This window comes from Pan troglodytes, chromosome 18 (genome assembly GCF_028858775.2).
Source record: "Pan troglodytes isolate AG18354 chromosome 18, NHGRI_mPanTro3-v2.0_pri, whole genome shotgun sequence".
Taxonomy (NCBI): Eukaryota; Metazoa; Chordata; class Mammalia; order Primates; family Hominidae; genus Pan; species Pan troglodytes.
Genome location: NC_072416.2, coordinates 80,194,472 through 80,338,650, shown reverse-complemented (window position 1 = coordinate 80,338,650; position 144,179 = coordinate 80,194,472). Strand labels below are relative to the sequence as shown.

At 42.2% G+C, this 144,179-nt stretch overlaps 2 protein-coding genes across 6 annotated transcripts; one reads left to right on the top strand and one right to left on the bottom strand.

The window, feature by feature from the left end:
* The first annotated feature begins 3,292 nt into the window (after positions 1 to 3,292).
* Positions 3,293 to 25,169, top strand: MPHOSPH6 (M-phase phosphoprotein 6). 4 transcript variants are annotated; one of them, XM_016930249.4, is made up of 6 exons: positions 3,514 to 3,623; positions 5,743 to 5,800; positions 9,125 to 9,237; positions 21,814 to 21,904; positions 23,932 to 24,026; positions 24,468 to 25,169. In XM_016930249.4, the coding sequence occupies exons 3-6, from the start codon at positions 9,128 to 9,130 to the stop codon at positions 24,598 to 24,600; spliced, it is 429 nt and encodes a 142-aa protein (XP_016785738.1). In that variant the 5' UTR covers positions 3,514 to 3,623; positions 5,743 to 5,800; positions 9,125 to 9,127; the 3' UTR covers positions 24,601 to 25,169. The 4 variants fall into 4 exon arrangements, with proteins under 4 accessions (XP_511131.1, XP_016785738.1, XP_063653934.1 ...); XM_063797864.1 differs by having other exon boundaries at positions 3,535 to 3,655; XM_511131.9 differs by lacking the exon at positions 5,743 to 5,800 and having other exon boundaries at positions 3,293 to 3,623.
* A 52,417-nt stretch (positions 25,170 to 77,586) lies between these two features.
* On the bottom strand, positions 77,587 to 140,768 carry HSD17B2 (hydroxysteroid 17-beta dehydrogenase 2). Of its 2 annotated transcripts, XM_009431300.5 has the most exons (6): positions 140,623 to 140,768; positions 140,082 to 140,426; positions 107,725 to 107,937; positions 104,986 to 105,171; positions 85,106 to 85,243; positions 77,587 to 78,038 (listed from the first exon to the last, which is right to left on the bottom strand). In XM_009431300.5, exons 2-6 carry the CDS (start codon positions 140,344 to 140,346, stop codon positions 77,677 to 77,679), a joined length of 1,164 nt encoding a protein of 387 aa, XP_009429575.3. In that variant the 5' UTR covers positions 140,347 to 140,426; positions 140,623 to 140,768; the 3' UTR covers positions 77,587 to 77,676. The 2 variants fall into 2 exon arrangements, with proteins under 2 accessions (XP_009429575.3, XP_024205741.2); XM_024349973.3 differs by lacking the exon at positions 140,623 to 140,768 and having other exon boundaries at positions 140,082 to 140,597.
* Positions 140,769 to 144,179: the final 3,411 nt, after the last annotated feature.

The window sequence follows — 144,179 nt, the reverse complement described above, 5'->3', positions numbered from 1 at the left end:
GACCAGCCTGGTCAACATGGTGAAACTCCATCTCTGCCAAAAATTCAAAAATTAGCTGGGTGTGGTGGTGGGCGCCTGTAATCCCAGCTACTCAGGAGGCTGAAGCATGAGAATTGCTTGAACCCAGGAGGCGAGGTTGCAGTGAGCCAAGATTGCACCACGACATTCCAGCCTGGGTGATAGAGCAAGACTCTGTCTCAAAATAATAATAATAATAATAATAATAATATAATAAAATTTAATTTAAATTAAAATATTCAGTTCCTCAGTTGCGCTAGCCCCATTTCAAGTGCTCACTAGTCACATATGACAAGCATCTATGTACTAGGCACCACAGCCTTAGATCTGCTATGGGAGTGAAGAGTCACAGGGAACCTTTTCTTGATGGATATAGTAGTTGGCAGGAATTGGAGGCTTTCATACTTCCAACAAATTCCATTATGACAGGACTCAAAACTGTGTGAAGACCTATTTGAAACATTTCTTCCCTCAAAATGATGTTTCTTTGGCTGGGTAACTACAACAGGTTTACACATTATTGATTGTGAGATCTATCCTCTGTGCTCTGCAATTCAGGTGCATAGAAAGATCACGGAATTATCTTGTCAGGTAGTTTTCAAAGTTAAAATTACACTATTACTCTTAAATCACTTCTCATTTATAACATGTTGAGGGGTGGGAAGAGACTTGGGGGATTCGTTTTAATTATAAGGATTTTCACCATCAAATAGAAAAATAGAATTTTGAGTGGCAGGTTGAAGAAGGTGAGCTTTATCTCTCAGACAATAACAGATATTGTAAATTTTAGAGTGAAAGAATAACATAATAATGTCAATGTTTCAGAAAAACAAATCAGAACCCAGACTGGTACAACAGGGGTCCATAGAGAAGGTGTGGCGCTTCCAGCATCCTTACATGATAGATATATGCTCTTATTTCGCCGGGAATGCTGTTTTCCTCTTCTGAAGCTGACAAGACATGTGTTCATCCTAGTTCAGTCGCCCCTTAGTTCCCCAAGTGCAGATGGCAGACTGAGTCACTTCTCCCTTCACCTCTACTCTCACAGCAGTTCTTTGAGAATCCCACAGAAAAACCAAATTTATAGAGACAGAAAGTAGTCGTGAGGAGCTGAGGAATTATTGTTTAATGGGAACAAGAGTTTTCATTTTGCAAGATGAAGAGTCCTATGGTGGTAAAAGCAGCATAACAATGTGAATGATTGGTGGGCCTTTTCCCTGATTAACTCCTCTCTACGTTTAGGAGAGTCCTCATTTCCAGGCCAGAATGGTTTAGGTACCCTCGTTGTACCCTTTCATGACCCTCAAACTTTCCTTACCGGGCTCTCATCACAACTGTCATCTACAACTAATTGTATGGTATATTAGTCTGCTACGGTTACTATAAGAAAACACTACACATTGGGTGCCCTATACAGACTGGTTGTGATTTTCTCACAGTGCTGGAGGCTAGAGGTCTAAGATCAAGGTGTTGGCAGGTTTGGTTTCTCCTGAGAGATTTTTTAATTTTTTTTTATTTTTTTGGCTTTCAGATAGTCTTTCCTTTATGCAAACACAACCTTGGTGTCTGTGTCCAAATTTCCTCTTCTTATGACGACATCAGTCAGACTGGATTAGGGCTCATCCTAAGGGTCTTGTTTTAATCACCTCTTTAAAAAGCACTGTCTCCAAATACATTCACATTCTGAGGCACTGGGAGTTGGAACTTCAACATATGAATTTTGGGGGATGCAATGTGGCTTATGATTAACCTCTACTGTTTCCACTTGTAAAACTTTTAACACGGACTTTGTCTTGTTCATATTTGAGGACCTTTACAGTTGCTGCTGTCTTCTGAGCACACTTTACCTCCAACTCTTCATACAACACGTTTTTCTCAACTTTCAAGCCTTAGCACCATCATCTGACAAGGGCCGTTCCAAACCACCTTGTCTAAAGCAACCCTAAGCGTTACTCTGTCACATCACTGTTTTCTCTCTTTCACAGCAGTCGCCACTTACTTATGTCCAGAATATCAGCTTCAGGAAAGGTGGGGATACGTGTTTTTACACGCTATTATACCCCCGGCATCTCACACACAGTCACAAGTGAATGAGATTCTGTAGCCACTTGGTACATTACAATGATTTTATTTACCCCTGGGAAAACCTAAAGGGCTTTTAACATCCAAATCGGTGTTTGAATTTCAGCTCTAACATGGATTAGCTGTGTGAACACCAAGTGCCTTACCCACTCTGTGTCTCAGAATCCTTAACAACACGATGACAATACCTTCTTTCCGGTTCTTATGGGGATTAAGTGAACTAATTAGCCCTAAGGTGACCAGGTCAACAATCTGACGTAGAACTCATGGTATCAGCCGAGATGCTATTAGCTTGAGGGTGTTCCAAAGCGTCGGACCTGGGAATGGTTTTCGAAAATGTGTTTAGGTGGTACCCAGAGCATTGAACACCAGGGTAGGAACGCTACCCTATTTTCAGTGGTTTTTTAAATTCTTTTTTGTTTTGTTGTTTTGTTTTTGAGACAAAGCCTCACTCTGTAGCCCAGACTGGAGTCCAGTGGCGGGATCTCAGCTCACTGCAGCCTCGATGTCCCGGGTTCCAGTGATTCTCCAGCCTCAGCCTCCCAAGTAGTGGAGACCACAGATCCGTGCCACCACACCCAGCTATTTTTTTTTGTATCTTTTGTACATTTTTTGTATATTTTGTATATATTTTTTGTATGTATATTTTGTATATTTTTTGTGTATATATATATATATATATATATATTTTGTAGAGGTGGGGTCTCCCTATGTTGCCCCTCGCTATGGTCTTTTCAATTCTTTAGATCAAAACCAGGCTTTGTTCTCATTCATGTGTCTTTGGCACCCATCCCTGCCTCCATCCCTTGCCATTTCTTGAGATTCTTCTGTTTAGCAGAGATCACTCGGCCAGACACGCATCGGCAGCAGCCTGGGAATGAAGCCAGCCTGCCTGGGGCGGCCCACGCCGCGCTCCCCCGGGACTCCGGGCTGCTGTGAGGAAAGCAGCAACTCGTGGGGTCCTGGTGAAGAGAAAACGACCTGGACCCTGCAAAGCGACCCAGAACAAAGGGAGCCCGCCACCCACGTTATGAAGACAGAACACGTGGGTAACACGGCCCAGGAGGGTGGCAGGCGTGGCGGAAACCTCTCTGAGGCTGGCGAGGACTGCTGAGTCTGGAGGCGGCCCCTGAGGAAGGGAGTTCCCGAGGGAGGATGGGCCTCCGAGGGGGCCAGGCCGACGTCCCGGGAAGGCGGCCCGCGGCTCGGGGAAGCCAAGTTCTGGGTCGTCCTCTGACTTCGGCTTTTTTGCGGTCTGCCGCGCTCATCCCCGCGCCGCCACCCCGCGAGCTTACCCGAGCCTCTCCGTCAGCAGAGCGCCCGCTGAGTGGCCGCACCCGCGCGCAAGACACAGGGGAGGGGCGGGGCGGGGCGGGGCGGCGCGCACTACGCGAGGGACGCAGCTGCGCACGCGGCTCCGCGCATGTGCGGTGAGGCTCGCGGCCGGAGTGCGGCGCTGGGCGGAAGCTACCATGGCGGCCGAGCGAAAGACAAAGTTGTCCAAGAATCTGCTGCGCATGAAGGTGCGGGGACGCTGAGAGAGCCACGCCGGGCGGTAGGGGCACCCGGTCCTTCCAACCTGGCCGGGGCCGAGGCGGCGGGCGGACAAGGGACACCAGAGAGGCCTCAGAGGGCTTCCAGCTCTCGTGCTCATTCATTCACTTAGCGCCTGCTCTGCACTGTTTACTGGGAACCAGCTTACGAATTAGGCCGACTGTTTCAGGAGGCCCGCGGGCGGATGGGAGCTTGCGTACATAGAAGCAGTCAGGGTACAGCTTACCCAGTGCAGTGAGGGTAGAAGCGCTGGGGGCCTTGGGGACTCACCGAGCTTCTCGCAGGGTAGTGGTCTCTAGGTTACTGGGAGGGTGGAAGGCACAGCGTCCTAAACTAGGAGAAACAGAGTTCAGAAGTCTGAGAGGCAAGAAAGAAAAAGAAAACCATGGAAATTTCCAAGAATTAGAGACAATTCAGTATGTCTGGAAGGCAAGTACTAAGAAATGGGGTTGCAGAGTAGGCAATGGTCACAACGTGCAGGGAATTTGAGGCCAGATTAAAGATATTTTCCTTTATTTTGTGAGCAATGGAAAGCTATTGACACGGGGAACAGTATCAAAAAAATGGCACGTATTTATAGTACTAGACAATGGTTGAAGTGGTTTGCGTATATTAACCTATGCAATTCACATAATGACACTTTGAGGTGACTACAGGCAGTAACTCTCTTTTTACAGCTAAGGCAACTGAAACAGAAATAAGTAACTTACCCAAAGTTACACAGCTAATAAGTAGTGTAGACAGGACGGGAATTCAGGCAGTCTGGCTCCAGAACCCTGGCTCTTTATTACTACTCTGTACTCTGTGATGCCTGTCAGTAAGCACTACTTCTAGAGAGTAGCAAACTGTTACATGTCATGTTTAAAGAGGTGGAATTTCCAAAAGAAGGAAGAAAGCATTCATAATGTTTTGAAAGATAGGCCATTCGCAGTGGCTCATGCCTGTAATCCCAGCACTTTGAGAGGCTGAGGTAGACAAATCGCTTAAGCCCAGGTGTTTGAGACCATCCTGGGCAACATGGTGAAACCCCATCTCTACAAAAAATACAAAATATTAGCCAGGCCTAGTGGCACGCACCTTTAGTCCCAGCTACTTGGGAGGCTGAGGTGGGAGGATCACTTGAGCTTGGGAGATCAAGGCTGCAGTGAGCTGAGATGGTGCCACTGCACTCCAGCCTTGGTGACACAGGGAGACCCTGTCTCAAAAAAAAAAAAAAAGAGGGTAAACATTATATGGGCAAGATTTGAATGGAGTTGAGCTAGGATGGAGTTAGGGATGAATGGGTGAATGAGGGTGGAGGACAAATTGCAGCATAACTTAGAGTTTGTCAAGCACTTTCATGCATATTAGCAAAATTTGAATCTTTACTGAACAGAGTTTGATTTTATGATTTGTAATAACATTAATTTCAGAGAAGTGGAGGGAATTGGCCAAGCAGCTATTGGAAAGATTTTAGCAGTTGTTTTAGCTCTTGGAATAAGCCAGATGGTGTACTGGGTGACTCAGGCTCAAACTAAATATCTGAGTTGCAACTAAGAAGGAAGAAATTAACTTAAAACAAATGTCCACCCCTACCAAATGGGGAGACTCAACTGGACGTTGGAAGCAAAGGAGAAGGAAGAAGATCACCCAGATTCTCTATTTGGTTTAGCAGCTTTGGTCATTGATAAGAAAAAACTTACTGGCAAGATAGCAGGAGACACTGTCTATACTGATAGAGTATACTGTGAGAAGGCATGGAGCAGCTGCACTTAGGGTGCCTTAACCAGAGCTAAGTCCTGTATAGCATGGGTCCCCAACCGCCAGGCCACGGACCAGCACCAGTCCATGACCTGTAAGGAACAGGCTGCACAGCAGGAAGTGAGCAGCGGGCAGGCAAGCGAGCGAAACTTCATCTGTATTTACAGCTGTTCCCCATAGCTTGCATTACCACCTGAGCTCCGCCTCCTGTCAGATCAGTGGCAGAATCCTAGATTCTCCTAGGATCAAAAATCCTACTGTGAACTGTGCATATGAGGGATCTACCTTGCGCTCTACTTACAAGAATCTAATGCCTGATGATCTGTCATTGTCTCCCATCACACCCAGATGGGACTGTCTAGTTTCAGGAAAACAAGCTCAGGTCTTCCGCTGATTCTGCATTGTGGTGAGTTGTATAATTATTTCATGACATATTATAATATAATAATAGAAACAAAGTGCACAATAAATGTAATGTGCTTGAATCATCCCTAAACCATCTACCCTTCCCCTCTCCACCACCCGTGGAAAAATTGTCTTCCAGGAAGCCCATCCCTGGTGCCAAAAAGGTTGGGGACCACTTTTTAGGCAAGTATAAGAGGGTTGAGGATTTAATCCTGACTCACTTCAATGCCTCTGACTTGGTCAGCCATTGCAGGGTGATCCTAATGGGAAGCAGAAAAAGAAGGATGTGGATGGAAGGTCTTCCAGTATGGAATGGTTGTAGAGGGTGCTTATTTGTGATTTTGGCACTGTTAGACTCTCAGAACAGGGCTTGGCAAACTTTCTGTAAAGGACCATATAATAAATATTTTGGTCTTATGAGCCTGACAGTCTCTGTTACAACTACTCAGCTCTGCCAGTGTTGTTCAAGACCGAATGACCATGGCTGTGTACCAGTAAAACTTTATCGACGACAACAGACATCTAGCCTGAGGACTGTATTGTGCTGATGCCTGCTCTGAGTCCTCACTAGTTTTGGAATGTGTTCTGAAATGCTCTAGAGTAGGAGAATCGAACTTGTACCTAAGTCTGGAGGTGCTTGATTCATATTCACGGGGAGTTCTGTCCTTTCTCTGTGTACAGAACATATGTATATGGCTGTTGTATACCAAAAGAATAGGTACATGACTAAATGGGAGAAAAAAGGGCAGTTGGGCAGTATTGATGAGTTTTACCACGAGGAATATTAGTGATGAAATGAGGCATCTGCATTTAAAGAAAACCATCCCAGAAAGAGAGTCTGGAAAAATAAGATAGGTCTAGGTTCATTTACATTCAGAGAACTTTCATTGAGTGAGCTCTTTTGTGTACCAGGGGTACCAATGATACAAGATGAACAAGAGTCATGGTCTATTCAGAATCGTAGTCTTAGGAGACACCAAAGCAGCACGATGGTGAACAATATTCCAGTGTTGATGAGGCTGTCTTGAGAAGGTGCTTCTTTATAGGAGCAGGCCTAGGAAGAGCCAAGCCAAATGCCAACCAGGAAGTCTTACCAAAGGACACACACTGTAGGCTTAAAAGAGTAAATATTTTGCCAGGCAGAAAATGGAAACATGTTAAGTCGCAAAGGCAAAAGGACTGGGAAGTATAGCGTGCACATTCCAGAAACTGCAGTTCTTTCCTGGGGTGAGGATGTACACACAGGTAAAATGGATGAGGACTGCAAAACACTAGTCTGCAAACTTGTTTTCTTTTACTTTTTATTTAAAATAGTGATAGATTCACAGGAAGTTGCAAAAAGTGTACAGGGATATCCCGTGCGTCCTTCATGCCACCTCCCCTAGCGGCAACATTTTACAACACTAGGATACAATAAAGAGCCAGGACATTGACAGTGAGCTGACGCAGATTTCACCATTTTACATGCACTCACTTGGCGTGGACGATTGCTGGGTCATATGGTAAGTGTATGTTTAGTTTGCTAAGAAACTGCCACGCTGTTTTCCACAGTGGCTGTACCATTTACTTTCCCACCAGCTATGTTTGAGTGATCAGTTTCTTCACATTCTCATCAGCACTTGATGTTATCACCGTCATGTGTTACTTAACACATGATTTAACAACAGGGATACATTCTGAAACATTCATTGTTAGGTGATTTCATCATTGTGAGAGCATCATAGGGTTCATCTACGCAAACCTGGATGGTATAGCCTACCACGTACTTAGGCTATATGGTACAGCCTGTGGTTCGTAGGCTGCAAACCTATACAGCATGCTACTGTACTGAATACTGTAGGCAGTTGTAACACAGTGGTATCTGTGTATCTAAACATATCTAGATATAGAAAAGGTACAATAAAAATGCAGCATTGTAATCTTATGGGACCACTGTCGTATATGGGTTCCATCGTCAACCAAACGTCATTTTGCAGCGCATGACTATTTTATTCGTGAACGTTAAGATTTTTTCATTTAACTTAGTAGTCATTGTTAAAGCGCTCATGCCTAAAAAGGCTTATGTTTGGAAAAGCTGGAATAGAAGGAGGAGAAATATGGGACCTGGGCCGAGCGCAGTGGCTCACACCTGTAATCCCAGCACTTTGGGAGGCCGAGGCAGGTGGATCACAAGGTCAGGAGTTTGAGACCAGCCTGGCCAAAATGGTGAACCCCCATCTCTACTAAAAATAGAAAAATTAGCTGGGTCTGGTGGCGGGCGCGTAATCTCAGCTACTCGAGAAGCTGAGGCAGGAGAACCACTTGAACCTAGGAGGCAGAGGTTGCAGTGAGCTGAGATCGTGCCACTACACTCCAGCCTGGGCGACAGAGTAAGACTCTGTCTCAAAGAAAAAAAAAAAAAAAAAGAAATATCGGACCTGAATAAGGGAAAGAAATGGGGGATACATAGAAACCAGTGGAACCTGAAACCTAACTGCTAGGAGGCTTCTGGGTATTTTCTGATTATATTTTCTCCAGTGTTGATATTTTATCATGTTGCTATGGTTAGCCTCTTAAGTTTGTTCACTTGTTCCCTGAAGAAATACAGGTATTCGTGCTAGTGAGAGACTGGCAGCAGGACTGTTATTTACTGCCATATTTTGAGTCAACTTTCTGCAGATTTGATAAGAGCAGCTCAAGAGTTTAGCAGCATTTCAGAGGAAAAATAAAAACGAAGAGCAGACTTATAGATGTACCTTTGCTTCTGCCTACATTTATTGGGCTCTTACTGTGCTTCAGTCATCATATTGGGACAGATGAAGGAGATGACCCAGACACCCAGTCCTTAAGGTCTCCAGAAAAGATAGATGCTCAAAAAGTTAAGATGTGGTGAGTCTATTGGAGGGAGCCATGGAAGCATTTAGGACAGAGGCAGTGATTTTACTGGCACTCACAGAAGTGTAGTAGCTTTACCTATGTCAGACGGGCGAGGAGTTGGCCAGGTGGAAGAGGATAAGAAGAGCATTTCAACCCCAGATCAGCAGGTGCCAAAGCCAGTAGGCTCTGTGGATGAGCACAAGACCTTCGAATGTGGTGTCTTAGACCTTAAGTTTTCCGAAGGAAATATACATTGTGCATTTTCTCATGCCCTGACACAACCCCTCATCGTCTAGTGTAAAGTTGGAAGGGTAGAGCTAAACCGTTTGATCACTTGCTCCAACCCTCAATCTTGAGATGGGTTCCATAGATAAATGAAGGAGAACAAGTAGAAGAAGAAAATTATTTGGGGTTTCCTCAGTTCTAAAATGGGAAAAGTTTCTGACATTGATTTTGTTTGTTTTCACAGTTTATGCAAAGGGGACTGGACTCAGAAACCAAGAAACAACTAGAAGAAGAAGAAAAGAAAATCATTAGTGAAGAGCACTGGTACTTGGATTTGCCAGAGCTTAAAGAGAAAGAGTAGGTTTATTAAAATTGATACTGATGATGCTTGTGGCATTCAGAAGGAAACTCCTGGTAAATTTAACTCATCATTCCAGTGACATAAAGCCCATGAAATAGTTTCTGTTCAGTTTATTGATTTAGTAGCACAACTAAAAAATATTAAACCTATAGAAGTTGTACATGGATTTATACATTTTTACTACTCCCCCTCCCAGCCACTATTTATCACATTGTCCTTTTTTACATTGAATGAAGGAACTTAGCCCACATATCTCTGATAGTAACAGCAGACCTTTGGGGAAGCTGTAATGTTCTCTCTATCACCTTAAGTTCTAAAGATTAGGTGTGTACTTCAGGTCTCTCCAGTTTTGTTTCGGTTACAGAGTTCATTAGGTTGAGCATTTTAAGGCAGGTCAGGAGTTTTTGTTTCTTCTTTTAAATTGTTAACTACTTGTAATAGCATCCATTTTAGCTAACATTTACTGAATCTATAGTGTGTACTAGGAACTGGGCTAAACACTTTACATCTGTAGTAATTGAATCTTCGTAGCAAACTTAGGAACTGCCTCCTATGATTCTGTCACTTTGTAGTTGAGGAACTGAGCTTAAGGGAGGGTAACTTGCCCAGTTTCACCCAGCTAGTCAGTGCTGAAGCTGGGGTAGACAGTTTCTGGCCCACCCCTAAGCTTGGCTGGTGCCTGATCAACAATTTTGAATGAAGGAGTGTTGGATTTATTTCATCCATTAATTTAGCTGAATCCTTCTGGAAGCTATTTTTCATTTTTCCCTGATACTTTCCTCACCTTAGTAAGTTCTGTTGTATGGTAGTTTTACTTAAACTTTGATCAAATGACTGAAGATGCTGCTTACTGTCTTGAGGCACATTTATGTCTTTCCGTTCTGTACCTGATGTTTGGGCTTTGATTTGGAATGTTATATTCCCCTGTTCATTTGGCTGACCTCTGGACATTGTTTGAAGGTTAGATACCCTTCTCTAAAGATAGAAAGTATGTCCCACCAGGAGGGATCGGGGGAAGGTACTTTTTTCCTCTGCTTCTCAGAGGAAGCAAGATGTTGGTGAGGAGGGAGAAGATAATGCCAGGGGCAGGGTCACAGGGAGGAAGGGACCTTTGCTGCTGAGGAGCTATAATTTACTTTTATGCCTTAACTAAACTTGCCAAAATGTTCCTTCCAGTTGTTTATTAAAGAGCAGGACTGTTTCTATCTTGTTTCCAGTATTTTTCCCCTAATACAGCATATTATTCCCAGAAAATGACCTTTACATTTCTTTCTGGGAAGGTAAATAATACCTTTTTGCCATTACTCAGCATCCTGTTTATGTATAGGTGTGTATATCAGCTCAGGATGTTGGCAGGAGAAGATGACACTCTCAGACTGAGGAGAGACTATCAAGGTGTGGGTGGGGCATAGGGGAGCCCCTCGGGGCAGTGCAGCACCTCCTAGCATGTGTAGTGGGAGTGATTACCACCTGAGCTTGCAGAGTCAAGGGGTAGGTGGGGAATAGCTGCTACCGAATCTGGAGATAAGTTGTGTAGAGAGAGCACCTTACAGGAGCTGCTACCTCCATTCACGGGTACGGCCAGCCCAAGGTCATCCTAGCAAGGGAGCCAGGTACCTGGCAGCAAAGGAGCCCTTCCGTGCATTACGTTCAAGTCAGCCTCCCAGGCCAGAGAAACAGGTGAAGACGGGAAGTAGGTCTGGAGGGGTGAATGGATGACATGTCCTTGGTATACGTGTTGTATTGAGTTGTTGTTTTTAACACTCTAAATAGGGAGATCATGGAATGGATTGGTTGATTAAGCACATGGGCTCTGAAGTCAGGCAGACCTGGGTTTGATGCCCAGCTCCGCCACTTGTTTATTTGTCACCTTGGGTGAGTTACTTAACCTGTTTTGTGTCATTTGTGTATTGGGTATGATGATAGTACCTGTCCAGTGCATTCCGAGAAGTAGATGAGGTAATATATGTAAAACAGTCACCATAGCACCAGGCATAAAGCACAGTGATTGTCACCACTGTGTGTATTTCCTTATATCTGAATATATGAAGTACACCCATTCCTTTCTACTCACTTATGTTTGTGTATCCTTTTTTGCTAGTGTTGTCTTAACTATTCTGTGAAGTTGGAGATTGCATGTGTCTGTGCTCTGAAATCTCGACTTTCCCATTTTTAATGTCAGCCGTATCAGTCTGTAATTCAGTGAAGATAATTAGGGCTATTCAGTGTTAACACTGCCTCACAGGGGACACTTTTAGCCAGTGGCTAGACCATGTAGGGGAATGATGATCTAGCTGCTGTGCCTCAACTTGGAACAACTGAAGGGCTTTCCTGACTCCAGAGCTCTCATATGTGGCTGAGGCCTTAGTGTAGCCACATTGCCCATTATCTTCTCCCTCTGCCCAATCCTTCTTTCTCTGTTTTCCTAGAAGGGCATCTGCTGAACAACACTGCCTGCTAAGTTTTCTGCATATATGTCTGTCTCAGAGTCTGTTTCCAGGGAACCCGATATAGTGTGAATTCCTAGGAGTGAAATTTACCAGATCAAAGATTTTGCTATGTATTGCCTTATTGTTTTTTTCCCCAAGGATATGGTCCAGAAAGAGTGTGCAAGTATAGGCAGTTTAATTACTCCTTTGCCGTAGCATGTTGGTTAAGAAGTATTTTTGGCTATTGTGCGTCTTATGCTTGTGTTTTGTGGTCTATTTGGAGTCAGAAGGTATAGGGACCTGAAACTAACAAGTTAGCCTGCCACACTTTCACTGATGCTGGTGGAAGATAGGAACCTTCTGGGTCTGAGATGTAGGGGAGGGACAATAGCCTTTCCTTCCACCCATTTGAAATTCATTAGTTGGGGTCCCTGTAACAAAAGACAGATTAACAAGAGAAAGGTATACACTTTTATTTCACAAAAGTTTTAGGTGACACAGGGGCCTTCATAAGAAAATGAATACCGAAGAACTGGTTGAACCTGAGTGTTTTTATGTTAGCTTTGATGAAGAGTGGAAAGTTGTGAAGAAATATGATAGGACCAAGGGGTATGAACGAAGAGTAATAAGCCAGGAGAAACTTAGCAAGTCTTTTGTTCAGATTCCTGTCTCTGTCCCTTCTTCTGAGATAAGGATGTTGCTTTCCTCTGAATGTAGGGAGGGCACCTCTTATGTGAGGGTTTTATGACCTGCTTCAGGGGACGGTCAGAAAATCCTACCTGCACATCATTCTTCAGATTCCTCCAGTGTAAAATTTTCAGTATGCCAAGATGCCATATTTTGGGAGTAGTGTGTCCTGAACACCATCAGAAACAAAGGACTTACTGCACAGCAAGCAGCACAAGCTTCAAGTTTGCATCATTTCTCTTTTGTCCCCAACTCCTATGAGGGATGGCGTGAAGTGGCCCAGGTGGATGCTGTGCACCCAGTGGATTTGCATCATAGCTGAGATCTCCTGAGCTTAGAAAACTGGAACCTTGGATAACTGACCACAAGCAGACTTGCCTTCGCCCCAAGAGAGGCATCTGTATTATGCTGGACAGTAAGCAAATCTGCCCTTCGCTTTAGAGGAAGACTGTTTTTCAAGGGTGCTTGCTATGCAGATATCCTTGCAAAGATAGTCCAGAGCAACCAGGCAGTTAGCGCCTCACTCAAAAAATGCTCAGGAATGTGAGACCCACTGAGAAGGGTTTTCTAACTGGAGTTTTGCCATGCATGGTATTTGTGGCTTTAGGCAAGTCCAGCTTTTTCTGAGCAGTAGTTTCTCATCTGCGAAATTTATGAAATAATTTTGTGGGTGTGTTTTAGCCTGAAAATTATAGAACCTCATTAATGAAAATTGGATAATTAAAATACAAAAACAGATAAGTTTTGAAATATTTCACTTGCTTGCCAACTCTGTAATTTTTCTAATTCTTAAAACCATGCATGTAGATACAAAACACCTGTGCTCCTTTTTATATTAAAGTTACGGTGTCAATGCAAACCCGTGGGAAAAACCTTTGAGGGACCAGTAGTCCTGCTGTGAATCCAGTCCTGACCTCTGGAGGTTGTCTTTCTCTGGGTCCCTCCTTTGCCTTAAGTGAAAGCTTTGATGTATGGTGCTTTCCTGAGAGAGATGATTTACTTTGGAATTGAGGAGGTCTCATCAGCTGCTCCCTCTATAAGGAATAAGATTGGGCAATTGAGAGGGAATCCCAAGTTCGTAGAAAAAGCTGAACAGCAAGTTCTGTGCCCAAATTTAGATTCCCTCAGGGAGAGGCGGTTCTGAAGTAAGTGAGTTTCTGGCCAGACTAGAGGGCCAGTGAGAGAGGAACCAAAATCACAGTGGTTCTCAGAGTTTTGGAACTCAGAAGCTATTTGCATTTATAAAAATTATTTAGAACTCCTAGGCCGGGCACAGTGGCTCACACCTGTAATCCCAGCACTTTGGGAGGCCGAGGCAGGCGCATCACGACGTCAGGAGATTGAGACCATCGTGGTTAACATGGTGAAACCCCGTCTCTACTAAAAATACAAAAAAAATTAGGTAGGCATGATGGCGTGCGCCTGTAGTCCCAGCTTCTCAGGAGGCTGAGGCAGGAGAATCACTGGAATCCAGGAGGCGGAGGTTGCATTGAGCTGAGATCGCGCTACCGCACTCCAGCCTGGGCAACAGAACGAGACTCCATCTCAAAAAAAAAAAATTTATTTAGAACACCTAAAGAGTGTATTGTGTGATTTATATTTGGTAATATTTACTATGTAAGAAATTTTAAAAATTATTTAAATAACAAACTCATTACCTAACACATTTTTAATGAAAAATAACTTTTTCAAGACAAAAAATTTAACGAGAAGAGTCGCACTGTTTTCTGTTTTTGCAAATCTCTTTAACATTGTGGCATAATAGAAGACAGCTAGACTCTGAACGCATGCAGTCAGCCTGTTAAAGCATGTTGTATTGGTTGAAGTATATAAAGAAAATCCCCCTCACACAGGTGATACAGTTGAAAAGAGAAGAGTATCTCAATGGCCTTTTCAGATAATTCTTTGGTACAACTCCAAAACTCAATCAGTAGTAGTTTCTTCAGAGTAAATTGCAACGTGGAATCTGAAAACACCAGTGAATTTTTCATGTCTTGGTCTGTCTTGTATTCCAAATAGATCTTTTACCTGTATATGATTTCTTAACATCCTGCATCTGTCATTTGGAAAATGAGTTGTATAGATTTTCCCAGTGTTAACTCATCTTGTTATACAATATCAAAAATCACATTCATTAGTATCACCGTGGGTTTCAACAGAAAAGTCGTTTAAGTGTTGGGAAGCTATCAAGCCCAAGATGACAGATAAAAGCTATTCGGAATTCTAACTTTTGCCTGAAAGCTTGAATTTTGTTATTGGCAATAAATAGTGTCAGTTGTTCCCCTTGAAGTGTCAGGTTCACTTTATTTATTTTCAAGAAAATGTCTGCCAAAGAACCCAAACCCGCAAAACCATAGTTACGGTGTGACATTGAAAAAAAGTGTCTAATTCATCTCTCAGTTCAGTCACACAAGTGCAGTTAGATTATTTGACTATGATGAAGTATCTTTTTTTTTTGAGACGGAGTCTCGCTCTGTCACCCAGGCTGGAGTGCAGTGGCGAGATCTCCGCTCACTGCAAACTTCACCTCCCGGGTTCACACCATTCTCCTGCCTCAGCCTCCAAAGTAGCTGGAACTACAGGCGCCCGCCACTATGCCCAGCCAATTTTTTTTTTTTTTTTGTATTTTTTTAGTAGAGACAGGGTTTCACCGTATTAGCCAGGATGGTCTCAATTTCCTGACCTCGTGATCCTCCTGCTTCGGCCTCCCAAAGTGCTGGGATTACAGGCATGAGCCACTGCACCTGGCCAAGAAGTATCTTATATATGTAGTTTCAATTTTGTATACCAAATATTTTTTACAGTAATTGAGGGCTAAGATTAACAGAAATAAATTTGTGCTGTGTCATCAAGAATACTCTAATGTGAAACTGGCATTTTTCTTTGAACTGTGAGGGCCTGGCAGTGAAGAATGTAACTACCAGGGTAGTCTGGTATCACTGCTGCTTTCACTCATGCTAAGATTCGTTTTACCCAGAGTTGCTTTTGCACAGTCTGCAAATGTCAACACAGTAAAAGATGACATCTTAATGTTATCACGCAAGTAACTCTGACCTCCTGCTACTACTCTGCATTGTCTCCATTCCAGCTGCAGGGGCTTTATGTTTCTCAGGCCAGTTAGATTCCCTTCTCAGGGCCCCCACTAATGACGGGGACTTCAGGTGTTCTTCACCTGGGCATCCTCATATCTTGTTGCTTCCTCACTGCCTCCTGGTCCTTGCTCAGATGTCACCCCCGACAAGAGGCCTATCCAGACCACTCTTTTAAAAGACGCCTCTCCTCTAGTCTGCCCTCAGTATCTCCCCTTAAACTGTGTGCGGGTGTGGCTGTGTGGGTGGTGGTTGCATTCAGTGGAATGTACTTAAGTCTACAGCTGTATGTGTTTTGATAGTGCATGCATCTTTGTAAACCATACTCCTATCAAGGAAACATTTCCATCATCACGTAAAGATCTTCATCCCTCTTTCTAGTCAGTCTCACTCCTGCTCTGACGCAAGCACTGTTCTGATTTCTTAAACCATAGATTAATTTTGTCTGTTCTTGAACTTCATAAAAAGGGAATTGTGCAATATGTGCTTAACTGTGTCAGCAAAATGTTTTGGATATTCATCCTTGTTTTGGAACATCAGTAATTTGTTTCTGTTGCTAAGTGGTATTTCATTTTACAGATACACCACGGTATATCTATTCATTCTTCTATTAATGGACATTAATAGAGAAGTGTTGTAACACTTTCACTAAGGAAGTATGAGAGTTCAACATTTGGAGTTAGATATCTTTTTAATTTTATTCTAGTGGCATCTCATTGTGGTTTTTAATTAGCATTTTCCTGATGACTAATAATGTTAAAGAACTCATGATTGGGTTGTATCCAGTTTTTTATTTTTTTATTTTTTATTTATTTATTTTTTTTGAAATGGAGTCTCGCTCTGTTGCCCAAGCTACAGTGCACTGGCGCAACCGCGGCTCACTGCAGCCTGCTTCCCAGGTTCAAGCAGTTCTCCTGCCTCAGCCTCCCGAGTAGCTGGGATTACAGGCGTGCACCACCATGCCCGGCTAATTTTATTTTTAATAGAGACCATGTTGGCCAGGCTGGTCTTGAACTCCTGATCTCAGGTGATCGCTGGCCTCGGACACCCAAAGTGCTGGGATTACAGGTATGAGGCACCACACCCAGCCTGTTTTTTTACGCTTATGGATAAAGCTGGTATGACATTCATGCTCAAGTTTTGTTTTGTTATGTTTTCATTTCTTTTGTAACTGTGGAATTGTACTTTAACAGAAATTTTCAGACCAGTTTGTTCTATGATTTTACACTTTCGCTAAGGAAATGTGAGAGTCCAACATTTGGATTTATGTATCTTTTTACTTTTAACTATTTTAGTGGCATCTTATTATGGTTTTTAATTTGCATTTTCCTGATGACATAATGTTGAAGAACTTCTTCCTTTTTGGCCATTTCCATATCTACCTTTGTGAAGTGCCTTTTCAAATATTTTGGCCATTTTAAAAATTGAGAAAGTTTTGTTTTTGTTTTGTTTTTTTAAATATTTTATATCACATATTTGTTCATCCCCCATCCAGCCATCGGTTTATTGTATTTTTGATGCAGTAAGTTGCAGACATCAGTATATTTCTTTCTGAAATATTACAGCATGCACATCATTAACTCAAGCTCAGTGTTTCTAGGGTTTTTTTGAGACAAAACTTACATACATCTGTGCATGTAGGAGTTATTTATGTTCTGAATACAAGTTCTTTGCCACATGTATATATAGTGAATATTTTCTTCTAGCCTGTTAATGTTGTCTTTTGATGAGTTTCTATTAATTTTATCAATTTTTTCTTTTATGGTTAATTCCTTATGACTCTTGTCTAATGAATCATTGGCTATGCCAAGATGGTAAGATATTTTCTGTTTTCTTCTAGAAATTTTGTAGTTTTAGTGCTGACATTTTTATCCATGGTTTGCCTCTAACTTTTTGTGTACAGCATGAGGTAGAAATCAATGGACATGTCTTTCATAGATAACCTGTGATCCTATTACCTTTTTTTTTTTTTTGAGACAGAGTGTCACTCTGTCACCCAGGCTGGAGTGCAGTGGCGCAATCTTGGCTCACCGCAACCTCCACCTCCCGGGTTCAGGCGATTCTCCTGCCCCAGCCTCCTGAGTAGCTGAGATTACAGGCGCTGCCCCACCACACCCAGCTAATTTTTGTATTTTTAGTAGAGACAGTGTTTCTCCGTGTTGGCCAGGCTGATCTTGAACTCCTGACCTCAAGTGATCTGCCCACCTTGGCCTCCCAAAGTGCTGGGATTACAGGCATGAGCCACTGCACCTATTAACATTTATTGAAAAAATTTTCTTTGCTTATTGCATTGTTTATCTCTAAGTCTGTCATAGTTGTATATATCATAAATAGAGTTTTTTCAAACTTATTTGTTGTGTGTATGTATGGGGTGGAGGGGTGTGTAGAAATTGAAGGTTGTACGTTGACTTTGTATTCTGTAATGCTAAATTGACTCACTGACAAGTAGTTTTTTTGTGGATTCCTTAAGATTGTTTACATGCATAATTATGTCATCTGCAAAAAAAGACAGTTATACATTTTATCTCCTCTTGTTGATTTATTTCATGGCTAAGGACCCAATACAGTATTGAATAGAAACGACAAGAGTAGTCCTTGAATTGTTTCTGATCACAGTTGGGAAAGCATTTACTTTCTCTCTATTACACATGAAGTGCTGTTTTCGTCAATGCCCCTGATCAATGATCAGAGATACTCCTTTATTTTCCTAGTTTGCTGAGGGTTTTCGTCATAAATGATGTTGAATTTTGTCAAATAATTTCTTATGAGAAGATCATGATTTTTATTTTGTTAATGTGTTGAAAACTATTGACTTTTGAATATCAGAACAGCCTTGTATTTCTGACATACACTCTACTTGGTCTTCATATGTAACATTTAAAATTTTTAAATTCAATTTGCTGACATTTTATTGATGATTTTCACATCTATATTTAAAAAAGATATTAGACTGTAGAGTTATTGTAATGTCTTTGGTTTTGGCCATAAAATGAGTTGGAAAGTGTTCCTACCTCCTCTTCTCAGTTCTTGGTTTGTGTAAAATTGAACTTATTTCTTCCTTAAATGCTTGGTGAAATTCACCAGTGAAGCCATCTGTATCTGAAGCTTTCTCTGTGAAAAGATTTTTAGTAATGAATTCCATTTATTTGATAGATATAGGACTAATCCAGTTTTTCACTGCAGTTTTTTTTTTCAGTTATATAATTTATTTTTTTAATTGTTTTTTCCCTTAATTACATAAGTTCTATTGGTGTTTTTTTGCAGTCTCTATTTCTTAATTCAGGCTTTCTGTTTCTTTCTTCATTGCATTCATGTTTTCATTTAAATCCTTGAATAAATTTACAGTAACTGTTCTAAAGTCCATTTCTACTAATTTCATTTTCAATTGTTTTCTTTCTTTCTATGAGGGGATTACATTTTTTTGCTTCCTTGCATGTCTAGGAATTTTTTATTGTGTGCTGTACATTTATATGTATTACATTGCTGACTACCTGGATTTTGTTATTTTTCTTAATAGAGTGTTGAATTTTGTTTCATTAGGCAGTTGACTTACATGCCAATCAGCTTGATTTTGTTAGGGTGTGTTTTGTAGCTAAATTGTCTCTACTCCTAAGGTGTGGCCTTTCTACTAAATATCACAGAGTGTTTAGCTTGTTCTCTCCTCTCTGGCTAGGCAGAACTCAAACATTTCCTTGCTCTGTGCAAGCTCTGTTATTCCTTCAACATACAATTGCAGGGTAAATTTTTTTTCCCCAGGTATGGTAGGCTGGAAAATGGTCCCCCAGATAATATCTAGGTTTTCATCTCTGAAACCTGTGAGTGTTACCTTATGTGGCAAAATTTACCTTGCTGGTATATGAGTAAATTACAGATCTTTAGATGAGAGATTATCCTGGATTATCTGGGTGGGCCCTAAATGTAATCACTTTTCCTTATAAGGAGGAGGTGAGGGAGATTTGACACACAGAAGGCCTTTTAACTGTGGAAGCTTCTGGAGGGATCCCAGGCCTACCAACATCTGGATTTTGTACAGAACTGTAGGAGCATAAATTCTGTTGCTCTAAGCCACCAATTTTGTCAGCTTAAATTTGTTACAGCAGCCACAGGAAGCTAATGCAGCAGGTGTTCTCCCAGAAATCATCTCTCCAGCAGTTACTTTTTCCCTAAGTCTAAAGACTCATCCTGCACATGTGCAGCTTCGTGGTCAGCCAAAGATTCAAGGGAACCCAGTATGCAGGTCCTGAATTCCATGGTGTAGCTCCCTTTCAGTGGTATCCTCACCCCGATATTCCAGCCACTGCCATAACTCCAAACTTCAGTTTGTGCCTTTATTTTTTTCAACTAAAGCCCCAATGAAACAGTTTGTCTCTTAAGCTCAGCAAGACAGGGTTTTGTGTGAGTCCCCCACTCCCTGCTCCACAATCTGGAAATTGCCTCCAGGCAGAAAGCTCCGCATTCATGGGGCCCACTTCATTTGATTTTCTTCTCTGAGGCATCACAGTCATATGCTTGGATTTGTTCATTATCTGAAAATGGTCATTTTATATTTTGTCCTGTTTTATATAGTTATGGTGCGGGAAAGCTAGTTCCATACCAATTACTCCCCTACAGCTAGGGATGGAATAACCTGCTTTATTTTCATCCGTTGTGTGATATAAATGTTTCATGTTTCATTCATTATTTGGCCCCTCTTTCTATAGACTGTAACCTCCAGGAGAGCAGAGGCTCCTTTTTTTTCTTTTTTTTTTTGGAGGTGAGTGTTTTCACACTGTCACCCAGGCTGGAGTGCAGTGGCACAATCTTGACTCATTGCAACTTCCACTTCTGGGATGCGAGCAGTTCTCCTGCCTCAGCCACCTGAGTAACTGGGACTACAGGCATCCGCCACTATGCCCAGCTGAGGCTCTTTTATTGGTGGCTGTTTCCGCAGTTTGATTTAATACACACAGTTTGGTTTAATAAGTGTTTGTTGCATGAGGGAATCTTTATGAGAATCAGAGCCTACTCCGGCAAACAAGCCTTAAAAGCCACATGTTTGCTTTCCTGCCATGCTTTAGGGTTTATGGCCAGGCTGGAGATAGATATGTCACCTTGGATTTACGGTCATGTGGTGGTGACTCAGCAGAGAAATTCTGCTGGAGACAGAAACATCCTGGTCCAGGGAACGCAACCTGCCCCAGTGCCATCAGTGGTGTCGTGCTCAGCCCCGTCAGCAGCAACACTGGTTTTCCTAGGGTCATTCTCTAGCATGATTTTGGTTCTGGTGCAACCACCTAGCGACCGTTATTTCTGCCCATCTTCCAATTCTGCCCCTTCAGCCTTCCCGGTGATTCTGAGATGCCCAGTACAGCTGGCTCTTTGTATCACAGATTTTGATATCCACAAGGGGTCCTGGAACCAGTCCCCCTTGGAAATGAAGAGCCAACAGTGTTCTTACAGTAAATTCCTTCTCTGCTGAAGTCATCCAGGGTCAGCCTTTGGTGTTTATAGCTAAGAGCTCTGACTGATAACACTGTTAAAGCTGCCCAAGCCTCTGATTTCCCACTACTTCTCCTGGATTTGTAATAAGAATTTGGTGGGGGCCAAAATCTCAGAAGTCACCACTAAAGAACTTATCCATGTAACCAAAAAACCACCTGTTCCCCAAAAACTATTGAAATTTTTTGAAAAAAATCTGTGTATAAGTGCACCACACAGCTCAGACCTGTGTTCAGGAATCAACGTAAATGCAAGTACAAAAAAGACTGGAAGGAAATATTCAAATATACTAACAGTCCTTTTTAACCTCTTGGTAAGGAACTTACAGGCAGTTTGTAAACTCATACTTTATTCTGCTTTCCAAATTACGTTCCTTAAAATGTGCTGCTTTGATAATTAGAGAATGGAATTTTTGAAATCCCTGAGAACGAAAGACAAAATATGCCAGAAACTTTAGTAAAATGATTTGGAGTAGTGTGTCATTGTATACTGTATGTGTATTTTTACATACATATTATTTCCTTTCTGAAAAAGAATTGGAAAAAAAATATGGTGAGGGGATGTAAACACAAAAGAAACTTTGCTTCAACTTTGGCAAATTCAAGTTTATTGTCAATACTTTAGATCTTTATATTATGTAGATATTTATGCAAATTAAATGTGGTGTTTAAGAGAGGCTGTGCCTCCAGCCTGCTGCTCTTGTCTCCTAATGCCTTTGCTGACCAAATTAATCAGATTTTATTTTTAACTCTAAGTTAGAAATCTTACTGTATTTTTACTTCATTCTACTGAGAACCATAGGTTGATTTTTTTTTTTTTATTCAAAGTGTTGCCTTTTGTTTGCTGTGCTTTATATATGGAGAAATGCTATTTTTATTTTCCCATTTAGGAGTTTCATAATAGAAGAGCAGAGTTTCTTACTATGTGAAGATCTTCTCTATGGAAGAATGTCATTCAGAGGATTTAATCCTGAGGTTGAGGTATTAAATATAATTGCTTCAAATTAAAAATTTTTCCAATTGAATTTTTTTCTGCTAATAATTGGGCTTAGGTGTTTCTCCACCAGGTACCGTTTCTACTCATTATATAGAAAATAACAAATCTTGAAATATCGCCATAGCTATTTAAAGAAATTGGAGGCATTGCAGTCTAGTTTTATGGTAGAGGTGAGTAGATAATTTCGTATAGCAGTATACAGCCCTTGACAGAGCCACTGTAAATATTAAAATTTCAAGTTGTGTCTTTTACAGGAACGTCAAGATTTTATTCATATCATGCTATTATGAAAAGTTATTTTCTGGCACCTATACATGTATTTTTTCTAATGGAAAAATGTTACTTTAGAATTGTGTAATTTGACTTTTTAATGGACTGTTTAAATCCAAGCTTGTAAGTAGATTTTTAAATGAATCCTTTCGACAGTTTCTTTGAAAAATGAATATTTGCCTTATAATTGAGCTATTCATTTGAATTTTCCTGCTCCAGGATAGAGAAGCAGACCTTTATTTAACAAATATTCATTAGAACTCTGGCTCATATGTTAAAAGCCATCCTATCAAGTACTTGATGAACCAAATGGACACTTGAGATATAAATCTTCTGTTTGGTAAATATTACTTGAAGCCAGTGTTTCTTGCCCTTGGCAGTGTTAACATTTGGGGCCAGATAATTCTTTGTGGTGGTGGCTTTCCTAAGAGAATGATGAACCACATCCCTGTCCTCTGTTCTCTACCAACTAAATATCAGTAGCACACACACACCCCATCCTCCAACCCAGTTGTGACAACCAAAAATGTTTCCAGGCATTGCCACAGGTTCCCTGGTGGGGAAAATCATCCCCAGTTAAGAACCACTTCTCTAGGAGCCACAGTTAACTAAGCCAATTGCCAGAGTTTATTGAAAGATTCTAGGTTAGTTTTCCTTTTCTTTTTTGGCGGAGTGGGAGGAGGCATGTGTGATAATTAAGGTGTTATGTTAGAAGTGTTTGTTTTTAATATATGCTGGTCTCGCTTTGACTTGCTTTAATTAAGCTTCAGATTGAGAAGGAGAGGGGCTGGGCAGTGGGGTGAAGAGGGAAGAAAAAGGCAGGGATTATGAAGATGTGGTGTTCAAAGAGTAGGGTTTGGATAGGCGAGCATTCCAAAGTACGTCTGCTGCAATGGGAAAGGAGAGGTGCCACTGCCCGCAGAAATTGATGGGGGGCAGGGACGGGTGTTAGAAAATGGCCCTAATTACTGGATTCTGAAACACTGAATACACTCCCCCTAGGAAAAGGTTTTGAACTATTATCACTCTTTTAATCCTTAGAAAAACTAGTTGAGACTGATTTCTCATCTTTTATTCCTTCTCCTCTTGCTAAACAGAAGAGATTACACATTTAAAAAAAAAAAAAAAAAGGTCAGAGGATAATTATCATAAAAAGGTTTATGTGAAAGAGTTGGAGGAGAGACCCCGTGGTGCATGGATGTTACATGGGATGCATTATCCACTCTAAAGTTTAGGAGGTTAAGGCTGAGGTGCAGATTCCCTCCATTATACAGGGCCAGCCTTCCACTTCTCCCACCTCCTCCACCCACCACCACCACCACCAAGAGATGCATTTAAAATTATTATTGACGACTAGTGTTTCTTCCATTTGGCTTAAAGATGGGGTGGGGGAAGTTCAGAGAAAATCTGAAAGTTTATTATTTCTTCCCCCACTCACTGGAATGTGTCAGCAGTATGCCTGCTTTAAATATGAGTAACTAATACTAAGATTTATGATCTTAAATACACTTTAAATTCACACTAAGTATAATTCAGTGGGGCTTTGCCTTACTATTTTTTTGACTCAGAGCTTACTTCTCTTACACCATTGTGGTATCAAGTATTACAGAGAGTCCCTTATCAGTTTTGACTAGTTCTCTAGGTTATTTGACTTCAGTTTCTCTGCCTTCAGGTAAGTTTGACATCAGTTCCTTTCACAAGCGTTTTCTAGCCTGAAGGTCAGCACTGGTGTATTTTTCAGAAACTGATGCTTCAGATGAATGCTAAGCACAAAGCAGAAGAAGTTGAAGATGAAACAGTAGAGCTTGATGTGTCAGATGAAGAGATGGCTAGAAGGTAACCGTGCTGCACAGCAGCTTTCTAATCTGGACCTAGCATTCATTGGCTCTCCCAGGAATGCTCCTCTTACACCACAGTCCACGGCAGCTTTCAAGGGAGTCCCCCAGTAGGACGATGACTGTGATCGGCCTTCTCTTAATGGCCTACGGGGGCCGCAGACCTGTCTCAGGCTGCCAGTTGAGGGCCCATTTCCAGAGCTGCTGGAAATGTGTATTTTAAAATGTACATCTCTATTTATTTAGGTGCAAACACCAAAATGGCAAGGAATTTAATCACTCTTAGAGAAGTTCATAAATTGTTAAATCAGATGGTTTCTTTTAATGATAGTTTTCTTTTTCTTAATCTTTTTTATTGCATATTTGGTCTGATATTCTTGACGAGGCTTGATCCCTACCTTTTTATTTGAAATTAAACGTGTGCTGCCTGTCCTCTTGACAGATATGAGACCTTGGTGGGGACAATTGGGAAAAAGTTTGCCAGAAAGAGAGACCATGCCAATTATGAAGAAGATGAAAATGGAGACATAACACCGATTAAAGCAAAGAAGATGTTCTTAATGCCCCAGGATTAAGATGGATGCCTTAAGCGATGGCCCAGGGGTGCTTGGTGGAAGTCAGCAGCGCATCTGGAGCTCATCCCAATGGTGTCTCTATAGTTATTAATACTGTAACGTTTACTTGTAAAGAGATTATCATTTTAGAAACATGCTGTTTTTGAAACAGATGTGTGATGGATGTTGTACATCCTTTGCTTCTTGGTATTCATTCAGAGTGGATTTTTAGCCCCTGATCTACAAATGTACGTTGTTACAGGGCTGCTTCCTAAAGATTTTTTTTACCTCAGGTTTCTCTTAATATAGTTCTCCAGTCACTGACCTTGAATTGACTCATATAAATTACTGCCAATGTTTAAATTGCCCTTATGTTTATATTTATTATGTCAAGCCAATTCGTACATACAATTTGGAATCAAATGTCATAAGAATTTATTATATAAATTTATCAAGAATAAAAATGCCTCTCCAGCCTTAAGTATTTACATGCTCCCAGGTCATTGTCAGTTTATGGTATTATGTTGTTTTATTTAAAGCATTGAATAAATAGAAAAAATTGCTCTGTAATAAAAATCTACTTTCACATACTTTTTATATTTTCTTGTACTTTCAAATAACAATTTTAGTCTAATTCAGTAATATAACTTTTTTCCAAATAGTAACTTTAAAAAACAGCCATTGATCGGAATATAGTGATGTATTAGGTTGAACCATAAGAAATTGCCTTTTACAGGTCAAAAATAACCTTTAGTTTCTTACAGTATAACCCAATAGAATTTACCACTGACCACTGGTACCATCTCCTAGTCTGAACTCTATTCTAAATGCTAAGTACAGAAAGAAGCACATAGAATTAAGTGTGTGTATGTGTGTCTGTCTGTCTGGAGATAAGTACCTAGGACTTCTGAGAACTACTGATTTAATTTTGCTCCCAGGAAATGAATGAGGTACATGTCTCCTCTCTCCTCGAATCTCTGTAAGGAAGGTTTTATTGCTCTGTGACCTCAGTTCTCTGGTGAGTTATGAGAAAAGATAGGAATTTGAAGTTAATCTGGCCTTTTTTTTTTTTCATTGTGAGTATGAGAATGATGCATCTCCCAACTCTGGGAAGTAACGAGAAGTTCTTCCCAGTGCCTTACCAGCACCACAATCCATGGACTTACTACGTGTCTTATGTACCTGTCTGCACAGTACGACTTCTGATTGACAAACTCATTTCACCATAAAAGAAGTGGGGTAATGGGGGCTTATGCCTCTCGAGTGCACTGGTCTTAGCATATCCCCCATCATCCAGGAATAGCGGGCATAATAGGACGATAGAATGGTCTGCTGAAGACTCAGTTATGGCCCTAGGTGGAATACAACTCCATCTGACAAATGTAACGTGTGCTTTGATTGAGTGACCACTCCATGGGACTGTTCTTGGTCAGAATGCACGGTCTGGAATCAAGCAGAGGTAGATGGAGTGGTCCCACTCATGGGTGATTTGTTTCCTGCTTCTCTTGAGTTCCCAAGGGAGGAGTGCTCCCGCTAGGGGACACAACAATGGCTCCATTGAGACAGGAATTGAGACTATCCAGTCATTTCAGCACTGAACCAACAGGCTGGAGGTTACTGTTTTGGCTGGTGCAAGTGATCCTGGCAACAAAGGGGCATTTATGTCGTTCCTACACAGTGGATGGTGAGAAAGGCATCTGGAACCCAAGGATTCTCTAGGGCATTTTTAGCACTTCCCATGTATGCCACTAACTTCTAAGGGACAGCTATAACAGTCTCAAAGAGGGGAATGATTGAGGTCCTTTAGGGAATGATGTTTTGGTAAACCCCACCCCGTATAAATCCTGAGAAGCTGAGCTACCGGCTGAGGGAAGAGGAACCATGGGATGTGTAAGGAAAGAAGGAAATTTATTATTTCAGCCTTATGACTAGCCAGTTACAGAAACAAGTTACTGCAACTGTTACATGGAGGGTTGGCACTCCATATCAGTGAGTTCCAGGTATGGACTTGACTAACCACAGAAAGTACTCAAAAAATAAAAATACAATAAAAAATAATATAAAGTACAATACAGTATGACAACTACATAGCATTGACATTGTATTAGGCATCATAAATCATCTAGAGGTAGTCTAAGGGATACAGGAGGATGCACGTAAGTTATATGCAAACATGCTGTCTAAGGTAAGGGGTTTGAGCATCTGTGGATTTTGGTATCTGCAGGAGGTCCTGGAACCAGTCCTTGGATACCCAGGGATGACTGTTTTCTTCTGCGCGCGCGTGTGTGTGTGTGTGTGTGTGTATGTGTATGTGTGTGTACTAATTTCTTCTCTCACCTCCTTATTTTGTTTTCTTAGGGCGTTAATTTCGCTATTTAGTCGTAGGGTACGAATATTAGGTGGGTTTGTGATTAATTTTAGGTGTAATTAACTGATAGAATGTCTGCTGGGACTTTGTGTCTCCTCATTTTGGAGAAAGGGTGAGGGTATCTTGTACAAAGGATGTTTGCAGTGTATTCGGTAGAAACAGTTGTTTTCCTTGTTGCAGGAAGTTTAGGTTAGAAGTGTGTGGATGCTAAATGGCCGAAAGGGCAGGTTGTGGCAGATTCAAAGCTGTTGCTTCACAGAATCAAACTCACCCTCTGTATTCAGCTTTTAGTGCCGGGCTGGGACTGAGCAAACCCCATGTCTCCTATGCAGCTGACTTAATTAGGATCAGCCAGTGGAGGCCCAGCTGGAGATGGCGAGGCTAGAGGAAGAAGACAGGATGTGTCCCTTCTCTCTGCTTCCTCTTCTTTTCCTATTCTTTGTCACCCTCAAAACACCTGCACCCCAGCAGAGGCTGGTATTCCAGGAAGAGTTGTTAATATGAGTTTAGTCTTCCCAACACTTGCTGCAACAGCCTCATAGCAACTCCTCAGAGACATCACCAGCACCAACCACCCTGTATTCATTCCAACATCTGTCCAGCGCCTTGGCCACAGGGCTCCCCCACCCAACCCAGAGACACTGATATTAACAGAATAACAACTTAATGTCAGAGGTCTGAGTTTTGGCTCTTTGGGGCCCCTCCCAAGTTTCAAAAATTGAACAATTTCCCTCTCTTCCCTAGGAGTGGCAGCTTCCTGCATGATACCTCAGTGTTTTCCTTTTGCCTCGTTTAGTTCTTTAATACCCAATTAATAATTCTTAATATTTAATTTCCTCTGTTAAAATAAGGGTGGCTTTTAATCTCCTGACTAGATTTTAACTGTTACCGACATCCTAAAGCAATAATATCTGAAATCATGGGTTTGGTAAGCTTAAAATGCTTATTTTTCTAATCTGCATTCAAGCGTATAATGATTAAAGTTGAAATGTTTATCTATCTACAACTTCCTGGAAGTTATCTCATGAATCCAGGAATTAGTATGCACTTTTTAAAAAACACTGCCTCTGTATTTTTTTTTTTAAGTTTGAGTCAACTTTATTTTTTTATTTTTTTTTATTTTTTTTATTTATTTTTTATTATTATACTTTAAGTTTTAGGGTACATGTGCACATTGTGCAGGTTAGTTACATATGTATACATATGCCATGCTGGTGCGCTGCACCCACTAAATCGTCATCTAGCATTAGGTATATCTCCCAATGCTATCCCTCCCCCCTCCCCCCACCCCACCACAGTCCCCAGAGTGTGATATTCCCCTTCCTGTGTCCATGTGGTCTCATTGTTCAATTCCCACCTATGAGTGAGAATATGTGGTGTTTGGTTTTTTGTTCTTGCGATAGTTTACTGAGAATGATGATTTCCAGTTTCATCCATGTCCCTACAAATGACATGAACTCATCATTTTTTATGGCTGCATAGTATTCCATGGTGTATATGTGCCACATTTTCTTAATCCAGTCTATCATTGTTGGACATTTCGGTTGGTTCCAAGTCTTTGCTATTGTGAATAATGCCGCAATAAACATACGTGTGCATGTGTCTTTATAGCAGCATGATTTATAGTCCTTTGGGTATATACCCAGTAATGGGATGGCTGGGTCAAATGGTATTTCTAGTTCTAGATCCCTGAGGAATCGCAACACTGACTTCCACAATGGTTGAACTAGTTTACAGTCCCACCAACAGTGTAAAAGTGTTCCTATTTCTCCACATCCTCTCCAGCACCTGTTGTTTCCTGACTTTTTAATGATTGCCATTCTAACTGATGTGAGATGGTATCTCATTGTGGTTTTGATTTGCATTTCTCTGATGGCCAGTGATGATGAGCATTTTTTCATGTGTTTTTTGGCTGCATAAATGTCTTCTTTTGAGAAGTGTCTGTTCATGTCCTTCACCCACTTTTTGATGGGGTTGTTTGTTTTTTTCTTGTAAATTTGTTTGAGTTCATTGTAGATTCTGGATATTAGCCCTTTGTCAGATGAGTAGGTTGTGAAAATTTTTTCCCATTCTGTAGGTTGCCTATTCACTCTGATGGTAGTTTCTTTTGCTGTGCAGAAGCTCTTTCGTTTAATTAGATCCCATTTGTCAATTTTGGCTTTTCTTGCCATTGCTTTTGGTGTTTTAGACATGAAGTCCTTGCCCATGCCTATGTCCTGAATGGTAATGCCTAGGTTTTCTTCTAGGGTTTTTATGGTTTTAGGTCTAACATTTAAGTCTTTAATCCATCTTGAATTGATTTTTGTATAAGGTGTAAGGAAGGGATCCAGTTTCAGCTTTCTACATATGGCTAGCCAGTTTTCCCAGCACCATTTATTAAATAGGGAATCCTTTCCCCATTGCTTGTTTTTCTCAAGTTTGTCAAAGATCAGATAGTTGTACATATGCGGCGTTATTTCTGAGGGCTCTGTTCTGTTCCATTGATCTATGTCTCTGTTTTGGTACCAGTACCATGCTGTTTTGGTTACTGTAGCCTTGTAGTATAGTTTGAAGTCAGGTAGTGTGATGCCTCCAGCTTTGTTCTTTTGGCTTAGGATTGCCTTGGTGATGCAGGCTCTTTTTTGGTTCCATATGAACTTTAAAGTAGTTTTTTCCAATTCTGTGAAGAAAGTCATTGGTAGCTTGATGGGGATGGCATTGAATCTGTAAATTACCTTGGGCAGTATGGCCATTTTCACGATATTGATTCTTCCTACCCATGAGCATGGAATGTTCTTCCATTTGTTTGTATCCTCTTTTATTTCCTTGAGCAGTGGTTTGTAGTTCTCCTTGAAGAGGTCCTTCACGTCCCTTGTAAGTTGGATTCCTAGGTATTTTATTCTCTTTGAAGCAATTGTGAATGGGAGTTCACTCACAATTTGGCTCTCTGTTTGTCTGTTGTTGGTGTATAAGAATGCTTGTGATTCTTGTACATTGATTTTGTATCCTGAGACTTTGCTGAAGTTGCTTATCAGCTTAAGGAGATTTTGGGCTGAGACAATGGGGTTTTCTAGATATACAATCATGTCATCTGCAAACAGGGACAATTTGACTTCCTCTTTTCCTAATTGAATACCCTTTATTTCCTTCCCCTGCCTGATTGCCCTGGCCAGAACTTCCAACACTATGTTGAATAGGAGTGGTGAGAGAGGGCATCCCTGTCTTGTGCCAGTTTTCAAAGGGAATGCTTCCAGTTTTTGCCCATTCAGTATGATATTGGCTGTGGGTTTGTCATAGATAGCTCTTATTATTTTGAAATACGTCCCATCAATACCTAATTTATTGAGAGTTTTTAGCATGAAGGGTTGTTGAATTTTGTCACAGGCTTTTTCTGCATCTGTTGAGATAATCATGTGGTTTTTGTCTTTGGCTCTGTTTATATGCTGGATTACATTTATTGATTTGCGTATATTGAACCAGCCTTGCATCCCAGGGATGAAGCCCACTTGATCATGGTGGATAAGCTTTTTGATGTGCTGCTGGATTCGTTTTGCCAGTATTTTATTGAGGATTTTTGCATCAATGTTCATCAAGGATATTGGTCTAAAATTCTCTTTTTTGGTTGTGTCTCTGCGTGGCTTTGGTATCAGGATGATGCTGGCCTCATAAAATGAGTTAGGGAGGATTCCCTCTTTTTCTATTGATTGGAATAGTTTCAGAAGGAATGGTACCAGTTCCTCCTTGTACCTCTGGTAGAATTCGGCTGTGAATCCATCTGGTCCTGGACTCTTTTTGGTTGGTAAACTATTGATGATTGCCACAATTTCAGCTCCTGTTACTGGTCTATTCAGAGATTCAACTTCTTCCTGGTTTAGTCTTGGGAGAGTGTATGTGTCCAGGAATTTATCCATTTCTTCTAGATTTTCTAGTTTATTTGCATAGAGGTGTTTGTAGTATTCTCTGATGGTAGTTTGTATTTCTGTGGGATCGGTGGTGATATCCCCTTTATCATTTTTTATTGTGTCTATTTGATTCTTCTCTCTTTTTTTCTTTATTAGTCTTGCTAGCGGTCTATCAATTTTGTTGATCCTTTCAAAAAACCAGCTCCTGGATTCATTAATTTTTTGAAGGGTTTTTTCTGTCTCTATTTCCTTCAATTCTGCTCTGATTTTAGTTGTTTCTTGCCTTCTGCTAGCTTTTGAATGTGTTTGCTCTTGCTTTTCTAGTTCTTTTAATTGTGATGTTAGGGTGTCAATTTTGGATCTTTCCTGCTTTCTCTTGTGGGCATTTAGTGCTATAAATTTCTCTCTACACACTGCTTTGAATGCGTCCCAGAGATTCTGGTATGTTGTGTCTTTGTTCTCATTGGTTTCAAAGAACATCTTTATTTCTGCTTTCATTTCATTATGTATCCAGTAGTCATTCAGGAGCAGGATGTTCAGTTTCCATGTAGTTGAGCGGTTTTGAGTGAGATTCTTAATCCTGAGTTCTAGTTTGATTGCACTGTGGTCTGAGAGATAGTTTGTTATAATCTCTGTTCTTTTACATTTGCTGAGGAGAGCTTTACTTCCAAGTATGTGGTCAATTTTGGAATAGGTGTGGTGTGGTGCTGAAAAAAATGTATATTCTGTTGATTTGGGGTGGAGAGTTCTGTAGATGTCTATTAGGTCCGCTTGGTACAGAGCTGAGTTCAATTCCTGGGTATCCTTGTTGACTTTCTGTCTCGTTGATCTGTCTAATGTTGACAGTGGGGTGTTAAAGTCTCCCATTATTCATGTGTGGGAGTCTAAGTCTCTTTGTAGGTCACTCAGGACTTGCTTTATGAATCTGGGTGCTCCTGTATTGGGTGCATACATATTTAGGATAGTTAGCTCTTCTTGTTGAATTAATCCCTTTACCATTATGTAATGGCCTTCTTTGTCTCTTTTGATCTTTGTTGGTTTAAAGTCTGTTTTATCAGAGACTAGGATGGCAACCCCTGCCTTTTTTTGTTTTCCATTTGCTTGGTAGATCTTCCTCCATCCTTTTATTTTGAGCCTATGTGTGTCTCTGCACATGAGATGGGTTTCCTGAATACAGCACACTGATGGGTCTTGACTCTTTATCCAATTTGCCAGTCTGTGTCTTTTAATTGGAGCATTGAGTCCATTTACATTTAAAGTTAATATTGTTATGTGTGAATTTGATCCTGTCATTATGATGTTAGCTGGTGATTTTGCTCGTTAGTTGATGCAGTTTCTTCCTAGTCTCGATGGTCTTTACATTTTGGCTTGATTTTGCAGTGGCTGGTAACAGTTGTTCCTTTCCATGTTTAGCGCTTCCTTCAGGAGCTCTTTTAGGGCAGGCCTGGTGGTGACAAAATCTCTCAGCATTTGCTTGTCTGTAAAGTATTTTATTTCTCCTTCACTTATGAAGCTTAGTTTGGCTGGATATGAAATTCTGCGTTGAAAATTCTTTTCTTTAAGAATGTTGAATATTGGCCCCCACTCTCTTCTGGCTTGTAGGGTTTCTGCTGAGAGATCCGCTGTTAGTCTGATGGGCTTCCCTTTGAGGGTAATCCGACCTTTCTCTCTGGCTGCCCTTAACATTTTTTCCTTCATTTCAACTTTGGTGAATCGACAATTATGTGTCTTGGAGTTGCTCTTCTTGAGGAGTATCTTTGTGGTATTCTCTGTATTTCCTGAATCTGAACATTGGCCTGCCTTGCTAGATTGGGGAAGTTCTCCTGGATAATATCCTGCAGAGTGTTTTCCAACTTGGTTCCCTTCTCCCCATCACTTTCAGGTACACCAATCAGTCGTAGATTTGGTCTTTTCACATAGTCCCATATTTCTTGGAGGCTTTGCTCATTTCTTTTTATTCTTTTTTCTCTAAACTTCCCTTCTCGCTTCATTTCATTCATTTCATCTTCCATCGCTGATACCCTTTCTTCCAGTTGATCGCATCAGCTCCTGAGGCTTCTGCATTCTTCACGTAGTTCTCGAGCCTTGGTTTTCAGCTCCATCAGCTCCTTTAAGCACTTCTCTGTATTGATTATTCTAGTTATACATTCTTCTAAATTTTTTTCAAAGTTTTCAACTTCTTTGCCTTTGGTTTGAATGTCCTCCCGTAGCTCAGAGTAATTTGATCGTCTGAAGCCTTCTCTCAGCTCGTCAAAGTCATTCTCCATCCAGCTTTGTTCCATTGCTGGTGAGGAACTGCATTCCTTTGGAGGAGGAGAGGCGCTCTGCGTTTTAGAGTTTCCAGTTTTTCTGTTCTGTTTTTTCCCCATCTTTGTGGTTTTATCTACTTTTGGTCTTTGATGATGGTGATGTACAGATGGGTTTTTGGTGTGGATGTCCTTTCTGTTTGTTAGTTTTCCTTCTAACAGACAGGACCCTCAGCTGCAGGTCTGTTGGAGTACCCTGCCGTGTGAGGTGTCAGTGTGCCCCTGCTGGGGGGTGCCTCCCAGTTAGGCTGCTCGGGGGTCAGGGGTCAGGGACCCACTTGAGGAGGCAGTCTGCCCGTTCTCAGATCTCCAGCTGCGTGCTGGGAGAACCACTGCTCTCTTCAAAGCTGTCAGACAGGGACATTGAAGTCTGCAGAGGTTACTGCTGTCTTTTTGTTTGTCTGTGCCCTGCCCCCAGAGGTGGAGCCTACAGAGGCAGGCAGGCCTTCTTGAGCTGTGGTGGGCTCCACCCAGTTCGAGCTTCCCGGCTGCTTCGTTTACCTAAGCAAGCCTGGGCAATGGCGGGCGCCCCTCCCCCAGCCTCGCTGCCGCCTTGCAGTTTGATCTGAGACTGCTGTGCTAGCAATCAGCGAGACTCCGTGGGCGTAGGACCCTCCGAGCCAGGTGTGTGATATAATCTCGTGGTGCGCCGTTTTTTAAGCCGGTCCGAAAAGCTTAATATTCGGGTGGGAGTGACCCGATTTTCCAGGTGCGTCGGTCACCCCTTTCTTTGACTGGGAAAGGGAACTCCCTGACCCCTTGCGCTTCCCAAGTGAGGCAATGCCTCGCCCTGCTTCGGCTCGCGCACGGTGCGGGCACCCACTGGCCTGCGCCCACTGTCTGGCACTCCCTAGTGAGATGAACCCAGTACCTCAGATGGAAATGCAGAAATCACCCGTCTTCTGCTTTGCTCACACTGGGAGCTGTAGACCGGAGCTGTTCCTATTCGGCCATCTTCTTTTGAGTCCGCCTCTGTATTTTAATGCCCTTTGACTTGGTTGCCAAGTCATCCCGTTCATCCCCTTAGTTGCCAAGTTACTGTCCTCTAGGGTAGGGCCCGTATCTTATTTCATTTGCTCCTGTGTCTAGCAAGGAATATGGCCTATATTGAAGCTTTTAGTAAATATTTCTTCAGTAAGTGAGTGAATGGCAGTTAGAATGATTTAGAAACCAACTGGCTCACAAAGTCTATTTAAACTATAGTACTGAACAAAGACCAAAGGAGAAAAGCAAAGGCTATCGATTCTGAGCTTGCTGTAGCAAAGGGGTGGGCCACCATCACTAGCGTTTGCGCAGAGACTCAAAGGCAGGCAGAGGAATGCAAAAGCTTTAAGACCCGCGGAAGAGAAGGCTCAGGTGTGCTCTGATTGGACTGTTGGCGTGAAGAAGCTGGAGGTAAGCTAACTACGTGCAGGGCACTCTGTGTGATAAGTAAGAGGTACATGTTTGACTTTCTTCAGTTGGTCCTAAGTTGAAAGCAAGGGCAAAATTAGGGAAGCTTCAGTTATTAAGTCCTGGCCATCTGGGGCTGATCGTTACAGAGATTATTTACCTTCCAAGATAGCAATCTGGCTTCCTGCAAGTGTGGTTTATATAGCAGGCTGGATTCCTGGGTTGCTTACTGTAAATAGGAGTTGGTTTCTTGGGCAGGTTGCTGCAGGTGACGGGTCAACATTCTGTTTTTATATATGGTCTGGTCATTGTATATTCAGTTTCTCAGTCCTCAGGTTTATTTCTAATCATAACATGCAATGTTTGATCGTGTCTGTATGGAAATGTGCACCCAACTTAATAGGAAAACGCCACCAGTGGGATCAGGAATGTTTGTGGCTCTAGCCGTGAGCAGACGTGCCTATTCTGGAGGCAAGTACTTCAGCAGTTAGCACCACAAAGACAAAGCCCACAGATCAAGGGAACTTTCACTATCCCAGATCCTGAGGGAAAAAACTGAACACCACACGGATATAAAATTCAGTTTAACAGATAACCATTGTTTCACGCCGACATACAACCATCCAATCACTGACATTCCCATTGGTTGATGAGCTTAATCCAAGTGGGCTTTCTGGGGAAAGAGAGATGATGTAGCTTTAATGGTAGTTTCAAGAAAATCCCTGGAGACCTCTCAGTTTTTAATATGTCTTTTATAAAGGTATCAGTTTTCCCCCCTTGCCTGCTGAGACACATTTTCCCAGTCTTGGCCTCAGTGAATACGCAGATGCCGTATCATCTGAGTCCAGGGTGTCTTGGCAGCCTCTTAAAGAGAGACTGGAGTCTGACCTCCCATAGAAATAGGCTTGCATAAGCAGTTTATTAAAATTATTTGATTGTTCTGTAAGTTCCTGCAGGGCTGTAAGCTCTACTACAGAAGGTTTACATTTTAATTTTAATCGTTATGGAAGCCATTAACCCAGAATCTTACCTTGTTCAGCCCTGTTTGGAAAAAAAAATCATTTGCACAGAGAGGTCACTGCTTTTCAAACCAGCAGCTCAATGTTATATACCAGAGTTTCCTTCCAATATATTTTGCTTGTTTCTTTTGGATGGCTTTGTGTTTTCATTTTCCCCAGGGAAAAGATACCTTGGGTTTCAGGATACTCAGGAAGTAAGAGTCCTGGACTCTTACTTCGTGCAAAGTTGGACTCATTCATGCAAAGTTGCACTGATCTCTGTAAGATATATTTGATCTGGATGGTATCTCTTGCTAATATCTCTTTCATCAGCATTGTCTGGATGGGGAGAGCAGGGGTGACCCTACGTAACTGCAAAATTGCTGCAGGAACTAACAAGACCATTGAGGTCATGAAGATGACAATCTGCCAAATATTAGCAGACTGCATGTTACTGTGACATCCCTCCCTCCTCTCCCGATCATGGCAGGTTCTCACCTCCACCACTCTTCTCTGACCTCTGCTCTGATCCCTGTCCCTGATGGATAGTTCATCATGTATAACACCTCTATCAAACAAACGCTCTCCCTGAACCGAATCCTTCCTGCTTTCACCTCAGAGCTTCATTTAACCTCACTAGGATGGCCACAAGTCGAACATAGAGAATGACGCAGGAACAGGTCTGCAGTTCAAACCCTAGAGCAGATTCTGTAGTCCATAGGAACAGAAAACGAGCTATGTCAGGAGGGTGAGGCACAAAGCCACACTTGGCTATCTGAGCTCCTATCAGGCATTCAGTCAAGAAGTTAGCAGATAATGACGGGAACAGGACATTATCTGCAGGAAAATAAAGCAAGGTGGAAGCAGCTGCTCCGATGGGTGCTCCCCAAAAGAGTAACCATTGTGACAACCATGCAGTGGAGACTTGTCTGTAAATGCCAGGAACATTTGCGACGTCATTCACCGTAACGATAATAACAACTCAATAATAAATACTGAGTTTTGACACTGGGCCAGGCACCGAATTATGGGCGGGCGATGTAAAGTATTACCATCATTTTACCCATGAAGAAACAGAGGCACAGAGACATTTGGTACACCCAATGTCACACAGCTTTTAAGTGATAGAATCAGGATTTGAACCCAGATCAACTGATTACAAAGCCAGTGCTCTGTCTCTTATGTCATGCTGTTCCCGACCAAGCCAAGGGTCGGGCTACTTATTCTTACAGCCCAATAACGAGATGCAGATGAACTGGGAGAGAATCAAGTTTTTATTTCTGTAACCAGTTACAGGGAGAAGGCCTTGAAATTATCCCCAGACCAACTCAAAACTACAAAGTTTTCCAGAGCTTGTATACCTTCTAAGCTATATGTCTACATGTAAGTGTGCATTTGTGCATTCATCTAAAGACATAAGTGATTAACTTCTTTTCATCTATAACTAAGGTCTGAGTCTTGAAGCTCTTCCCCTGGAACCTCAGTAAATTTACTTAACCTAAATGGGTCCAGGTGCTGGGGTCAATACCTTTGTCTTGTCTCCTGCTAAATCATGGAGGTTTGGGGAGTTTCTTTAGTACCCAATAAGGCTTGTTTGTGGAGGCCTGGGGAGTTTCTTTGGACCCCCCAATAAAACTTATTTACTCCTAAACGGGTCCCGTTAAGAATTCCTTCATTATCCTGTCATGATTTAAGGCCCAGGAAAGGCCCAGGCAAAGCTCTTGATGGGCTTTTGTGACATTCCAGCCTTTGCAGAAGGGCACTGACTCTCTCAGCTTTTAATATTTGATGGAACCACTCGGTCAGTGCTGAAACCATTGTTATGGAAGCCTGCGTTAGTGAAACCTGGCCTGCCACAACGTGGTGAAGAAAGCAAAAGAAAATAACTGGGAAACAGGTATAAAACCTAGCCCCATAAAACGTTTTTTTGTTCGTTTGTTTGTTTTTTCCAAACAGACTCTTTCAGAATCCTATTGTTCTGGCAGGTATTTTTTAATATTTCCTTCTTACAAATTTCCTTTTTACAGATGATATGCATTATATTGACATTAACAATCAATCTTAGACACAAGTGATTGTTTTTATAAATAGGATCTCCTCAATATTAGTGATCCTATATTAAGAAAGATAGTACATGTGAACCAATGGTAACCAAAAAGAATTTGAAAAGCAATAATTTAGTGGGAGCTCACTTGGAATATAACTGTATGTCATCATGTATTTATTTAAGTCATATTCTATGAAATATCCTATTTGAAAGCAAGGACACCCTTTGGTTGCAACCCCAAGTTACTCATGCAGTACTTCGTAAAAAAGAGGTGTTGGCTGGGCGCAGCGCCTGTAATCCCAACACTTTGGGAGGCCAAGGCAGGCAGATCACTTGAGATCAGGAGTTCGAGATCAGACTGGCCAACATGGCAAAACCCTGTCTCTACTACAAATACGAAAATTAGCCAGAGCAAGATTCCATCACAAAAAAAAAAAAAAAGTATGTGTTTAACAGATAATAGTGAATTGAATGAAAATATCATTCTATTTACCCAACCTCATATAAATGTTAAATGTTTCCAGTGAGTCTCTTCTGTAAATTCATTTAACAAATATTGGACTCCTCAGAGGTTTTGCATGTTTCACTGTTTCCCAAGGTAATCCTGTCTGACAGCATATATTCACAAACTCAACCTCTTCAGTTGTTCAAGGCTCAAGAGTAATGGAGTAGAATGTCAGTATTTTCCCCGGAGACCAGCGTTATGAAATTCGTGGTTTGGGATGTACTGCTCCCTTCTCGTTGAATCCTGGCACCAGACTCAATTCCCTTCTGACACGCAGAAGGCGCGAGGCAGTTGAGGTGGTTTCTTCCCAGAAATTAACTCTACAGTTCATTTGATCTGATAAGATCTAGCTAGGGAAATTTCCAGACAGAATGTTAAACATGACAGATTGCTTTCTCTGGCTTCCTATGGTAAAATACAAGATAGAAAGGAATTGTTTCATTTTTTAGCAGAATTTCAAGAAACATTGAGGCCCCATGGTGGTCTTTCTATACTAGCAATCAGAAAGTTCTCAAAAGCAGAAAATTCAAAGATCAAATCCAGCATGTTGTCAGCAAAATTTGGTCTAAGGATAAATATCGAGGTAAATCCTCAAATGAAGATGCAGCTGTTAAACCATTTTTTGAGATGTCAGAAAGATTTAAGAATGTGCCTCCTAGACCCTCCTTGCTATGTAAAAGAGATTTCATGAATCTTAAGGGCATTGTCATTAATTTGAGGGACAGTTTGTTATGCAGCAGTACATAACTAAAACACCAACTTTTAGATGTTTGCCAATCTTATGTGTACAAGGTGTAGCGTCTCAATGTTACTTCATTTGCATTTATCTGACACTAATAAGCTTGAGAAGCTTTACATGAATCCCTGTGAACTCCCCCACCGCCAGAATTGAATGACAAAGTTTGAAGGGGAAAAAAGTTTCTCTGAATTAGCTAAGATAATTCAGAGAAATAACAATAAATCAACAACAGGGGATAAACTATAGTGCAGTTACTGCTGGAGAGAAATTTCAAGGGAAAAAAATAATTCCAGAATGTTAGGTTGCCCTCTGGCACTGGTGCACCTTATACAAGATAGTGGTAACGTTGTACCTGCTTTCTTTTTTTTTTTTTTTTTTTTTTTTTTAATTTTTATTTTTATTGATCATTCTTGGGTGTCTCTCACAGAGGGGGATTTGGCAGGGTCATAGGACAATAGTGGAGGGAAGTTCAGCAGATAAACAAGTTAACAAAGGTCTCTGGTTTTCCTAGGCAGAGGGCCCTGCGGCCTTCCGCAGTGTTTGTGTCCCTGGGTACTTGAGATGAGGGAGTGGTGATGACTCTTAACGAGCATGCTGCCTTCAAGCATCTGTTTAACAAAGCACGTCTTGCACTGCCCTTAATCCATTTAACCCTGAGTGGACACAGCACATGTTTCAGAGAGCACAGGGTTGGGGGGTAAGGTCACAGATCAACAGGATCCCAAGGCAGAAGAATTTTTCTTAGTAAAGAACAAAATGAAAAGTCTCCCATGTCTACTTCTTTCCACACAGACACGGCAACCATCCGATTTCTCAATCTTTTCCCCACCTTTCCCCGCTTTCTATTCCACAAAACCACCATTGTCATCATGGCCCGTTCTCAATGAGCTGTTGGGCACACCTCCCAGACGGGATGGTGGCCGGGCAGAGGGGCTCCTCACTTCCCAGTAGGGGCGGCCGGGCAGAGGCGCCCCTCACCTCCCGGACCAGGCAGCTGGCCGGGCGGGGGGCTGACCCCCCCCCACCTCCCTCCCGGACAGGGCGGCTGGCCGGGCAGAGGAGCTCCTCACTTCCCAGTAGGGGCGGCCGGGCAGAGGCACCCCTCACCTCCCGGACGAGGTGGCTGGCCGGGCGGGGGGCTGACCCCCCCACCTCCCTCCCAGACGGGGCGGCTGGCCGGGCAGAGAGGCTCCTCACTTCCCACTAGGGGCGGCCGGGCAGAGGCGCCCCTCACCTCCAGGACGGGGCGGCTGGCCAGGTGGGGGGCTGACCCCCCACCTCCCTCCCGGACGGGGCGGCTGGCCGGGCGGGGGGCTGACCCCCCCCACCTCCCTCCCGGACGGGGCGGCCGGCCGGGCGGGGGGCTGACCCCCCCACCTCCCTCCCGGACGGGGCGGCCGGCCGGGCGGGGGGCTGACCCCCCCACCTCCCTCCCGGACGGGGCGGCTGGCCGGGCAGAGGGGCTCCTCACTTCCCAGTAGGGGCGGCTGGGCAGAGGCGCCCCTCACCTCCCGGACGGGGCGGCTGGCCGGGCAGAGGGGCTCCTCACTTCCCAGTAGGGGCGGCCGGGCAGAGGCGCCCCTCACCTCCCGGACGGGGCGGCTGGCCGGGCAGAGGGGCTCCTCACTTCCCAGTAGGGGCGGCCGGGCAGAGGCGCCCCTCACCTCCCGGATGAGGCGGCTGGCCGGGCAGAGGGGCTCCTCACTTCCCAGTAGGGGCGGCCGGGCAGAGGCGCCCCTCACCTCCCGGACGAGGCGGCTGGCCGGGCAGAGGGGCTCCTCACTTCCCAGTAGGGGCGGCCGGGCAGAGGCGCCCCTCACCTCCCGGACGGGGCGGCTGGCCGGGCGGGGGGCTGACCCCCCCACCTCCCTCCCGGACAGGGCGGCTGGCCGGGCGGGGAGCTGACCCTCCCACCTCCCTCCCGGATGGGGCAGCTGGCCGGGCGGGGGGCTGACCCCCCCCCACCTCCCTCCCGGAGCAGCTGGCCGGGCAGAGGGGCTCCTCACTTTCCAGTAGGGGTGGCTGGGCAGAGGCGCCCCTCACCTCCCGGATGGGGCGGCTGGCCGGGCGGGGGGCTGACCCCCCACCTCCCTCCCGGACGGGGCGGCTGGCCTGGCAGGGGCTGACCCCCACCTCCCTCCCGGACGGGGCGGCTGCCGGGCGGAGACGCTCCTCACTTCCCAGACGGGGTGGCTGCCGGGCGGAGGGGCTCCTCACTTCTCAGACGGGGCGGCTGCCGGGCGGAGGGGCTCCTCACTTCTCAGACGGGGCGGTTGCCGGGCGGAGGGTCTCCTCCCTTCTCAGATGGGGCGGCTGGGCAGAGACGCTCCTCACCTCCCAGGTGGGGTCGCGGCCGGGCAGAGGCGCTCCTCACATCCCAGAAGGGGCGGCGGGGCAGAGGCGCTCCCCACATCTCAGACGATGGGCAGCCGGGCAGAGACGCTCCTCACTTCCTAGATGGGATGGCGGCCGGGAAGGGGCGCTCCTCACTTCCTAGATGGGATGGCGGGCGGGCAGAGACGCTCCTCACTTTCCAGACTGGGCAGCCAGGCAGAGGGGCTCCTCACATCCCAGACGATGGGCGGCCAGGCAGAGACGCTCCTCACTTCCTAGACGGGGTGGCGGCCGGGCAGAGGCTGCACTCTGGGCACTTTGGGAGGCCAAGGCAGGTGGCTGGGAGGTGGAGGTTGTAGCGAGCTGAGATCACGCCACTGCACTCCAGCCTGGGCACCATTGAGCACTGAGTGAACCAGACACCGTCTGCAATCCCGGCACCTCCGGAGGCCGAGGCTGGCGGATCACTCGCGGTTAGGAGCTGGAGACCAGCCCGGCCAACACAGCGAAACCCCATCTCCACCAAAAAAATACGAAAACCAGTCACGCATGGCGGCGCGCGCCTGCAATCGCAGGCACTCGGCAGGCTGAGGCAGGAGAATCAGGCAGGGAGGTTGCAGTGAGCCGAGATGGCAGCAGTACAGTCCAGCTTCAGCTGGGCATCAGAGGGAGACCGTGGAAAGAGAGGGAGAGGGAGGCCGTGGGGAGAGGGAGACCGTGGGGAGAGGGAGAGGGCCACCACAGATTCTTAATCTCCTTAATTATTTACCAATTCTTAATGCATTTCAACTATACAACCTTTTAACCACATCAAAGGAACAAGAGAGAAGTACTGACTGCAAATCTGAGTCTAGTGGCTTGTCAAATTCATAACTCCTTTCTGAAAAACCTGCCATGGCCACAGGCACCTCCTTCCTTTTGCCTGGCGGAGGGTCAGACTAGAGCCAGCGGATCGCCTCACATCCGGGTATCAGGAGACACTCAGCTGCTTCTGTACCTGCTTTCAAGAGAACACTTGTTCAACGGATTATGGCCTCTATCTCCTTGATTCTAGGAAAATTGGTCTCTGGATTGTTTGAAAGTACAGCTCAAAATGGCCAAATGCACAAGTCTGAGGTTGCTTCTGTCACCACCAGCAAAAGTGGCAGCAGTACCTGAGAGCCTCCTACAGAAATCTAACAGGAAACCACAGGATCTTAAGTTTCCTTGGTGAAAGGAAGTGAGGTTGAAATCTAGCCTCATGATGAGGGAGCGAAAGCTGGGGTATTAAGGCTGGGGACGGCAGAGGGCTTAAAACACCTTTCTCCAGCCTGGGCAACATGGTGAAACCTTATCTCTACAAAAAATACCAAAAAGTTAGCTAGGCATGGTGGTGCACACCTGTAGTCCCAGCTACCCAGGAGGCTGAGGTGAGCCTGGGAAGGTCAGGCTGCAGTGAGCCGTGATTGAGCCACTGCACTCCAACCTGGACAAGAGTGAGACCCTGTGTCAAAACAAAAAACCAAACAAAACGGAACATAACAAACAAAAAACATCCTCCAGCATTCATGGATTAGCACCTAATCATTTTTAAATCTGAAATTGGATATTTCCAATATTTATACCTTGGAGCAGTAGAGCTAAACTAAGAAATGCCCGTGCTGGGGCCTGGTGCGGTGGCTCATGCCTGTAATCCCAGCACTTTGGGAGGCCGAGGCGGGTGGATCATAAGCTCAGGAGATCAAGACCATCCTGGCTAACACGGTGAAACCCTGTCTCTACTAAACATACAAAAAATTAGCCGGGCGTGGTGGGCGCCTGTAGTCCCAGCTACCGGGGAGGCTGAAGCAGGAGAATGGCGTGAACCCGGCAGGCGTAGCTTGCAGTGAGTCGAGATTGTGCCACTGCACTCCAGCCTGGGCGACAGAGCGAGACTCTGTCTCAAAAAAAAAAAAAAAGAGAAAGAAAGAAAGAAATGCCTGTGCTTACTTCGCTTCCCAGATAAACAGATTACAAAAAAAAAAAAAAAAGAGAAAGCCACTACATATATACCAATAATTTCAAATGTGGGAGGAAGTGATAATTATGAAACTAGTAAGAGCTCTCTCTCGAATATGAATTATGTATATTGGAAACTCATTGGTTTTAATACATAAAGTGCCAGAATTAATAGTCTTATTCCAAAAATTCTAATTCATATTAAATTAATTCTTAGAATAAAAATTCAAATACAAACTAACTCATTTTCCATTTCCTTGATGAAGAGTATTTTTATTCTTAAAAAGAAAAAGAAGAGAAAGAAAAGGAAAAGAGGAGGAAGTATGGAAACATTTTACTTCATTGAAAAGGAGCCGAGGAAGAAATGGGCTTCAAGTTGAAGATTTTAACAGTAACCCTTTTGAAAATATCAGAAGCCGGGGGAGGTGGCTCACACCTGTAATCCCAGAACTTTGGGAGGCCGAGGCAGGTGGATCGCCTGAGTTTGGGAGTTTGAGACCAGCCTGACCAACATGGTGAAACCCCATCTCTACTAAAAATACAAAAATTAGCCGGGCATGGTGGCGCATGCCTGTAATCCCAGCTACTCCGGAGGCTGAGTCAGGAGAATCGCTTGAACCTGGGAGGCGGAGGTTGTGGTGAGCTGAGATCACGCCATTGCACTGCAGCCTGGGCAACAAGAGCAAAACTCTGTCTCAAAAAAAAAATAATAATAAATAAATAAAATAAAAATATCGGGACCAAATCTTTACCTTATAGGTCTCTTTTATCTTAAAGCTCTGTCAACTGGCAAAACAAATTATGTTGTTTTTAGTCAGCATTGAAGTATTTATTTTGCATGCAATAAGATGCACCCATTTTAAGTCCCAGGTTTTATGAGTTTTGACAAATGCATTCACCTCTGTAGCTATTCCCATAATCAAGACATAGAATGTTTCCACAATCCCTGGATTTCCCTCTTGCCCCTCTGTTGCCAATTCCAGAGCCTCTATCCTAGGCACCCACTGATCCGCTTCTATTATATTATGTTAGCTTTGCCTATTCTAAAATTTCATATAAATGAAATCTTACAGTATGTAGTTTTTCTACCTGTCTTCTTTTACTCAGCATGATGTTTTCCTATTTATCCATGTTGTTGCATGTTTCTGGAATTTTACTCTTTTTATTGCTGATTAGTATTCTATACCACCACTGTACAAAATGTATTTTGTCCCTTTATCTGTTGATGGTCATTTGGTTGTTCCCAGTTTCCTTCTATTATAAATAAAATGGTATAGACATCTGTATATAAGCGCTTGTGAAAATATATTTTCATTTATCTTGGATTAGGATCTAGAAGTGCAATTCTTGGATCTTACGATGTGTACTTATTTGTATAAGAAACAAACTTTTCCAAAGAAAGTATGCACTCCTAGACTCCCATCCTCAATATATGAGAGTTCTGCTTGCTCCTCATCCTCATCAGCAATTGGTGGTGTCAGTTATATTTGATATTAGCTATTCCAGTTGTACTTCATAGTGGTTTAATTTGCATTTCCCTGGTGAACAATACTGTTGAATGAACATCTTGTCCTACACTCATTGACTATTCTGTATCTTCTATTGTAAAGTGTCTGTTCAAATATTTGCCAATTTTAAAAAATCCAATTGTCTGCCTTCTTGTTAGTTTTCAAGTATTATTTAAATATTTTGGATAGTTAAGTCTTTTCAGACATGTATTTCCAAAAATGTTTTCCCTAGATCATGGCTTGCCTTTTCATAATTGCAATGCTATCTCTCCAAAGGCAGAAAGTTTTAATTTGATGAAGCCTGATTTGTCAGGATTTTTTATGATGCATATTTTGTTTCTTATCTTTGCCCACCTGAAGGTTATGACAATTTTCTTCTAAAAAGTGTATAGGTTTAACTTTTACATTTATGTCTATACTTTACTTAGAGTTTATTTTTGTTTATGGTGTAAGTAAAGGGCTGAGATTCCTGGTTTTGTTTTGTTTTCATACAAATGTTCAGTTGCTGTAGTGCTACTGGTTAAAACACCACACTTTTCCCTACAGATTATCCTTGGTACTGATTACGCTGCTGTGGATTTATTTCTGGACACTCTATTCTGCTCCATTTATCCATATGTCCATTCTTACACTAATATTTACCTATCTTGATGACTGCAGCTTTATATTAAGTCTTGAACTACAGTAGTGTATTTATCCAACTTTGTCCTTTCTTTTCAAAATTGTTTTGAGTGCTCTAGGTAATTTACAATTTCATATATGTGTGTGTGTATGTGTATATACGCACACATATACACACACGTGTGTATATACACACATATACACACACGTGTGTATACACACACATATACACACGTGTGTATACACACACATACACACACGTGTGTATATGTGTATACACACATACACACGTGTGTATATATACACATATACACACACGTGTGTATATATACACATATACACACACGTGTGTATATATACACATATATACACAGAGTGATAACTTCTCATTATCACAAGGACAGCACCAAGCTATTCATGACAGAATCCACCTCCATGACCCAAACATCCCCCACCAGGCCCAATCTCAAACACTGGAAATTACACGTCAACATGAGAATTGGAGGGGACAAATATCCAAACTATATCAGTGGCTGGGATCCAGAAAAGTGTTAATCAGTGGAGTATGGCTTTTTTCCCTTGATTCAGGGAAATTGACACCTAGATTTTTAGAAATTAATGAATTTACAAGATTATTTTTATCTAATGTGACCCTAGCACCTGAGAATCTTTGGCACTGAAATCAGAAGCATTGTTGATTAGAAGTGAGGTTGAAATCTGCGGTGGTGGTGGAGGCCCCAGGGATCAATAACAAGAATGGTACCAGTCTGGGATTGGATAGTCAGTTGCTGCGCAGATGTCCTCACAGAAGTATTTTTGTGTAAGGTTGTGATGGCCTTTGTGCAAGGTCGTGGTTTTTGCAGAGTGTTTTGATAGTTTTATCAGGCACTTAGTCAATGAAAACCCTCCCTTCATGACCTTTCCCAGTTCTGTCAGGATTTTCTTTTTTTTTTTTTAATTTTTTGAGACAGAGTCTTGCTCTGTTGCCCAGACTGGAGTGTAGTGGCATGATCATGGCTCACTGCAACCTCCGCCTCCTGGGTTCAAGCAATTCTCCTCCCTCAGCCTCCAGAGTAGCTGGGATTACAGGTGCGCACAACCAGGCCCGGCTAATTTTTGTGTTTTTAGTAGAGATGGGGTTTCACCATGTTGGTCAGGCTGGTCTCGAACTCCTGACCTCATGATCCACCTGCTGCGGCCTCCCAAAGTCCTGGGAATACAGTGTGAGCCACCACGCTCGGCAGGATTTTCTTAACACAAGTGACTCCAATGATTCTGACAACTTTCACATTCCCCCCTTTTTATCAAGATATTTCTTTAAAAGCATCGCTGATCGATCATCCTGTGGTTAGATTTTGATTTTCTCTTGGTGTTGGGATGGACCTTTCCTGGGTTTTTGATATGATCCCACATTGGAGGGAGTGACTGGCAGTTAGGGCTCAGTGTCAAAACCCTTTAGCCACATTTGAGCAACAAGAAAGGTTTGAAGGAAGTGGTTCTCAGGCTAAGTCTATCTGGAGCCCACTATTAAGTTTAATTTTCTCTGTTCCACAGTCTTTTGCAATCACCTCAAAGTGCTGGGCCAGCAGTATTTTTTTAAGGAGGTGTACTTACGCAAAAGTTTAACATGTAACAAATGCAAAGTTTAAAAAGAGAAAATACAAAATTAATAGTAATATGTACATGTTGGAGTGTGGTGGCACAATCACAGCTCACTGCAGCCTCCACCTTTGCGGGCTCACCTCAGCCTTCCAGGTAGTTGGGACTACAGGTGAACACCACCAGGCCCAGCTAACTTTTTTGTATTTTTTGTAGAGACAGGGTTTCACCGTGTTATCCAGGCTGGAGAAGAGTGTTTTTAAGTCCTCTGCCATCCCCAGCCTTAATACCCCAGCTTTCTCTGCCTCATCATGAGGCTAGAAGATTTCAACCTCACTTTCTTTCACCAGCAAGACTTAAGATCCAGTGGTTTCCTGTTAGATTCCTGCTGGGTACTCTCAGATACTGCTGCCACTTTTGCTGGTGGTGACAGAAGCAACCTCAGACTTGTGCATTTGGCCATTTTGAGCTGTACTTTCAAAAAATCCAGAGGCCACATTTTCTAGAATCAAGGGGATAGAGGCCATAATCTGTTGAACAAGTCTTCTCTTGAAAGCAGGTACAATGTTGCCACTATCTTGTGTAAGGTTCACCAGTGCCAGCAGGAAACCTAACACTGTGGGATTATTTTCTTTCTTTGATATTTCTTTCCAGCAGTGTCTGCACTGTAGTTTATCCCCTGTTGCTGATTTCCTATTATTTCCCTGAATTATCCTGGGTAATTCAGAGAAACATTTTTCCCCTCCAAACTTTGTCATTCAGTTATAGGAGGTGAGGGGAATTCACAGGGATTCATGGAAAGCTTCTTAAATGCATTAGCAGTCAGATAAAAGCAAATGAAGTAACATTGAGATCCCATACCTTGCACACATAAAATTGGCAAACATTTAAAAGTTGGTATTTTGGTTATGTATTGCTGCATAACAAACTGTCTCCCAAATTAATGACAACATCAGGTATTCACCTAAGTAAACACCTTAAAATTAAATATATGGGTATTTTATCAATAACTCAGAAGATTTATTCAATCAACAATATTAAATTAGCCATATGTATGAGTTACACAAAAAAATACCCTTCTATCTTTCAGAGGGGCTTATAGGTTTATTTTATTTTTTTTTATTATTTTATTTTATTTTTTGAGATGGGGTCTCTCTCTGTCACCCAGGCTGGAGTGCAGTGGCATGATCTTGGCTCACTGCAGCCTCCGCCTCCTGGATTTAAGTGATTCTCCTGCCTCAGCCTCCTGAATACCTGGGATTACAGGCATACACTACCATACCCAGCTAATTTTTGTATTTTCAGTAGAGACAAGATTTCACCATGTTGGCCAGGCTGGTTTCAAACTCCTAACCTCAAGTGATCTGCCCACCTCAGCCTCCCAAAGTGCTGGGATTACAGGCATGAGCCACCGCATCCAGCCAGGGGCTTATAGTTTTATAACCTTAAGTCACCTAGCAGGGACAAATATAAAACTATCTGACCAGTAAATCCAGGCAAAAATGTATGTGGACAATTTTAAAGACATTTCTATTTTTTTAATCAATAATTTTAAAATCAGCTTATTCGTTAAAGATTTGGTTCAGCCACATGAACTGAAAGCTATTTGGGTTAATTACTATATATTTTTAAAATTTTTAGGAACACTCATTTGTTTGAACCTATCTGAATAGAATTCCTTAAGGGATTTCTGGCCAACTACATCAGATTTTACCGTGTAAACACACATACAACATAATAAATGTACATATGCATAAACACACCTAAGTGTATGTAGGTACACATACACACACACAAGGATCTTAGAGCTCTTTAATTTTATCATTTTAGTCATGAAATAGTAATATAAACACACTAGTTTGTAAAAGATAATTGAATCAAAATTATATTTCTGACAAAATGGGACAAGTTCATATGGCCAAATTTTCATTGCCCTGATAGGTAATCTGATGAAGGCTGTGGACCAAATTTTTGAGTAAAGCAGCTTGCATAGCAGGTTGACTTCTTAAAAAGACATCTTTTTTACCCTTTTATTCCTTCTTCTCAGTTTCAAATGAGTTTATAGTTAAATTATTAATGTTTGTATTAATATTTTAAGTAGGACTGCCTGAATTCTATAAAAAATAAAATTTCCCTGTGGCCTTGAATTTTTAGTAACAAATCTATCTCGTTTGCTCCTCTGGTTGTTTTTGAATAATCAGTGCAGGTGAGGATGCAATTAAACAGGATGTTTTGCTTTTTTGGCTCCTGTACAGCACACAAAGCAACTTTTATATCAAACAGCAATACCATGTATTATTACTCCAAGCTCAAGATTTTGACCAGTCTGATCTGAGAGCCTTTTAAGAACATTTATCCGGTTCTTTTTCTCTTAGACTATCAATCCTTCAATTAACAGTTCCATCACCCTAAGCAATTGTTAGTGAGGCAAACCCGCATTTACATTTCCAAAAGGTATCTAGGTTGTTGGTTGCCATGGAGCTGTTAGAATTTGCGAATACATTAATATGGAATCCCTTTAAGACTTTTTAACAAAAATTGTGGTTGAAGTGCCATAAGCAGTGAGTTTTATCTCAACACCAGCAGAAAAGTCAACAGTTTCAAAATAGGAGGGGGGAAAAAAAAGAAAGAACTTGGAAGGCTGAGGCAAGCGGATGGTTTCAGCTCAGGAGTTTGAGACAAGACAGGGAATAGGGTGAAATCCCATCTCCACAAAAAATGCAAAAGTTAGCCAGGTATGGCTGCACACACCTGTAGTCCTCTCTACTGGGGAGACTGAGGTGGGAGGATTGCTTGAGCCTGGGAGGTCAAGGCTGCAGTGATATATGTTCATCACACCACTGTACTCCAACCTGGGTGACAAAGTGAGACCTTGTCTCAAAAAAACAAAAACAACCAAACAAACAAAAACTTAGAACGTTCTACATGTTAAATGTAAAGTCAGTTTCTTTTTCCTCAGAGTTTCTGATTTGTGTGTCAGGGGGGTTACATAATAGGCATATATATGTATAGGCTACATTAGATATTTTGATACAGACATACAATGCATGGTAATCACATCAGGGTAAATAGACTATCCAACACCTCAAATATTTATCCTTTCTTTGTGTTACAAACAATCCGAATATACTCTTTTAGTTATTTTTAAATGTACAATAAATTATTCTTGACTATAGATATCCTGTTGTACCATCAAATACTAGATCTCATTCATTCAAACTATATTCTTGCTGGCATTGACTATCCCCTTCCCACCACCACATTACACTTACCAGACTCAATAACCATCATCGTACTCTCTATCTCCATGAGTTTAATTGTTTTGTTTAGCAGCCGCAAATAAGTGAGAACATGTAAAGTTTGCCTTTCTGTGCCTGGCTTATTTCACCTAACATAATGACCTTCCAATTCCATCCATGTTGTTGCAAATGACAGAATCCGATTCTTTTCTATTCTGATTCTTTTCTATGGCTGAATAGTACTCCATTGTGTACATGTATCATATTTTCTTTACCCATTTGTGTGTTGATGGACGCTTAGGTTGCTTCCAAATCTTGGCTATTCTGACTCGTGCTTCAATAGATATGGGATTGCAGATATCTCTTTGATATACTGATTTCATTTCTTTTGCATATATACCTAGTAGCTCTATTTTTAGTTTTTTTGAGGAATCTCCAAACTGTTCTCCATAGCGGTTGTACTAATTTACATTCCCACCAACAGTGTACAATGGTTCCCTTTTCTCTAAATCCTCACCAACATTTGTTATTGCCTGTCTTTCGGATAAAAATAATTTTAACTGGGATGAAATGATACCTCAGTGTAGTTTTGATTTGCACTTCTCTGATGATCAATGAGGTTGAGTGCCTCTTTATATGTCTGTTTGCCATTTCTATAACTTCTTTTGAGAAATTTCTATTCAGATCTTCTCCCCATTTTTAATCAAATTATCAGATTTTTTTCTATTGAGTTGTTTGAGCTCCTTAAAAATTCTGGTTATTAATTCCCTGTCAAATGCGTAGTTTGCAAATTTTTTTTCATTCTGTTGGTTGTCTTTTCACTTGTTCATTGTATTCTTTGCTGTGCAGAAGCTTTTTCACTTGATGTGATTTGTCCATTTTTCTTTGATTTCCTGTGCTTATGGGGTATTGCTCAAGAAATGTTTGCCCAGTCCAATGTCTTGAAAGGTTTTTGTAAAGTTTTCTTGTAGTAGTTTTATAGTCTGAGGTCATGGTTTTTTGTTTTTTTTTTTTCTTAATTTTTTATTATACTTTAAGTTTTAGGGTACATGTGCACACTGTGCCTGGATTAGTGGCACATATACACCATGGAATACTATGCAGCCATAAAAAATGATGAGTTCATGGTTTTAAGTATTTAATCCATTTTTGTTTGATTTTTGTATATGTGGGAGACAGGAGTCTAGTTTCATTCTTCTGCATATAGATATCCAGTTTTCCTGGCACCGTTTATTGAAGAGATTGTTTTTTCCCCAATGTACGTTATTGGCATCTTTGTCAAAAATGAGCTCACTGTAGATGTACAGATTTATTTCTGGGTTCTCTAACCTGTTCCACCGGTCTATGTGTCTGTTTTTATGCCAGTACTATGTTGTTTTGGTTACTGTAGCTCTGTAGTATAATTTGAAGAGAGATAATATGATTACTCCAGTTTGGTTCTTTTTACTCAGGATAGCTTTGGCTATTCTGAGTCTTGTGGTTCCATATACATTTTAGGATTTTTTTCGGTTTCTATAAAGAATGTCATTGGTATTTAGATAGAGATTGCATTGAATCTGTAGATTGCTTTGTGTACTATGGACTTTTTAACAACATTTATTCTTGCAACCCATGAACATGGAATAACTTACTTTTTTTATCCTCTTTGATTTCTTTCGTTGATGTTTTATAATTTTAATTGTAGATATGTTTCACTTCTTTGATTAAATTTATTCCTAGGTATTTAATTTTATATGTAGCTATTATAAATGAGATTACTTTCTTGATTTCCTTTTCAGATCATTTGTTCTTCGCATACAGAAATACTACTAATTTTTTATGCGGATTTTGCATCCTGTACTTCTACTGAATTTATTGCTTCCAATAGTTTTTGTGTGGAATCTTTAGGTTTTTCCAAAGATAAGATTATATCATCTGTAAACATGAATAATTTTTTTTCCAATTTGGATCCCCTTTATTTCTTTCTCCTGTCTGATTGCTCCAGCTGAAATTTCCAGTATTATGTTGAACAACAGTGATGAAAGTGGGCATCGTTGCCTTGTTCCAGATCTGAGGAAAGGCTTTCAGTTTTTCCCCATTCAGTATGATACCAGCTGTGGATCTGTGATATATGGTTTTTATTGAGTTGAGGTATGTTTCTTCTGTACCCAGTTTTTTTGAGGGTTTTTATCAAAAAGGATGTTGAATTTTATCAAGTAGTTTTTCAGCATCAATTGTAATAGTCATATGGTTTTTGTCCTTCATTCTGTTGATATAATGTATCATATTGATTGATTTGCATATGTTAAACAATCCTTGCTTCCGTGGGATAAATCCCACTTGGTCATGATAAATGATCTTTTTAATGTGTGGTTGAATTTGGTTTGCTAGTAGTTAGTCCAGAATTTTTGTATCAATGTTCATCAGGGATATATTAGCTTGTAGTTTCTTTCTTTTTTTTTTTTTTTTTTTTTTTTTTTTTTTTGATATGTCTTTGTCTGGTTTTGGTATTACGGTAATACTGACCTCACAGAAGGAGTTTGGAAGCATTCCCTGCTCCTCTATTTTTCACAATAATTTGAGTAGGATTGGTAATAGTTCTTCTTTAAATATTTGGTAAAATTCTGCAGTGAAACCATCGGTTTCTGGGCTTTTTTTTTTTTTTTTTTTTGCTGGTAGACTTTTTATTACATCTTCAATCTCATTAGTTGTTATTGGTTTGTTTAGGTTAAGGAGTTCTTCATGGTTCAATCTCAGTAGGTTGTATGTGTCGAGGAATTTATCCATTTCTTCTAGATTTTCTAATTTATTGACATACAATTGCTCATAGTAGCCTTTAATGTTGCTTTGAATTTCTGTGATATCAGTTGTAACATCTCCATTTTCATCTCCCATTTTATTTATTTGGATCTTCTCTCTTTTTCCTTAGGTAATCAGGATAAAGTTTTGTCTATTTTATCTTCTCCAAAAACCAACTTTTTATTTCATTGATCTTTCATAGTTTTTTTTCCTATTTCAATTTTGTTTATTTCTACTCTGATCTTTATTATTTCTTTTTTCTACCAATTTTGGGTTTAATTTGCTCTTGCTTTTCTAATTCTTTAAAAGGTTGTTTATTTGAAGTTTTTCTAGTTTTTTGATGTAGCCACTTATCAAAAGAAGCTATCACCTTCCCACTTAGTACTGCTTTCACTGTATCCGATAGGTTTCGGCATGTTGTGTTTCCATTTTAATTTGTTTCACCTTAGGCCTCTTACTAGCAATGGAACTCAATCCTTAAAACCAATAACGTTAAATTAAAGTACCCACTACAGACATTCAACTTCTCCAATATACTAGGTTTTTGTTTGTTTGTTTGTTTGTTCGTTCGTTCGTTTTTTTTGAGACAGAGTCTGGCTCTGTCGCCGAGGCTGGAGTGCAGTGGTGCGATCTCGGCTCACTGCAAGCTCCGCCTCCCAGGTTCACGCCATTCTCCTGCCTCAGCCTCCCGAGTAGCTGGGATGACAGGCACCGGCCACCACGCCTGGCTACTTTTTTTGTATTTTTAGTAGAGACAGTGTTTCACCGTGTTAGCCAGGATGTTCTTAATCTCCTGACCTCATGATCCGCCCACCTCAGCCCCCCAAAGTGCTGGGATTACAGGCGGGAGCCACCACGCCCGGCCCAATATACTAGGTTTTTATTCAATCACAATTCACCGTACAATTCACCCACTCAAGCCTATTCACAAGCCAAAATATGGGCTCACTTCTTCTAGACCTAATTTTACTAGAAAAGTCTATGCCAAAGACCATTTCACAAACCCAAGTTTCAGCCTCCATTACCATATCTACTCAAAAAGTCCTAATTAAACTCTTTCTCTCTTTTTTTATCCCATCCCTTCTAACCGACTCTTAATTAATGTATTACCCCAAGTAATTTCAATTGCAACATAAATACTAACAAATAATGATCAACCAGCAACTACCACCAATCAACACCCATAACTGTACAAGGCAGCCACACCCACAGAATCCTCATACAATAACCCCACTCCCTCACCCTCAAAAATCATTCAACTCTCTATGCTATTAAAATCAGTCATAATTACCACCCCATCATACTCAGCTATTCACCGAACCAACACCAACTCTATTAATAACCCTAATAATAAGGCCCCTCAAATGTCAATATTTGACTCTCATATTTCAGGGTATTCGCCAATAGCCATCGCCGCAGTATAACCAAAAACAACCATCATACTGCCCAAATAAATAAATAAATAAAAACTATTAACCCCACGAAATCTCCGCCAAAATTCAACACAATACCGCAACCCACAGCACCACTAATAATTAACCCTAGACCTCCATAAACAGGAGAAGGTTTTGAAGAAAAACCTACAAACCCTGTAATCAAAAGTACACTCAATAAAAATAATGCATATGCCATTATTCCTATATGGACTATAACCGTGACTAATGACATGAAAACTCATCGTTGTACTTCAACTATAAGAACACTAATGACCAACACCAGCAAAACACACCCGTTAACAAAAATTATTAATTACTCATTTATTGATCTTCCCACACTCTCTAACATTTCTACATGATGAAACTTTGGCTCACTTCTTGGTACCTGCCTAATTCTCCAGATCATTACGGGATTACTTTTGGCCACGCACTATACATCAGACACCTCAACTGCCTTCTCTTCAGTTGCCCATATCAGCCGAGATGTAAACTCCTGCTGGATGGTCCGCTATTTTCATGCTAATGGCCCTTCAATATTTTTCATCTGCCTCTTCTTACACATTGGCCGAGGCTTATACTACGGATCATTTATATTCCTAGGAACCTGACATATTGGCATTATCCTCCTATTCACAACTATAGCAACAGCATTTATAGGCTGTGTTCTCCCATGAGGCCAAATATTATTCTGAGGCGCTGCAGTAATTACAAATCTACCATCAGCCATCCCATATATTGGAACTGACCTTATACAATGAATCTGAGGCAGATTCTCAGTTGACCAAGCCACCCTTACACGATTTTTGCCTTCCATTTCATCTTACCCTTCATCATTACAGCTCTAGCAACTATTCGCCTTTTATTTTTTCATAAAACAGGATCTAATAATCCTTCAGGGGTTTCATCAGACCCTGACAAAATGACTTTCCATCCCTACTATACAACCAAAGATAATCTAGTTTTCATTTTTCTCTTCCTCTTTCTAATAACTCTAGCACTATTTTTGCCTGACCTTCTGAACGACCCAGATAATTACACTTTAGCCAACCCCCTCAACACCCCACCACACATTAAGCCAGAGTGATACTTTGTGTTTGCATACGCAATCTTATGATCCATCCCTAACAAACTGGGAGACGTACTGGCCCTTGTATTCTCCATTCTCATTCTAGCAGTTATTCCCATTCTTCACATGTCTAAACATCCAAGCATAGTATTCAGCCATTCAGTTAATGCCACTTCTGAATGTTAGTCGCTGACCTGTTTACACTCACGTGAATCGGAGGGCAGCCAGTCGAATGCCCTTTTATTGCCATTGGAAACACAGCATCTATTATGTACTTCTCTACCATCCTCACACTCATACCACTCACTACCTTAACTGAAAATAAACTACTTAAATGAAAATGCCCTTGTAGTATAATTCAATACTCTGGTCTTGTAAACCAGAAATGGAGAATTCCCTCCCCAGGACACTCAGGGAAAAAGCATTCCCGTTTCACTGTCCACACCCAAAGCTGAAATTCTAATTAAACTATTCCCTGAACTTTTCTCAGCACACACTTCAACTACCATGCCAGTCCTAATCAACTAGCACTAATACGTTAGTGCTTTTATGTACTTCATGCATTACTGTTAGTCCCCATGGATAATATATAGTACTATAATGGCTTATTTGTACGTAGTACATTCATATATGAGAGTACATTATAAATCTAGTCCACATACATATAAGCACATGTTAACAATCCCTTAGCCAATTATTGCACATCTACTATTTTGAACCGTACAACAAAACCTAATCCATACGAATATTGACCCATACTAAAAATCCTTAATATTACATAGTACATACATTCATTCATCAGAGATAGCACAACTCAGTCAAGAAATCCCTCACCAACATGGATATCCCTTACCAAATTTTGGTCACTTAATCTACCAACCTCCGAGAAATCATCATCCCGCTCAGGAGTACTACTCCTCGCTCCAGGCCTATAACACTTGGGGGGTGACTGTTCTGAAACTATAGCTGGCACGTGGTTCTTGTTTCAGAGCCATAACATTAAGATTGCCCACATGTTCCCCTTAAATAAGACGTTTCAATGGATTAGTGACTACCACCCTGTTAACCAATCACAGGAGCACTGTCATGCATTTGGTATTTTTAACTTTGGGAGATGCTGTCACTCAGCATCACGGAAGGCCTTGTCTCCTCCGAATCCGCTGTAGACAAACTCAGGTTTGATTCCTGCCGAATCAATTGTAGAAGCTGTTCCCCTAGTCCTGGGTAGATCCAGAAATTCTGTACAAGAGCCAGGGCCTGAAGTCAAGAACCTTAGGAATCTACCTGGTGCTCTATTCTAGTGTAGCTGAGCTGTCACCCAAGCCTCAAGACAAAGCGCTTCCCACTCTTCCCTCCCCTTTCTTTAAGCAGAGGGAGTGCCTCCCCATTGCCAGCACTACCCCAGGCCTGCAGCAAGTACTTACTGGCTACGGCTGATGTTCACTCAAGGCCCAAGCACTCTTTAGGAACATAAAAATAACCAAAAGTAAATTTACCACAGAAGACATGCCTTGCAGACAGATGTAAATTCTATAGAAACCAGAGTACTCAAACCAGAAGGGCACTTATCTTTATGCCAGAAAAGACAAAAAGTCTTTTATCATCCCAGGAGTGTTTTAAGGTCCTTTATTAAGGCAGTCTTATCACCAAAGCAAATCCAAAATGAAGCCAAACACCTCTACCAAAAAGAGGGAGGCTTGGTATGAAAGAAGACTCACCAGGGCAAGAAAGGCCAGCCATAAAAGGCAAACCATGGAAGTGGAGCTCCAAGGACTCAAGTGACTACTGAACACTAACTCCACGAATTGCCAATTCCTCCTGATAGCGATATTTCTTCAGGTTCCCCTTCCAACACCATTTATGTCAACCTAAATCACTAACAGAGAGAGTCTCTCTAAAATAAAATTATATTTATTTGGAAACAGGGAATTGCAATGGGAACGTATATGCCATAGTAAACTATTAAGTTGGTGCAAAACTAATGAAAAGCAGTGGCAAAAACTGCAATTACTTTTGCACCAACCTAATATGTGCATATTCAGGGAGGAAAAGGAAGACAGACGTTTTTAAAGGAAAAATCAAGAGGATTACATAATTCTTTTGAGATAATAATCCTTGGCTAAAAGGATCAATAACAAGGGTGGTGCCAGTTCAGGACTGGACAGGTAGTTGCTGGGCAGATGTCCTCACAGCAGGTTTTGGGTTTTTTTTTTGTTGTTGTTGTTTTGGTTTTGTTGTTGTTGTTTTTGTTGTTGTAAGGTTGCAATGGCCTTTGTGAAAGATTGTGGCTTTGCAAAGTGTTTTGTGATTGTTTTTATCAGGCATTTATCCATGAGAACCTCCCTTCATGGCCTTTTAAGGCTCCATTTGTCAGTTTTTTTGTTTCTTAGCACAAGTGACTTTATGTTTATTAATTTATTTTGTTTTGTTTCATTTTTTGAGACAGGGTGTTGCTCTGTCACTCAGGCTTGAGTTCAGTGGCCCAGTCTTGGCTCACTGCAACCGTCCGCTTCACCGGTTCAAGTGATTCTCCCATCTTAGCCTCCAGAGTAGTTAGAATTACAGGTGCACACCACCACGCCCAGATAAGTTTTGTATTTTTAGTAGAGATAGGTTTTCACCATATTGACCAGGCTGGCCTAGAAATCCTGAGTTCAAGCAATCCTCCTGCCTCACCCTCCCAAAGTGCTAGGATTACAGGCGTGAGCGGCAGCACCTGGCCATGTGACTTTATTTTTATACTGACAACTTCAACAGTGCTATCTTTGCTGTAAAATTCTAATTTATCTATCTTCAATTACTCTTAAAGAATCCAATGTTGCCTAGTTTACTCTTTATTTTCTTACTGAAGACCAAACAGAAAAATAAAGAAATGAATGCAAAGGGAAGAAGACAGGAAGAAAGAAAAGAAGAAAGGGAGGGGGAGAGAGGTAATAACAGAAAGAAGCAGAAAGAAAGAAAGAAAGGAGGAAAGAGCCATCAGAAGGAGCAAAGAGGTTCTCATCCCTGTTGTACCCTCTCTGAATACCTGATCCACCAACTCATAGGTGGCCAGAGACTTAACTTTTTCTGGGAATAGCCCTCAAGCAATTACCAACCCAACTGATATCAAAACATCCCATCAGGTGGAGAAATTCGGAGATGTGTGTTTAACACCCTTTCATAGGATTTTCCTAGTGATTAAGCTGCAGTTGCCCTCAGTGCTGGCCTGCTTGATAAGACAGCTTGTAAGACTGCTTTCTCTTCTCTTTACTCCCTTCCAAATTTCTCCTACACCACCAGAGGAACTGCTGGCACATGAATCCTCATCTCAAGGTCTACTGGGGGATCTCAAATCAAGACAGCAACTCTGAGCCAGACATTTGAATAATAGTTATTGGTAATGTAATAATGGATAGACAGGCAGATTAATAGATTGATAATAGCATGGACAGATGGATGAAATAAATGGATGGATAAATGGGGATAGATTATTAATGTATAAATCAAGAAGAGAATCTTTGCAAAGGAGAAATATTACGGACATTTTTATCTGGAAGTTCATATTAAGTAAATTCATGTTTTCTTACTGAATGCTTTAAAATTGCTTTTTTTAAAATTATCTTTGAAAATTTTAACCCTATACAATAGTAGAAAAACTACTAGTATCATAAATTTCCATATATCCATCTTCTAGGCTTCAAAAATTATCTACTCATAGTCATCTTGTTACATTTCTACCTCCACCCACATATCCCACTCTATATTATTTTAAATAAAATCACAGATGTCATACAGTTTTATCTGAAAATATTTCACCATATATGTATAAAAGATAAGGACTCTTAAATAAAAATCGCAGTATTATTATCACATCTCAAGTAATTAACAATTTCTTAATATCATAAAATATCCAATAAGTATCCAATTTTCAAATTATCCAATTTATTTATCTATTTTTTTTTTTTTACAGTTTTTAAAAATCATGATCCAAACAAGTTCTCTACATTGTGGCTGGTTGATGTTTCTTTTAATTCTCTTTTAATCTGTGTATCTCTGCTCCATCTCTCTTTTTTTTCTTGTAATGCATTTCTTGAATAATTACTTGATACATTTTAATTTCACAAAAACTTGGCCAAATCGAATGCAAATTACATTTTTGCTTCCTATGAGTCATGCAATTTATAACCCAGGGTGAAGCCAGTGCTTTGACTTTATTTCTTACTGTCTGAAGACTAATAGTGGAAACTGTTATTTATATTGTGGAAAGCATTCTTGAAATGTAAATGCTTGGAGGCTGTGGAAACAGACATATGTATATGAAAGTAAAATTAGGAATTCTCAGAAGCTGGATAATTAAAGAGAATGAGAAAGCCAGCAGTAAATGCCAAATTACTGTGCTTTATAAATCTGGAAATTGATCATGCCATTTCCCTGCTTAAAATATTTCTGTGGGTTTCCATTACATTGAAAAGATGCTCCAAACTCCTTATCCCAACCCTGTGTGATCCTGGCCTGTCTCCCCATCTACAAGCTCTCCCTCTCCCTCACTACACTACAGTCACATGGCCTTCTCTCTAAACCTTTGATCACATTGTGCACTTGTATTACAGGCCTGGATAGCGTTGTTTCTAATTCTAAAAATGCCTGCTCACAATGGAGAACTAAAAAAGTGCAGAGTACTTCTCAAGTTTAAAAACATATAGCCAAATGTGATATATATATGTATACATATATGTAAATACATATATACACATATATATGCATATATATATATATATATCACATTTTCTTTATCCACTCGATCGATGGGCATTTGGGCTGGTTCTATATTTTTGTAATTGTGAATTGTGCTGCTATAAACATGCGTGTGCAAGTGTCTTTTTCATACAACGACTTATTTGATTTGAAATTTTACAGAACCTACTATGTGCTAGTTGCTATGCTGGGAAGGTCAGGGGGATGGTCACAGCAATTAACTAGATGCATATATATGTGTGTATATATACGTATATATGTGTATATACGTATATATACACACATATATGTATATATGTCACACAGTATGTGTGTATATATAAATTACATAGTGTGTACATATCATATATATGACATATAATGTGTATATATGTATATATAGTGTGTGTATATGCATATCACATACTGTGTGTATATATATAGTGTGTGTATATATATGTGTATATATAGTGTGTGTGTATATATATCACATAATATGTGTATATATACATACATATACATATATATACACACACACTATGGAATACTACTCAGCCATAAAAAGAAACAAAATAATGGCATTTGCAGCAACCTGGATGGAGCTGGAGACCATTATTCTAAATGAAGTAACTCAGGAAGGGAAAACCAAACATTGTATGTTCTCACTTATAAGTGGGAGCTAAGCTATGAGGACACAAAGGCATAAGAATGATACACCCATTACCCAATGTGTAATATTTTATTCCTCACCCTCCTCTCACCTTTCCCCTGGACTTTAGGGACTCAGGGGAAAAGGTGGGAGGGGGGAGAGGAATAAAATATTACACGTTGAATAATGGGTGCGCCGAAATCTCAGAAATCACCACTGGAGAACTTATCCTTATAACCAAACACCACCTGTTCCCCAAAAACTATCCAAATAAAAAATATAATAAAATAAAATTTCAAATCAACTTATTGGTCATGTGGGCCTTCTCACTGGCAGATGCTTGGACTACTAACTAATCTCCACACCTTCAACTCTACAATACCATCAAGTCTTCACTTTCCTTTATTTCATTCTCATTCAGGCCAAGTAAACTTAGCCTGGGGCCACAGGTAGGATGACCTCCCAAACTAGGTGGGCCTTGGGAAACATGGAAGGGCTTACAGAAATAGTCTTGATTCCCTAAACCTAGGTACTATCTCCAAGGAGGTTACTGTCATAATGTTGGGAAGCTATGGGACGATGTGGTCACTCACTCGGCAAAGTGCCCATTCAGAAATTTCATCCTCTCAGCCGTAGGAATGTCAACCTACTAAAGAATCTGCAGGCATGGTAGACTGATTGCGTTAGTGGCCCCAGTTATATATCTTTCACTGCATACATGCCCTTTGCCATGTGACTTTGCAGCTCCTGTCACTGAAGAGGCAGAGTGTCTCTTGACTTGCTTTGGACAATAGAATATGTTGATCATAGCGGGGTGCCAGCTCTGAGCCCAGACCCCACAGGGCCTTGTGTGCATCCACTGGTTGTCCCTCATGCCTCTGTCATTACCATGACCTAATGCCCAGGCTGGACTTCTGGAGAGTAAGAGCTATTAGAAGCAGAACTGAGCCATCCCAGTTGGTCCTGCTGAGGCCAACCTGCCTCAGTCAACAACCAGTCTACCCCCTATATGCGAGTGAGCCCAGTCAAGATCAACAGAGCCACCTAGCCACATAACCCCACAGACCTGTGAGCAGACGAGGCTTCTTGTTATGTGTTTGTTAGGAAGTAATGGTGTGTCCGTTGACAACCTAGTCAGCAGGAAAAGAAAATTACATTGATTAAGTGCCTGTTACGTACTAGGCACTCTGAATGGGTGCTTTCAATATATTTTCTCACTCAATCCTTTATCTATTGTAGATGAAAAGGTTTTGCAAACATTATTTGCCTACAACCCACAATTAATACATAGCTCAGCCAGATCTGGACCTAAATCTATCACCAAAGGCCAGACTTTTTTCTCTATTTAGGAAGATCTGCTGAGTACTGGTCAGAAGTGCTCTCTTAAGACAAAGCTGTTTGGCGTTTGAGGAAGAGTCCCCACACAAATGCACATGGACCCAGATCCTGTGGGTGTGACCTTATTTGGAAATAGCGTCTTTGCAGATATAATTAAGTTAAAACAAGGGCATACAGGAGTAGGGTGGGTGTTAATCCAGTGACTGGACACAGAAAGGGGAAATCTGGACATGAAGACACACAGACACAGAGGGAAGGATATGAAGTGAAATCAGAGGTGGAGGCCTAGTGCAGAGGCCCACACCTGTGATCCCAGGTCTTTGGGAAGCTGAGGCCAGCTGATCACCTGAGGCCAAGAGTTCAAGATGATCCTGGCAAACATGACAAAACCCCATCTCTACTAAAAATACAAAAATTAGCCAGGCATCATCACACATGGCTGTAACCCCAGCTACTCAGTAGTCTGAGGCAGAGAATCACTTGAACCTGGGAGGCGGAGGCTGCAGTGGGCTGAGATTGCGCCACTGCACTCCAGCCTATGAGACAGAGTGAGACTCCATCAGAAAGAAAGAGAGAAAGGAAAGAAAGAGAGAGAGAGAGGAAGGGAGGGAGGGAGGGAAGGAAGGAAGGAAGGAAGGAGGGAGGGAGGGAGGGAAGGAAGGAAGGAAGGAAGGAAGGAAGGAAGGAAGGAAGGAAGGAAGGAAGGAAAGGGAGGTGGAGATTGGAGTGATGCTACCACAAGTCCGGGAACATCAAGGATGGCCAGCGTCCACTGCAGCTGGATGGCAAGCAAGGATCCCGCCCTAGAGACTTTAGATGGCATGGCCCTGCAGACACCTTGATTTCAGACTTCTAACCTTCAAAAATAAATTTCTGTTGTTTTAAACCACCAAGTCTGTGGTGCTTTATTACAGCAGCCCCGGGACATTAACAGAGTGTCTTCAAAACTAGTAGCTTTAACACTTCTTTTGCTTTTGTTTTTGTATTTGTTTTTTGTTTGTTTGTTTTTTTGTTTTGTTTTGTTTTGTTTTTGACAGTTACCAATGGTAAGAAATAGAAACCGTTGCAAAGAGGCAGAATAACAGAGTTGCTAAGAGCATGGTTCCGGCTCCGGAGATCTCTTAGGCTCAAATTTCAACTTCCCCACTTGCTAATTATGTGATCTAAGGCAAGATACACAATCTTTTTGTGCCTCAATTTTCCTCTCCATAAAATGGGACTGATGCAACAAATTGGATGAATCTCGAAGGAATCATGCTGAGTGAGAACTGCCAGTCCCATAAGCTCACGTGCTCAATCGATTCCATTAATATAATATTCCAGAATTGACACAATTTGAAAACTGGAGGACAGATTAGTGGTTGCCAGGGTTGGGGACACAGAAATGTGGTTGGTATGACTATAAAAGGGTACCATGAGGGATGCTTGTAGTGATGGAAAAGTTCTGCATCTTGACTTTATCAGTGGCAATTTCCTGGATGTGAGACTGTGCTAGAGTTTTGCAAGATATTACCATCAGGGGAAACTGCGTCATGGGCACAAGGGATCTCTCTGTATTACATTTCATAACTGCATGCAATCTGCACTGATTTCAGAATAAATACGTTAACTTTTAGAAATGGAGCTAATAAGAGTATTCACTTTATAATTTGTGTTAGTTTGTATCCTGATGAGTGAATGAGTTAATACATGAAAAACAGGTTGGACAGGGCCCAGCAGAAGTGCTCATGGGTCTTTATCATTATCAGTTATTTTTCAGTACCACATCCTGTTTCAGAACCTTTTTCAGTCTTGCATCTTGAAATGTACCTGTGCGTGTGACACCTGGACTCATTCTCTACTTTCTCATTGCCATGAGGCAATCTGAGTAGATGGCCATTCATACAGGTGAGTCACAGGTTATGACAATTGTCTACAGGGCCCAGAGCCTTTTGAGTATCGTTTCATCCATGCAACTCTGGAAAGAAGGTGCTTTCCACACAGTGAGGAATCCAGCAGCTGTGTGTGGATGCTTGCAGCAACCAGTCAAAGGCATGTCAGCATGGGTCTGAGCACACTTGGTTCTCTTGGTGTGAGATGCAGTCCTTTACTCTCAGGGATTATAGCATTATAATCAGGGATTGTAGAATACTCTCAGGGAGTATAAAGTAACCATCAGCTGCATGTAGCCATGAGACATTTCAAATGTGGCTGGTGCTGAATGACATATGCTGTAAAGGGTAAAATATACCCTAGATTTGGTTGAGTTAGTACAAAAATAAAGAAGCATGTAAAATGCTCAATAACTTTTTGGAGGACACTGCCTATTTCCCAGAGCAGCCCATGGAATTACTGAGCACAGAGCTTTGCAGGCAGCACATGGCACGTGCCCTGTAAATGGTATTAGGAGTACTTAAGGCAGTCTTCCAAAGTTGGAAACACAGTTGTAGTTTGAGACATTCATTTTCCGTCCACTCTTCTCTCTTCCCCTCCCCATTCCCAACCCCAGTGTCTGAAAAGTCTTTATAATTTAGGAGTACCCATGTTACTGGGTGGCCAAACCCGAGGGGGCTGGTGTTATCTGAACTCAGCACTTGTTTATATTAGAGAACTAAGTCAAAATCTCCATTGGAGACACAGACCTTATACTATTGCTATCATGTCAGCACAGCGACCTGGAAGTTTTAAATTCCATGAAGTTCTATGCTCAATGATTCCCTCCTTTATAAACTTTTTATTGAAGTACAAATCATAGTGTAAGCCTCAATGAATTTTCACAAGGCGAGCATGCTTGTGTAACCAACGTCTGCACTTAAAACAAAAACAGAACATGGCCAGCCTTCCTGAGGCCCCCTCAAGTCCGCATCTAGTGAAGATTCCCCTCCACCCAAAGTAACTACTATCCTGACATTTATTTATTTATTTATTTATTTGAGATGGAGTCTCGCTCTGTCACCCAGGCTGGAGTTCAGTGGCTCAATCTCGGCTCACTGCAACCTCCACCTCCTGAGTTCAAGCAATTCCCCTGCCTCAGCCTCCCATGTAGCTGGGATTACAGGCGCCTACCACCACGCCTGGCTAATTTTAGTATTTTTAGTAGAGACGGGGTTTTACCATGTTCGTCAGGCTGGCTTCAAACTCCTGACCTCAGGTGATCCACCCACCTTGGCCTCCCAAAGCGGTGGGATTACAGGTGTGAACATGAATTAGGTTTTTCTTTTTAAAAAATGTATATGAATGCTTGGGGTTAAAGCAGAACTCCCTTCCTTTATAACAGTGTGGGCCAGGTGGGTAGAGGGGATGACTAGGACTTGGCTTGGCCTTTGGCTGAGCAGCCAGGAGTCGCAGGGCAGAAACACTAGAGCTCCCGCTGGGGTAAGTGGGATGTATCATGTACGAAATAGTGAAGTTATGAAAAGCTTCATCCCTTAGCGTCTGTTTTGGCTGGTATGAGTCTAGCTACACCAACTTTTTAAAAAATTAGCTTTAGCACGGTATATCTTTTTAAAAATATTTTTACCTGCAATCTTGGGATGTTTCTCTTGGGGACCCTCGCTTGTTTTCACTTTCGTGGTGGACATTGACCCTCAGAAGTTTGAGGAAAGTGCATTCCTGTTCAGTACAAAGTGAGTTCTGGGAACGGGGGTGGTGTTGTCTCTGTTCTGACCTTCTCCAGCTTCTCACCCAGTGCTGCTGCTTTATGATTTACCAAAGTGGGGCTGCCTTCCATCTTTCAGCAAGCCAGGAATCTCACTCTCAATTACAATGAAGCAGAAGTCACAGGACACAATGATATAGAGATGGGTCAGGATGTTGCACTCTCCTTTTACCGCACAGCAATTATGATGCCAGGTGTTACTGGCTCTGCCTCCTTGTGCTTTTCTTCAACCGCCCTTTCACAGCTGTCCTGAGAGGGAGAATGTTCTGTCCCTTTTATCATTTCAATCAGGATAGAAAGAAAAGATTCATGATGACACTGAATTAGTGTACTTTTACCTTATTTGAAACACTGATGAGGCATCTTTTCTCCAATTTTTCAAAACATATAAATGCTGACAGTAATTTTCAAACAGGAAAATTTGACAATTTCAACAATGCATTATTATAAGAAATAACATCTCCACAAAAGGCATTTACACACCACTTATATCTTCTCCCTTCCTGCAGATGAACATGCCTTTATTGGAAGGGGCACACAGACTTTGGAAATTTGTTACACTTAGTACCAGGAGGTTTCATGATCCTTCTCAGGAGGAAAGACTTTCTGACACCTCCCAGTAGATTTCAGTAAAGCTTGGTACATAGTAGGTGCCAATGGATGCCTTGGAATGAATGGAGGATGATTTCTTCTCCTCCTGAGTCCCAATCTTCCCATTTTTCTTCAATAACAGTCCCATTTACTGGGTAAATAAACCATACATCTCTACAAGGTCACTAGCAGCACCCAATGTAACTAAGAATAAATCTTGCATCTCCTGATATGGTTTGGCTGTGTCTCCACCCAAACCTCATCTGGAATTGTAGCTCCCATAATTCCCACGTGTTGTGGGAAAGACCCAGTGGGGCATAATTGAATCATAGTGGTAGTTTCCCTCATACTGTTCTCATGGTAGTGAATAAGTTTCACAAGATCTGATGGTTTTATCAGGGGTTTCCCCTTTTGCTTGGATTTCATTCTCTCTTCTTGCCTGTCGCCATGTAAGACATCCCTTTGCTCTTCCTTCATCTTCTGCCATGACTGTGAGGCCTCCCCAGCCATGTGGAACTGTGAGTTCATTAACCCTTTTTACTTTATGAATTACTCAGTCTCAGGTATGTTTTTATTAGCAGCATGACCAATACACCTTCCAAGCTCCTCACCCATTTAACGTCAACCCTCTACACCTTAATTAACCCATCAGCATGTGAGATAAAGGGCTCTGAAACCATGCAGTTTATTTATGAAATCCTGACTTAGAAAGAGAAAGTGAACTTCCATCTAGGATAGAAAAGAGAGAGCTTCCTTTGACCTGTCACCACTCTTCAGTGAGAACTGATGCTTCTCTTGGTCTTTCCTGGTGGCTAAGTTGGAGCTCTGAGCGAGTCATCAGAAATAGCCTCGGCCAGCCATGAAAGAAGCTGTCTGGAACATCTAAACCCTGTTGTCATCAAGAGCTGGATGGCAAATCAGTTTCCTTTCTCACACAAATTGTCATCAACTGCTGGTGGCTGGGTGGTGCACAATGCTGAAAGAGTCGGAGGCCATATCTAGGCTTGGTGGAAAAGAGTTTCCTGGTCACTTAGCAATCTCTACCCTGGTAATTGTTATGAAAAAATTAACCAAAATTTGGAACCAAGGCAAAAAATACATGTGTAGTGTTTTTAGTATAGTGTAAACAATGCCAGAACATTGTCTAAAAGCCCACATAAGGAAAACCTGACTCTCGAGAAAATGTGACTTTGCTTGCTGTGCAACTTATATATTGGCCCAGTTCTTTAAAGGTAGATATTAACTTGGAGAAAACTAATAGAGTGCCAATTACTTTTCAATTTTTTTTAATTTTTATATTTAAGTTCCAGGGTACATGTGCAGGATGTGTGGGTTTGTTACATAGGTAAAAGTGTGCCATGGTGGTTTGCTGCACCTATCAACCCGTCACCTAGGTATTAAGCCCAGCATGCATTAACTATTTTTCCTAATCCTCTCTCTCCCACAACCCTGCCTCCCGGCAGGCCCCAGTGTGTGTCATTACCTCCCTGTGTCCATGTGTTCTCCTTGTTCAGCTCCCACTCATAAGTGAGAACATGTGGTGTTTTGTTATCTGTTCCTTTGTTAGTTTGCTGAGGGTGATGGAGTGCCTGTTACTTTTATCCCATAGAGATGCAAATAATTTCTGACCAGGATAGAGCCTAAACCCAGATGATAAGTACATTGCTCCATAGAACCATAATCTGTTCTTTAGTTTTATATCTGATTTAGCAATCTAATTCTACCATCATTTTTTAAAGGACACTCTATTTTATATAACAGCTTCTCGTCTCCTCTCTGAGACCAGCTTTGCCATCCTGCTGGTTATCTCATTAATGAGTTAAATAAAACTTTGATGTCTGCTCATTGTATGTTTGTATGAGATTTTAACATTTTCTGAAAATTATTTCTTGACCCTGTGGAAAGAGGAGGGAGGTAGCATGAAAGTCATGAGTTTTCCCTTCCTGGCCTGGGGACCAGTGGAGGAGAGGGGCCTGAGGATGTGGCCTACACAGGCTTGCACTGTGGACCTCTTCCCAGGCCCTCCATGCTAGGGAGCCAACCCTGTAGAAAGAAATGCACGTGTGTGATCAGTGCCTGCTTGGACCACCCAGGTATCTACTGATCAGGAAGATCATGTTGCCTTTCAAAATCATTTAGTGACCTGCTGAAACTTTACCACCATTGTATAAGGAAATGATGTATTGCTTCAAGCCCAGCTGAAAGAAGTAAGCTTAAATAAAACTTTACATAGTCCAAAGCCTTCTCCGCATCACAACATCTTTCCTAATGCTTTCTGCTCATGTTTTGGTTTTTCTTCCATCATTACTATAGCACCCTATAATTAGCCATATGAATAACAACTTATTGTGTGCCTTCTAGAGCCAAGTAAACTCTAAGTACTTAATATAGATTAACTTATTTAATATTGTAACCGCTCCATGAGACAGCTGCTATTCATCATCATCCTCTCAGCCGGGTGTGGTGGCTTATACCTGTAATCCCAGCACTTTGAGGGGCCGAGACAGGCAGATCCCTTAAGGTCAGGATTTCGAGACCACACTGGCCAAAATGGTGAAACTCCATCTCTATTAAAAATACAAAAATTAGCTGGGAGTGGTGGCAGGCATCTGTAATCCCAGCTACTTGGGAGGCTGAGGTGGGAGAATCGCTTGAACCTGAAAGGAGAAGACTGCAGTGAGCCGAGATTGTGCCACTGCACTCCAGCCTGGGTGTCAGAGCAAGATTCCATCTCAAAAAAAAAAAAAAAAATCATTATCCTCTCCACTTTACAAATGACGGTTCTAAGGCACTAGGAAAAAATCAAGTAAAATCCCCAAGATCTCATAGCTCATCAGTGGCAGAACTGTGACTTGAACCCAGAAAGCTGACTTCAAAAAGAAATTAACCACTGCATAATTGCTACTTTTTAAAAACTGAAGTTGAACAAGTTCAGATTAAAAATTTTGCTCAACTACACTATGTCCTAGGTGTGTGACTTTGGACAAGTTAACTTTGTAAGTCTGTTATGTTATCTAAAAATTGCGATGAGAATACACCTACTTCATGGAATCATTATAAGGATTGGATTGGTATATCCAAGTACAGTTGTCCCCGTTATTCACAGTTTCACTTTCAGTGGTTTCAGGTATCTGAAGTCTACCGTGGTCTGAAAATATTAAGTGGAACATTCCAGAAACAAACAATGTATAAGTTTTAAATTGCACTCTGTTCTGAGGAGCATAATAAAATCTCACTCCATCCTGCTCCCTTCCACCCTGCCCTGCACAGGGGGGATTCATTCCTCTGTCTAGTGTTTTCACCCTGCCAGCGCTCCCCACCCATTAGTCACTTAGGAGGTATCTCAGTGATCAGATCAACACTTGCTGTATTGCAGAGCTTGTGTTCAAACAACTCTTATTTTATTAATAATGGCCCCAACATGCAAGAGTAGTGTTGCTGGCAATATGGACATGCCACAGAGAAGCTGTAAAGTGCTTCCTTTGTGTAAAAAAAAATGAAAGTTCTCAACTTCATAAGGAAAGAAAAAAATTGTACGCTGAGGTGGCTAAAAGCCACAGTAAGAACAACTCTTCTGTTTGTGAAATGGTGAAGAAGGCAAAAGAAACTTATGCTAGTTTTGCTGTTGCACCTCAAACTTGAAAAAGTATATATAGGTCTGTACTACCCCCTGTTTCAGGCATTCACGGGGGGTCTTGGAACATACCCCCTATGGATAAGGGGGGATGACTGCGAAGTTGCTCAACACAGTCCCTGGCATGTAGAAAGTCATCAATGATTGTTATCTTAAAGTAAAAGAAAAAAAAAACAGGCAGTAGGGATTTTTATCAGGAGGAATAGGAGGTATAAGCCTCATTGTTTGTTCATATTAGGTTGGTGAAAAAGCAATTGTGGTTTTGCCATTTAAAAAAAAAATGTAATGGCCAAAACTACAATTACTTTTGCACCAACCTAATAAAAGATTCTCCTGTGACCTAGTGGGAGGGAGAAGCATTAGCCAACCAACAGTGAAAGGCCCCATTTGGATTAGGCTGTTCCTGATGTCCTGGGTACAAATTCAGAGCCATGGTGACCTTCTCACTATCTGGCCTCAAGCTAGAAAGGACAGACCAAAGTGACCTCTTGATCTCGTCTTCATTTAGATACAAGAGAAGAAAAGTATGACTATTACTACCACATTCATGGAGCCCTTATTAAATGCCAGGCACTGGCTGAACCCTTTGCATTATCATCACAGTTAATCCTCACAAACACTTTATGAGATTATCGTTACCACTGCACCTGTTTTTAGAGTAAAAAGCAAAAAAGAAACCTTAAGATGCAGAGAAGTTGAGCAGCTTACTTAAGGTCACCCAGCTGTTGAACAGCAAGCCCGAGATTTGAACCTAAGTCTTTGTGTCTTATTCAGTTGGTGCTTCTGTAATAAATTACCATAGACCGGGTGGCTTGAATGACAAACATTTGTTTCTTACAGTTCTGGAGGCTGGAAGTCTGAGATCAAGGTGCCGGCAGACCCGGTGTGTGTTGAGCACCTACTTCTTGGTTTGCAGACGGCCGTCTTCTTGTCGTGTCCTCACATGGTGAAGGGAGAAAAGCAAGCTCTCCCTTGTCTCCCTTGTCTCCTCTTGTGATAGCACTAACCTCATCACAAGGACTGCATCCTCACAACCTAATCACCCCCCAAAGGTCCCACCTCCGAATATCATCCCATTGAGGGTGAGGATTTTGACACATGGATTTAGGGGACATGCATTCAGACCATAACACCAGGTGACTCCAAAATGCCCATGACATACTGCCTTGTTGATCTGCCACCAAGAATGTGACATTTGGAGCAATATTAACCAGGACTGAAACCACAAAAACAAAAACAAAATGCATCTGGCATGCTGGGGTTTTGGGGAAGGGTGAGCAGTTCTTTGACCTGAAAATAAGGAGAGCCACCTTGGGTTCCCACAAGTCCTGTTTGCACATTGCCCCATCCCTCTTCATCCCAGCAGGTGAGGCAGAGTCCTAGCCAGAGAGAGGGGAGGGATGGGAACCTGGAATGGTGCACTAGGGGAAACTCACATCCCATCATTTTCACATGTAGGGCCTTTTAGAGAGTGAGTTCTTCTTGGAGCCATTCATCGTGAGGACCCATGAAGATGTGGGCCCGAGTGTTAGCCATAAGCCTTTGAAAACACTTTGGCAATGATATTGATGATAATGATGATGATGGTATAAATTAGAATGCGGTGCTTGCAAGTAACGTAAACTGAATTCTGACTGTCTTTTACCAAAAGGAGAGTATTTTTGAATGTATATATTATTCACATAATCAAGCCAAGCTTGGAGGACTGAGCTTAAAATGTTGGATTGGGGGGAGCCGAATGTTTATAAAGGACCAAAAAATGGGAGACACACCTTCCATTTGTGGGAGATTGTCAGCCTCACCCTTCATGTTGACATTCCGTTCCCTAAGAGGGTCATATGTTTCTTCATATGTCCAAGTCCTGGAGCTAAAATGCTGGCAGAGGCAGGATGTAGACCTTATGTCTTCTATGGTTAGAAGAAAATAGCTGCTTCCCATCAAGATCTCACATCTGGGCAATGACCCCCAAGTAGGAAAGTAAGTGGATACTGCACAGCCACACCCCCTCCAAAATAGCCAGCATCATAATGGCAATGGCGTGTACTGGCCTAGCTCTCACATAATTTTCAGGCCTGTTTTGCAACTCATCTTAGATATTCAACATGGAAGTGTGTGCTTTTTGTTCGTCAGTGAAAATGTCTTGCCTGAACATTTAAGCCTTACCAAAAAACCCTACCCAGGCCAAGAACGGCATGTTTCTATTTAGAACCTTCTCTATGTGGAATTAGTTCACCTCTGACAGTCAGGAGACAGAGCACAGGGCAATGCTAAAGAGAGGGATGATGTTGTGTCCAGCAATGAATCATTACCTGTAATCAAAATCGGAGAAAGAACAGAAAATGGAGCTAAACAAAAATCTCTCTATAATAAAATTCTCTGGGCAGTTACCTGGTGGCGAGAACATCTTCACACAGATGGAATTACCTGAGAGGAACAAATAATTTGCAACAAATGCCTGGAGTTTCCTTGATCTTCCTGATTCCCATGGTAGTTTGGGAGTCTCACTTTAGTCACCTCTATATTTTGCGATATGGTAGATAAGTTTTACTGCCTTACTGTGCTAGACACAATGTACATTATGCTGTTATCCTAGCCGAGCATGAGTCCAATAATCTAGGATTGTCAGTGGTCAGCTAAAATCTTTGATTTCCACCTTGAGGCTTGGTAAGGATTTTAATTCATCTTGTTCCAGAGGGACTGTGTTCATAGACTTTGGGGATGAGATCCCACAATAAATTTTAACAGAAAAGTTGCTTTTCTATGGGAGAGGGTCACTAAACGGTAATATCACTTACCCTAACCACTTTCTCTTTTCATGTTTAGTCTCATCACTTTTGTTTTCCCCTAGGACATTGAAACATTGCCCATTTTCTCTGTTAAGCATTATTTTATTCCTCATTCTTTACTAAATCTATTTCAAGACTGTATATTTGTCAGAAATTAACTTTGTTGCAAAAAGTAGAAGTTCAGCTAGAAATAGTTCAAAGAAAATGTATTCATTCACACAATTTGGAAATCAATCCAAACGGTAGGTCTGCAGGTATGGCTACATCAAGGGGCTCAAACTATGTCATTAGATCTGGGTTTTTCTTCATTGTTCTGCTCCATTTTCCTTTCTCCTGGCTTAATTCTCTAACAGATTCTCTCTCCTTGGTGGGCTCTAGAAGCTTCACTTGTTACCATGGAAAGTACAGTACAGCAGCTGCTCATTTCTCCCAGTTCCCATTAATAATCTTCCGACCAAAAATCTTTGATTGGCCCTTCCTGTATCACATGCCCACCATGAACTAATCACTGGAGCCAAGGATATAGGTTGGTTGGTCAGCCTGGGTTACAGCCTGTGGTCGCTGGGGTGGGGGTCCCTTGAATGACAGTCTCACCAAAATCCCAAAAGGAAGGAAGGCAGTACAGGCAAAAGAGTAAGCAACTTTACCCTACAAACATATTGAGGTCTCCCTATCTTGAGCCTTCACATCTGTCCCCAATTTCTCTCTTCCTTTTGCTTCTATTTCTTGATGTGGAATTCTGAGCTGGCTATTGTACTGGGATTCAGAAACACCCATCCAGTTCTGCCATGTCCACCAATGATCTTGGAGATCTCAGAAGGAGATATTGGCCTACAAGACAAATCAGTAGAGAAACACTTTATTTTGAGGCCCTCCAGAGCAGGTGTGTTCAGGAGTTCTAAACCCCTGCTTGGAGCATTATGTGTAGGCTGGACTAGAGACTTTTACTGGGCAGGAGTTACAACCACCCCATCAGAGCTGTTTGCATGGAATTTCTCTTTCTCCGAATTATACCATCCAGACATCCAGAATGTCATTCCAGAACGTGGTCTTTATCACTAGTATAATGAAACTGATGAAATTTAATGTTCTATTCCAATACTATAATAGAATTTATTTGTAGGCCTTTTATCAGCTCCCTGTGTAATAAAAGAAATCAGATTTTCACTGGATGCTTTTCCTAACTTATCCTGGGTCTGCTGTGAGGATGGTCCATTTTCCTGCTGGCAGCACTGGGAAAACAGAGAAAGGGAAGAGAAAAAGAGGGTAGATGGTTTTTGCCCGTGATGCTGTATAGCCAGATATTAAAGGCACCTTGCATCCTACCCTTGAGCAGAACGGCAGGACTGGGGAAGGGGAAATTCTTTTAGTCAGGAGTCCTGTTTTTGAACCACCGTTTCATCATGCTTTCCCCCAGGAATACAATGCATTGTTGATGCACGGAGGGCTTCGCTCTGCCCTTGGCTCTTACTGGTTTCTTACAGTAAATCAGGGATATCAATTACTGTGTAGACATGGTCAAGGCATGAAGGTATTTTGTATGTAACACTTGTCTCTTTTGTTTTCTGATAAATTGTATGTATTGCTCTAAAGTGAAGTATACTTGAACCTTTATTAATGCATTCAGGCATCCTTGTCTCTTCTGCTTTAAAACAGATACATTTGAAGCTAAATTCAAGATTCTCTTCCCTCCGCCTTCTCTTCCCCTTGCTCTTTTCCTCAGGGTCTAGATTTGTCGGGGCTGGTGTATTCTCCTGGCATTTGGGGAAACAGCATTTGTCTTATCTTCCAGTTGAGATTTCTCATCCTCACTTTGGCCCAGGTTCAAGGCTGCCAACCCAGCAGCCTCTGCTATCGTGTTCCCCGACCCACATGCTGGCACCCTGATTCTTCCAAGCTCTGTTCCCTACTCTCCTAAGGAGCTCCAGTTGACTTTTCCCAGATCTCCTCACTCTCACCCAAAGCCAAAGGAGTCATGATGGGGGCTAAGGTCTGAATGTTTGTGTCCCAAAAAAATTAATATGTTAAAACCTAATCCCCTTAAGAGATGGGCCCTTTGGGAGGTTCTGCCTTCATGAAAGAGATTAGTGCCCTTATCAAAGAGATCCCAGAGATATCCTTCACCTGTTCCACCATCTGAGGACACAAGGAGAAGATGAAAGTCTATGAATCAGGAAGCAGGCCCTTACCAGATCTGCCAGCGTCTTGATCTTGGACTCCCGGAGAACGGTGAGAAATAAATCTCTGCTGTTTAGAAGCTATCCTGTCTATGGTGTTTTGTTACAGCAGCCCAAATGGACTCTGACAATGGGGGTGGCATGAGAGGCTGTCAATCTTTCTCTTGTTAAATAGACCACCATGTGGTTTATTTTGCTCCCAGGTAACCCCAAAATCATGTGGAAGCCCTTCTTCAGGGAACCCAATATGAGCTTCTCTGATCTGGGGTTCTCAGACCCATGGGGGTGTCTATTCAGCATCTTCTCCTGATGGCTTACAGAGTTTTCAACTCTTGGGAAGCTGCAGAAGAGAATAGATGCCACGCTCTCATGTCAGCTCTCTTGATGTCTCTCACAAGAGTCTTCCCTGCTTCTTCTGTAGCCTGAGCACATACCCAACAGCCTGCTCACTCCATGGCTTGGAGGAGTGGTTCTCAAATGTGGGTGTGCATCACCTGGAGATCTCCTTACAACACAGGTTGCTGGCTCCAATCCTGTTTCTGATTCAGTAGCTGTGGTCAGTAGGACAATGGTCTTCGATATGATTGGGGCCTATGTCCCCACCCAAATTTTATGTCAAATTGTAATCTCCAATGTTGGAGGTGGGGGCTAGTGGAAGGTGATTTGATTATGGGGATAGATGTCCCCTTTGGTGCTGTTTTAGTGATAGTGAGTGAGTTATTGTGAGGTGTGGTTGTTTAAAAGTGTGTAGTACCTCCCCCCCACTCTCTCTTCCTCCTGCTCTGGCCATGTGAAGATGTGCCCGCTTCCCCTTCACCTTCTGCCATAATTGTAAGTTTCCTGAGGCCTCCCTATCCATGCTTCCTGTACAGCCTTTGGAACTGTGAGGCAATGAAACCTCTTTTCTTTATAAGTTACCCGGTGTCAGGTATTTCTTTATAGCAGTGAACAAATGGACTAATATAGTCCTTAACAATGATAATAGTGCACGAGTCCTCAAAGCCTGTGAATCCGTTATCTTATGTGGCAAAAAGGACTTTGCAGTTGTGATTAAATTGAGGATCTTGACATTGGGAGATTCCACTGGACTATCTGGGGAAGCCCAATATAATCAGGAGGGCCTTATGAGCGGGAGGCAGGAGAGTCTATCAGAAAAGATGTGACAATGGAAGAGGAGATTGGAGTGGTGCTGCCATAAACAAAGGAATGCAGGCCTTTGGATGCTGCAAAAGGCAACAGATGGAGTCTTCCCTGGAGTCTCCAGAATGAACACAGGTCTGCTGACCACTTGATTTTAGCATTGCAAGACCCATTTCAGAATTCTGACCTCCAGAACTGAAAGGTCATGCCTTTATGCTGCTTTAAACTACTACATACATGGTAATTTGTTACAGCAGCCATAGGTATGTAATACAGAATTGGGGTGGCTCCTGAGAATCTGCATTTCTAATAGAGTCTCAGGTGATGCTAATGCTTCAGGTCCAGGGATCACTCTTTGAGGACTGTTGGCTTTTAGGGAAGCACACCATCCTCAGTGCTCTTCCAAACTTTGGACTATAAGCTAAATAAATCGCTTGTTCTCTCAACAACACTGGAATCGTGCAAATAGAAGTGTTGGCTTCAACAACACTTATCCCCAGAAAGTGCCTACTAGGGAAATCAACACTTAGACTGATTTTTTTTTTCTTTCCATTCTGCTCTGAAGCAATGGTGGAGAGCCACTGGGCTGTCAGTTTGACTAGCCATTAAAAATATATCGTGTTAGTATTTTATAAATGTTTATCTTGCTATATGGTTATTTATTATTTTCTCTGGGAGAAAATTGCAGAGCACTGTCATAGTATATACTTTCATGAAATCGCCAAGGAAAATAGAAAAAGAGCCTCCATGTTCTAGAAAGGAAATGGAACAGAGAGGTTTGCAATGAGCAAGATATTCTGCTTCCCTTTATGTACGCTCTGCTCACCAGCTCCTCCCCTTTTGCCATACCCAACTGACCTTGGCCATACCTCTATAATTATCTGACATTGCTCCCTTCCACTAAGCTCTTCCGGGTAAAGATACTGGCTTTTCCATCCCAGTATGCTCAGATGGGGGTAACATAGTAACAGTGCTGGTTACTATGGGCACTAAACCAGTCAGCCACATTCCCTAGATCTGCCAAGAGGTCTCCAGGGTTCTGTTTGAGATAGGACACCTTATCCTATTGTCTCCAGTGCTCCTGGTAGAGAAAAAAAAGAGGAAGGAAGAGAACGAAGCCCTGATGATTTACTGTGAGTCCAATACCTTGGGTGCAGTAGTCACGGAATATCAATGCACAGTGAGGAAGACTTGCAGGATCCATTGGACTGTTGCCCTTGCCATTTCTGCCTCCTCCTTTCCTTCCCTCTCTCTTTCTCCTTGTCTCTCTCTTTCTCTTCCTCTTCTCTTGACAGGCAGTGGAGTCCAACTCAGGATTTGAATTCTGGCCCTGCCTTTTGCTAGAGTGTGACAAGAAATCTCTCTGATTATATTAAGTAGGGGCAAAGATACCCACCTCAATTCTCTGATGAGAACTAGATGAAAGAATACCTGTAATGTATCCGGTGCATAGTAGGAACTCAATTAACATTCTCCATGAGGCTGTTGCTATTCTCCAGCCTTCTCACTACAAAGTACTATTCAATCAATGAATTTCACAGAGAATACAGAGTGGGAAACAACTTTAATGAGAAACCCAGTTTCCCTTTCATTTCAAGACTATGACATTCCCGCTTCTTTGAGGGCTTCCGTTGCCTAGGTGGCCTTTTTCTTATAGTTAGGCATTCTTAGAGCTCTGGGCATGGGCTTGTCTTGGCCAAAATGTCTTTTAGCAAAGTAATCATATATGCCAATAGGCAAATAGTGAGCAAGGCAGATCCACAAGTAAGCGCCTTTCCCTGGCGTGTAATAGGCAAAAGGGCTCTTCGCCGAGATAGCATGCTGGATGTCCCGCAGCACCGGAGAGAAGTCCTTGCTGGCTAACGAGTTGATCAATAGGAGGAAATTCCGCTGTGCTAAGATGTAGTCCTGGCCGTAGTCTTCCTGTACCTCAGCGGGGAGGTGGTCCAGAATGTCCTTCTCCAGCTTTTCCCACTTGTCACTGGTGCCTGCGATATCTGGGGTGAAAGGAAAGGGAAGAGTCAGATCCTGGGAAGGCCAAGGAAGTCAGGGAGCAGGCGCTTGTCTCTGTTGGGAAGGATGGTCCTTTGCAAATGACATTTATTTATTTATTTATTTATTTACTTATTTTTGGGATACAGAGTCTTTCTCTGTCTCTCAGGCTTAAGTGCAGTGGTGTGATCTCAGCTCACTGCAACCTCTGCCTCCAGAGTTGAAGTGATTCTCTTGCCTCAGCCTCCCGAGTAGCTGGGATTACAGGCATCACCAACATGCCCGGCTAATTTTTGTATTTTTAGTAGACACAGGGTTTTGCCATGTTGGCCAGGCTGGTCTTGAACTCCTGACCTCAAGTGATCCACCTGCCTCGGCCTCCCAAAGTGCTGAGATTTCAGGCGTGAGCCACCACGCCTGGCCTGCAAATGCCTTTTAAAATGTGTGCTTCATAATGGCATTTATTATCATTTCTAAACCTACATACAGAAAAGTGCACACGTAATTGGATTTTTCCAAACTGATAGCCCATGTAACTAGCAAACAGATCAAGAACAAAACAAGCCTGGGCACCGTGGCTCATACCTGTAATCTCAGCACTTTGGGAGGCCCAGGAAGGGGAATCGCTTGAGCCTAGGAGTTCAAGATCAGCCTGGGCAACATAGCGAGATCCCATCTCTAAAATATATATATATGTGTGTGTGTGTGTGTGTGTGTGTGTGTGTGTGTGTGTGTATATATGTATACACATTATCATTATATATGTGTATAATACACATATATATACACACACACATATATGTGTATATATATATACACACACACACACATACACACACATAGACATAGACATAGACATAGACATAGACATAGACATAGACATAGACATATACACAGAAATTTAGCTGGGCACAGTGGTGCTTATCTATAGTCCCAGCTATTCGGGAGACTGAAGTGGGAGGACCCCTGGAGCCCACGAGTTGGAGGATGCAGTGAGCTATTATATGACTGCACCACTGCACTCTAGCCTGGGCAACAGAGCTACACTCCAATTTTAAGAAAAGAAAAAGTGAAAAAAAGAAAAAAAAACAAAACAGAACAGGACCAGCCTTAAAATCTCTCCTTTCAGCCCACTTCTCAGTAACCATTTTCCTGATTAACAGGACAGATTCATCCTGGCTGGTTTTGAACATTTATATAAATGGAATCATATGAATAGCACTCATTGTTTAGCATCAGCTTCTTTATTCAACAGTATATTTGTGATATTCATCCATGCACTGTGTGTTGATTCTCCTTTCAGCATAGTATTCCGTTGCATAAAAATGCCATGAATTATTTATCCACTATACTGTGATGGGCACTGTGCTTATTTTCAACTGGGCCTTTACAAATGCTGCTGCCACAGACACTCATCTTTTGGTGACTATTACATATATAATATATCATGTAATGTCTACAATATAATATATACTGTATATAATATAGTATATATACACTCATATAAGCATACACACGTATAACTTTTTAAGATATAGAAGTAATGCCTACCAATTAAATGTAGGATTTTAGGCTGGGCATGGTGGCTCATGCCTGCAATCCCAGCACTTTGGGAGGCCCAGGTAGGTGGATCACCTGAGGTCAGGAGTTCAAGACCAGCATAGCCAACATGATGAAACCCTGTCTCTACTAAAAAATACAAAAATTAGCTGGGCATGGTGGTGGGTGCCTGGAATCCCAGCTATTTGGGAGGCTGAAGCAGGGAGAATTGCTTGAACCCGGGAGGCAGAGGTTACAGTGAGCTGAGATCGCACCACTGCGCTCCAGCCTGGGTGAGAGAGTGAGACTCCATCTCAATAAATAAATAAATAAATAAATACAGGATTTTAAATATTTAATCTACTTAATAGATATAATTTTCATTTATGTTTTTAAAAATATGTGAAGTGTAATTTTAATATAATTGACACATATATTTAAATTTTAATACACAAACTACATGCAATTAAGTATAAATATATTTTTAAAATAAATACAATACCTGCTTATCATATAAAATTAAATAATTTATTTACTTTAAAATGTAGCAGCTCTGCCTCCTCATTATATAAAGTGAATAATAAGGAGACGTGCGTATTTTTAAAATTAATCTCCTCTAAGGTAACTAACAGTTTTGTGTGCCCTTCTACATTCCTTCCTTGTTCATACAAACATACATACACATAGAAGAATTTGGTTTAATTTTTTTTACCAGGAAATAACAAAAACAAAAAGGATCATACTATGGTATTTATATTTTCCATGAATTTGTTTTGGCTTAGTAATAAATCAGACCTCCCTTCTTGTCAATGTCTATGGATTAAACCAGAGCAACAGAATTTCCCATTGAACAGCTTTTAGCCAATCACTTCCCTATCCAATGACCTTCCAGTTGTTCCTATAGGTTTCAGCATTTCAGGCACTGCTGCAGTAAATCGACTTTCACCACCTATTCGTTTTTACTTTGGCTTTATTTCTGTAGGCAAGAGTCCTCAAAGTACAGCCTGGTCGAAGGCACATTAATTTTGAATTTTAATAGCTACTGCCAGATTACTTTCCAAAAAGCTTGCGGTCTCCCACGCTGCCTCCTGCAAAGTGCTTGGTTGTTCAGGTAGCTGTGGGGATGAGCCCTTGCTAGCCTGGGGGACTCCTGGATATCAGGACTGCGGAGAAGGAGGGATGCTCACTTGGAAATGTAGGCCAGTGAAATCCAATTATACTTATGGAAATGCAAACGGAGTTTCAATTGCTCCTTTCTTTTCAGGAAGGCACACACCGTGCTTAAAGAAATGATTATCATGACAATTACTCTGGAGGTTTCTAGGTCCTGAAAAACATGTTTTCGTGAGCTACTATTCCTCCTCCTACCTCTCCCCTGTCCCTGTCTTCGTAGGCTGAGGGTTCCTTTTTCTTTCCACCTCATTCTTCTTTAAACACCTCATGGAATTTCTGGCCACTCTTGTGGGTATCCTATCCAGAGTCCCCAAAGCTGTCTCTGTGAGTGACAAAGCCATCAGCCTTTTGCCATCAGTCCGTCATCATCTCCCACTTTTGACAAACTCTCCCTCCCATGCCACTTTGGTGCTGCACACAATGAAGTTATTGATATGACCTGTATCAAAATCCCATCTCTGCCTCCTATTAGCTCTATGGCTTTGGAACTTCCTTAACTTCTCTGAGCCTCCATTTTCTCACTACAAGATGGGGCTATTATGATGCCTACTTCACAGGTGAGGATTAAGGGAGATAATGCACATAAAGCACTTAAAATCTGCTAATCTAGCATGCAGTATGATTTAGCTATCTTTATTTCAGGGCACCAGAAAAATCTGGAATGTCTCTTAGAATGTCTTCAGAAGCTCCTTGTCTGTGTCCCTGAAGATTCATTTTCTTGCCCCTACCTTCAAATAAATATAAGTATGAAGTGTCATTCTCCAAACATGAGTTCTCAGCCTTCTGCTCTTGGGCTTCTTGCCTTCAGAGAGCTCATCAAATAGCTTTAAACTGGGGGGCAGCCTGATATAAAAGGAAGAACCCAGGCACTGCATCTCAGGATCTGATCTCAAATTTTCCACCATCACGGTGTACGTGGGATACCAGATCCCCACCCAAGGGCATGTTATCCACCCCAGCTCAGCACCATCACCTGGAGAATAATGTCAATGAAACCTGCTCCTCAGAGTTGTGGTGATTGGAGTATACATAGAAAGGGTGGAGGTATAAATTGGAGCAATATTTTAGAAAACAGGTTGGTATGATTCAGTAAAGCTGAAGACAGGAAAACTCTATGATCTAGTCATTCTTTCAGAGGCATTTGAACAAGAGTAACTCCATCTTGAATAGGGGCTGGGTAAAATGAGAATGAGACCTGCTGGGCTGCATTCCCTGGAGGTTAAGCATTCTTAATCACAGGATAGATAGGAGGTTGGCAGGATTGGTATCACAAGATACAAGTCATAGTAACTCTGCTGATAAAACAGGATGTGGTAAAGCAGCCAGCCAAAACCCACCAAAATCAAGATGGCAACAACAGTGACCTCTGGTCATCCTCACTGCTCATTATATGCTACTTATAATGCATTAGCATGCTAAAAGACACTTCCACCAGCACCAGGACAGTTTATAAATGCCATGGCAATGTCCAGAAGTTGCTCTGTATGGTCTAAAAGGGGGAGGAACCCACAGTTCCAGGCCATCCCTCCCACTTTCCCAGAAAACTCATGAATAATCCACTCCTTGTCTAGAATATAATCAAGAAGTAACTATAAGTATACTCAGTCAAGCAGTCCATGCTGCTGCTCTGCCTAAGAAGTAGGCATTCTTTTATTCCTTTACTTTCTTAATAAACTTGCTTTCACTTTACTCTACAGATTCACCCCAAATTCTTTCTCACACAAGATCCAAAAACCCTCTCTTGGAATCTGGATCAGGAGCCCTTTTTGGTAACAATTTCACTCTGTAGCATGTGTCATGGGAAAATTCAAGCACACAAAAACCAAAGTACATGTACCAGAAAGTTCATAGCTGCATTGTTCATACTTGTTCAAACTAGAAGGGACTCAAACATCCCAACAACAGTAGAAAATCATGGCATATTCACAGAATACTGCACAGCAATGAAATGAGTGGACTACAGCTACACACAGTGCAGATAAATTGTCTAATCAGAATATTGAGTGAAAGAAGCCAGACACAAAAGGATACATACATATTGATTCCATTCAAAGTGCAAAAGCAGTTAAAGTCAAATGCTATTAATTGGGCTGGTTGTGACTCTACAAAGAAAAGCAAATAAATGATCATTACAAAAAGTAAGAGGTGATTACCTATTGGGAGGTTGGAGAGGGCTGTGATGGTAGAGGATCATATAGGGGCTTCTGGGTGTTGGTAATGTTTTATTTTTTGATCTGGGTGTTAAGTACAAGAGTGTTTATAATAATTTGTTGAACCATGTGAGTATAATGCTTTTTTCTGTTTATATATTTCTCGATTTTAAAAAATAAGATCAACATCAGTAAAGAATGTATGGTAAGTGGGTGAGAACAGCTCTCCAGAACTATTATGCATAGCAATTATACTGAATCTCCAAAATCATAACCTAACTGCAGGATTGCTCTCTCGTCTAAATGGAATTTTACATCTGTGTGTTGGAATTCTCTTTGGGCTATGTCACCAAACCCTCAATCCTCCTGCCAGATTCAAAATCAAATTCACCATTTCCCTCTTCTACCAGCTCTCAAGCAGCTTCCCTCTCTTTGTATCCCAGTCTCTCAGTCCAACCAGCACATTTGGCTTCACCTCTGACCCATGTCTCTTCTCCATCTCCTCTCCTCAATTCTTCTCCCAACCCAGGGAGTCCCCAAGTTGGAAACCCATCTCAAGACTTCATCTTCTCTGCATTTCTATCTCCCTGGTCCTGCCTGTTATCGTGGTGACCCATATCCCTTTCTCTGGGTCTCTGTCCCTTTCTCTGAGTCTTGCACCCCCTCCGCAACCTTAGGAGGTTCTCAGCTATCAAGTGTTTCAAGCCAAAATTTCAATATTTCTGTATAGATTTTATCTTTTGCATTTGGGATAACATTCAAACCTTTAGGGTTTGTTCTTTCGTGCATTTAGCAATACCTCCCAGTCTGTGGTCTTTTATTAGACATACTTTTTACATCTTCACTTGAATCATCGATTAAATGTTTGATGGCCCAGAACTGAAGACTGAGCCTTGGGGTAGGCTGCCTCTTCCCAGAGTTCAGATATGCAGGGAGGGGAGTGGAGAGAATGGCCGTCTCCTCTTGGGGTGGAGGGGAGGTGGGTCATATTCTTCAGAGGGAAGGAGAAAAATATTGTTTCTGAAATATAAAGAAGCTGGGGAAGGAAACCTTCTTGGCCAACGGCAACAAAAGACTAATAAATGTTACTCTGAGTATCTGCTCAAACTTTTAGATGAAAATAAGCTCTCAAGCTAAATAAAGAAACCTAGTATGAAACTAATGGATTATACATTGTTAAACAGGTTTGGGTGGGGCAATGAAAATAATCAAAATTGGTGAGAGTCAGTTAGGGACCGTTTTTGAGCTGCATTCCTACAGACCAAATACAACTCTACCATCGAGGGAGGGAGCGTGTGTCCTAGAAAGGTCCCACTCAGAGCAGGCACCAGGGGACCAGGGTTCTAACCCAGTGTGGCCTCTGCTTGCTGATGACTTATGAGCCAACGCAATTCCTTTGTGAAAGGAAGCAGGGGTGAAGCCATACATGGAGAGCATGGCACTTAGAAGAGGCCCATGCAACCCAAGCCCTGCTGGGTAGACACTGAGAGCTGGAGAACTCTGGATGCATGACAACCCCTTCCCAACCCCCTGCACTAAGAGACTTAACAAAACTCCAGCACAGTTTCTAGCAGCATAATGCCCTGTCCCTTGGATAACACCAGCCCCTCCCTAAAATGCCTACCTAAGAAGGCTCAACCTTGCCAGAAAATTTTACTATTTGTTCTATCCAAGACATCCCTGAGAGGTCCCTGACTTCCCTTTCCTGAAATACTTACTAAAAAAGAACTTTAAATTGTAAATATATAGCTCTTGCAATGCAGAAGCATTTCTCTCCAGGATCTGAGAGCCATTCCTTTGGAACTGAATCATCTAGAAGGATCAGACCTCTGTTTCTCTGTCTCTGTGGGAAGACAGAATCTGGACTTCTTTAATTGCCAGCTGGCAGACACAGCTGGCCCCTCTGCATGGACACTGATGGACCCTTGTACTTTTTCACTAATCTGACTTACTGAGCCGTGCTTTCCCCTCTCCCTCATTCTCCTTTTAAAATGTTTAAAACACCTTTGCACAAATCAGAATGGAGCTTAGCTCTTTCCCCTACTGTCAGCAGTTACTGAATCAAACCTGTTTTCACCACTTTAACTGATCTCTGGCTGTGCTCATCTTTGACAACAATGAGGGGTTCAATGTGTGCTCTGTCAGACCAAGAGGACCTTCGGGGTTCCTTCCAGGATGAACATCACAGGTTCTTGGGCTCAGAAACCTACTTGTTAGGAAGCCTCCAGGTTGGATGGAAGCAACTTTAATTCCCCACTTGGAAAGCTCCAGTCTCATAACTGATGAGAACATGGTCACAGCCGCCTTTGATGAGCCATAAGATGCCAGCCTTTCCATTGGGGCCCCTCCTATGGGAATAATGGGAGAAAAAGAAGCAAAGTTAGAAATGTTCATTTGTTCATCCAATAAATATTTAATCAGTGTCTACTGTATGTAGGAACTGGTATCAGTGACTTGGGCAGACAAAGGCAGGCAAGGCCCCCTGAGCCCAGGTGAGCAATGTTCTTGCTCATTCCCACAGTGTAGCTTCATTTGCTTCTGCCTTCTTTGGCTCCCCTATTGCAGCTGGTATGATGACAAACCAAGTTGAAGGCTCAGTCTTGTCCAACTCCTAAGCAAAATGTAATTTAGGGCTGGCCACGGTGGCTCATGCCTGTAATCCCAACACTGTGGGAAGCCAAGGTGGGCAGATCACCTGAGGTCAGGAGTTTGAGATCAACCTGGCCAACATGGTGAAGCTCCGTCTCTACTAAAAACACAAAAATTAGCCAGGCTTGGTGGCGCATGCCTGTAATCCCAGCTACTCATGAGGCTGAGACATAAGAATCGCTTGGACCCCAGGGGGCAGAGGTTGCAGTGAGCTGGGATCACGCCACTGCACTCCAGCCTTTCGAAAGAGTGAAACTCCATCTCAAAAAAAAAAAAAACAAAAAAACAACAAAAAAAATGTAGTTTAGGTAAGATGAAGAGCACCTACCGACCAGGCCCTGATCTTCTAGCCTGACCAACCTACCTTCTGAGGTTCCTGGTAAACATATCTTTTTGCGGGGAGGAGGGTCCACTATTCAACCCACTACAGCACCTATAATCGAACAGATTGTGCTCAATACTTGTTGCAACGAGGAATAACATGCATCCTGGGAAATGGTGGGGCATCTCTTTAAGAGGGTGTGAGAAAGGACTTATTCTAGGGCTAGAGCAGATGCTCTGTATCCCACCTAAATCATATTTAGCTTAGAAGCTGGTGAGATTGAGCCTTAAACTGAGTTTGTCACTGGACCAGCTGTAAGGAAGTAATGGAAGGCAAGATCAAAGGAAGCCAAGAAAGGGAGTGATCCACTTGGAATAAGAGTCTCTGAAGATGTCACTGAGGCAAGGATCTCTAGGAGAGGCCATCCTGGATTAGGATGGGCCCTAAATCTAATTAATGATGGGTGTCCTTATCAGAGACAGAAAAAGAAAAGGCACAAGGGAGAAGGCCACATGAAGATGGAAGCAGAGATTTGGGTTATGTTGCCCAAGCCAAGGCACACCTAGGGCCACCAATAGCTGAAAGAGGCAAGGACAGATTCTTTCCCAGAGCCTCGAGAAGGAGCACAGCCCTGCTAACACTTGGTTTAGACATCTGGCCTCCAGAACTACGAAAGAAAAAATTTCTGATGTTTTAAGCCACTCCGTTTGTGGTGATTTGTGACAGCAGCCCCAGAGTATGAATTGAGGTGCATTCCTGGTGGTCTTCAGCAGGAAGACACTGATATTATGAAGGAGCAAAGACAGTAGGGCTCACAGTGCCTCATGAAGTCTCATACGAAGACTAGACCCATAACAACAGGGCTCCCAGGCTTGGCAAAGATTTCCCAAGTCAAAGAAGCATCCACTGGATGAATGGATAAGCAAACTGTGGTCCAGCCATATGATGGAACACAACTCAGCCATAAAAGGGAATGAACTTGATACATGTAACAATATGGATGTCTCAAAACAATTATGGGCAGTGAGAGAGCCAAACACAAAAGGGTATGTACTCTTTGGTATAATTCCCTTCATGTAAAGTTCAACAAATGCAAATTAATCTCTAGTAAAACAGATCAGTGGTTACCTGAAGGGTGGGGGTGCTATGAACATTGTGCCCACCCCCATCAAAATTCATATTTTGAAGCCCTAACCCCTAGTGTGATGGTATTTGGAGATGGGGCCTTTGGAAGGTAATTAAGTCCTGAGGGTGGAGCCCTCATGATGAGAGGGATTAGTGCCCTTTTAAGAAGAGACACCAGTGAGCTTATTTATTCTTTCTCTCAGACAATTGGTGAGCTAGTAATTTATTGTCTCTCAGACAATTGAAGAGCTAGTAAGTTCCTCTTCCATTTTTGGTTTAAGCTAACTTGGGGTTTGGCCCTGTCACTTAAAACAAAAGGTCCCAAGGCTTAACTGATATAATTTTAACACGATGTCTGGCATCAAGCAGACTCTCATTAAACTGGTTAATCTTGCCGCAGATGGCCAGCGGATTTTTATGTAAGTGATTTATAGTTTCATGAAATCTTAGTGTTTGAAATCCAACTCCTTTCTATTACTAATAAGGGAGGCCAAAGAAGTTACAGCAACTTGTTCAAAATCACAGTGTGGGCTGTGTGGCAATCCCAGTTCGTGGGGTTAGCCAGAGTTCTCACTTCTCCATGACCTTTATAGATGTTGAAGGTTGGTCAGATAGAAGACAAACAGGTTAGCAGAGGAGCCAACACTGACTGCATTCAAATGCTAGCTCTACCATTGATTAGCCACCTGTTAGCAGGATAGTCACTTTATATTTGGTCTCTGCCTTTTTATCTGTAAATTAATAATGATAGTACATGCATCATAGGATCGTTGCGAAAGTTAAATTAATAATATATTAGAATAGTGCCTGGCACAAAGTAGCTCCATATAAGGGCTTTCTACCATTAGTGCTACTCAGGCTTTTCAAAATAATATCTCAATAGCCCAAAAGGCTCCATATGTTCACGGTTTCTTAGAGTAATAAGTGCACCTGCTTCAGAATCTCCAGCAGCCGTTGTTTATTATGTAGATTACTAAGAGCCACCCTGGACCCACTGAATCAGAATCTGCACTTAATACTTATTCAAGTAATCTTTTGAATATTAAACCTTGAACATTAGAGTTTTGTCACATATTTGTGCACATGAGCTTTTGTGATAATGCACTGCCTTATGGGTAAGCGCTGTGGTTTGAATGTGTCCCTCCAAAAGCGTATGTTGAAACTTAATCCCCAATGCAACAGTGTTAGGAGGTGGGGTGTACCAAGAGGTGATTAGGCCTTGAGGATGGGGTGAATGGATTAATGCCATTATCTTGAGAGTGGGGTCGTCATAAAAAGGGGATTTTGGCCCCCTTTCGCTCTCTTTCTCTTTCTCCCTCTCTCTTGCCCTTCCACCTTCTGCTGTGGAACAACACAGCAAGAAGACCCTCACAAGATGCCACCCCTTTGATCTTGGACTTTCCAGCCTCTAGAGCCAAGAGCCAATCAAAATCTGTTCATTATAAATTACCCAGTCTGCAGTATTCTGTTATAGCAACACAAAACAGACTAAGACATGACATATGAAGTTTGTTGAGAGTAGATCATATACCGCATTGACAATCTAAACAAAAAGCATGCTTTGAATCAAACATTTAAGACTCATTTGTCTTTTGCATTAAATTGAACCCTGCAAGAACTGCCAATATTAGACCATGTCTTACCTATGAAATGGCAGTATTGTATGGTTCAACCCCATCGATCCAATCTTGCCGTTAATGTTTAAGATGACGTAAGATGAGATAAATATAGGTGTCCAAAGTTGCTGATTAAGAGCCGCTGTGTCTTAAGGCTTTTTGACGTTATGTACCCCTTCATTGTCTGTCCAGTTACAGCCTCTAATTTTTTAATTTAACTTTTAATTTTCTCAAGGTAAAAACACTTAATGTGAATTCTACTTTTTTAATAGATTTTTTTAAGTGTGCTATACAGCTTTGTTAACTATTGGCACAATGTTGTATAGCAGATCTATGTAACTTATTCCTCTTGCATTACTCAGACACTTTGAATAACCTAATATTAGGTAACTTAAGAGAACACACCTTGTTATGGACTTAATGTTTGTGTTTCCCAAAAATTCCTTTCTCAAAGCCCTAATCCTCAGGATAGCTGTATTTGGAAATGAGGACTCTAAAAAAGTTAAATGAGATCAGAAAGATGAGGCCCTTGATCCAACAGAATTAGTGTCCTTATAAGAAGAAACACCAGACACCTCACACTCTCTCCTTGAACATGCACCAAGGAAGGGCTATGTGAGGACACAGCAAGAAGGTAGTTGTCTGTAAACCAGGAAGAGAGCCCTCACCAGAAAACCAACCATGCTGGCATGCTGATCTGGGACGTCTAAACTGCATAACTGGGAGAAAATAAATTTGTGTTGTTTAGGCCACACGATTTGTGATATTTTATTGTGGCAGTCTGAGCAGACTGACATACGTAGTCAACAACAAGACCTGCCTTAATCAATAATGTACAGAACTATGGACTCTTTCCACTCTTCCTATACCTAGACTGCACCCTTTCTATCCTTACTTAGCATAGGCACGAAAAATCATCCCCTCTTCTAAGTCATATTCCCCCGAATGCCTCTGTGAACTATTCGGTCAATTTGTTCCCTGGGCTGTGTTCCCTTACCTGGCAGGGGAATAAATTCAGCATTCACTTTGTTGATTATTCTGGTGGTCATTTTATTTCCTTTACATTGTGATATATTGTTGACAGCAGGCTAAAAATAAGGGACTTGAAGTTACCATTCTGAAGCTTACAAAAGAATTGTGGAGACCCTCTCTCTCCCCACCATATGTGTACTTAGCATCATGTTTTCAAGGTTCATTCATGTTGTAGCGTGTATCAGTACTTCACTCTTTGTAAAGCTGAAAAGTATTCCTTTATATGGATATGCCACATTTTATTTATCCAGTGATCCCTTTATGTATTCTTAAGTTGTTTCTACCTTTGGCTATTGTGAATAATGTTGCTATGCCCATCTATGTATGAGTGAGTTTTTGTTTGAACACCTCTTTTCTATCTCTTACATATACACCCAGGAGTAGAATTGCTAGGTCACACAGTAATTCTAAGTTTAACTTACTGAGGAACTGCCAAATGTTTTCCACATCTGCTGAACCATTTTATATTTCTACCAGTAGTATAAGAGGGTTCCAATTTCTCCACATTCTCACCAACATGTGTTTTTTCTGTGTGTGTTTTTTTTTATTATAGCCATCTTAGGGTGTATATTATATTATGGTGGTTTTCATTACAGCCATTTTAGGGGGTATGTTATCTTATTGAGGTTTTGATTTCCAGCAATTGTGTATTTAGAAGCCCTCCGGTGATTCTGATGCAGCTAAAGCTTGAAAATGTGGTCCAGGGATTAGTACCGCCAACATCACTCAGAAACTAGTTATAGACATGCAGAATCTTAGGCTCCACCCAGACCAACCCAGTCAGATTCTGCCTTTTAGCAAGATCTCCAAGTGATACCCACATATGTCAGTGTTGAGAAGCAATGGAGTAAGAGACAGCCCTAAATTGCCAACACTTCCTGATTACCATTTAAACAGACCAGAGTTAGGGTTTTTTTTTTTTTTATGCCCCTCCTTGTCTGACATGTTCTTGCTTAACAGCCTGGAAAAGTAGAAAGCACATAGTACTTGGAGTAAAACAGACCCCGGTTCATATCCTGACTTTATCACTTACCAGTTACACAAACTTGGGTTACAGAGTGCTTGATCTAGAAAATTAATTAATATCTGCATTCTGTGGATGTTAGAGTCAATTGACTATAGGCATGTAAATCTCTCACACAACCCAGCATGAGGAGGTTCACTCAGTCTTGCTCTACCCACTTTCCCCCTTGTCCCACAATCTACCTACAGAGTGTCAGGGAAGAAAATCTCAGCCTAGGCTTCCCATCTTGCCGCTGAGCAGCTGAGAGACTGGCTGAATGACTTGCCAAATGATTCTTTTAAGGCAGCTGGCTCAGCAAGGAAAAGTTCAGGAATGATGCCACAGTCTGGACTGAGACAGAACTCAAGGCTGAAACTGTGAACTCTTCTAGATCTTTTAATTTGTAGACTTGTAAGAATCTCTAAGATTGCTTGCTTTGGTATAAAGTAATTCTGAAGTATTTTAAATAGCTTGGGACGGCCTCAGTAGCTCATGCCTATGATCCCAATACATTGGGAGGCCAAGACAAGAGGATTGTTTGAGGCCAGGAGTTCAAGACCGTCCTAGGCAACAAAGTGAGACCCCATGGCAAAAATAAATTAGCAGATGTGATGGCATGTGCCTGTATTCCCAGCTACTCAGGAGACTGAAGTGGGAGGATTGCTTGAGCCCAAGAGTTCAAGGTTATAGAGAGCTACAATCGTGCCACTGCACTCCAACCTGGGCAACAGAGGGAGACTTGTTTTAGAGGGGTTTATCTTCAACTCTTCTTATTCAAGCATAGCATGCAATTATACACAGGTGTTTACTCTGCGATTTCTGGAGGAAAACTGGCCCGAAAACGGTTTTGGGCCTCAAACAGAACAATTTTCCAACTGTCCTTTGTACAATTAGAATTGTTTCCCACTTCCTCTAATTCTAGGTAAAAAAATAAAAAATAATAATAATAAAAAGAACAGTTTGATGTGGCAGGCAACTGTGATTACTCTCTCTCCACTGAGAGATCCCTTTTACTTGGATACTTCCTATATACCAGTAACTGTGCTAAGCACTCAAAACCCATGGTTCATTTAAATCTGCAGCCAAGATCAGAGGTTTTCAACTGGGGGTGATTTTGCACCCCAAAGATCATGGGAAATATCTGAAGACGTGTCACAATTAGGGGTAGGTGCTACTATTATCTAGTGTGTCAAGGACACATATGCTGTTAAACACCCCGTAATGCACAGGACAGTGCCCTTACAGAAAGAATTCTCCCCACCAAAATGCCAGTAGTGCCAAGGTTGAGAAATATTGCCCAGGACTCAGGTGCTACATGACCCTCATTTGAAGATAGAGACATGACAAGTAAGGTGACCTGACCCAGGTCACCCAGCTAGTAACCGAAGAGCAAGATTTAAGCCACAATGACACAAAATCTCTGAGGCCTGGGTCATTTTAGAAGGGCTTGTTTTTGAGCATAGCATGCAATTGCACACAAGTGTTTATGCGAACATTTCTGAAGAGGAAAACTGGTGATTTTAGGCCTCAAAGAGAAAGATTTTCCAACTGCTCTTTGTACCATCAGAGTTGCCTCCCATGCCTCTGATCCTTGGTTAAATATTTATCCAACTGCCTTGCTGGGATTTGGGTTAAAGAGCTATGCTATTTATGTGGGAGGGATAATCAACATGTTATTACAATGGGGAAAAGTCTCCTGTAGTAGACATGGTCAAATCTGGAAGGAGTTACCTGTTGGGGTCATCTCCTCAGGAGCTAGTAAGTGACGGGGCAGAAGATGAAGGGTAATTCGGTGTCACAGTCAGAGGCGGTGATACCAGCAGCTGGCAGATTAAGAAGCTGCAAGCATACAGACTGTCAGCTGCTGCCCCAGATCCTCATGATGGGATGGTTTTTGGGTCGCTAATGCTACTGGACCATTCACTGCATGCCAAGCACAAAACTGATGCTTAAACATGTGTTATTTCATCTTATCTCTCCATGGACCCCGGAAGAAGCAATTACTATTATCCTTATCTTAAAATGAGGAGGCTGCAACTCAGAGGTTCAGAACTGTTCCCAAGGTCACGCAGTTGTCATTGGTAGAGACCGGATTAAAACCGGGGCAGTCTGTCTTCATTCTGCTTGCCTGGCATCCTAGAAGATTCTTACCTGTATTCCTACATGATGTCTCTTACTCTTTCCCTTTCATGTTCCTTTCTTTAGGGATGGAAGATGTAGGAGGGAAGGACACCGGAGGGAAGGACATGGTTGACTCTAGATTGCATTGCTTAGAGAAGAACTTAAAGAAGTAATGTTTCTCCCCATCCCACTCCTGGAACTTCCCACCCGTAGGAGTGTATTTAGAAGACATGGGATATGTTTACTTTATTTCCACACAAGAATGGGAGTTAGGCTGGAAAAAGCATCTAACAGTGGAGCTAGTAGAAAGCAAAAAATGGTCAATAAGGTACCACTGGGAAGAGCATCTGAGACCTTTTGACTTAGTGTTTGATGTGGTGGTAACATATGTTTACACTGAGTCACCAGGGAAGGAGGTGGCTTGGTGAGTCAGAACATGAAACTAAAGTTCAAGTTCAAGTTCTAGCTTACAGGCCAGTCACTGAACCCTTCTGACCTTGGTTTTTATAACTGCAAAATGAGAATAGCAACATTACATAGGTTATTGGGGTCATATACCTGAGAGCATTCAACAAATGCCTGAAATGTAATGGATCCTTCATAATAACTCTTAATGTTTATTAGGTGTCTACTATATGCCAAGCACTGTTCTGAGTGTTTTAACATCAGCTCTAAATGTATTTAATGGTCACAACTGTCATAGGAGGTAGATTCTAGTATTATCCTCAGGAATCTCATTTTTAATAATGAAAACACTAAAGTGTAGAGGGTTTAAGTGACTTTCCCAAGGACACAGAAAGTGATAGAAATAATAGCTAACGCTTACATAAAATTTATAGTGTCCACACAAAAGCTTGTACAAAAAATATTCAGAGAAGCATTATTCATAATAGTCAAAAGTTGGAAAGAACCTAAATGTCCATCAACTGATGAACGGATTTTTAAAATGTGGTTATATTCATACACATATTCAAAAAGCTGCAAAGAAACCTATTGAAGAGGACATTTTGGGAGTTTGAACTTTCAGACAAACATCCTTTTAAGCACTGTGTACGTTCGAACTCTGGCTACCTCTGCCCAAATGAGAGGCACATGGAACTTCTCACTGAGGCTGGACAAGCAGGTAGAAGAAGGTCAGGAGAAGGTGTGGAAATTCTGCCGGATAGAGACAGCAAGGAGGATAAGAAGTGGCCAGTGGGCACAGGGAACTGAGCAGTCTTTAACGGAAAACAAAGGAGCCAAACTTTAACGGGTTAATGAGGTTGCCAAGAAGTAGAGGCTGCAAGTCACCTAACTTTTGAAGGAGCTCAGGGAAAAAGGGGTAAAGAAGCTCTTATTGTTCAGCTCCCCCTTACAAGTGAGGACATGTGGGGTATTTGGTTTTCTGTTCCTGCGTTAGGTCGCTGAGGATAATGGCTTCCAGCTCCATCCGTGTCCCTGCAAAGGATATGATCTCATTCCTTTTTGTGCCTTTGTAGTATTCCATGCTGCATATGTACCACATTTTCTTTATCTAATCTATCATCGATGGGCAATTGGGTTGATTCCGAGTCTTTGCTATTGTGAATAGTGCTGCAATGGAACACACATGTACCCCAGAACTTAAAATAAAAGCTAAAATTAATTTAAAAAATAAAGAAGTGCGGGGCAGTGTCCATTAATAAAAATAGTAATAACTCATAACCTTCAGGGAAGACATACTACACATAAACAGCTATGCTAAGAACTTTGTGAGAATTATTTTATTTAAGCCTCAGAACGCTCCTATGTGGTCATATTTCCTCTGCTTATTTGTCCACTCTTATTGCCTCCACTTTACAGGGACAAAAGTGGAGCTTAGAGAGGCTATAGGACCTCGGGTTTTCCAGGAGTGTCACCCAACCAGGCAGTGAAGAGGAGAGCCCCACCCTCCTGGCTGCCAGCCCAGCTGAAAGAGAAAAGTATTGAGAGTCTGGGGAGGAATCATCCTTAGAGCATAGCCTGGGGTAGAATGAAAGGCCCAGGGAGAGAGAAGGAGTTAGTGGGGAGGAGGAAGGAGGAAAGGTTGAAGAGGAGAATGAGTGACAACAGAAGGAGAGAGGAGAAGTTAGGGAAGTTCATGCGGGACAGCTTCAGTTTGTTTCTGAGAGTTTCAGAGAGGGAGGGAATAGAGCAGACAAATAAACAGCAAACACAATTTGCAATAATTTTTTCTTCTATTCTGCACACCTCTTGCCTTCCAAGGAGGGCAGATCCAATGGAAGTGTTTAGTTTATTGAGCAGCTAAGAGTAGGTGGATGTGATATGAACGTGCTGGTTATGGGGGAGGGAAGGAGAGGGAAAGATGAGGAAAGAAACCAGGGAGATTTGGGAGCCAGGAAGGACAGGGAGGGGGAAGTAACCAGAGGTGAGGTGGCTGGCAACTGAAGACCTTCGGAAGGAGGAAAAAAAACAAAACAAAACAAAACAAAAACAACAACAACCACAAAAATCTGAAGGGAATTTGCATTAAATAGTGCTTTGTGATATATGGAATCTCTAGTAAAATCTGTTTGATTGGCTCTGCCTTTTTGGAATGCAATAAAGTGCTAAGCGTTCCTTCAACATGGTGTAAAGAATGAGGAGAAAGTGTTCATGGAGACCTGAATTACATGAGATTGGGAGGAATGAAGTTTAAATTTGAGGAGAAAAAAGAAAAATGTTTGGAATCGGTAATTAGGTGCATGTGATTTGTTATTAATTGGAGCTCGTTTAAAGTCAAACCAGACGCATTATTTTCCCACAGCTGCTGTAACAAATTACTACAAACCTAGTGGCTTAAACATTACAAATGTATTATCTTATGATAAAATCAAGGAGTCAGCAGGGTCATGCTCCTTCTGGAGGCTCTAGGGGAGAACAAGTTCCCTTGACTTTTCCAGCTTCTAGAAGCCACCTGCATTCCTTGGTTTCTGGCCCCTTCCTCTATCTTCAAAGCCAGCTAGGTACCATCTTCCAGTTTCTCTCTGACTCTGACCCTCATGCCTCTTTCTTATAAGGACCCTTGTGATTGCATCAGATTCATCCAGAATATCCAGGATAACCTCCTCATCTCAAGATCCTTCACTCAATCCCATGTGCACAGTACCATCTGCCACGTGAGGTAACAGGCTCACAGGTTGCAGACAATGGGACGTGTATGTTTCTGGGGACCCATTATTCTGCCTCCCAGACCAGCTGCCTACTCACAGCAGCCTGAGATAGTTTCTTCAGGGTTATTTACTCTGCAGCAATGAATAACTGGAACAGAGTCATCAATTCCAGCTCAGTTTTTCCTGGCTGGTGCAAAGTTCCATGATAAATCTATGCCACCAAAATTATTGTCACTCAGAAGGTGACAGAGGTGCCAGACTCAAGACAATCTGGTGGGTCAGGGCAACCACGTGCTTCTTCTGGAGCCCTTATTAGTGACTGACTGCTTCTCTCCCTCCATGCACCTTGCTTCAAAATGAAAATAACAGCAATGAACTCCCAGATAAGCATGTTTCCAAAGTTACTATTACATTAATTTTGCCAAAGATATATCAACAAGTCAGCATCACATTGGATGTTAATTTCTGTGGATTTGTTGGTTATATATTGCCTTTTACACATACTTTGACTTTTCTCATCCTTGTGTTACATTCTAGCTTTTTCTTTTCCAGCTCAAAATCTTTTCTATTTTTTCACAAAACTCTCCAGTAAGTGCTAGAGAGCCCCTCACTGTGTTCTCTGCTGAATTCCCCTGTCCCTTATCAATTACAGTGTTATGGACTGAATTGCTCCCCCCACCACCCAGAAAAGTTTATATGTGGCAGTACTAACCTCCAGTATCTTGGAACGTGACTGCATTTGAAGATAGAACCTTTAAAAAGATGATTATGGTTAAACGGGATTGTAAGAGTGGTGCCCTAATTCAGTATGACTGCCATTCTTATAAGAAGAGGAAGAGACACCAGGGGTGCAACAGACAGAGAGATGACCATGTGAGGACACAGCAAAAAGGTGGTCATCTGAAAGCCGAGGAGAGAGAGCTCAGGAGAAACCAACCCTGCCGACACCTTGGTCTTCGACTTCCAGCCTCCAGAACTGTGAGAAAAGAAATTTCTGTTTTCTGAAGACACCTTGTCTGTGGTATTTTCTTATGGTAGCCCTAGCAAACTAACACAGAGGAAAATCGATCATTTCAGAGGTTTGTTTCTTTTTTTTTAATTTTTAATATTTTGTGGGAACATACTTGGTGTATATATTTATGTGCTACGTGAGATGTTTTGATACAAGCGTGCAAAACATAATAATCACATCAGGGCAATTGGAGTCTCCATCACCTTAAGCATTTATCCTTTGTGTTGCACACAATCCAGTTATGCTCTTTTAGTTATTTTTAAATGTACAATTAAATTACTATTGACTATTGTCATTCTGTTGTGCTATCAAATACTACATCTTATTCATTCGTTCTATTTTTTGTACCCATTAACCATTCCTACTTCCCCCTCCTTAGTCCTCTCCACTACTCTTCCCAGCCTCTGGTAACCATCCTTCTACTCTATCTCCATGAGTTCAATTGTTTTAATTTTTAGCTCCCACAAATAAGTGAGAACACGTGAAGTTTGTCTTTATGCTCATTATGTTATTTCACTTAACATAATGACTTCCAATTCCATCCATGTTATTGCAGATGACAATATCTCATTCTTTTACATGGCTGAATAGTACTCCATTGTGTGTATATGTACCACATTTTCTTTATCCACTCATCTGTTGTTGGACACTTAGGTTACTTCCAAATCTTGGCTATAGTGAACAGTGCTGCAACACACATAGGACTGCAGATATCTCTTCGATATACTGATTTCCCTTCTTTTGGGTACATATCTAGCGGTGGAATTGCTGGATAATATGGTGGCTCTATTTTTAGAGCTATTCTCCATAGCAATTGTACCAATTTACATCCCCATGAACAGTGTACAAGGGTTCTCTTTCTCCACATCCTTACCAGGATTTGTTATTGCCTGACTTTTGGATGAAAGCCATTTTACCTGGGGTGAGATCATATCTCACTGTAGTTTTGATTTGCATTTCTCTGATGATCAGTGATATTGAGCACATTTTCATATGCTTGTTTGCTATTTGTATGTCTTATCTTCTTTTGAGAAATGCCTATTCAGATCTTTTGTACATTTTAAATGAGATTATTTGATTTTTTCCTGTAGAGTTGTTTGAGCTCCTTATATTTTCTGGTTATTAAGTCTTTGTCAAATGGCTAGTTTGCAGATATTTTCTCCCATTCTGTGGGTTGTCTCTTCACTTTGTTGATTGTATCCTTTGCTGTGCAGAAGCTTTTTAACTTGATGTGATCTCATTTGCCTGTGCTTGTTGGGTGTTACTCAAGAAATCTTTGCCAATTCCAATGTCCTGGAGAGTTTCCCTAATGTTTTCTTATAGTACAATAGTTTAACAGTTTGAGGTCTTAGATTTAAGTATCGAATCCATTTTGATTTGATTTTTTTATATGGTAAGAGACAGGGATCTAGTTTCATTCTTCTGCATATTGATATCCAGTTTGTTTTTTCTTTCTTTTCTTTTCTTCCTTTCTTCCTTCCTTCCTTTCTTTCTTTCTTTTCTTTCTTTCTTCTTTCTTTCTTTCTTTTGAAACAGGGTCTCACTCTGTCATCCAGGCTGGAGTGCAATGGTGTGATCACAGTTCGCTGCAGCCTCTATCTCCCTGAGCTCAAGTGATCCACCCACTTCAGCCTCCTGAGTAGCTAGGACTACAGGCACATGCCACCATGCCTGGCTAATTTTTTGTATTTTTTGTAGAGACATGGTTTTGCCATGTTGCCCAGGCTGGTTTTGAACTCCTGGACTCAAGCAATCCACCTGACCTCCCTGTGTGCTGGGATTACAGGCATGAGCCACAGCACCTGGCTGAGTTTTCTCAGCACCATTTATTGAATAGACTGTCCTTTCCCTGGTGTATGTTATTGCATTTGTTGAAAATGAGTTCACCATAGATGTGTAGATTTATTTCTGGGTTCTCTATCCTGTTCTGTTGGTCTATATGTCTGTTTTCATGCTGGTACCATGCTGTTTTGGTTACTATGGCTCTGTAGTATAATCTGAAGTCAGGTAATGTGATTCCTCCAGTTTTGTTCTTTCTGCTCAGGATATCTTTGGCTCTTCTGAGTCTTTTGTGGTTCCATATAAATTTCAGGATTTCTTTTTCTATTTCTGTGAAGAATGTCATTGGTATCTGGATATGGATTGCATTGAATCTATAGATTTCCTTGAATAGTATGGACGTTTTAACAATATTGATTTTTCCAACCTATGGACATGGAATATCTTTCAATCTTTTGTGTCCTCTTCAATTTCTTTCATCAATATTATATAATTTTCATTGTAGAGATCTTTCGCTTCTCTGGTTAGGTTAATTCCCAGGTATTTCATTATATTTGTAGCTATTGTAAATGAGATTACTTTCTTGACTTCTCTTTCTGATTGTTTGCTATTGGCATACTAATGCCTGTAATCCCAGCCTTTTGGGAGGCTGAGGCAGGCAGATCACAAAGTCAAGAGATCGAAACCATCCTGGCCAACATTATGAAACCCTGTCTCTACTAAAAACACACACAGAAAAATAGCTGGGCATGGTGGCGCACAGCTGTAGTCCCAGCTACTCGGGAGGCTGAGGCAGAAGAATCACCTGAATCCAGGAGGTGGAGACTGCAGTGAGCCGAGATCATGCCACTGCACTCCAACCTGGCAACAGAGCGAGACTCTGTCTAAAATAAAAAGAAATACATGCTACTGATTTTTGTATGTTGATTTCATATCCTGCAACTTGACTGAATTTGTTTATCAGTTTTAATTGTTTTTGATGGAGTCTTTAGTTTATTCCAAATATAAGATCCTATCATCTGCAAACAAGGATAATTCAACTTCTTCCTTTCCAACTTGAATGCTCTTTATTTCTTTCTTTTGTCTGCTTGCACTAGCCAGGATTTCCAGTATTATGTGGAATAACAGTGGTGAAAGTGGGCATCCTTGTCGTGTTCTAGATCTTAGAGGAAAGGATTTCAGTTTGTTCCCATTCAGCATGACACTAGCTATAGGTCTGTTGTATATGGCTTTTGTTACGTTGAGATGTGTTCCTTCTATACACAGTTTTTTTTTAATTGAGGGTTTTTATCATAAAGGGATGTTGAATTTTATCAGATGCTTTTCTTTGCATCAATTGAAATGATCATATAGTTTTGTCCTTCATTCTGTTGAGATTATGTATCACACTGATTGATTTGTGTAAATGTTGAACAATCCCTGCATCCATAGGATAAATCCCACTTAGTCATGATAAATGATCTTTTTAATGCACTGTTGAATTCAGTTTACCAGTATTTTGTTAAGGATTTTTACATCAACGTTCATGAGGTATATTGGCCTGTAGTTTTCTTTTCTTTTTTTTTTTTTAACATGTATTTTCTGGTTTTGCTATCAGAATGATATAGGCCTCATAGGATGAGTTTGGAAGTATTCCCTCCACCATTATTTTTCAGAACACTCGAGTAGAATCGGTATTAGTTCTTCTTTAAAAGTTTGGTAAAATTCAGCAGTGAAGCCATGAGGTCCCAGCCTTTTCTTTGCTTGCAGACTTTTTACTACTGCTTTGAACTCGTTACTTGTTATTGATCCGTTCAGGTTTTGGATTCCTTCATGGTTCAATCTTGGTAGGCTCTCTCTAAGAATTTATCCATCTCTTCTAGGTTCTCCAATCTATTGGTATATACTTAGTTACTCATAGTAGCCTCTAATGATCTTTTGAGTTTCTGTGGTATTGGTTGTAATGTCTCCTTTGTCATCTCTGATTTTTACTGGGTCTTCTCTCTTGTTCTTAGTCTTGTTCTTAGTCTTGTTCTTAGTCTCATTAAAAGTTTGTCAATTTTGTTTATCTTTTCCAGAAACCAACTTTTCATTTTGTTGATCTTTTGTGTTGTCTTCTTCTTTTCAATTTTATTTATTTCTGCTCTAATATTTATGATTTCTTTTCTTCTACTAATTTTGAGGTTGGTTTGCTCTTGCTTTTCTAGTTTTTTGAGATGCATCACTAGGTTTTTTACTTGAAGTGTTTCTACTTTTTTAATGTAGGCACTTATAGCTGGTAGCCAGCCTCCCTCTTAGTACTACTTTTACCACATCCCATGGGTTTTGGTATGTTTGATTTCCTTTATCATTTGAGAAATTTTTAAATTTCCTTCTTAATTTTTTTCATTGACCTACTGGTCACTCAGGAATATATTGTTTAATTTCCATGTGCTTGTATAGTTTCCAAAATTCCTCTTATCTTTTATTTCTAGTTTTGGTCCATTGTGGTCAGAGAAGATACTTGATATTATTTCATTTTTTAAAATGTTTTAAGACTTGTTTTGTGGCCTAACATATGGTCTATCCTTGAGAACGATCCATGCGCTCAGGAGAAGAATGCATATTCTGCAGCCTTTGGATGAAGTGTTCTGTAAATAACAATTAGGTCCATTTGGTCTATAGTGCAGATTAAGTTTGATGTTTCTTTATTGATTTTCTGCCTGGATGATCTATCCAAAGCTGAAAGTGGAGTATTGAAGCCTCCAGCTACTAATGTATTGAGGTCTATCTCTCTGTTTAGTTCTAATAATATTTCCTTTTTACATCTGTGTGCTCTGGTGTTGGGTGCATGTATATTTACAATGGTTATATCCTCATGCTGAATGAACACCTTTATGACTGTATAATGACCTTCTTCGTCTCTTTTTACGGTTTTGATCTTGAAATGTATTTTGCCTGATGTAAGTATAGCTACTCCTGATCTTTTTGGTTCCCATTTGCATGAAATATCTTTTTCCTATCTTGAGAGCGCTTTGTTTCTGTCTTTACACAAACTCCCGGCCCTGTTGAGTACATATGCCTCCCATCTCTTCTGATATTGTTATTTGATCTCTTGTTACTGTTTTAGTAGCTTTATAAAGTACCTTGGGTGGTTTCTGAGTCCTACAAATAAACTCATTTCTAGAGTTTCTCCGGGACATGAAGATTCAAAACTGGATGTGATGAACGAAAACTTCATACATCTTGGTGAGTGGGTGGGAGAAAGAAGAGAGAGGCATGGGGAAAAACAAATCCAAGATGACTCAAAGATCTGAAACTCAAAAGACTAGGGCAGAAAGAAGTCAGGGTCCAGTTACAATGTTCTGCCTATGGCTAGCCAGTTACCCCAGCATCATTTATTGAATAGGGAATCTTTACCCCCATTGCTTGTTTTTTTCAGGTTTGTCGAAGATTAGATAGTTGTAGGTGTATTGTTTTATTTCTGGGTTCTCTATTCTGTTCCATTGACCTTTGTATCTGCTTTTGTACAGGACCATGCTGTTTTGCTTACAGGTAGCCCTGTAGTATAGTTTGAATTCAGGTAGTGTGATGCCTCCAGCTTTGTTCTTTTTGATTAGTGGTGCCTTGACTATTCATGTTCTTTTTTGGTTCCATATTAATTTTTAAATCTTTTTTTCTAGTTCTGTGAAGAACCTCAATGGTAGTTTAATAGGAATAGCATCGAATCTATAAATTGCTTTGGGCAGAGTGGCCATTTTAACTATATTGATTCTTCTTATCCATGAACATGAGATTTTTTCCATTTGTTTGTGTCATCTCCAATTTCTTTGAGCAGTGTTTTGTAGTCTTCCTTGTAGAGATCTTTCACCTCCCTAGTTAGCTGTATTCCTAGGCATTCTGGAGGGCTGACAGCAAGTTTTGTTTCAGATGGGTTAACTTGGTGATGATCTTAAGAAAATAGATGGACATAGCTGGGTGTAATGAATTTGCACAACCAGAGGGTGAGAATAAGAGTGAGATATGCCCAGAACTTTGGGAGGCCGAGGCGGGCAGATCACGAGGTTGGGAGATCGAGATCTTCCTGGCTAACACGGTGAAACCCCATCTATACTAAAAATATAAAAAAATTAGCTGGGTGTGGTGGAGGCGTCTGTATTCCCAGCTACTAGGGAGGCTGAGGCAGGAGAATGGCGTGAACCCGGGAGGCGGAGCTTGCAGTGAGCCGAGATCGCGCCACTGCACTCCAGCCTGGGCGACAGAGTGAGACTCCCTCTCAAAAAAAAAAAAATTAATAATAATAATAATAATAAAAGAGTGAGATATGTTATTTATTTTAACATTCAGAGTTTCCCTTCAATGAAAATACATGACAACAGAGTAAGAAGTTCTGGCTTGGAAAGAGCTTTAGAGGCCAAGTTGAAGATATGTGAAAGGTTATGCTCTGTATTGTGAGTTATTTTTTGAGAGAGCGTCTCACTCTCTCACCCAGGCTAGAGTACAGTGACATGAACACAGCTTACTGCAGTCTTAACCTCCCAGGCTCAACAGATTCACCTCAGCCTCCTGAGTAGCTGGGACTACAGGCACATGCCACAATGCCTGGTTTGTTTGTTTTTTTCTTAATTTTTTTGTACAGACGAGGTCTCACTATGTTGCCCAGGCTGGTATCAAACTCCTGGGCTCAAGTAATCCTCCTGCCTTGGCCTTCTGAAGTGCTGGAGTTACATCCTTGAGCCACCGCACCTGGCCTTGTACTGTAAGCTCTTCACTTACCCATTCATTAATCCACTTTCCATTTTTCACTCGTTCATACACTTGCATTTCTTCATTGATTAACTGAGCTGCTGGTACATGCCAGACACTGGGCCTACAGCACATACTCCACATTTTGGCAATAACTAAAGTGAACTCATATGAGTGAAGGTGTTGCTCAAAGTTGAGAACAGAGGAAAAAAAAGAGAAACCTCCTTGTCAATGTGCCAAGGAGGAGGCAGTACTCTGTTATTTCAGTAAATATTTATTATATAAGTGAGGCAAAGAGTCTGTGAGACTTTCCCAGAAGTACCAGACTATTCCAGGGAAATGAGAAAGGTGAGGCTTCCACACAGGCTAAAATTGTAAAGGCTAAGTTCAGAACAAAGATTAGGAAAATATTGCTGTGTGTTTTCTCAGGATTCATTTGCTTTGGCAAGGTAGCAGGAAATTGGAACTACTTTAGGGTTCTTACACAGCTAAAATATAATACTCATTGCTCCTAACCATCCTAGAGGACACTTCGTCTCCCCCAACTCTCTCTCTCTCTCTCTCTCTCCCTACCTTCTTCTTTGTTTATGCCTCAGGCCAACCAAGACTCTAGTCAAAGACACATAGCAGTTAGTTTTAAGAAAGTTACTGAGTTAAAGCCAGGAAAGGGAATGTGATGGACAACAATATTTGTCTAGGAAATGCGAAGAACCCCCTCCCTGACCAAATCATTCTAGAACTGATATTCACATTACCAAAAAAAGCACGAAACACAAAAGTCAAGCAAACAAACAAAAACAGCATAGTCATACATCCAACAGTGAAGAGTGGTACTCCTCTATTTGAAGGCAGGATCCTAGAATCCAGAGCCCATCCCTTTGGCTTCCCTCTCACCTCTGCAGTGACCCAGTGACCCAAAAGTCAGGTCGATGGATCTTCCCTAAACTGAACAAGAGCCCAAGGAACCCCAGCTTGAAAATGTCTGTCCCAGAAAAGAGGGCGTGCTATGACACGCATGGGCATTTTTTATGAAAAGGCAAGACTGTTCAGCCCTTGACTCAAGTTGTGTACTATTTGTTCTTGGAAACAGAGAGAGACAAACTATCTAGTGTCATCACATCCTGACCTAGCTGGATTGAGGCTGCTCAACACTGGGGACAATCTTCGGGTTAACAATAGCAGGCAGCTTTTGTTTGATGGCACGAACAGAGGGAAGGTATTGCCTGCTCAGCTTACAGGGAACTGAACACAGTGTGTTAAATTGACGAAGTGTTGAAAACAGGTTGCCTGAAATGCTGACATTATTTGTAATGTGAGATTTCCTGTACAAATCTACCAACCATGTGTGTTGGCAGTCACATTATAAAGACATATAAGAACCCTAAATCCCCAGTAACAAATGGATGAGTTAGAAGGCAGATAAGAGTTTCTACATGAAAGAATTTGAAAGAAGAGAAAGGTTTTATTGTGTTAAGATCAACAGGGTATATACAATTTGACTAATCCTGACCCAACCGTGCCTTTGCATGCCCTGCATTTTTGTTCGCCCACATAGAATGCCATGAGCCATGTCTTGTGATGGGCACCCCATGACCATGTGTGAAAATGCTGACTCACCTCCCATGCTGCTGACATTCACCAGCCTCCCTTTGGATTTTCTAAGAAGAGGCAAAAATGTTTTTGTGACCTCCACAGTTCCAAAGAAGTTCACGGCCATGCATTGTTTGTAGTCAGTCATAAGAAGAAGCTCCCCATCAGTTGGAAAGCCAAGCACCCCAGCATTGTTGATCACAGCCCACAGTCCTGGAGACAGAAAACCATAATGAGTGAGTGTCTGGAAGAGGAAGTGAATAACACAACCTGCAATACCTGGAAGACCATGCAAGAGGTGTTACGTGTGAGCCAGGTCTCCTGGGGGATTAGAGTCTGCCACTGGACAAAGGCAAGAGCCTTAGGGAAAGGGAGTGGGAGTGGGAGGGGAATTCCTGTAACAGGAAGCTAGATGTGCAGAGATGTAAAGTAGAATATTCTGTTCCAGAAACTCTTCAGAATTTGCTAAGTGAACCAGCAGGTATTGCAAATTAAGGGTTTGGCAGGAGCCATTATCCTGAAAGGACCTCTAATCCTTCTTAAGGTGCTTGGATAGGGAACCTGATAGGGAACCAACAAACCACTGATAAATTCCCCATCACAGGCATGCCACATGGGAGGACCCCAACACGTGGAGGCTCTGTATGTCTAAAGGTTTTTAGGAGATGGATGGCACTGTAGAATGTGAATGCTGTGAAGATTAGTCTCTGGAAAGTAATGGGGAAGGAAAGATGGGTTGCAAGGAGGGCATTGGGATAGCCGAGGTGGAAGAAGGAGAGGGTCTGTGGTAAGTCGTAGTGCTATGCAGTGGTAGGAAGGGGCTGGAAGGAAACTATCCAGGGGGTGGAATTGACAGGACTTGGATCAGTAGGATACAGGCATTGAGGATAAGCTGAGGGTCTCAGTGACCCGCAGGTTGCTGGCTTGAATGACTGGTTAGGTGGTAGAGCCAGTGTCTGAGCTGTGGGATGCAGGAGAGCAAACCGATTTGCAGAATGGCAGCAGGGGGAAAGAAAACAACATTTGACATGTTGAAGTTGAAGCCTCTGGAGTACAAGGGAAGATGTCTGATAGATAACTTTGTATACGTGGAGAAGAAGGATTAGGTTGGTAATATAGTAATAGATTTGGGAGTTATTGGCATAAACCAGTGTTTCTTGGCCCTGCGCTAACATTAGCATCACATTGGGAGCTTTATAAACTAATGATACCTGGGATCCCATCCTAGGGACTGATTTAATTGGGTTTGGGGGATCTGTTCAGTCACACAGGGCCTGGTGCTTCTGAAGGGTCCTGCACATGGTTTCAGTATCTGCTGTCACCATCTAACATTCCTAATAATTTCCCGAAATCAAGCTAGGGGCCCCATGTTTTCATTTTGCATTGGGTCTGCCAAGTTACATAGCCCATCCTGGACCCCAGCCTGGGTAATTTTCAAATGATTCTAATGTGCAGTTGGATTGAGAACTCTCGGTATACGGAGAAAACAGCATGGCCCAGGACTCATGGAGTGTGAAGTCTGCGGATGCAACCCTCAGAAGCATTTGTATTTGTGGGGAGACAGAGGCAAAGTTTCATCCAGGAGAAGTGGAAAGAAAGATTGGAGAGCTAGGAGAGCAATGGGGGCTGGGGACTCCAAAGCCAAGGAGGAGAGTATAAACGACATGCTTAAATACTGCAGGGAAGTTAAAAACTGGGTCTTCCAGCAATCCCATTACCGGGTATACATCCAAAGGAATATAAACCATTCTATTACAAAGATACATTCACACATAGATTCGTTGCAGCCCTAGTCACAAAAGCAAAGACATGGAATCAACCCAAATGCCCATCAATGATAGACTGGATAAAGAAAATGTGGTACATATACGCCATGGAGTACTATGCAGCCATTAAAAAGAATGAGATCATATCCTTTGCAGGGACATGGGTGGAGCTGGAAGCCATTATCCTCAGCAAACTAAAGCAGGAACAGAAAACTAAACACCACACGTTCTCACTTATAAGTGGGGGCTGAACAGTGAGAACACATGGACGCATAGTGGGGAACAACCCACACTTGGGCCTGGTGGAGGGAGGGGAGGTAGAGCATCAGGAATAATAGCTAATGAATCCTGGGCTCAGTACTTACAGGATGGCTGGATCTGTGCAGCAAACCACCATGGCACATGCTTACCTATGTAACAAACCAGCACATCCTGCACGTGTAACCCAGAATTTAAAATAAAAGTTGAAAACAAAAAAAAACTGGGTCTTCAGGCTAATTCTGATTAGCTTTGCCAGATCAGTTAGGGAGGCAGAGTGAGAGCCAACGTCAAATTGAAGGTGAGGAAGAGAATCAGAGAGCTACAGGGTTCCGTGGAGCTTAGCCATGAAGGAAAGAGAAGAGGAAGGGTAATGGGTAAAGAAGGACAGTGACCATGAAGGTATTTTTTTTCGAAGCTGGGGACTCTAATGCATGTTGCTATTGCGGACAGAAAAGCAATGAGCTGGGGCTGGAGGAATTATTCATGGGAGCGTGACTGAGAAGTTGGAGAGAATGAGATTGAGGTTTCTGTAAGTTCTGTGTGGATGGGCCCATGTCTGAGTTACTCCGAAGGTCTTCATGTTGATAGAGGCCCCCACACATGGTAGGGGTTCAGCACAGGTGTGCTCCAGGGCAAACAGTGCCCACAGTGGAGTGGGGGGGCATGTTCAGCCTAAGCCAGAACAAGAGCTGGGCATTCAGGAGGAGGGTAAAGGCACTGAGGGTGCTGGCGGCAGTACCTCTGTCCTGCAGCATTGCTGCAACCTTGCTGTAAGCATCTTTTATCTGCACTGGCTTCGTGATGTCCATTTGGAGCACCGAGAGGCGCGGAGAGCAGGTTCTTCGCAATTCCTCAGCTCCTGGGCCATTTTCATTCAAAACTCCGGCAAATACCGTGAAGCCCAGCTCATCCAGGTACTTGCACAAAGCATGGCCAAGCCCGCAATCACCACCTGCATAGGGTCAGGGGAGTAGGGAGTGAGGTCAAACCAGAGTGACAGGAGAAAATATTTAACAAGGAAAACATATTACGTTGTTTACGATTCTCCATGCTCTCTGAAGAGAGGGGTTCCTGAGGAAGTTTCTTTATGTGCTAAGTGGGGAGGTGGGAGGAGAAGCCAAGCCAGACAGATACATTTCCCCATATAAAGAAAGGGGCATAATATAGAATTAGGGGTTGTGAGTGGGCATAGGTGGAAAGAGAAAGGCATGGGGGAAGGGTAGTCCAGGAGTGGCTGGTGGCCAAAGTAATTGGGAAGGAAAACGAAGGCATCCAATGGAAGTGGTTTCAGTAATCTATAATGTGTAGTGTTTGATGTAACTTCACTCACTCTGTAAAACCTTCAGTCAAACATTCATTACAAACTCATACTTTGGACTCGGTTTTGCCTTGTGGAGACACAGGGCAATAACAGAGGCTGCCCATGGGGGCCAGTTCATGCTGGATTATAAAAAGTTCATGGCCACCTGTGTTTCTCACCCTCCTGGGCCTTTTTCCCTATCCATGGTCTGCCCTGAGCCATGGAATAGACGTCAAGCCTAAAAAGAAAGTTACAGCAGAAACCAGATAGAAAGCCCTAATTGCATTGCTCTGTGAAAACAGAGACTAATGTAATACACAAAGTATGACTTAAGCTTCTCAGAATTTGAGATGGGAGTATACCCAACCCAGCCAAGAGGGTTTTAGGGACCCAGGAAAAAGTGTTTTATACCCACAAGTGCAAAACGTTGATGTCTGAAATTCATAAGTTGAAGATAACATGAACATTAAATCACCCTTTGAGCTACATACACCATAATAAACATATAACAGTTAACGTCTCTCTCGTTTTAATAAGAAAGTATTTCACATTGCCTGTGTCATGTGATCTTCCTTGGACTCCTGCAGGGATCTCTTGTTGGTAGTCAGACATGCCCGCCAAGAATTGGGAAATAAGGAAAATCAGAGTACATGCAGAGAATCAACTCAAAGATCAGTATGTGAGTGGGCAGGAAAGAGGTCTCGCTTCCAAGCTAACCACAGGGGCCTGAAATCTACTGTCTGCAAAGAGAGGGCAGGTGTTCACATACACTACTGATAAACATGTGCAGGACTAAAATCCTCCAGTGTGAATTGGCCTATCTTTTGACCCAAAAAGTCTCAGTATTTATCCTAGAGAAATACTTGCAGGCACATAAATGATGTTCTTTACAACACTGTATAAAAGCAAAAGAAGGAATTAACTTAAATGTCCATGAATAGGAGAATGGGTACCTAAATTACTGTACACAAAATGGAATACGACAAAGCAGTTTTAAAGATGGAATAGAACTATTGACAGTGACATGGCTATTGCTCCAAGATGCTTTGTTAAGTGAAATAAAATAATTTGCAGTATAATAATAATTTATAAAATCCAATTTAATGCAAAAAAGGAGAGTTGATGCTATAAATAGCGAGGTGTGGAAATGTAAAAAAATAAAATAAAATAAAAAAGAATTTGGAAGGAGAGATTCCCTAAGTTTTCCTTAGGAGGACAGGCAGAATGGAGGGTGGACCTTATCTTGTAATGTTTACCATTTTTGCAACAAAAAAGTACTTATTTTTCTTCTGTAATTTCTTTTTTTAAAGGCTATGCTAATTAGAATGGAGACTGATCAGTCCTCTAAGTGTAGAAAAAGGTGGAAGAGAGAGAGATCCTAGCATGGTTGGCATGTGCGAACACTGCCAGAGAGAGAATGATAGTCATGGCAAAAGGTGTGTGTACTCCTGTCCTTCTGACACCACCATTATGAGATGAACGCCTCTGGTTGCCATCACTGATTGCATTTAACGTTTGCTCCATCTCCTTCCTTCTTATGTCTCCATGTATGTCATTGCCCAGCAAATAGCTCTTGAGTGTAAGTGGTTTCCTCCCTGGGGCTGGCCAGAGGAGGAGATGGTACCAACTGAAACACATGCAAGTGTCTGGACCATGTGATAGACACCTGTCTTAGTGTAAATTAATGCATTAGAATTCTGGTACTAATATATAATATATGTGTATAACCATTTTGTGAGCCCAGTTCTGAAGAAATGGACCTGTTGCTGGACAAATCCAACTTCTGGATCCACAGTGCTGAGGCCAGATGCTGGACACTGGCAAGTTCACCAGACTGCAGACCAATGCTGTGTGTGCTCTCCCTGGAATCCCCTAAATACCAGTAGTGGTCAAGTCTGTCTTATAAAATTATTCCCCAAATGTCTACAGTAGAAATTATCCTTCCTATCTTACAGATGAGGAAACTGAAAACAAGAGATGCCAAGATCACACAGATGGTAGGGATCGACCTGGACTCTATTGGATCCTAAATCCAAGTTCATGAGTCACTGTCGTACTGGACCAGCCACCTTCTCCTTCATCTGTGTCAGCAGAGAAGGGAGGTTTGGGCAAGCGAATCCCAGGATGATCCTCTTGTGGTCCGTAAGAAAGGGTATGAATTAACCTGAAAATAACTAACTTTGAACCAGGTTGGAGTTAAAAGTATCTAGAGCCTGGTTATACACACCCTGCTGGGTGAGGCCAAGTGTTTCGTGGACAGCCTTTCCCATTTTGTGATGTACCATACCTTATGCTTCTGCCTTATTATTGGCACAGCTAGATATATGGGGGCCATGGATTTTAAAGCCCCCAGTTCCCCCTAGAGGCTTGTGTGATATCAGGATGCCCAGCATGTTCCTTCTGCACAGAGAAGAAAACTGTTCTGCAGTACAGAGACGAACACCATGACCTTGACTCTACGGAGCACATAAACAGTCAATCAGGGTATCTGCTGCTCTCTAGAGAGCTAAGAGAGGGGGAAAGGGGTCATCCACCCACTTAGAGCTGCTGACCATGAAGGCATGCAAACTGTCACCTGTATCCAAACCTGAAGTCCATCATCTGCTCCCCAAATCCACCTGAGAATCATGAACTTTGCACTTTCCAATCCTTCCTTTGGCCTTGCATCCCACAAACACTTTGTTGTGTTCAACACTGTGTGCCTCCATACAAGATGCTGAGAGCTTCCCCTTCCCCACAGGGGTCCACAAGGTTATAATTGTCCTGTGTAACTCCACCTCTTGTCTGGGGCCGATTGGACCAGAGTCAACCAGCTTTTCTCTTTCAGAAATGTGGAATTGTGGCTGCAAGATCCAAAGCAGTGTCCGATACTGTCTGACCAAAGAGGTCATTAAACTCAATAGCAAATGGGGGGACTGGGTGGCTGTCTTCCTTCATGCGCATGGAGATATGGGCTAAGTCCTCTTGAAGAGTAACAAGAGGCAAAGCTACAAATAAGAGCAGAGTCTGAGGTCAGATGTTGTCCACAGACATAGACGAGCATCTTCTTGGCTCATGATAGCTTTCCAGTCTCTGGTAAACCTCAAGTGATCTCTTCCGCATGTATGCTTTAAGAAATTCCACATCCTCAAAATAATCCCTCTTCTTTCTCGAGTTAGTTTTAGTGTCTTTCCTGAACATCTTTTTCACTTACTGCAGACACTAAAACTAGTTATCTTTGCTTTGGAAAACAGTCCTCAAAAGGTTAAACATAATGTCACCAGACGACCTAGCAATTCTGCTCCTAGGTGTGTACCCAAGATAAATGAAAATATATATTTACACAAAAACCTGTGCACAAATGTTCATAGCAGCATTATTCATAACAACAGAAAAAAAGAAACTAACCAAACATCCATCAACTAATGAATGGATAAAAAATATGGTATACCCAACAGTGAGATATTATTAAGCCATAGAAAGAAATGAAGTTTCTATGCTTGCTACAGCATGAACATTGAAACCATTACACTGAGTGAAAGAAGCCAGCGTGGCAGGTAAAGGGATGAGAGCAAGGAGGAGACATTGTGATCTTGACTCCTTTTCCTTTGAGTAGAGAATAATTTGTCACATTTTGGAAGGCAGTGCCTTTGAGCAGCTTCATGAGCCTAGGATCTGACTCTCTTAGGAAAGTTCCTTGGAGGAGCCTACAGGTGACAACAGTGTTGAACTTTAGGCAAGCCCTGTGATACTGGAAAATTGCAAAGGTTAAGAAACGTCCCCACCCTTTCGTGTTCTGGGAAACAGCTCACTGCAAAGAACTCCCTTCCCCATATGACTTCGATGAGACTCACAGGTGCCCCCACTTGTTTACCTATGACAAGGCCAGACCCAGAGCCTCCAAACTCCCTTTCTTTGTTTTTGTGGTTAGTTGAACTGCCTGTTTCCACTGGTCGGTCGGAACAAAGTGTTCGTTAACCTAACTTTGGTGTAGAGTCTCTCCTTTCCCCAGGTCCTGGCCCACCCTCAGCCTGAGCCAGCAGACAACTCCTCTTTACAGACCTTCCTGATCAGCCCTCAACCACTGTCTGATTGTGTCACTCTGATCATCCCAGCCCCCAACACCCACTTCTTTCTAACCTTGTTTATGCCTCTTTAGCAAAGCGAAACATTTACTGCCTCATCTTGAGACACTTGCAGATTAAGTGGTCAGAACATTCCCTCTACTGCAATAATCCTTTTGAATAAAGTCTCTCCTAACTAAATCTGAGGTTTTTTTTATTTGGCAGTAAATTAATGAAGCCAAAGATCACGGGAGACCATCTGCTTGTGTTTACCCATGAGGCAGTGTGGCATAGGCGAATGGGTGCGAGTCTAGCCCTGCTATTCCTGTCTGTGTAACCCTAGAGAGCCTTTCTAATTACTCTCTGCCTCTGCTTCTTTACCTGTAAAATGGGCTAAATAATGGTACCTGTGTCAGTTAATATTTGTGAAGTGCCTAATAGAGCCTATTCCAAACAATTACTACATCAGTCTTTTTAAAAAATAAAACTGTGTCTTTATTTTAATTTTCAGATGTTTCCACTCGCAATATTGGTAAATGTAGAGTTTGCCTCTACTGACTGTCAGCTGAACATCTTGGTTAAGACTCAGACTGCCTGATTCTCCTCTTCCACTTACGAGCCTTGGGAAAGTCACATATCACCATGTGGAACCTCCACTTCCTCACATGGAAGGTAGGATTATCATAACACCCCCTCCTAGACTGGCATGGGCAGTCAGCAAGACAGGATTTCGCACTGGCCCAGCGTGTTGTGAATGGCTGTCATCAGTATCGTGGCTGTAACCATGACGTCATTTCTGACTTATGATGTTAGAGATCAGGCTGTGCTAGGCCTGGTGTCTATGAAGTCTTGAGGCAGCTCAGGGGTCAGAGGGCCTTGAAAAAGTCTGTGGCTAAGGAATCACTCCTTGAGGAGAGGGGAAACCTGGCAACAAAGCCAGGGCTTTCGTGAGAAGTTGGAAGTGTTTCATAAGAGTTACCCAACAGTGGTGTTTGAAAATAAGCACACCAAGTATGGATTGCATGTTTACCAAGTTCCAGCTAGTTCACATGCATTTACTCATTGAATCCTCTCAATCACCCTGGGGGGTAAGTAATGTTACCATCACCCATTTACAGAGGAGGAAACTGAGGCACAGAAGGATTAAGTCATTCAGCTAAGACACAGCAGAGGTAGTTTGGAGCCAGGCACAGATTAGGATATAAACAACTGGGTTATAAAATATTCAAATCCTCCAAAGCACAAGGCTTAGCCCATAGTGGATGCTCCATAAAAAGCACATGTTGGATGAATAAGCATTGAAGAGGGCACTAGAACATTTGTGCCTTACAAACTGAGAGAGGGTCCTTTGTCACTAGTGCTGAGGGCACCTGACTCATAGTAAGTGCTCAACAGGGCAGAGAAAATGCTGAGGTTGGTGTTAAACTATGTCATTTGGGATCATTCTATCTCTAGCAGCCTGGAAACCCATCAACTTGGAACAGGCAATGACTACTAGAGACCCGTTTGTACAAGATTGGAGTGAATTTGAAATAGCAGTTAATTCTAAAAATGTTAATAAAGACTCAGTTTATGTGCAAATTGGAAATAATGTGAATCACCTTGAATTTGAGAGTATTAGGAATTGTCTAATGTAGTTGCAAAGTGTATTTATGCTACCGCCACATGGGGGCACCATATTAGCTGGTGAACGGAAACACCCCATCATTTGTTGGTTCAAGTCTTAAATTGGGCACGTTGTGAATAACGTGTGTTTGGGAGTTCTTCAGGCCAGGCTTCTTGAATAAAACGCATCCACCCTGTAAATACAGGACTGAGTGCTGGGATGCATGTGCCCTGGAACACAAGCACTGTCCTTTGGAAGCTACATTCAGAAAGAAGGAAGATGGGGGATAAATTTACAAACCTGTAAATGTTTTTTAGTCATTAATAAAACATCATACAAGAAATAAAAGCTCACAGTCAATACTGAGATCAATAAAAGAAGGTATTCTCCATAATCTCACCATATTGCATAACTCTCATAGTGTTCATGTTCTTTTTCTTCTAGTCTTTTTTCCTACATATCGTTAACAGTTATAGCACACATACAATTTGACAGCTGATTTTTAAATTACTATTATGTAGACCAGTTTTACATATTTCTACATAGTCTTCAAAGCCATAATTTTTCATTACTATAGATAAAATCGTCCCTATTAAAATACAGCCAAGAGAAATGATGATAACCTGGATTCTGGAGCTGGGAGACCTGGGTTCAAATCCCAGCTCTGTCACTTAACAGCTGTGTGACTTTGGCTGTCACTTAACCTCTCTGTGCCCCAGTTTCTGCATCTTTAAAATGGAGTGACAGTAGGACCTGGGTCATAGAGTTGTTAGAAGGATTAAATAATTTGATATATTAAAGTAATTGGAACAAGGTCTGGCACAAAGCCACTGCTCTCCAGATGTTTATTAAATAAATGGTAACTTTTTTTTTTTTTTTGACAGAGTCTCACTCTGTCACCCAGGCTTGAGTGCAGTGGCACAATCTTGGCTTACTGCAACCTCTGCCTCCTGGGTTCAAGCAATTCTTTGCCTCAGCCTCCCAAGTAGCTGGGATTACATGCACCTGCCACCATGCCCAGCTCATTTTTGTATTTTTAATAGAGATGGGGTTTCACCATCTTGGCCAGGCTGGTCTTGAACTCCTGATCTCATGATCTACCTGCCTCAGTCTTCCAAAGTGCTGGGATTACAGGTGTGAGTCACCACGCCTGGCCCATAAATGGAAACTTTTTTTAAAAAACTGACACTACACTACTCCTTTCATTGGCTCCCTCCAGTTTCTGGAACCAAAAAGGTTTTCAGTTCAGTTCTCTCAGAAGGTCCTCACTGCTATTCTAGCCACAGCGATGAATCAGCCAAAGATCACAGCTCTGCTTTATGCGTCCTTGCCCCTAAAGCTCCTCCGAGTGCTCCCTTTGCCAATGATGTCTTCAACTACCAGCAGCTTAAGGTGGAGGTGCTTACGGGGTTGGTATCTTCAGAGGCACCAAGACCCTTTCTCATAGTGGAATCTCACTTCTTATGGTAGAACGGACAAAGACAAATTGAAGATCTACTATGTATCAGTAAAAGGATGTGATCTGAATAGGCATTTCATTTGTCCCACACAATGAATTTTGCAAAAATTTGAACAAAGACTCAGAATCGGGAGATTGTACCTGAAAACCCAGATCAACGGTTTCTCTTGATTAACCAGGAGATGAGTCGGCATTCCCACAAGGGACCCATCAGCTGAGGCTGAGGACCTCCGGGGCTCCCCCTTTGATGGGGTATGCACTCGAAGGAACAAGGTTCACTGATCAAGAGTTCTCACACACACACACATTCCCATCACCAGCTTCCCTCAGTAATGCAGCCTACCCTGACCCCATAGCCTTTTGAGTTGGAGATCCCTGACATACAGTTTCCCACTTACAAAGGTCGTCTGAATCAAAGCTGTTTATCTGGTAGAAAGCCTGTGGGAAACTAGTGGGAAGTGGACTTTCCCCACCCTTTTGTTTAAGACTTAGGCAATCCATCAGATTGCCACCCTCATGTTGACATTGCCTGTTCCCCATAAAATGGATTAAGGTATAATAAAATATTAGATAAATACAACAAAACTCTAGCATACTTAGGACTGCCCTGAGGTCAAAATAAAAGCTCAACTCTTAATCCAGGAAGAGCAAATACTTGACCTCCCTCCACCTTTGCCCTCAGCATTCTTAAAGGATAACAGTTGTCGGGTGAGGAGGCCTTGGGAAATAGCTAGATTTTTCATGTCAATTTTTTTTAATGGAAACAAATGCATTTTTTCTTGGAACATAACCTTTATGAAGAATTCTCCCATATTCTTGTGATTCCTGTGTTAAGATGAGCAACTGAAATGCCCGGGAAATTAAATACTTGCCCAAAGCTACACAACGGGAATGTGGTAGAGTCAGCCATGAAACCCAGGTTTGCTCTTTGCAAAACACATTCCTGTACTGTCCCGGTGCCACTTTTAACTTCTGACACATCTTCCTACCTGTCTTCACCTTCATTCTTTTGTTCCCTCATTCATTCAGATATCATTGTGTTAGGTCCTAAAAACACCCACCCACAAAAGACAAATACTCCCTGGCTTCATGACGCATACTGATTAGGAAAGAGGTTCTCACTCCTCAGTCCCACTACAATCTAAAAAAAAGTCAATGCCCATCCCCAGAGACTCCCATTTAATTGGCCTGGATGTGGTCGGTATCCACTGGCAACAGTTTCTGAGATCTCTTCAGGAGATTCCAAACTTCAGCCAGGATTGAGAGCCACCAATGCAGGAAAGCGATTCTCAACCACAGACAATTTTGTCCCCTGGGGAATATCTGGCAATGTCTGGAAACATTTTTGGTTGTCACAACACAGACTACTATTGAGGCCAGGGATGCTTCTCAACATCTGCCAGCCAACATCCATCCTCATATATCAACAGTGCCAAGGCTGAGAAACCCTGGTCTAGAGAGAAGATGCACATTGGATAAATAATTACAATATTGGTGAATGTTATTAATAGGAAAGTTCTAGGAATATAAGTCATAGTTTACTTTTATAGAGAACTCCAGTTTCCTCCTTAAGGGAACACTCATTGGAAAATAATACAGGCAGGAAAGAGAAGAAACTAGGTGATCTCCATCAGGGTATGGACTCTCTTGGGCTGTCTGGCTCACTGTTCCAGACCCCACACCCACTGAGCGACTGTAGTAAATACTTACCGAATGACAGAATGAACAATTGAGTAAATGAAGAAGTATCACAGGCCAGGCACAACCCATCACCTTCTCACAGTTTCATGTTCTTGCCCTGTACTCGCTCCCTGGACCCATTCATCACCCTCCCTGAGCCCCGCCCTCCGTCCACAGTGCCTAAAAATCAGATTTTTTCTTTTAAATGACCTTCATTTTTTAATAAGAACATAACTTAGGAAAGGTTTCTCGATTCTATATTCACAAAGGAAACTGAACTGTACAGATGACTGTAATTCAGCATTCAACTAAGACCTGGTCACCGTGAAAATTCGCATTACCCTTAGGGCACATGCGAACCAACACAAAGCTGATGTGGGAATGGGTGGGGTAGGTGAGCCCTAATGACTTTTGCCCATGTAAGGGGACTCAGTCCAAAAAGTTTGAGAGCCTTATGTTTATATATGTTATCTCACTTTATGCTTGCAACCTAAGGTAAGATGCACATTTTTTAAAAAAACAGATTTTATTTTTTAGAGCAAATTTAGATTTACAAAAAAATCAGAAAGCTAGTACCGAGAGTTCCCAAATACTTCGCATACAGTTTCCCTATTATTAACATCTTATGGCTGGGTGGGGTAGCTCACACCTGTAATTCCAGAACTTTGGGAGGCTGAGGCAGGAGAATCGCTTGAGCCCAGGAGTTTGAGACTAGCCTGGGTAACAAAGGGAGACCCTGCCTCTACAAATAATTTAAAAATTAGCCAGGTGTGCTGGCATACGCCCCTGGCCCCAGCTACCCGGGAGGCTGAGGTGGGAGAATCACCTGAGCCCAGGAGGTTGAGGCTGCAGTGAGCATGCTCATACTGCTGCACTCCAGCCTAGGCGACAGAGCAAAACCCTATCTCAAAAAAAAAAAAAAAAAATTAACAACAACAACAATCTTACATTAGTATGATGTAGTTACATCTTCTACAATTAATGACCCAATATTGATACATTATTATTAACTAAATTCTTTACTTTATTCACATTGCGTTACTTTTACCTAATGTCCTTTTTCTGCTGTAGGATCCTGTTCAGGACATTGTGTTACATTTAGTGATCCTGTCTGCTTAGACTCCTGTGGGCTATGACAGGTTCTCAGACCTGACATAGTTGACATAATTGATAGTTTGACGGTGTGCTCATCAGGGATTTTGTAGAATGCCTCTCTATTTGAATTTGTCTGATGCTTTTCTCCTGATTAGACTGGGATTATAGGTTTGGGGGAAGAAGATCACAGAGGTAAAATGTCATTTCATCACATCACATCACATTAAGGGTACATAGCACCCATGTGACTTAAGACTGCTGCTGATGTTGACCTGGAAGATGTTGACCTGGTTGAAGTAGTGTTCATCAGTTTTCTCCACTGCACAGTTGCTTTTTCCCCTTCCCAAGCTGTACGCTTTGAAAGGAAGCCGTTGTGCACAGGCCACACTTAAAAACTGGGGAGTTAGGCTGGGCGCGGTGGCTCACGCCTGTAATCCCAGCACTTTGGGAGGCCGAAGCGGGTGGATCACGAGGTCAGGAGATCGAGAGCATCCTGGCCAACATGGTGAAACCCCGTCTCTACTAAAAATACAAAAAGTAGCCGGGCATGTTGGTGCGCGCCTGTAGTCCCAGCTATTCAGGAGGCTGAGGCAGGAGAATCGCTTGAACCCAGGAGGCGGAGCTTGCAGTGAGCCGAGATTGCGCCACTGCACTCTAGCCTGGTGACGGAGGGGGACTCTCTCTCAAAAAAAAAAAAAAAAGAAAAGAAAAGAGAAAGTGGGGAGTTATGCTCTTCCTTCTTTAGGGTGGAATAGCTCTATAAATTATTTGGAATTCTGCACAGGAGATTTATCTCTTCTCCCTCGCTTATTAATTAGTTCAATCACTTATTTATATCAGTTTGGACTCATGAATATTGATTTTATACTTTGGGTTATGGCTTACTACTTTATTGTGTTGCTCTAACTCTTCTAGCTTTGGCTATTTAGAGCTTCCAGTTGGCTCCCATAAAAGTGTACATTTTTTCCCATTTTACAGGTGAGGAAACCAAGCTTCAGAAAGAATATAAAAAGTTTCCGGCCTCACTCAAGTAAAAAAGCAGAGGTGCCATTTGAACCCTAAGTCCATAAGATTCTAAGGCACCTGTTTTTTTGTTTGGTTGGTTGTTTTTGTTTGTTTGTATTTCCTGTCTAACACATTCTCTCTGAATATAGTCAACTTCCGTGAATCAATGACTAGTGTATATTTCACCTATCATTGTGAATAGGCAATAGCATTTTTGAGGTTACCAATCTGCTATGTATTATACATTATAGAGAAACTTAATCAGCACCAAGGTTAAGAAACAACATCACCAGCTCACCAGAGATCTCCCTTGTATCTCCTTTCAGTTGTCCCCACCCCTCACAGGTTACCACGATCCTGACTTACAACAGCATAGATCCATTTTACCTGATTTTTGTTTTAAATAGATGGAAATAGGTATCGGTCCTCTTTGTGGCTGGCTTCTTTTGTTCATTCTCCTATGTTTTCCTGTGGCTTGGTTAATAGAAATTTTTTGTAAATGTTCCAACCATGTATTTCACAAGAATTGCTACAAGTAAAGTAACACTTGTAAAAACACGTTAAGCAACTACATAAAAAGTAAATTTACTTAAGATTAGCATAACACAAAAAAGAGAAAACTAACCAGAGATACAACTAAATTGCCCCACTATCCCAAGGTCCCTTTTATCATTATCTAAGGTTTTATCTAAGTAGGGCAGCCTTACTAATGTCCCTTTTTTTCATGGGAAAGATGCTTCCTGGCTGACAGGATGTCATTCTTGCCAACACATGACCAAAAACTCACTCAGCCGCTTCCAAAATATAATGATACAAGATGCAGCTTGCCAAACTTGAATAAAATCCAAGATGTCTGTGATTTACAGTTTTCTATTTTCTGTTTCATTGCTAATTACCACCATTGACCTAGTTCTTTACAACAGAGGTGACAAACCCTTGGTACCTGGGCCAGCTTACACTTCTCATTCCACCATGGACACTGTTCAATCAAATCACCTCTCCCTTAGAATCTACTCACTCCAGTACTCCTCACCAACCACAGAGGAAACCAATTTGCCACCCTCACTCACACCAGAACATTGTGTTATTTTCTAGTTGGATCCACGCTTCTATTGCATGGTTTTCCAGTTGAATCCAGGCTTCTCATTTCTGCTCCATTCTTAGCACATCTCTCCCCAGCTCATGAACCTGCTCTGACACCCACTTGTCTGATAGCTAATGGATACAGTACGCTGTCTGGATGTCAATAACTTCTATCATTTGCCCACTGTGGGGGAGTTTTCTACATTTCCCAACCTTAGGACATACCTTCTATTCTACTTGGGCTGATTTCTTAATCCTCTCACATATGTGCTGCTTACTCCATCCTGTGTGTTCCTGCCTATTCATTACCTCATTCTTTCAATAGCTCTTTGTTGAGCATGTGCCATGTACTCTTCTACATCATGGGGACACGGCAACATATAAAACCATCCAAGTCCCCATCCCATGGAGCTTAGCTTGTAGGGGGTCATGGGAGACATTCAATAAGCAAATGTGTTGGCGTCAGGTGGGAATGGGTGTTTGCAACAGAATAGTGAGTGGGTGCCAGGATGCCATGTTCAGGGACAGCAACTCTGAGTGGGTAGCAGCTGAACAGCTATCCCAGGAAGGGTGCACCAGGCACAGGGCAGAGCAGGTGCAAAGGCTCTCAGACAGGAACATAATTCTCAGTCAAACAACAGAGAGGCCATTTTAACCAGAGCAGAACAAGCAAAGAGAATAAAAGGAGCTAAATTACAGCAGTAGTTCAAGGCCAGTCCATGTGGCCTTTAAGTCAGTGATTTCTGTTCCCCCCCAGGGAACATTTGACAATGTCTGGAGACATTTTTGATTGTAAAAATGGGGATGGGCTACTGACATCTGGTGAGGCCAGGGAGCTGCTAAACATCCCAAAATGCATAGAACAGACCCCACTAAAAAGAACCATCTGGCCTCAAATGTTAAGACAGCCGAGGTTGAGAAACTCTGCTTTCAGCCATGGGGAAGACCATGAGTTTTGTTGTAAAATGTGACGAGAGATATCATCAGAAAGTTTTGAACCAAGGTGTGACTTGAGTTGACTTAGGTTTTAAAAAAAATAGAAAGATTTCTATTGGACAGCACCCTTTCCTTTCTGCTAAAGACACTAGTGGGGAAAGAGGAAAAAATGACATCTCAAAGAGATGAAGTGGGAGTGGGGAGAGAAAGCAAAATTTCTGGAGGCTGGGAAATCAAGTTTGTGGAAATGGCTAAGTGGTATGTTAAGAATAGGGCAGGGCTGAGCCCGGTGGCTCATGCATGTAATCCCAGCACTTTGGGAGGCTGAGGCAGGTGGATAACTTGAGGTCAGGAGTTTGAGGCCAGCCTGGGTAACATGGTGAAACCTCATGTCTACTAAAAATGCAAAAATTAGCCAGCTGTGGTGGCACACACCTGTAGTCCCAGCTACTTGGGAGGCTGAAGCAGGAGAATCGCTTGAACCTGGGAGGTGGAAGTTGCAGTGAGCCAAGATCACACCACTACACTCCAGCCTGGGTGACACAGCGAGACTCTGTCTCAAAAAAAAAAGTTAGATTTAAAAAAGAATGGGGCAGTCTAATATTTACAATGTCTGTGATGACAGAGGAGCCCTGAATTTTCTGGAAAGCATATTACTTTCATCTGATCTATGTGCGTGGCTTTTCTTTCTTTTTTTCTTTTTTTTTTTTTTTTTTTTTCGATATGTGGGTTAAGGTTAAGTGATTAAGGAGAAAGGGCTCTTACATGTTTGGACTGATAGCAGAGTAAAGAATGAGAGATGAGAGTTCATCTTCACTAGAAATCACAGCCAGAGGTGACTTGGAGAAAGACAAGCTTGGGAATTTGTAAACATGCTGTTGAAGGCATGGATAGACCTGCCTTAGGTCATCATGTAAGGACTCCAGCACATGATCTCTTGACTTAATGAGCATGGTGACCTTAAGTGATATCTGAATCACTTTGATTATCAGGAACAACTGCTTATTAAATAAAACTGATAATGAACTTCTATCTATGGTTATGCGTTCCATGTTAGAACTTCTTTACATAATACAAGAGGGATATGCTCTACCAGTCCAGTACCATCCATGTCCAGTGTTGTTTGAGCTCCCCAGCAGCAACACAAGATGAAGCTTTCTTTCCACGGACAGCAGCACACAAAGTCTTCTCTGTGCACAGTCTCAGAGTTGATAGAACATCTTTAGAGGTCAACCACAACCAAAGAATTTAATCAATTCACTCAGCTTCTCTCTGCTCCCCCATGCTGGGCTGGGTGCTACAGGTACAATGGTGACCAAGATGGACACAGTTCTTGGCCTCAAGGTCTTATACTCTAGTGGAGAACTCAGAGTCCATGGCTAGCGCTATGAACTTTCCCCAGTCCTGCTAAACTTATCATTGGTTATGCTGGTATTTTTTATCTTAGTTTTCAATCTCTGCTACTTTAAAAATAAATAAATAAATAATAAAAAATAAATAAAAATTAAAACTCGGGAGAATGAAAAATGATAATATTTCAATCTTCTCTTTTCATTTCTGTAGACTCTGCAGGGGTGTATCAATTGTAGTTTGCTTGGGATGTGCGCCTCTTCCAAATCCTCTCTACCTGTAAGACTTTTGGTTTGGCTTTTTCCCCTGCAGTCTAGGTGACTCTGATCACCAATTCCCTGATGTACATGGGCTCCTTCTGTTGACTTCTGCATTTGCCATGCAGCCAAAGCCTGTGCTACCAGAAAAAAAAGTTCTTAGCAACTTTTAGCTAATAAGTGCTATAGTTGGAATGTGTTCCCCAAATTTCATGTGTAGTAAACTTAATCCCCAAATTCATATGTTGATGGCATTGAGAGATGGAGCCTTTGGGAGGTACTTAGGACTAGATAAGGTCATAATGGGGCCCCCAAGAGGGGGCTGGTGGCTTTATAAGAAGAGGAAGAGAGACCTAAGCTGGCATGCTCTTGCCCTCTTGCTATATGATGCCCTCCACCATGTTATGATGCAGAAAGAAAGAGCAATGCCAGTACCATGCTCTTCAGTTTTTCAGCCTCCAGAAATGTGAGTGAATAAATTTCTGCTGTTTTAAGGCACCCAGTCTGTTATACTTTTTTACAGCAGTTCCAGGAGACCAATAAAGTGAACTACCCCTCTCCTACTACATGTGATCTTCAGTAGACCGCCCAACACTGCCCAAGCTAAGAGAAAGGATATTTTTCCCTGGATTGTGAGTTTTGAGCATAAAAAAATAGAGAGATGGGCAAGACCTAGATTCAGGGCTCAGCTTTGTCATTTACTCTCCTAGTGGGACTAGGAAAAGCTAGTTCAAGAGAAATGCATGCCCAGGGTCTAGCCTTCTCTAGAGAGTTTCTGAGCAGGTAGAAAACCTCAAGGGATGCTCCCTGAGGGAGACTCATGCTATGAGCAAACTAGAACTCACTGACAATTGCATTCACAAGACCCTCTCACTAGAAACATTTGGATACATGACAGTTTGCTTGCTCTGACCAAGGAGGAACAGCTGCCCACACTCAGTTTCCTGGGTCTAAGAGACAGTCAGAGAACATCTTTGTTAAATTCATTATTTGCAAACGCCTGGGCAGAAGACCAAAACAGAAAAAGAGGTAAGAGGATCCAGGCGTAGCTTCTCAATTTTTGGCAAACCAGAATGCCCACCCGAACAACAGAGAGGGGCACAGCCTCCCCAGTCCCACAGCCCACCAAGGAAGGACCTGGAATTGCTCATTTTTCCAGGGACCAACCCCTATAAGAATAGTCTCAGCAAACTACCTGCAAGACTGTCATCAAATCTCGGATACAACTTGATTCCTGGTCATACACCGCACAGACGTTATTTCCTGAGCACCTATGATGTGGTTGGCTCTGTATAAGGCACTGACGGCACAGTGTGATCCTATCCTTGGTGATGGTGAGCCCTCGATAGAGACCTGCACCAGGTGCCAAGGGCACATGAAGAAGCATCCAAAGCCCATGGGGTCTGGGAGAGAGCAGGGAAGATTACATAGTTAAGCAAACTCTCAAAAGTAGTATCCCCATTTTACAGATTAGTAATCTGAGGCTCTGAGATGTTAATTATCTGACCCAGGTCACACAGCAAGCAGCTGGCAGAGCTGAGAAGCTGCAACTAACGATTCCAAAGTCCGTGCTCTTTTTTTCTTTTTTTATTTTACTTTAAGTTCCGGGATACATGTGCAGAACTTACAGGTTGGTTACATAGCTGTATGTGTGGCATGGTAGTTTGCTGCACCTATCAACTCGTCACCCTAGTGTTAAGCCCTGCATGCATTAGCTATTTGTCCTGATACTTTCCCTCCCCTCACCCTCACCCCCACCCCTATAGGCCCCGATGTGTGCTGTTACTCTCTCTGTGTCCATATGTTCTCATAGTTCAGTTCCCACTTATGAGTGAGAACATGCGATACTTGGTTTTCTGTTCCTGTGTTAGTTTGCTGAGGATGATGGCTTCCAGCTTCATCCATGTCTCTGCAAGGGGCATTATCTCATTCCTTTTTAGTCCATGGTCTTTTTGCACTGCTAGATAATCTCTCTAACCCTGGCGGGAAGGCACTTGCCTGCCTAGCAGTCTTCGTTTGTTCATGCATTCATTCATGCATGCACGCATTTCTTCAACAGAAGTTTATTAAGCATCTACTGCATACCAGGAGCCGTACGCAGTGCTATCATTACAGAATTGAATGAAATAGTCAAGATAGTCTAGTGGGACTATGACACAGATATTTACTAGATAAATATTCAATTTCAAGGTGAGAAAAGTTCTATGAAAGTAACAAATAGGATATGAAGATTGAGAAATACACCTGGAGACTTAAAGCCTGGAGAACGGAGAATACCTGTTCAAGAAGTTAATATTTAAGCTAGTAGTTATCAATTGGCAGGGATTTTGTCCTCATGAGGCATTTGGCATTGTCTAGAGACATTTTTTCTTATCACAACTGGGGAGCAGATTATTGTGTCATCCAGTGAGTAGAGACTAAACATCCTATAATGTACAGAAAAGCTCCAACGACAAAGAAATTTTCCAGCCCCAAATGTCAATAGTGCCAAGATTTAAAAACAAAAACAAAAACAAAACAAAAGCATGACTACAAGCAGTTAATTGTCATGTCTTAGACTAAGACATGAAGGTGAAGAAGAAGCCAGCCTGTAAAGGGTGGAGGAAAAAGCATTCCAGGTGAAAAGAACAGTAAATGGAAAGACTTTAGAGCTTGGTGCTTCAAGCTAACTAGCAGGGGAGAGAGGTGTGGGATCTGGGGGCTCAGATTCCACAGGGCCTTCTGGTCTTGGGCAAAAGTTTGGGTTTGAATTCTCTACAGCAGAAAGCCTTTGATGGGTCTTAAGCCAGAAAAAGACACTCAACCTACTCTGCAGAGGACAACTTAAAGAGGCAAAAGTGGAATCCCAGAGGCCAGGGAGTAGCCCTAGAACAAATGACGGTAGCTTTGACTACATCAGAAGCAGGGGAGGTGGCGAGCCGTGGACATATCTAGGTGCACTTGGAAAGTAATAGCCTCAGCACTGAGAACGAATTGTATATGGGTGGGCAGGGGAGAAGATGGGCAGAGAAATGAGAATGAAGGGGAGTTCTTGGGATTCTGGTCTCTACAGAATGCTTGGTAGTGCAGCTCACCAAGATGAGGAACCCTGAGCAAGGGCCAGGTAGGGAAAGGTCCCAAATCAAGAACTCAGTTTCAACCATATAAAGCCCAAGACATCCAGTGGAACTGAGTACATAAGGTGTTGGAGAGAGAAATTGTTTATACAAGATTTTGAGCTGTGGTTCATTCGTAAAGTAGGGCTGGCTATCCATTAGCTTCACCTGGGACGGAGGCTCTCTAAAGAAACACCAATGCCCAGGCACATGCCTTAGATCAGGTAAACTTGAGCTCTGGGAGTGGGTGCCCAAGCATCATTATTTTTTAAAAGCCCCAAGGTGATTCTGACACACAGTGACAGTTGATATCCACCGGATTCAAGAAGCTGTCCCGAGGTGGAGACCTTCTCTGTATGCATGCAGCCCCACTATGGGGCTGAGAAGCCTCACCTTTGTGCCTTACCAAAGGAACTGTCTCTAGTTTGTGTCTATTTAAAAATTCCATCTCTGCTGCTTCAGTGGTTGGCTGAAGTCTATCTGTCAAAACAATGAACTGCTTGTAGTCTTGGGTGTTCTTGTATTACCTGCAGTTCCAGACCTTTTGTTCCAAGACTCTCTTGTTTATGGCAATGTCAGTCTCCTGATAAAGCCCCAGGGCTGTTTCCTCTCTTTCATTCTTTGGGAGCCAGAATGTTTGCAATCTCTTTTGTGAACTTTCTTTCCAAAATGCTCACAGCATCTTCTGACACCTTGTACTCAAAGCAGGAGATACATTCAGACCTGGCCTATTCTTCAAGGTGCAGTTAAATCTCCATTCCCTTTATTATTATGGGGCACCCATCATGTGACTTGCTTTGTACCTGGCACTTGGGGAAACCATGATGCACATGAATGACATGACCCGTCATCTAGGACAAAGTATCTCAACTTCAGAGCTATTGACATTTGAGGTCAGGTAATTTTTTTGTGGTAGGGGCTGTCCTTTGCATTATAGAATGTTCAGTGGCATCCTGGCCTCAACACTCGATACCTGTAGCATGTTGTCACTCCCCCCTACCCTATAGGTTATGACAACCAAAAATATCTCCAGAATTGCCAAATATTCCCCTAGGTAACCAAATTGCTCCCAGTAAAGAACAATTGCTTGAGAGGGAAGAGTATATTAAATAAATAGTCACAGAGAATGCTGATAAAGAATATGAAAGGGTCATAAACAGGAGAGATGTAATTGAACAGAAACATATAAGCTCAACATGGGACTACCTGTTCCAGCCCAGAAAGTAGCCAGGATTATTTTCATCATAATGCGTTCTCTGGTTACTTTATTGTCCTTTGTCTTCTTTGATTTCCTACAGCAGCATTCACTGTTTGTGTACTATGCAGCCAGGCACAACACTAAGCATTTGGCATGCTCATTTCATTTTATTCTCATAACTATTCTACTGACTACTAGCAGTACATTGTCACATCTTATACAACTACCCTATAACCAACACTGGCACCACAAACAATTGAAGATTTCCTATATAAGTAAATTGCCTTCCTAACCAATAACATGTCATATTAGCCTTGCAAACTAGAACAAAAGCTGCGATGTCTATAGTGTCCACTTTTTCTTTATCTCTTAAGCAACAGCCTCCTAGTTCATCAGTTATCACAATCCTTTTTGTACTATTAATGTCTCTTCTTCAAGTCCTTCCTTCTGGGTCTCCAAATCTCTCCCCATATTTCTCTCTTCCACCAAATTTTTTCTTTTGATCTTCATGTTCCCTGGAGCTAATTCCCCATCTTCTCCTTCCCTTTTCCACCAAAATTCTCAAATTTTCAGAGTTGCTCACTAACATCATCTCCTTGCTGCCTTTGCACTGGGACTCCTTCCTGTACCCTTTCCTGAAAGAATTCTCTCTAATCGGTATCCCCAAGGCAGTGAAAGCAGAGCTATCAGCTTATCTCATTTACTCTCTCCTCCATACTGGATGTTGTTTGTAACTATTTTCCTTGGAACCCTACACCACCCAGGTCTCCCTTCCACCTCCTATCCTATAGGTATGAGTGGACCCCACCGCCCAGTGCCCTGTCCTAATCTCTGTCTACACTCGTCTCTCAGATATCTTCTTAGGTTTCAGAGCTTCATTTGTCCTACCTATGTGGAAGATTAATCTAATTTTATCTTCCATCTTGGGCTGTTTCTTGGATTTTAGCCTCATTTCTCCAATTTAATTTGGACACCACCACCTGAATACAACCTTGGCATGTCAAATTCAACATGTCTCAAACAAAAGATATTATATTTTTCGCAAAGTCAGCTCCTCTTCCTCAGTCTCGCAAGACCTATGGTTTCTCTTCATTGTAAAAATCACCCTCAGACCCTCAGAATCATTCTCTACGTTCCTTTGTCTATGCATTCATTCCTTGAGCCTGTTGTGGACACCATGTTTTTCACTGGGGCCATAGTGCCTCCCTGCATGGAGCTCATGGTCCATCTGGAAATCCAGGCAGTCAAAAGAAGAATCAGAAAGGGCATTGATGAGAGCCATGATAGGGAGAGTCCAATGTGCAGTGGGTCTCTCCTTTTCTTCTCTGCCTAGGTCCAATGAGACAGCAAGTCCTACAGGGCTTCCTTCATAAAGTCCCTCCAGTTGGCTGCTTGCTCTTCCAACTCATGGCCTCTACCCCAGTCTCCTACATGCTCTTGCCTCTTCTCACTTCTGCCCACTTCTCTGAACTCTCACACATTATACTGTCCTGCAATATACTGGCTTCTTGCCTACCTGCTCCTCTATACTGCAAGTTGATTCAATGTCATGAACGCATACTATTTGCCACTGTATTCCCAGTACCAGGCACAGAGTTGCTCAATAAGTGTTGGTGAAATAACGAATGAATGGATTCTAATCCCCTTTCCACACTGCTAATCAGAGTTCTTTTTTAAAACCCTCCTATGCCATTGTCTTCTTCTCTAGCTCTTCCGTAAACTTCATTCTTTAACAACATGCCAGGTAGGTCCTAAAGTAGTAATCTAGAGGTAGCCAGGTAACAAACCCCGGGCATGACTGGGAATATTTGGAAAACAGTGACAAGCTTCATGAGCACAGAGCACTTATGATTGCTCACTGGAGAAGTGCCACCCCTGCTAATGGAGGGAGATCAGGAAGTTCCTGGCTGTTCAGTCTTTAATGTTCTCTGGTGCTATGGGGTAAGGAGTTCTCTTTCTTAAGGAATGAAAGTCAGCTTTGCATAAGATTCTGTGTCTGAATGCGGAAGGTGCTTGGGTCAGCTGAGCAGGTCTGAAAAAGATGGCAGCCAATGCCCCTTTCCCTCAAGGGGAGCACACTTGCCATCTACCTTTCTGCACTGCTTATATTATCTCCTTGAGCTAAAAGACCTGCATTTGAATTCCAGCACTGCCAATTACTTATTTGTCACTTGGCCTTAGTTATGTAAACTCTTGAAAAACCTCAATTTCTTCATCGTTGAGTGGGGTTAATAATAAAAACCATTTCATCAGTATCTGGACCATGATCACTCTAGAATAGGGGTATTGAGTATACTGTGTACATTGGCTCCTCTTGTGTACACTTAAAGATTTTCATGATTTTTTTTTCCATATCAGCTCACTGCAACATCTGACTCCCAGGTTCAAGCAATCCTCCTGGCTCAGCCTCCCCGAGTAGCTGGGATTACAGGTGCCCACCACCATGCCCGTCTAATTTTTGTATTTTTGGTAGATATGGGGTTTTACCATGTTCCTCAGTCTAGTGTTGAACTCCCGGGCTCAAGTGATCTGCCTGTCTCAGCCTCCCAAAGTGCTGGGATTACAGGCGTGAGCCACCGTGCCTGGCCCATAATATTTTTTTAAATTATCTTATAAGGTGTTTGTGAGAATTAAATGAAATTAGGCATGGAAAGTGCTCCTTACAGTATCTGACACATAGGAAGCCTCTGATACAAGGTGGCTCTCAATTGCACAGTCACACCACTATCCTGGCCATGAGGGTTTTGTGGCACCGAGATCATCTTATCCATTCATTGGTTTGTTGTGTTATGTCTTCCTCCACTAGAATTAAGCTTCATGAGGCAGGGCCTTATTCTGTTTTTGCTCCACACTGTATCTCGAGTGTGCATAGTAGACAATTGGTACTGAAAACATGAGCTGTGAAAACAACCAGCTTCGGCCCCAGCCACGGCTCACATCAATCACACATCCTGCTCCCAGTCAGCACCCTTCACTCCCCACCTAAGAGGTAATGCCCTGCCTCATAGAGAGATGGGGACTCAGGAGGAAATGCAACAGGTGAACAGTTTGCCTAGAGCAAAGGTCTTCACAATCCAGCACCTCCCAAAGACTCTCTGTAACAGAAGAACCAAAAAGACAGCTCAGGGTAAATTATCAGGACTGAGAAGAATCAGGAGAGAAAACACAAGAGGCTAGAGTGGTCCCAGCAGAGGCTCTCAAAGAGGTCAGAGCTTAAAAGGGCATGAACCAAAGTTAGACAGCACAGAGCCAAGGGTCTCAATACTGGAGAAGCATCTGTCAGTGAAAACTGGGATTAAGCTGAGACCTGCAAAGCAAGTCTGCTACAAAAAGAGGGCTTGCTAGCCAAGAAACAGTCAGAGTGCAAAAGAACAAAGGAGCAGGGCACTACTGTATGAGGCTGATGAGGCACATTAATGAATGGCCCAGGAGGCAGAACTCTCATCGCCTATATTCCTTTTGTCTCCTTTGCCAAGGGGATTACTGAACTGGAAAAGATAGAAAATAGGTAAAAATCATTATATTTTATAAAGCAGCTACTATGTATCAGGAAGCAATATATATTCACAATCTTGCTTAATACTTAGAAGAGATATCAATCATGATTCCACTTTATATGTGAGAAAAATTAACCTCATAGAGGTGAAGCAGCTTTCTCATGAGTGCAGAACTAGTGAGTAGTCTAATATCTTCATTTAGATACTGTATATCTTAAGAGGGAAGCTTAGGATGGATGGGGGGCTCACTGGGGGTAAACAGCCCAGTGCTGACCCCATTTAAGTTCACAGTCAAACCTCCCTGGACCATTTTCATACCAGCTGCAGTTTGCAGTTTAGACACAGCATCCGCTATTCAGAGAGAGTTGATTTTCTTTTCTTTTTTCTCTTTTTTTTTTTTTTTTTTTTTTGGACAGTTTTACTCTGTCACCCAAGCTGGAGTGCAGTGGTGTGATCTCAGCTCACTGCAACCTCTGCCTCTCATGTTCAAGCGATTTTCCTGTCTCAGCCTCCTGAGTAGAGTAGCCGGGATTACAGGTGCACACCACCATGCCCTAATAATTTTTGTATTTTTAGTAGAGATTGGGTTTCGCCCTGTTGGCCAGGCTGGTCTCGAACTCCTGACCTCAGGTGATCTGCCCACCCTGGCCTCCCAAAGTGCTGAGATTACAAGCGTGAGCCACCATGCCCAGTCAGAAGTGTTGGTTTTCTGAACCTAGTGTGACAGGGGAACACTTCTTCCCCACTTCCTATGCTGTCTGCAGTATGGAGGGATAGCTTTCAGTGTGATGTTCCTGGCCCCTCTGGCTCCTCTACCCTCCTCCCCCCAGGGAGGTGGAGCAAAGTATCTGATTGGTGAGTTTGGCAGAAAGAATTGGACATGAACATTTTGCCTGGTGCAAAGGTCTTTTCTCTCTCTAGCAGGAGAACCAAATGACAACTCGGAGGAAATGATCAGGACTGAGAAGGAGAGGAGAAAATCCAAGAGGCCAGACCCTCACGTGGACCCTATTGTCTCTTCCTTCCAACCTCCCAGCCTATAAACACCTGTGCTAAGCCCAGCTGCCCAGCCCAGGCCCCATCTGTGGGTGAGGCCTGAGACTTTTCGACCTTGCCTTGGCTGAGCACCGTTATTACCACATGCCTAAGACCCGTGCTCCAATGCATCTATCAGGAATAAAGCTGATGTCTTAAGCCCCCTGTCTCATTTCTCCATTGGTTCAGAATTCAGGGGAAATTCTGTTTAGGGACTGACCCCACCAAACAAAGCAACAGCATCTGGTGAAGAACCCAGCATTTGTTCTGATTTAATTTCACCTCATTTAGTTCCAGTTGGGTTTGTATTGCTCATACCAAGATGGTATGTGATATTAACTCTGAGTCAACAGCTCAGAGGAATGTCAAGAAAGAGACTGGAAATGGTTCAGAGGAGGCTAAATAGAATGATGAACGTTCTGGAAACTAGGCCATGGGAGGAATGGTAAAAGGAATGAGAAGATTTAGTTCAAAGAAGATTTGACTCTGATATGATGCAGTCCACATGTTTCAAGGGCAATCATGCAAAATAATACTTTAATTAGATTATGTGACTTCCAAGAGCAGAGTTAACTTCAAGGGAAGAATATTTCGCTCATTATAAGGAAGATATTTACAACCATTAGCATTGTATAAAAATGAAATAACTTCCACCAATAGGGGGTCAACTCCCTGTCACTGGGATTATTCAAAACCCCAATGGATGAAATGGGATGATCCTGAAAATGGTGTTCAGGTGTTGGGAAATGGTTGGGTCTGAAATAAAGTTTATCTATATGATTTTTATAAACCCTAAAGTGGCTGAATGATCTGTTCTTGGCTGCTCACCCCTTTCCCCCCAATATCACAAGTGACCTGAAACAAGGAGGGCAGGCCAGGGGAGACCCCTTGCATGTGGCCAGATTCTGCCTGGGGAGCCCCAGTCCCCACATCGCACTTGCTAATGGGAGGGAACATGGAAGCCTCAAAGCTCTATGTGCTCCACTAGGGAAAAGCTTGGCCCAAGACGAGCTTCTTTCTCCCCTCATCCTTCCTTGAAGGAGTCTGTGATAGCCTGAATAAGAAGACAGAGGCCCTGACAGCAAAGTAACCCACAGAAATGATGTCAAGAGATGCAACTGCATAAGCAAGAGAAAAGCTTCTTCTCTGCCTGCTCCTCTCCGCAGGAACCAGAGCAGAAGTTGGAAGCTAACATTTGGCCACAAGAATGTGTTCTGTTTGATCTATGGGATTGTTTAAAATATAAGAAAGAGACCAGATGCAGTGGCTTACACCTGTAATCCCAGCACTTTGGGAGGCCGAGGCAGGTGGATTAGCTGAGGTCAGGAGTTCGAGACCAGCCTGGCCAACATGGTGAAAGCCCATCTCTACTAAAAATACAAAATTAGCTGAGCATGGTGGTGGGTGCCTATAATCCCAGCTACTTGGGAGGCTGAGGCAGGAGAATTGCTTGAACCCAGGAGGAGGAGGTTGCAGTGAGCCGAGATCGTGCCATTGCACTCCAGCCTGGGTAACAAGACCAAAACTCCTTCCCAGAAAATAATAAACAAATAAAATAAAATATAAGAAAGAAATCATTGCCAACTTGTTTTAAATGGGAGATTTCACACACGAAGATCCACAATTTTCTATTTCCCCTTAAATACCACAAAAATGGCAAAGTGGCAATAATTGACTGGAAATAGGAAGCAGCTGCCTTCTCTAGTCACGAGGTATGTGCTCCAGTTTGCATGGAACTTACCACCTTCCACCAAGTTTTAGACGCTGAGGCCAAGTGCAATAGTTCTGGCTCACACCTGTCATCCCAGCACTTTGGGAGGCTGGACGTGGTGGCTCACGCCTGTCATCCTAGCACTGTGGGAGGCTGGGCGTGGTGACTCATGCCTGTAATCCCAGCACTTTGGGAGGCTGAGGCGGGAAGATCACTTGAGGTCAGGGGTTCAAGCCCAGCCTGGTCAAAATGGCGTAACCCCCTCTCTACTAAAAAATACAAAAATTAGCTAGGCATGGTTGTGGGCCCCTGTAATCCCAGCTACTCAGGAGGCTGAGGCAAGGAGAATTGCTTGAACCTGGAAGGCAGAGATTGCAGTGAACCAAGATCACACCACTGCACTCCAGCCTGGGTGACAGAGCGAGACTCTGTGCATAAAAAATTAAAAAAAAAAAAAAGAAAAGAAAAGAAAGGGAAAAGGATCACAAGAGGAGATGATAAATTGTTTTTAAAACATGCCAAATTTAAAGTTTCAGACTAAAATTCTGGAAATATGAGTCAGGAGCTCATAAGAATGTCAGTTATACAAAACCACGATTTGCCAGTCCTCTCACAGAGGAGATAATTGATACCACAGGAGCAGGTATGACTTTGCTGCTGGGTAGAGAATGCAGCCATATAAGAAGGTGGAGTAAAGACAGAGTCAGAGATTACCTTGGAGGAAGTGTAGGAAGAACCCGGAAGAGTCAAAGGACAAAGAAGCATGGAAATGCAGTTCCTGCAAGGCTAACGAGGCCATGAAAAGAAAGAAAGTATGGTCAGCAGTGCTGGAGCAGAAGTCAAGCTCTGGTGATTAGAAGGACACCAGTGACACTTAGAGAGCAGTTTCAGCAGCCTGGTGGAAGCCAGTGGATGTTCTATTTGTGCCACATCCTGGGTAAGCAGGAGCACGCTTAGAACCAAATCAGCATAAAGCCTTGTCCAGGGCAAGCCAACAATTAAGTCACTACAGAACAATGGAGCTTCCAACAGCTCAGCCATGTCACTCTGCCCTTTTTATGCAAATGACCCCAGCAAAAAGAACAGCAAAGGTAAGTACCTAAGTGAGTGGGCAGATTGGGACAATCCTATTGTGTCCAACTAACAACCATGAAAAGGAGAGGACGTTTCACCCACATGGTTGGTTCACTCACTGTGCATTCGCTCATTAACATCGTGTTAGGCCTAACATGCTGAGAGACTGAGAAGAGGTACATGGTCATAAAAAGAGACCTGGTTCCTGCCTTCAAGCCGCTTGCAGTATAGTTGGCATGGATTTCCATGCAGTCAGAATACTCCCCAATCAAAACACTCCATCTATAATGCCTGATACAATCATTGTTCAAACTTTCACAAAATTACTCGGGTTATCAATACCTTTTTTATGCTTCCCTGTAGTAGGTAAAGGTAAAACTTAAACCGCATGATAAGTGGGGACATGTGTTCATGTAAAAATCGTCTGGTAGACTGAATTATAGACTCACTAAGGGCCATCCTTTCAACATCCACCATCACTTTGTTGCTCATGCTTCTCCAGCATCTATCTACAAATCTAACCAAGTTCTATTTCATTATTTCCAATTTCCAGTGACACTTCACTTGAACTACCCTTCACTGCTCTCAGACTCAGTTCTGAAGTCAAGCTTAGCACATGGCATCTCTCAAATCATCACCCTCTGCAAACATTCCTAGCCCTGTGTATGGTACTCTTATTTCATCGTCCCTCATAAGCATCTTCTACACCCAATCAATTGCCAAGCTCTGTATTAGGCAGAGTCATGGGCACATAACAGACGTTCAATATTTACTTGTTGATTGAATGGACACGTTTTATATCCTGGGTAACCTTTGTGGTCTAATACCAACTATGGATCTAACACTTCTAATGACAGTGGTTAAGAGGACGGCTTTTGGTGAGAGATGGATCTGATCTGGGTTTAGTCCAATCTTGGCTACTTAGTAGCTCAGTGACTTTGGACACATTTCCTTGTTTACAAATGTAAATTATTAGGGTTGTGAGAATCAAATATAAAATGCATGTAAAGGTTAGAGCACAGAGATGTTATTTCTCTTAGTCTCTTAGTCCACTGTCAATGTTTATCCATCTTAATAATCTGACGTGAAATCCAAAGGAGTCCCAACCCCAAGATGATACCCATGGTATTCAACTTGAGAACCTTATTTGGACTGTTCAGTAATTGCAAGAAGGGATGATCACTCACGTGAGACACTTTCTTGTGAGCATAAAATATTTTCACTGAAAACAGATCTTACTTCTCCTCCTGGATCCGTTCTCCAATATATCTAGTTTTGAAATTTTCAATTAAAAATTATCTAATGCAGCAAGCTTTATTGAGTGCTAGCTGTATTTGTTGTAGCTACTTAACCAATTAGGCTGGAATACCTTCTCACTTTCCCCCTGGAAAACTAATTTTAGATTCTTAACAAGGTCCCTCTTTTTTTGTCAAGCTTTCCCCAGCTCCACACACAAGACCTGTGTCTGCCTGGGATCCGCTTTGGGAATGAACCTGGAGGTTTCTTATGTGCCCCATCACACAGCCACAGTTGGGTGTGGCCATGTCTTCCCCAGTGGTCCATGAAGCCCTGAGGTGTCTGCTCTGTACACAGTAGATGCTGAATCAGTACTCAATATTTGAGATGACTGGAGGGGGCAGGATGAAAGGCCAGAGGATAGAAACTTAAAGTTACCTGTGCATCTCCTGCCAAGCTTAGAGGGTAGGCTGAGAAGGACAACGCGTAACCTCAGAAGAGGGGGAAGGAACTCCAGTGAATGTGTGTCCAAGATGAAGGAAAAGTAGGAATTTTGATCCCATCACTTGACAGTAATTTCATGGTCTTAAAATTTTCTTCCCCCTTTGCTTCTGGAAAATGCATGGCACATACTGAGCCCTCAATGAATATTTATTGAGTGAATACATGAATGCTTCTTCTCTCTGTTTGTCAACGTTTTCTTTTGTTCTTTTTGTTCCTTCATGTTCTTCCTAACTACTCAAGCTTTCCCCTCACCACCCCAATACAGTCATTCTCTCCCTCTCTCTCTCCCTCTCTCTCTCTCTCTCTCTCATCTGCTAACTCCATCTATAGTAGTATAACATATGCAGGGGTGTGTGTGTGTTTGTGCGTGTGTGTGTGTGTGTGTGTGTGTATTATTTTCCATTTACAGAGGAGAAAACAGAGTCCCAAAATCCAAAACCGAGCACCAAAGTTTACACAGCTGTCCACACAGCTAGTAATAAAGATGCAGCAAATAAGATCCTATTCCCCCAGAACCCTCCCACTGTTGTGTGCATCAATCCATGGTGCACTTTGACTCCCAGCAGCCAGCACCTGCGATTCTTTCCCCAAAGGACCAGAACCCACTTTGCCAGCCAGTGTCCACATGGTGCCAGAAGTGCATGGAATTAAGTCTCCCCTCCTGCCCACAACCAAGGGGGAACAGGGGTGACTGCCCTTAACTAATGATTGACTGGTGTGAAGGCATAAAGACTACAACTCTCTAGTCTCCAATTGGCACCGCTCTGATGAGTGATCCACACCACCCCACGTCCGCCCAGGGTGATCAAGCCCAAGTGATCTTCAGAGGACTTCTCAATGTCGCACCCTTACCTGGCTTCTTCCTTTTCCCTGCTCATCTTCTCTGGGAACCCTCCTAATAAATCTTTCCCACAAATCCTCACAGAAAGCACTGCCTCTGGGGACCTAGCCTAAGGCAAGGTAGATGCAGGATTCAAACCCAAGCCTGTGTGTCTTCAAAGTTTTTCCCACTACGTTGTGGTTGAGATGTTATTACAATCGTGTTGGTCTGCTCTTTGTTCATTTTACAGTTATACATTTAAAATGCATCATACAACCCTGTCTCTACTAAAAATACAAAAATTAGCCCAACGTGGTAGCACGTGCCTGTAATCCCAGCTACTTGAGAGGCTGAGGCAGGAGAATCACTTGAACCCAGGAGGCAGAGGTTGCAGTGAGCTGAGATCATGCCACTGCACTCCAGCCTGGGCAACAGATTGAGACCCCATCTCAAAAAATAAAATAAAATAAAATAAAATAAAATGCATCACACATACATTTTAAAAATTTGAATGGCCGCTGTGGTTTCAGGTATCTTGAAGACAAATATGTATTCAAACACTCTATGCTTGCTTACTTTTTCTTACTATAATTATATTGTCTCTGAGGCAACAGGCTTTTGAACATCTTAGCAAAATGAAATAAAGGGCTCAAAGGGGAGAAAAAAGTTATTTTTTTAAACTTGTCTTTGTAATTGCCTCTCACCTGGGTCCAAAATTAAATACAAACTAAAAGGAGCTTTAGCTGTTTTGTGTTCTCTTTTAAGTATTTTTATTGTATGAGTAATGTAATCACACCAGAGATATTTGAAATCCAGGGGAGAAAATAACACGCAAATACTCTAATCCAACCATTAACCAACTATTTCCTTTATAAACTATTTCCTTTCATTTACAAACTATTTCCAGTAAACTAATCCAACCATATACAAACTATTTCTTCCAGCTGTTATCACAGCTTTTTGCCCAGCCCAGGAATCTATGCATTTGACGTGGCTGTAGACTTGTTCCAACCCTGGGGTTTCCTGTGTGTTTTCCTTTGGCCCAAACAGTTTTCCATGTAACACAGTCATTGTGGCTGTCATTTTTAATGGTTGCACATTGTTATACCCAGAGGATGTACCATATATTATCACCCTTTTTGTTGCTTTTGATATTTAATATTAATCTTAAATAATAAGATTGTGTTGAATGTGCCATTTTGGTTTTGCTTCTACTTTTTTCATATTTCAGATTATGTCTTTAAAATAAATTTCCAAGACTTGAATTATCAGATAAAGAAACCATATGTATGGTTTTGATGTACACTGCCACATTTTTCTTCGGTCCTGCCCCACCAAAATGCATGCTAATCTATGTTATCATAAGCCAATCTGGAACAAAGGTTATTCCAAACTCAGCATGGCTTCTTCATTCTTTAAAGAGTTCTGGTCTAACAAAATGAATTCATTTTAAATTTCTCAATTTCATACAAAGGTCTTGAAGCCTTGTCTGGAATGATATGAGCACATAGCATTCCTCATAAAAGTGACAGAGAACTTGAAAAAAACAAAGAAAGTGAAAGTGACCTTTCAGTCATCCTTAAATATATGTAGTGCTCATCTTAATTCTAAGCTTTCTTCATTGCCATAAGCATTTCATGCAGGGATTAGTCGTTGAGCTTGAGTTGCCTAATTGATTCAATCATCCTCACTCAACACTAAACGCAGGGCATCTTTCAGTGGCTGACGGGGGCTCACTGAGTTGGGTGCATATTTTGTGAGCATTAATTAACACCTGCATCTTGAAATGCAGAGGATAAAGAATGTTGACAAAATAAACAAGCAAGAAGGGAGTCCCATTTTCTCAGCTACCCTGTGGTTTGCCTGAGCTCATCCTAAGGTTTCATAACAGAACAGGACACAGAACAGGAAAATTGAGACTCTCTTACAAATTTCACCGATAAGCCATTTGAGAATTCTAATAAAAAAGTGGAAAATCCAGCCAGACTCCCAGATACATGATTCCAGGTGATATCAGACATTCTTGCAGATAAACATCCCATTGACTGAATTTTCTCCCTCTAAACTTTCAAAAATTCATTTAAAGAAGCTTGTTTTCTGTGGCTTGTCTAACCCCAACAAGCACCAATTTGCATTTTGTTTCAAGAAAGCATTTTACTTTAACCCAAAAACAAAGTCTGTTTCTCTGCAAATTGTCAAGCCCCAGATTTTCTCCCAACCACATCCCCTTGCCATTCTTGCCTTCACCCTGAGGATCATGGTCAGAGGGGTGATGATCTCCCCCAAATGATTCCACAGCTGATTTTTTTTTTATTTGGCAGGGCTTTCTGGGTTAGGATAACACTGGATAATCCTAATTACAGCCCTATCCAAGCTTAAACTCCATAGCCAAACAAAAATTTTACAACTCAAAGAAATTTAATTTGGCCTCACACTTGCAGTGGGGAAACACACACACACACACACACACACACACACACACAAACAAGGGAAAAACTGGCAGCTCAGCTAACAGGCAACTGAATGTTGGACACGATGCCAAGTTGGTCCAATTAAGAAACATTAGAGGTCTAATGAGGAACAGTTCAGACAGGACACAAGGTTCTTGACAGCAGCCAAGCAAACTGCAAAGTCTCCAGCCCAGGTAAGTGAATCCCTTCAATATTTCAAAACAGCAAGGGACAAGTAGAACTTGGCTTGTAAGCATTCTTGCACACCTAGGGAAGAAGAGTCCAGGTGGAGAACCTGGCCAAACATTGATGTCAGAACAAAAGTCCATTTAAGCCTAAAAAACAATCTATGGGACATTCCTAGGTACAATAGAACACATGAAATATTGCCATTTTGCCTATTAATATTTATTCCTGGGAAATTAACAAAATCATTGTCTGGGTGCACTTCATCCTCTCCTTCCCTCCCACTACCAGCCCCTTCAAATGCACCTCCTGGAAAAAACGGAATGAAAACAGTGTCATGAAAAATACGTGGGTGAGGGCTTTCATTTACTCCATGCCAAGTATTTTATTTTTAAGCCAGATTTGACAAAGTCCTGCTAAGGCAAAGCAAGTTTCAGATCATACCCTCAGTGAAAATTGTAGCACCGTCTGCTTACCTGTCACCAGGACTGCCTTCTGATCCACAGGTAACAATTCTTGGCCAGATAAGTAAGTATACATGAGGAAACATGACACCGAGAAGAGGACCAAGCCCCAAAAAGGGGACAGGATGAGCAGGCAGACTGCACAGAGGCCTGCCAGGCAGACCATCCAGCTCCACAGCTGCCCCGAGCTCTTCTTGTATTTGCAAAATACTGTCCCACATAGTACTGTGGGGACAGCCAGGCAGATCCATGCTGTGTCCGAGAAGAAAGTGCTCATTCTCAGTGACTTGCTGCACCTTCAAGTGCTCAGGGCCAGTGAGTCTAGCAGGCAAAGGCTGGCTGGAGGCAGCCTGAGTTCTGTGAACAGAGAGTCAAGAAGGGAGGGGAGAAAGCAGCCCCAGCCCCTTTCGACTGAGCATAGATTAAGCATAATCATATTCCCAGTGGCTAATTTAAACCAGTGTACGCTTCAACATAAATACCAACGCACTTCCTATTTGACCGCTCTCCCCCCTCCCCACCCCCTGCATACACAACACATGCACATACTCACCCACAAACACACACCTTCTATTTTTTTTTAATGACAGTCCACCTCTGGAGCGATGACTAATTGGATAATAATTGACAGAATTTGAACTGCACGGAGAATAACAGGAAGATCCTCTAGCTCACAGGAAAATACTGTCTTCTTCAAGAGCCTGCAGTGTGTCTGGGTGCTAAGTCCTTTTTCTGACTCGGGAGTGAGTGAGAGTGTGTGTGTGTGTGCGTGCGTGTGTGTGCATGCATGCATATAAATATAGGCAATCGATGAAGTTTGGAAAATAGATTCTGGAAGGGAAGGCACCTCTGATCTGGTCCATAGCTTCAGGACTCCTACAAATCCCAACTGAGGCAGGCTGAAGGGTTGGATGGAGAGGGATATGAAAGTAGAGGAAGATATTCCTTGGTAGAGGAAAGTGCTTTGGTCTTGCCTGAGTGGAAACATGCCAGGGAGAGATAATAATGACAATTAACTAATAGCGGCTAATATCTATTGGTAGTTTTTGTGGCAGAGGCTGTGTATAGCTGCTTATTTGTTCTTTCTCTTTATTGTAAGCCTATTCTATGGCAGCCTCCATTCACTGGGACTCCTCTCATTCTCCTTGAATACAATATCCTTATGAAGTTGATTCTAGTATTATAGTAATTTTACAGGTGAGGAAACCAGGGCACAGAGAGGGTAAGAGACTTAGTCAAGATCACACAGCAGTGGAGTCTTGCAGCCTGATCTCAGAGCTTTATGCCCCTAAGCATTCTATTCCACTGCCTGCTTTAGGCAAAAAAAATAAAAATAAATTAGTACATTATGTGCTAGATCTTTCCTACTTTCACCCCATTTCAACCTTATAAAACTGTTTGAGGTGGGTGTTATTATTATGGTCAGTTTACAGAGAGAAAAACTGAGGCTGGGAAAAAATAAATCCCTTACTCACAAGTGGCTTAAAAGCCAGCACTCTGCAACTACAGCACCACCTAACCGTGCTGAGCCAGAGAGGGGCCACCGCACCTGGGCTCAGGGCATGCCCAATGTGGGCCACATGCCTGGCTGGAGGGAGGCGAGGTTGTGATAAAGGCTGGACTTTGGCATAGCTAGAGAGAAACATTCTCTATTTGAGGTCAGTTTCCCTGTATTCAAATCTAATCTTAGCTCCACCACTTATTAATTACATAGTCTTGGGAGGGTCACTTCACCTCCCTAGATCTTCATCCCTTTGGCTATAAAATAATATCATATCCTGCCTGGAACAGTAGAAGGAACCTCATAAATGCTAGTGATTCATGTTTTTTAAACAGGAGTAGAATGAAGAATAAGAGGAAGCCGTGTAAAACAAAGTGTCCAGTGGAATATAGACTTGTCTCAAAACACATGCTGGAGTTAAATGAGGGGCAGGAGGAGGAAGGGAGAGGATGCCTTTTGTGGATGATGTTGGGGAGGCAGGATTCGGGAAGGAAGGGACCCAGCAGCGTATCCCCTGTAAAGGGAGGTGAGGCAGAGCCCACCTGGGCTGAAAGCCAACTCAAGACCCAAGGGAGAAGGGGTGGGAGGCAGTGTCTTGTGAACTATTACTGTGCTGTGGGACCGTGGGGTTGGACAACAAGGCAGTTATGAGGGTCTACGTGGAGTGATGGCAACTGTTGTCTGCCCTCCCAGCCACATGGACATTTGAGTCAGGGAGACGTTACCAGCTCCAGGCCAGGAAGCTTAGGGGCAGGGATCTGGAATTGCCTTTGGCTAGCCCTGAACTCTCCCTCCCTCCACAGACCCCAATTCCTTCCTGGGTGCCATCTGAGCCACGGGGCACCTCTCACAATCCTTGTGGCCTCACCAGCCCAGAGCATCCTGGCAGTTTGCTCTGGTCGAAAAACAGCTTCCAGGTGGGGAGACAGGACCAGTTATGGCTTTTCACTGAGAGTCTTGGCATTTGGTCAGTGGCTCCCACATTTGGGCTGGGCCAAACACCTGCGCAGGCTTCCTGCCAAGTGCACGCCCACTTGAGAGAGGTGGCTTTTCTCCTGGAGGCAGCCCTTGCGAGTTCCCAGACCTACTCTGTCCTGGGGCTCCCAAGGGGAGGGCAAAATCTATGAGCAAAGGCCACCCTCAGGCCACACAGAAGTCCCATGAAGGATACTCCCTGAGCCTTGATGGTGAAGGGGCTGAACAGTATTAAGAACATGAGCTTTCGGATCTCACAGACTTCTAAAGTGAGTTCGAATCCTGGCTTAGCTGTGAGGCGCTGGGCAAGTTACCTGCCCTTCCTAAGCCTCAGTTTCCTCTTCTGTAAATTGGCGGTAGGAGGAGTCCTTCTTCCAAGGGCTGTTTTGAAAAGTGAATGACACCATTCTTGCATCGTCCCTGCCACTTACAGGCACTCATGGATGGTAGGCACTTTTCTCATTTTTGGGAGTACCCACTGCCTCTTAGCCTTTTTCCTCTGAGCAGAGAGAGAGGTTCTTGACAGCTACCTCCTCACTCATTTATTTCTTCTTTCAGTTCAGCACCCGGCTGTTTCCTTTGTCATCCTTCAGATATCTGCTTAAACATCACCTCCTGTCACCCAATCTGAGTATCTCCTATCAGCACGCTTTATTCATTGCCTTTGTTGCACTTAGCTCCATCCACAATTATATATTTACTTTGACCATTTTAAGAACGTTTTCTGTGTCCCCTACTAGACCATAAACTTCACAAGGGCAGGAACCTTATCTGTTTCTTGTTTTTCCTTTACTGTTCACCACGTGCACAGTCCAGTGCCTGGCACATCACATGTACATAATTAATATTTGTTGGAAAAATATAGGAAGAATCACATCTCTATTGAGAGTCTTCTAGGTGGCCAGTTCTGCACCAGCCATGGAGGAATTCAGTAGTGAATAATATAGACCCGGTTCCTGGCCTTGCAGAGTTGAGGACGCAGTGCTTCCAGGAGGCCTGCTGCAGGAGCAGAGACTAGTGGGGGTGCATGGTGGTGGAAAGGAAGGCTATTTACCAGTTGGGGAATATATGGAATTGCAGAATCCCCAGGTGAGAACTAGCCCAATCCTTTCTAAGCCCTGAATGTCCTCATCCCGACCTCAGGGTCAGTCCATCTCAGAGCTACCATTGAATGAAGATTTCCTGCATCCTATTGAGCTAAATCATGTCCCTTGTTTGTCCCCACCATTTTGTCGTGAAGCTATTCTCGAGGCCATCATGGCTTGGCCAGTGTCCCCTTGCTTGCAAGCTTGCTCTCAGCCTTCCAGGGAAAAGGAGCCAATTGGACCAACTCATTCTTGCTAATGATGCCAGTGGGTCAATGTGTCATTTCCTCCTGCCAGCAGAGGGGCCTTTTGGAAAATGCCTTCTGAAAACAAAACATCCTACCCAAAAGAAAGGACTGCCGCCCCCCCCCAAAAAAATTGCTGGGCAAAAAATGCTGGGGAAAAAAAAATGCTGAGAATCCTCCAATGTACACTTTCTTAGAATTGGTGGATGTTGAGTTTAGAAGAGAACTTGAAGAAGGAACTTCCCATCTAAAATGGGAATTCTCTCTGTAACATCCCCACCAAGTGGTCATCTTGTCTATTGCC

Coding starts and splice junctions, on each gene's coding strand:
- MPHOSPH6 (XM_511131.9), top strand. CDS start 3,573: ATGGCGGCCGAGCGAAAGACAAAGTTGTCCAAGAATCTGCTGCGCATG. Junction 3,624..9,124: donor AGAATCTGCTGCGCATGAAG/GTGCGGGGACGC, acceptor TTGTTTTCACAG/TTTATGCAAAGGGGACTGGA. Junction 24,027..24,467: donor GATGAAGAGATGGCTAGAAG/GTAACCGTGCTG, acceptor TCCTCTTGACAG/ATATGAGACCTTGGTGGGGA.
- HSD17B2 (XM_009431300.5), bottom strand. CDS start 140,346: ATGAGCACTTTCTTCTCGGACACAGCATGGATCTGCCTGGCTGTCCCC. Junction 105,172..107,724: donor AGCAATGCTGCAGGACAGAG/GTACTGCCGCCA, acceptor TTCTGTCTCCAG/GACTGTGGGCTGTGATCAAC. Junction 85,244..104,985: donor GAATGTCAGCAGCATGGGAG/GTGAGTCAGCAT, acceptor TTATTCCCATAG/GAGGGGCCCCAATGGAAAGG.